Source organism: Neoarius graeffei, chromosome 2, assembly GCF_027579695.1.
Source record: "Neoarius graeffei isolate fNeoGra1 chromosome 2, fNeoGra1.pri, whole genome shotgun sequence".
Classification (NCBI taxonomy): Eukaryota; Metazoa; Chordata; class Actinopteri; order Siluriformes; family Ariidae; genus Neoarius; species Neoarius graeffei.
The window spans coordinates 4,733,500-4,867,870 of NC_083570.1; the positions used below are offsets into that span (position 1 = coordinate 4,733,500).

General features: G+C 42.0%; 6 protein-coding genes and 1 long non-coding RNA gene across 7 annotated transcripts; 2 read left to right on the plus strand and 5 right to left on the minus strand.

Moving 5' to 3' along the window:
* Nucleotides 1–5,655: 5,655 nt before the first annotated feature.
* LOC132871632 (uncharacterized protein K02A2.6-like) lies at nt 5,656–10,312 on the plus strand. The gene has a single exon (XM_060905962.1). The coding sequence runs from the start codon at nt 5,861–5,863 to the stop codon at nt 7,481–7,483; it is 1,623 nt and encodes a 540-aa protein (XP_060761945.1). The 5' UTR covers nt 5,656–5,860; the 3' UTR covers nt 7,484–10,312.
* An 8,418-nt stretch (nt 10,313–18,730) lies between these two features.
* On the plus strand, nt 18,731–31,527 carry LOC132878965 (E3 ubiquitin/ISG15 ligase TRIM25-like). The gene is made up of 6 exons (XM_060913696.1): nt 18,731–19,419; nt 22,942–23,037; nt 23,192–23,437; nt 23,558–23,729; nt 23,928–23,987; nt 28,209–31,527. Exons 1-6 carry the CDS (start codon nt 18,829–18,831, stop codon nt 28,736–28,738), a joined length of 1,695 nt encoding a protein of 564 aa, XP_060769679.1. The 5' UTR covers nt 18,731–18,828; the 3' UTR covers nt 28,739–31,527.
* Nucleotides 31,528–40,784: 9,257 nt separating this feature from the next.
* LOC132878208 (tripartite motif-containing protein 16-like) lies at nt 40,785–43,616 on the minus strand. The gene is made up of 3 exons (XM_060913649.1): nt 43,366–43,616; nt 43,108–43,167; nt 40,785–42,275 (listed from the first exon to the last, which is right to left on the minus strand). Exons 1-3 carry the CDS (start codon nt 43,463–43,465, stop codon nt 41,746–41,748), a joined length of 690 nt encoding a protein of 229 aa, XP_060769632.1. The 5' UTR covers nt 43,466–43,616; the 3' UTR covers nt 40,785–41,745.
* A 16,859-nt stretch (nt 43,617–60,475) lies between these two features.
* On the minus strand, nt 60,476–61,196 carry LOC132876125 (protein BTG1-like). Its single transcript, XM_060913405.1, has 2 exons — nt 61,079–61,196; nt 60,476–60,702 (listed from the first exon to the last, which is right to left on the minus strand). Exons 1-2 carry the CDS (start codon nt 61,194–61,196, stop codon nt 60,476–60,478), a joined length of 345 nt encoding a protein of 114 aa, XP_060769388.1.
* A 13,492-nt stretch (nt 61,197–74,688) lies between these two features.
* Nucleotides 74,689–75,870, minus strand: LOC132879648 (uncharacterized). The gene is made up of 3 exons (XR_009653858.1): nt 75,372–75,870; nt 74,985–75,268; nt 74,689–74,896 (listed from the first exon to the last, which is right to left on the minus strand). It is a non-coding gene; the product is annotated as an uncharacterized LOC132879648 (long non-coding RNA).
* A 3,494-nt stretch (nt 75,871–79,364) lies between these two features.
* On the minus strand, nt 79,365–87,632 carry LOC132879292 (tripartite motif-containing protein 16-like). Its single transcript, XM_060913717.1, has 6 exons — nt 87,027–87,632; nt 82,622–82,717; nt 82,257–82,490; nt 81,953–82,124; nt 81,695–81,754; nt 79,365–80,404 (listed from the first exon to the last, which is right to left on the minus strand). The coding sequence occupies exons 1-6, from the start codon at nt 87,615–87,617 to the stop codon at nt 79,866–79,868; spliced, it is 1,692 nt and encodes a 563-aa protein (XP_060769700.1). The 5' UTR covers nt 87,618–87,632; the 3' UTR covers nt 79,365–79,865.
* A 35,690-nt stretch (nt 87,633–123,322) lies between these two features.
* Nucleotides 123,323–124,424, minus strand: LOC132878810 (protein BTG1-like). The gene is made up of 3 exons (XM_060913687.1): nt 124,303–124,424; nt 124,062–124,198; nt 123,323–123,685 (listed from the first exon to the last, which is right to left on the minus strand). Exons 2-3 carry the CDS (start codon nt 124,177–124,179, stop codon nt 123,459–123,461), a joined length of 345 nt encoding a protein of 114 aa, XP_060769670.1. The 5' UTR covers nt 124,180–124,198; nt 124,303–124,424; the 3' UTR covers nt 123,323–123,458.
* Between the last annotated feature and the right edge of the window lie 9,947 nt (nt 124,425–134,371).

The following is a 134,371-nucleotide window of genomic DNA, read 5'->3' on the forward strand; positions in this document are numbered from 1 at the left end:
TGGTGTAGTGGTTGGCACAGTTGCCTCACAGCAACAAGATTCCGGGTTCAAATCCAGTGGCCAGCGAGGTCCTTTCTCTGTGGAGTTTGCATGTTCTCCCCATTTCTGTGTGGGTTTGCTCCGGTTTTCCCCACAATCCAAAGACATGCAGTTAGGTTGACATGGGGTGGCCTTGGGCTGAGGTCGGGCCCGGCGCGATGGGCGGGCCTTTGGGGGCCGGGCCCGCCCACCCTGTCATAGGCTAGGGCCAACAGCTTAACACAATATTTTAAATAAATCGCAGGCTACTACAATTAAACGCTTTTTTTTTTTTTTTAAAAAGGGCATAATATTAAAGAAAAAGTCCTTAATTTAAAATGTGTATACATGACACACTGTTTTCTTAACGTTTCGGCCTGCGCCCATCTCGTCAGCCCTGCGCTGTCATGCACTTGGCGTTTGATTTGCAAACTAAGCACTGGAGGTAAGAAACTGGTTTTGACGTTTCAGTTAACCTACAAAACACATCTGTATTAAAGATTAATGTTGTCATGCTTCACAAAACTAGATTTGAGACATAAAACTTTTAATGCGCATGGTTTCACTTAGAAGGGATTCAGTGACTGCAGTTAGGCTTTGTGCAGAGAGGATGAGTGTGATGTAATCTTCTGTTGCGCACTCTTAATTGTAAATATCAATCTTAATTTGCTGTCAACATTGATCACAATCATCCGTTTGTGCATTCAGTGTTGGGTATTCGGAACGAGTTTACAACATGACTCGTGCGCAAACGGAATACTGCCAATATTCCGTATGAAACGGAATATTCCCTGCAAATGCGCTCAGTGACGGACAATATATAGCAGCGGAACAGGGTGTCTGAAGAGCTCAAAATACACCATTTTAGAGTGTTTTTTTCAAAAATTTCTTCTGGGGGAGCATGCCCCCGGACCCCCCTAGTAAAATTGGGTTCGCCGATGTGTGCCCACCCCTAGCCAATTCAATGCCCGGCTACTAGACCGCTTCTGCCGCCGGGTCTGGCTGAGGTGCCCTTGAGCAACCCCTGACTGCCCCCCGGGCTAAATGCAGAGGATGAATTTCACTGTGCTTGAAGTGTGCGTGTGACAAATAAAGTTTTCTTCTTCTAAACAGACAACGTGAAGTCAGTTTCATTTGATGTTATAAACTCTTCACTGATGGAAACTTGAGTGCAAAACTGTTCATGACAACCGACTGCAGTCCAAAAGTTAGCAAGTCAACTGTAGTCCTCAGCCATAAAAGCATTACTGTAGGCTAAGAGTCCAGAGCGTCCTCCAGGTGTGACTTTCAACTGTCCACATGGGGCCGTCCTCCACAGGAGCGATGCGATGAGACTCCAACCAGACACAGGGCACCAGGATGGATCAGGCAGGTCCGAGGAGCAGAAGAGGTTCAGCATCTCGATCCCAGGACCGACATGTAACTCAGAGGGATAGATTTTTTTTTGGGGGGGGGCAGAGAGAGAGAGAGAGAGAGAGAGAGAAAACACAGTATGCCCAATGTCACCTGAATAAGTAGGAACAGTATACATATTGCACTGAGTACAAGCAGAGTACTGTGACGTCATATTATTTTGTCTACCTCACTGGCTAATTTTAAACACGTCCTGCACACTTTAATGTGTTTCTTTTTGAGCTGGAAACTAAATTTATGACTGTACTCTAAGGAAACACGTCAATGTCATAAAGCGGTTAAAGCTAGACGGCATTTCGATTTCATAAAATCGCTGAAATTTAGTTGTCTCTGAAATTTGGTCGTTGTGATATATATGTTATTTACCAGCTGGGAGGTCCGTATCATGAAATACCGTGATCGAGGTCAGAATTCAAGGCCGAGGTCACGGTATTTCACCATACGGACCGACCTTAAGCTGGTAAATAATATATTTATTTTTTTCTTTACCAAATTCTAACAGAAAACGAGAGCGCCCGAAAGGGAAAACCGAGCCGAGCCGCCATTTTGAATCCTCATTCACGGCTGTAATGTAAATTGCTTCCTCCTCGGTATACAAGTGCACTTCCATGGCAGGAAAAAAACTATATTTTGCTGCCTATGTAGTCCACTATTTATACAAAATTGAGTCATTCAGGATTCAGCCATGTTTTTGCTCAGCGTTAGCAACAGTTACAGGTTTTTAGCTTTCTCCTGAAATGTTTTCTTTTATTTCTTCTTCCTCAGGGTAGTAAAACTCGCTTTTGCTGTGAACAGTGTCATTATCGCTATCCATGCTGTAAAATTAATGCTGTTCTCCTGAGAAATGCTGGCAAAAATTTATAAGATTTTTCATAATTTTATAAATAAATCTTATTTAAAAAAAGATAAATGTTGACAAAAAATGCTACTGAAATTTGTTGTTGTTGTTGTGAACAAGCGAGTCGCCAGAGGTCCATAACCGGGGTCCGTAACTGGGGTCCGTATTGTAGGATATGGACCCACTCTCCAGCCAATCAGAGCGCAGGATTTGATGGAAATATGTTTATTTCTGGAATATCTCACAAAATATCAGGCCATTCTGTGGCTGGGAAGTTATTTAATTTGAATGGATTAAAGCAAAAAATGCGCATGAAATCACTCAGTCAAGCAGACAGAGGAAGTCCTTGTGTGTGTGTGTGTGTGTGTGTGTGTGCGCATCTACAGGTTTCCCTTTGAGCGTGCACTGACAGTTCCTTTATTCTGTCGCTAAACGAACAGCTGATCACACCGAGGTGCTCGCTGAGCGCCGATATTTATTAGTTTGGTCCTGCGTTTCCTTTCCTTTGTATAGAACATAACGTCTTTTCTTCTTCTCTCTTTCTTTCCATTACTGTAGTTGGTCTTTCACGTTTCATTCGCACACTCACGTCCTCCATTTTTCTCTCCTGGTTCAAATTTGTATCCCACAATGCCTTGCGTGAACAGGGAAAGCCCACCACGTGATGTGATGCATGATGTAGTATCTTGTATTGGGTCATGGTGAAGCAGGAAAAAATAGCGGAGAATTTAGAGCCACATGGAGATAAATTCATTAATTGTTCTATTTTTAAAAAAACACTAATAAAATTGTAAGTCTCTGATTCGAACTGAGTCGCTTTTGGTCACTAAACAAAAATAACTGGGTGTCGGGGAAATTCTTTTTATGACCTACACTTGAAAAATCTGAAAGGCAGGCTCGCTTTAAGGTGATGATACACAGGGCAACTTTTTGGGCAATGTTGCCAGGCAACGGGCAGCCAGGTGAGATCCAGGGCAACTAATTAGAGCAACAGACAATTGGCAACAACCAATCAGATAAGAGCAAATCTGTTGCCAGTGAGACAGATACCGCAAAGATGGACACTGAAACATTTGCAGGTGTCACTTTTGTCTTGGCTTCAGCCTTTATTTATTTCGTTCAAGTAAGTATCACTTCTGGAATGAAACTGAATAGATCCTCTAGGGAAAAGATAATTCACCATTATTTGAACATTTATACAGTGGTGCTTGAAAATTTGTGAACCCTTTATAATTTTCTATTTTTCTGCATAAATATGACGTAAAACATCATCAGATTTTCACACAAGTCCTAAAAGTAGATAAAGATAACGCAGTTAAACAAATGAGACAAAAATATTATACTTGCTCATTTATTTATTGAGGAAAATGATCCAGTATTACATATGTGAACCTTTGCTTTCAGTATCTGGTGTGACCCCCTTGTGCAGCAATAACTGCAACTAAATGTTTGCGGTAACTGTTGATCAGTCCTGCACACCCGCTTGGAGGAATTTTAGCCCGTTCCTCCGTACAGAACAGCTTCAACTCTGGGATGTTGGTGGGTTTCCTCACATGAACTGCTTGCTTCAGGTCCTTCCACAACATTTCCATTGGATTAAGGTCAGGACTTTGACTTGGCCATTCCAAAACATTCACTTTATTCTTCTTTAACCATTCTTTGGTAGAATGACTTGTGTGCTTAGGGTCGTTGTCTTGCTGCATGACCCACCTTCTCTTGAGATTCAGTTCATGGACAGATGTCCTGACATTTTCCTTTAGAATTTGCTGGTATAATTCAGACTTCATTGTTCCATCAATGATGGCAAGCCGTCCTGGCCCAAATGCAGCAAAACAGGCCCAAACCATGATACTACCACCACCATGTTTCACAGATGGGATAAGGTTCTTATGCTGGAATGCAGTGTTTTCCTTTCTCCAAACATCTCACTTCTCATTTAAACCAAAAGTTCTATTTTGGTCTCATCTGTCCACAAAACATTTTTCCAATAGCCTTCTGGCTTGTCTACGTGATCTTTAGCAAACTGCAGATGAGCAGCAATGTTCTTTTTGGAGAGCAGTGGCTTTCTCCTTGCAACTCTGTCATGCACACCACTGTTGTTCATTGTTCTCCTGATGGTGCTCATGAACGTGAACATTAGCCAATGTGAGAGAGACCTTCAGTTGCTTAGAAGTTACCCTGGGGTCCTTTGTGACCTTGCCGACTATTACACGCCTTGCTCTCGGAGTGATCTTTGTTGGTCAACCACTCCTGGGGAGGGTAACAATGGTCTTGAATTTCCTCCATTTGTACACAATCTGTCTGACTGTGGATTGGTGGAGTCCAAACTCTTTAGAGATGGTTTTGTAACCTTTTCCAGCCTGATGAGCATCAACAACGCTTTTTCTGAGGTCCTCAGAAATCTTCTTTGTTCGTGCCATGATACACTTCCACAAACATGTGTTGTGAAGATCAGACTTTGATAGATCCCTGTTCTTTAAATAAAACAGGGTGCCCACTCACACCTGATCATCATCCCATTGATTGAAAACACCTGACTCTAATTTCACCTTCAAATTAACTGCTAATCCTAGAGGTTCACATACTTTTGCCACTCACAGATGTGTAATATTGGATCATTTTCCTCAATAAATAAATGATCAAGTATAATATTTTTGTCTCATTTGTTTAACTGGGTTCTCTTTATCTACTTTTAGGACTTGGGTGAAAATCTGATGATGTTTTAGGTCATATTTATGCAGAAATATAGAAAATTCTAAAGGGTTCACAAACTTTCAAGCACCACTGTAAGTCAAAATAACTGCATTATTCTGTTAATAATAATAAACACTTATTAAGTCTCTTTAAAAATGCTACTAGCCTCAATCACATATGCTGTAACTAATAACGGAGACATATATAACAAAAACATCATCGTTTAATTCTCATTTTTGCAAAAAAGACAAAAGGACATGGAGCAGGAGATGCTGCTGAGGAGGAAAAGGGCGTGGCAGAGCTCCTGAAAGTTTTTTTTTCTTTTTTAGATCCCAAAGTTTTACTGTTTCACCCTCAGGTTCCACAAGTACTCGTGCTCTGTGTGTGAATTAGATCAGATGATAAGTTTGACAATCTCTATTACAACTCACAAAAAAAAAAATCACGAGCTGCTCATCACTTTTAACTTGACGCAAGAAAGTTAACGTTATCCCTACATAGCTAGCGATAACTTTTAGCTAACCACATTAGCCAAAACCATCACTAGTTCATGAAATCTCATTCAATCTCCATGGAGTGGTGGTTGTTATGGATGGCCCTTAGTTTATTTAGTGCTTGATCGCCACCTTGTGGTGATCATATACTGATGCAGTTACGTGACTGTATGTTCAGTTCAGCCATGATTTGCTCAGTAAACAGTCGAAACTTACTACCGTCTCTGTCTCCGTTATTATAAAGATCACGGATATCACAGTGGTGACGAGGATGGGATAAATGCAAGGGAAATAATCGAAGGACATTGAAAGAATAAGGACAAGTCTGAAAGAACAAAAGGAAAAGTCACCGGACTGACGAGAAAGACTGGGTAGCTATTGGAACTGAAATTGTGTTAGCACCATGGCGTTCCAAATAGGTAGCATTGGGGAGTACAAAGAATCTGAAGAAGATTTTGAATCATATCTTGAACGTTTCGAACAGTGGATAATTGCGAATGCGGTGCCTGCCGACAAAAAGGTCAGTGCTTTCTTATCTACGATTGGGCCAGACGCATATTGCTTACTGAAGAACTTAACTGCTCCAACAAAGCCTAGCACAATGGGATACAAGGCACTTATCAAGGAGCTAACTGACCATTTCAAACCGGAAAAGAATGTAATTGCGGAACGATTTCGTTTTCAACGGAGAAACCAGCAAGAGGGAGAAAGTATAGCCAGTTTCATTGTAGCTCTTAAACAGCTCTCTATACACTGTGAATTTGCTGGACATTTGGATGAAGCGCTCCGAGACAGATTTGTCTGTGGACTGAGGTCAGAAGCTATGCAGAAAAAACTACTGACAGAATGGAATTTAACTTTCAAAAGTGCTTGCGACATTGCTTGCACGATGGAAATGGCATCTAAAAACACAACGGAATTTTCAGACAAGGCAAAAGCGACATCAGAGGTGTGTACCGTATCCAGCCAGAAAGTGAAACGTGAACAAACAAGGCATGCCATTGCAAGTGGTAACCAACTGGATGGATCGGCAGACGTGAGTACACAGCAGTGTTATCGATGTGGAGGCAAACACACAGCCAGCACTTGTAAATTTAAGACAGAAAAATGTCACAGTTGTTCCAAAATGGGACACATTGCTCGCGCATGCAGAAATAGAAACAAACCTATGACAACCCAGTATGTTGAACAGGAAGATATGGCTAATGAAAGTGAAAATGAGCTTTTTGGAATATTGTCAGTGTACACTGCTACAGATGGAAATCGTGGCATTGACATACAGATGCACATTGAAGACAGCCCAGTGCAAATGCAGTTAGACTCTGGAGCTGCAGTGACACTAGTGTCAGAAAAAGTATACCAACAAGCCCTAGCACATTTACCCCTGCAGAAATGCAATTTGAGATTAACAACTTTCACTGGAGATATCATTCCTTTGAAGGGTCAAGTAAACGTGGCTGTAAGATATGACACGCAGAGGCAGACACTACCACTCGTAGTCGTTAAGGGGGACAGACCTGCGCTGCTAGGGAGGAATTGGTTGAAGAAGATAAGACTCAACTGGACGAGCATATTTGCTGTTGAACACAAAAATGACCTGGAACCAGAGGTGGCGGCGTTGCTCCAGCGATATGAGTCAGTGTTTCATGAGGGGCCTGGCACCATCCGGGGGTTCAAAGCGCACATCAAAATCAAACCGGAGGCCAGGTCCATTTTCAAGAAAGCCAGACCACTGCCCTATGCCTTGAAAGAGACGGTGGAGAAAGAACTGGACAGGCTGGAAGCCATGGGCATCATTTCTAAGGTGGATCACAGTGAGTGGGCCTCGCCTATAGTGGTAGTCCCAAAAGCAGACAAAAGCATCCGAATATGTGGCGATTACAAAGTCACCATCAACCACAGCGTGGAGGAGGAAACCTACCCACTGCCAAATACAGAAGATCTGTTTGCAAACTTGGCAGGGGGGAAGTGGTTCTCAAAGCTGGATCTGTCACATGCATACCAACAACTAGAACTGAGTCAATAATCAGAGAAGTATTTGACAATCCATACTCACCGCGGCCTGTACAGGTACCATCGCCTATCATACGGGGTCTCCAGTGCATCCTCAATTTTTCAGGGAGTTATGGATCAGGTGCTGCAGGGACTGGAGGGGGTCACCTGTTTTTTGGATGATATCCTTGTCACAGCAGACACAAAACAAGCCCACTTACTGAGATTGGCAGAGGTCTTGAACAGACTAGAGAAGTTTGGAATCAGGGCAAAGTCTACAAAATGTCAGTTCATGAAGAGCCAAGTGGAATATCTGGGGCATCTCATTGATGGAGAGGGCCTGCACCCCACAGAGGAAAAAGTGACAGCCATAGTGAATGCTCCTAGGCCCACAAATGTGACAGAGCTGCGGTCGTACTTAGGCCTTTTAAATTACTATGGGCGTTTTCTGAAAGATTTAGCCATTCTGCTACAGCCACTTCATGCTTTGCTAAAGAAAGACGTGCCTTGGGAGTGGACACCTGCCTGTGATGCTGCTTTCCAGCAGGGTAAGGAGCAGCTCTTGGGAAGCACAGCACTAGAGCATTATGACACAAGAAAACAAGTACGGCTGGCCTGTGATGCTTCTCCGTATGGAGTGGGGGCAGTAATTTCACATGTGTTGGAGAATGGTGAAGAAAAGCCAATTGCATTTGCATCCCTCACCCTGATGGAGGCAGAAAAGAAATATGCACAAATCGAGAAGGAGGCGCTTGCTATCGTCTTCGGGGTCAGAAAGTTTCACAAGTACCTTTATGGGTGGAAATTCATACTGACTACTGACCACAAGCCACTGTTCACCATTCTGGGGCCTAAGTCAGCTATTCCAACTCTGGCAGCACTAAGAATGCAGCGCTGGGCACTAATTCTCATGGCATACACATATGACATTGAGTACCGCAGATCGGAGGATCATGGAAATGCCGATGCATTGTCCAGATTACCAAGAACGCAGAAAGATGACACTGCAGCAGAGCAGGGGATCTTCTACTTCTCCTATGTGAATGAACTGCCAGTGCAAGCTGTTGAGATAGCAGAAGGCACCAAGAAGGATCCTGTTCTCAGCAAAGTGCTGAACTACATTCTGGAGGGTTGGCCTGAGGAACTACAGGATGGCCTGCTGAAACCCTTTTTCAGTAAAAGGTCTGAGCTCTCAGCAGATCATGGCTGCATTTTATGGGGGCTTCGAGTGGTCATTCCTCCAATGCACAAACAACGACTGCTGAATGACTTACATGAGGGACACCAGGGCATCTGCTGTATGAAAGCTTTAGCCAGGAGCTGTATGTGGTGGCCTCAAATAGACAATGACATCGAAGTCAAGGCGCAAAGTTGCCAAGCTTGTCAGGCGGTGAGGAATATGCCTGGGGTGGCACCACTGCACTGCTGGAAGTGGCCAGCTCGAGCGTGGCAAAGAATCCATATTGATTTTGCCGAAAAAGACAAGCAACATTTCCTGGTGGTGGTGGATAGCCACTCAAAATGGCTTGAAGTAATCCACATAACCACCACGACGGCATCCAAAACCATTGAGGTTCTTCGGGGGCTATTTGCAGCTTATGGATTGCCAGAAGAATGCGTGAGCGACAATGGGCCGCAGTTCGTCTCTGCGGAATTCCAAGGGTTCCTGAAGAATAATGGGGTCAAGCAGACCTTGGTCCCAGCGTACCACCCTGCCTCAAATGGGGCAGCTGAGAGATCTGTGCAGACACTGAAAGCGTCTTTGCTGAGGCAGGTGCTCAGTGATGATCCTGCGGCCAACAAAACCTCTCTTCAGCATCAGCTAGCAAACTTCCTCCTGATGTACCATAGTACGCCCCATTCTGTGACAGGCTGCACACCTGCAGAATTGTTCTTAAAGCGGAAATTGCGGACCAGATTCAGTCTTCTCAGACCTGACCGTGCTAAGTTCATGGAGGCTCAACAGGCCAAACAAAAAACATACCATGACCATGATCTGTGCTGCACGTTTTCAGTGAAGGAGACCTGGTCCGGGTGAGAAACTTCCGCGAGGGGAAGGAGAAATGGAGAAAGGCAACAGTAGTAAAGCGCCTAGGACTGGTGACCTACCTGATTCATGATGGCGTACAAGAGCGCACTTTTCATATTGACCACATGCTGTCTTCAAAAGAATCTGGAGAAGTTGCCCGTGGCAAGGCCACGGACACTGCAAGTGACCATGACATAGCGCTGCCAGCCTTGGAGAGGGATCCACCTGCAACTCCAGGGGCTACTGGGTCCAGCAATGAGGATCAAAGTGTGACACCTCACCAGCCCCAAGCTTACACACACACCCCAGCTCCGGCGCATGTCACTTCGCACACCCCAGCTCCGGCGCATGTCACTTTGCCTTCAACAGCACAAACACTACACACACCACCGACCATGGCGCCCACCATTGCCCCAGAACCACGAAGATACCTTCAGAGATGCCACACTGCTCCAAAGAGACTGGACTGGTGATTGGGTGGGGTTTGGGGTTAAGGATGTTTAGGGCAAATGTTATTAGTGTGTTATTGCTTTAAACAATGGGGAATAAGTTCTTATAACCTTATTGCTGAATTTCTTAGTTTCAGATAGTACAGTAGTATTACTTAGAACAGACACCAGTTAAGCCATGTTAGGAATAACCTCTTGTTTATTTTTTAGGTGCTGAAGTAATTCAGGAAAAAGGGATTTCTTTACTAAAAGGGGAGGAGTGTTATGGATGGCCCTTAGTTTATTTAGTGCTTGATCGCCACCTTGTGGTGATCATATACTGATGCAGTTATGTGACTGTATGTTCAGTTCAGCCATGATTTGCTCAGTAAACAGTCGAAACTTACTACCGTCTCCGTCTCCGTTATTATAAAGATCACGGATATCACAGTGGTTAGCTCAAGGCAGTTTGCACTTAGTTGAAAAAAATTGATGTCTTAATTACAACGTGAGCATAAAAATAGATGTCTGTTGGGTTTCTAAGCATTTGATCAGGTATGTTCACCACTTTGGGTTTATATGTAACATAATTTACCAAGGAATGAGGAGTGGTATTCTGTTGGTTGCACTCTGGAACCTTACCATGAGATGCCACTAAATCCAACATTTTTAACACAAAATGCAACGCTTTTAACATTGACAAAATGACCATCTTTGTAAATGCCAGCATTTTATGGGTTGAAAATGGTTTAAAACGCCACCTACTGGTTTAAATCATCCTAAAACTCACAAGGCTGATGCTGATGTAGAGTCGACCATATGGTACTTCTCTACATCATGAAACTTTTATTTAAAAAAAAAAGAATGTTAACCCCCTCTAACCAGAGGCGAGCAGCCCACCTCCCCCAGGCCCCACCCTTGATTGCAAGTTTGTGAAACCATGCTCATTTTCAAATATATGTTGATTTAGACTCACTAAGAAAGGAGATTCCACCACGTATGCCACCCCCAAACCCCCTTCTCCAAACTGATAAACTCAAACAGAGATCATTTGCTGTTTATTAAGTTATTTAATAAGGTTTTGTTGTTAAAAATGGTTCTAGTATAAGTTACTGAATAATAGTGTGCATATTATTCCTGCCCGGTTTCTGAACGTTGGTTTACTTTTTTGGGGGAAAAATGAACTACATATTGAGATATTTGGGTGGTGGTGGTGTGGGGGGGAGGGGTGTTGTTACTTGAGGTTATTTGGTTGTTGACAGAACTTGGTAAGGACCACACAATTGTTATTTTGGCCCTGATAAATAATAAATTAAACCATAGAATTGGTTCTACCTAGAAAAGAAGGGTATACTTTCTTTTTCCCATGACTTTAAACCAGGAACCAGAAAATGGGATCTTAACCCTCTGGTTTGGACACAGATGCAAACACAGAGCATGTTCTTCACAGTGGGTAAGTGGAGTAAGTGAAGGTACTGAAACTACTACTAACGAACTAAACACAGCTCCCTGCTAATATTGGCGAGCGAAATATAATGAACACTCTTCTGCTTCAGCGCTAGTAAACGTAGCTTGCTAACAATAGATGAATTGATTTCATGTGGAAATAAAACCAGTAGCTATGTTTTGTTTTGAATGGAAAACATTCAGTAAAAACACTGAAATGTGTGTTTGTGCGTCCATGAGTTAGAAAGTGCTGAAATGTTGTCAAGGTCAAAGTTCATCATCAATTGTTGTAACTCTTTACTAGCCCTAAATTGCCCCGTTCCAATTTTTTTTGAATGTGTTGCAGGTCTGAAACTCAGGAATGGATGTGTATTCACAAATTAAATGACCAACAAAACATGAAATATCTTGGGTTCGTTCTGTCTGCAATGAAATACAAGTCAAAGTACATTTTAGAAATCACTGCTTTCTTTTTTCTTGTCCCAACTTTTTGATTTCTCATCCCATCTCATCTCATTATCTCTAGCCGCTTTATCCTGTTCTACAGGGTCGCAGGCAAGCTGGAGCCTATCCCAGCTGACTACGGGCGAAAGGCGGGGTACACCCTGGACAAGTCACCAGGTCGTCACAGGGCTCTTTTTCTGATTTGGGGTTGTAAAATCTTTTGCTCCCTCTTCTGGTGATTGTGTGGAACAGCAGCAGTTACTGAGATAAACCATGAGGAAGTGTTGATTAGATTAGATTAGATTAGATTAGATTAGATTAGATTAGATTAGATTAGATTAGATTAGATTAGATTAGATTAGATATAACTTTATTGATCCCTTTGGGAGGTTCCCTCAGGGAAATTAAAATTCCAGCAGCATCATTACAGGATAAACAGAGAATAGAAAATAGAGAAAACTTCAAGATAAATTAAGTATTTACATATACAAAAAAAAGATATGAAAAAAGTCCAGCAGAAGAGGTATTGCGCATTATATTGCACATTGTCCAGTATTGCTTTTTGTCAGGCTAGGCTACTGCTCCTTCCCGTCCTCTGTCCTCCTGTTCCCCCTCCTCCCCCCCAGAGAGGAGTTGTACAGTCTGATGGCGTGAGGGACAAAGGAGTTTTTGAGTCTGTTCATCCTGCACTTGGGAAGAAGCATTCTGTCACTGAACAGGCTCCTCTGGTTGCTTATGATGGTGTGCAGAGGGTGACTGGCATCGTCCATGATGTTCAGTATTTTGTCCATAGTCCTCTTCTCCGCCACTGTCACCAGAGAGTCCAGCTTCATGCCGACCCGCCTGATCAGTTTGTCCAACCTGGATGTGTCCTTCTTGGATGTGCTGCCCCCCAGCACACCACGATGTAAAACAGGACACTGGCGACCACGGACTGAGAGAACATCCACAGGAGTTTCCTGCAGATGTTAAAGGACCGCAGCCTCCTCAGGAAGTACAGCCTGCTCTGTACCTTCCTGTACAGGTGGTTGGTGTTGCAAGTCCAGTCCAGCTTGCTGTCCAACCACAGCCCGAGGTACTTATAGGAATGACGGTGTCTAAAGCAGCTTGGAGGTGTTCAAGATCTTCATTCCAGCTGCACTGGATTGAACCTGGTTTGCAAAAGCATACAGCAGTTGAAGTCTCAACAAAATTAAAGATTCTCTTTGGGCTTTACTCTTCCATGAGAATTTGCTCGTGTATTTCTCCTTGTGCATGTTGGATAAATGTATTTCAGTTGCAACAGAATGAGCTGAGAAACAGGTGGAAACTCGTCCTCATTATATTTCTCATCGAAATTTAACAAGTTTGGTCAGTCAGAAGATTTAAATTGTGATTCAAGACTGGAAGAGTGAAAGTGAACTTTATATTATGAGTCACATGTTGAGTAAACGTATTGTTAGGCTACTCAGTGTTCCTTGTAGTCAGATCAGATGAGTGAACATTGACTCATCCAACGCCCATTTTACAACTTAGAATCCACACAACAGAGAGAACCTGAGTGAACTTTAACACTTTACCTGCCATAAATATTATCAACTCAAAATTTATAATCTCGCTGTCAGTAAAGGCATTGAGAATGACAGCGCGAGCCAAACTACAAACATGGCCACGCAGAACTACAACTCCCAAAGAACACAGCACCCTCTGTCACCAGCTTATTGAAATCAGCTGTCGTTCATTCACAACTCATTAGCCACACTACTTAAGCCTCTATCTCACACACCTTCAATGTGAAGTATCATTCTGTGTTTCCCAGTCCATACCAAGCCTTTCTATATCTGCCTGACTCTAGTATTTCTGACCCTCACTATCTCCATTTATGTTCCTTGTCTCTTCTACATTGCCCTGTTTGCCTATTGACTGACCCTTGCCTGCCTTTTGACCACACTTCCTGTTTTGCGATTTGGCTTCGTTACAAGTTTGCTCCTCACTCTTCCCTGCACATACATCTGTAAGTGCCTGCACTCTGACAGGATACTTTGCCTAGTATGGATGCAGCAGAGGAGGCGAAGCAAACTGCATTGAATGCTCAGGGGCGTCTTTTAGGAGAACATCAACAGAGGCTTCCAGATGTTAACACCCGGATGGTGCAGCTTGCAGTTGTGATGTTGCAGGCCCTCCTAACGCGTCCTGAAGCTTCTCCTAGTCCAACATTACAATTGTCCATTCTGGAGAAATATGCCAGGAATTTATACTTCATTGCTCCATGTACTTCTCTAACATGCCTAACCTCTCTGATGAACACAAGATCACTAAATTTCTGTTATTTCTCACTGGCAAAGAGCTACAATGGGCAAGCGCTGTATGGAAAAATGGCGGTGAGCACAATACTTCTTGTGAACGTTTCCTCAGGTTGTTGAAAGGAGTGTCTGCCCATGAATCAGAGGGAATTGAAATTGGCAAAAGTCTGCTCACTATCTCACAGGGTTCCAGAGGAGTCGCTGAATATGCCCTAGAGTTCAGAATGCTCACTATCTCACAGGGTTCCAGAGGAGTCGCTGAATATGCCCTAGAGTTCAGAATGCTAGCAGCAGCCAGCGGATGGAATGATCTGGCTCTGAAAGTGATGTTTTGACAAGGTCTTCCTCCAGAAATTCTCAGTGAGCTGGTGTGTAGAGATGAGCAGCTCACGCTGGACTCCCTCATTGACCTAGCAATATGATTGGATCATTTGCTGGCCAACTGGCCCTTGCTCAAGGAGAACTCCAAACCAGTCCAACCCTCTGAGGAAACCACATCTGTGGAGGTTTCTCACACCTGTCTGAAACACTGAACATGAAAGAAGGAGGAAAGAGGGTCTTTGCTTCTACTGTGGGAGTTCCAAGCACCATATCTACCAGTGTCCCATCCGTCCATCTCGCACCAGCCCAGTTGAGAACCCAGCTCATGCGATGAGTCTGGTGAGAAGATTTAATGCCCAGTCATTTAAAGTACCTGTGTTGTTAAAATTGGTATCCTCCACACATGTTCTCTCTGCTTTTGTCGACTCGGGAGAGGGGAACTTCATCACCAGCATGATCATCCCTAAGTTTGATCTGCCCACAACCCCTCTGCAAAGTCCACTCAGCATCAGGACCATCGATGCAGGACCAATAGTTGATGGTCTCGTCACCACTCACCGCTCCCGTTCACATTTGGGTGGGAGCACTCCACTCTAAACTCATCTCCCTCTACTAATCCACTAATCCAAATGGAAGAAGATTCTCTGATCAGATGAGACTAAAATTGATCTTTTTGGCCATCATAGGAAATGCCAAGTGTGGCACAAACCCAACATCCTGAGAAGACCATTCCTACAGTGAAGCATGGTGGTGGCAGCATCATGCTGTGGGGATATTTTTCATCTGCATGGACAGGAAAGCTGGTCAGGACTGAAGGAAAGATGGATTGTACTAAATACAGGGCAATTCTGGAGGAAAACCTGTTTGAGTCAGCCAGAGGTTTGAGACTGAGATGAAGGTTCACGTTCCAGCAGGACAATGATCCTAAACATTCTGTGAAAGCTACACTGGAGTGGTTTAAAGGGAAACTGTAGCGGTTCAGTATTGGTGGGTGGAGCACAGAGGATGGCAGGACAGAGATCAGGTTCAAAATAGCGTTTATTGCCACACTTTTCAGTCTAACAATCATTCACATAAATAGACACACACACACAGGGCTGGCATCTTGTTCAGGGGTGAGCTCCTCTGCTCTCGCTCTCCCTCCTTAAGTAGGGCGCGGTCACTGGGAAGACACACAAACACAGGTTAATTGCTCTCAGGTGTAGTGATTCTGCCACTTACCTTCCCTGACTCCGCCCTCTTGTCACAGACCAGTGCTTGACCATGCCCCCGCTGCCACAGAAACATTTAAATGTCTTGGAATGGCTTGAACAAAGCCCAGACCTCAAACCAATTGAGAATCTGTGGCATAACTTGAAGATTGCTGTACACCAACGCAACCCATCTAACTTGAAGGAGTTGGAGCAGTTTTGCCTTGAGGAATGGGCAAAAATCCCAGTGGCTAGACGTGCTAAGCTAACAGGGACATACCCCAAGAGACTTGCAGCTGTAATTGCAGCAAAAGGTGGCTCTACAAAGTATTGACTTTGGGGGGGGGGTGAACACCTATTCACACTCCAGATTTCTGTTTTTTCACCATAATTATTGTTTGTGGCACAATAAAACAATAATTTTCACCTTTAAAGTGGTTGTCATGTTGTGTAAATCAAATGGTTCTAACCCCCCAAATCCATTTTAATTCCAGCTTGTAATGCGACAAAACAGGACAAACACCAAGGGGGATGAATACTTTTGCAATACACTTTATAATGGTGCAAGGAATTGATCCAGAAGGTGGCAGCAATGCAATAATAAGGATGCTGACTGCCTTTCAACACAAGAAAGAAGAAGAAGTAGACAGGAAGTGTGAACCCTTCAGGAGTGTTAGTAAATCTCAAGTGGGGTATTGACAAAGAAACAATGATTATTCTCTGTAAATCTTTAATTTTATCATGTCTTGATTATGGTTGGGAAGTTTATGATACTGCGTGTATTTCGAGGAAAAGACAATTAGATGTTATTCAAAATCAGTGCCTTAGAATCTGCACTGGTGTTCTTCGATGTACTCCGATCTCTGTTTTGCAGATAGACTGCTCGATTATACCTTTGGACCTAAGAAGAGAATTCAAACAAACTCAAAGTGCAATTAAATATAGATCTTTTGAAGATCATCCAACAAAAAAAAAAGTTTTTTTGGCAGAACAAAATTGTGACCTTTTGTCCTATATTTTCTAAAGTTGTTCATTTGGTTAATAGTCTTCCGGTTCCAGCTTGTAATCCTTTGGTTGATCCTTTTCCATTCTGGGAATCCCAATCTCCAAAAGTTGACTTGGATTTAGTCGCTTAAATCTCTAAACAAGAGGATAGTAGTTGCTGCATGTTACAATCGGCATTAGAACACATTCAACTCAAATACAATCAACACTTAGATATATTTACTGATTGTTCAAAAAAAGATTTTGATTGTGCATCTGGCATTGTAATTCCAAGTCTAAATATTCAAAAAGATTATAAAATCTCAAATGGTACTATTTTTAGAGCGGAGTTCAATTACAAATGCTTTGGAACTTCTTATTGATAAACCTCGCTTTCAAAGTGTGATATTTTCTGATATTCCTTGTCTGCCTTACAAAAAATTCAAAAGGAAGATAATGACAGAATTATTAGCTTTCCGATATCTTATGTACAAGTTTTATCTTATGGGTGGTAAGGTTGTTTTTTGTTGGATTCCAGCTCATGTGGGTATTAAAGGAAATGAAATGGCTGATAAATTGGCCAAAAGATCAGTAAATAAAACCTATTATGACATTCATTACCCTTTTACCACTTCTGATATCACAAAACATATCAAAGATGCTATTTTTCCAATATGGCAAGATGGATGGGAAAATTGCCAAACTGGTAGATTCTTCAACCAACTTGAACCAAATATTGCAACACATACCACATATTCTGACAGAAACAAACACAGGAGAATTACAAGACTGAGATTTGGAAAATATCTATTGAATGATATACAATTTCTTTTTTTTTTTAAAATAACCTCCAATCAGTGTCCAACTTCTGGTGTAAAAGAATGTCAAACACCTGCTTCTAGATTGTATCAAACATCCAAACTTTCATGATAAAATTATTCAAAAAAATGAGAAATAAACAATTAGATATTAAAATTAAAAACTTACTTTTACATAAATAATTTTATGATGACATGTTTATTATTGAAAAAGAAATAAAATTAATTTTGAAAAAAAAAGAAACTTGTATTTAATGTGTGTGTGCTTGGTCACAATATGAACTAGTAGTTCCAATCCTTATAGGATGCCAAATCACTTGGAGTGGGAGCGTCCCTAAAAGAAGCTCGAGTTAGTAAATCTCCTCAGCTGTGAGCCGTGTTTATTCTGGACAGATGTCCTGTTGCTGACCTCGCCTCGTCTCTGCCTTTCCCTTTGATTTTAATGATATTTCAGGTGGATGGGGTTTGAACCCTGCACTGACTGGGATTAGATAAAGTCGTGTGTTAACACTACTAGCAGATTTCTTTCTTCTGCCTTTCAGGAGATTCATTTCAGTCTGTTAACAATGTTGAAATGACCCAATGTTAAAATGACCCGTGTCAGTGTGGGTTTCCTCCTGGTTCTCCAGTGTTCTCCTACTTCTCAAAGACACATCTAATGACTGATTGAGGCGACTCAGGATCTCTGATCTCAAACATATTCATCTACCAACTTCATTTCCATCTCAACAATCTGTTCATGAGAAAGAATTCTTCATCGACCCAGAATAACGTTCTTGATAAAACATGATGTCAGGAATAAAACAGGATGAGGCATGCTGCTCCAGGAAACTAATCTGCGATGAGGTGGTGGGATGTAACCTAACACAAAGTGGATTAGTTTCCATTAACAGCACGTCATGAAGGGTTCAGGCACTCGTGAAGCCTGGAGCGCTCATACTGAGTGAAATGGAGATCATGTTGAATAAAGATCCACTTTTGTGATTTCTATTCGCAATAAACAATGCAAAATCAATAAAAATGGTTTTCCTTCCTGACAGCTGCGTCCTCCTCACTTTTAAAATGGCTCCAACATCCTTTAGGGATGAAGATCAGTTTAAAGATGTCACGAGGAAAAAGCTGTTCAAGTGAAACAATTGTAATTTATCAACAAGGCTGAAAGTTGTGCTTGAGGTGTCAGTAGGTGGAAAAGTCCAGAAAATTAAGATCCATTCTGTGAGTATTTCATGAAATTAATCCTAATCAGTGCGGCTACATGAGTTTTATATTTCTGCACTGAAGGGAGATGAAATGGTTAATAGAGGAGTGTTCATGATCTCTCTGTGTTTGTGCTCCTCCTCTTCCTCTATTGCTCTTTCACACACAGAACCAGGAAGTGACTCCTCATTTCAGAGAAAACAAACCGTTCTCTTACTCTCTCGTTGTGAGTTCAGGAAAATGGCGGAGGCCAGTATTTCAGTAGCTCAGGACCAGTTCATGTGTCCAGTGTGTCTGGATCTCCTGAAGGATGCGGTGACTATCTCCTGTGGTCACAGTTTCTGTAAGGCGTGTATTAATGGCTGCTGGGATCAGGAGGATCAGAAGGGCGTCTACAGCTGTCCTCAGTGCAGAGACACTTTCACGACAAGGCCTGTTCTACGCAGAAACAACATGCTGGATGAAGTGGTGGAGAAACTGAAGAAGACTGAAGTCCAAGCTGCTTCTCCTGCTCACTGTTACGCTGGACCTGGAGATGTGGAGTGTGATTTCTGCACCGGGAGAAAACACAAAGCCGTCAAGTCCTGTCTGATGTGTTTGGCTTCTTATTGTGAAACTCATCTGAAACCTCATCTTGAAGTTCCTGCTTTGAAAAAACACACATTAATTGAAGCCTCAGCAAAACTCCAAGAGAAGATCTGCTCTGAACATGATGAAGTGCTGAAAATCTACTGTCGTACTGATCAAATATGTATTTGCTCTTTGTGCATGTTGGATAAACATAAAGACCATGACGCTGTTTCAGTTGCAGCAGAAAGAGCTGAGAAACAGGTGAGAACTAGAAATCTTTCCAGAATTAAATCATCTTAATTATAGTTTCCCATCTAGAAACAGGTGCTTTAGTCAGTGATATGATTCGAACTTTAATTTCAATGTGTGTCTCAATCAGAAGGATTCTGTAAAAGCTGATTAAAATTGTCTGTGTTCTGGTGAACAGAGTGTTAAATTTATCTTCAGTGATGGTCGTAATCTGGTTCGGGGTGGGTTTCCTGATAACGTTGCCCTTTAAACCTAAAGAGAGAGTTGAGAGACTCTTAAGGAACGAACGTTGTCTCTGTGTGTGGTTTTCTGGAACTCACTCTTAAGAAGGAGTCTAAAGAGCAACAGGACGAAGAGCGTCTTTGCAGATTGTGTCCCTGATATAGGCATAAGTAGCTGCTAAAGGCAATCGTACTGTCATTGCTGAAGGCATTAGTAGTTGCTAAATCCAGTCAATAAGGTCACATGGTGCTCGTTTTTAACGAAAATCTAATGAAATATAAAGTGTTTTAAAATAAGATAATAGATATATAATGTGGTAATTAATTAATTAAACTATTTTATGTTTTTGGCAATTTTTTTCTTCCAAGCGTGTTTTTAATGAAATGAACAAATGTTCACATGAAAGAATGAACAAATAATAAGTTAAATAATGAGGTAAATGTGTTCCCCGTGCTCGCTCATTTCACTGTTACCCCCCGATCATGCAGTCAGGATTATTTCAGCTGTTCTCCACAGTGCAGAGTGGGCCATGTTCTCCCTTATAAGTGCACAGAGAGAGAGAGAGAGAGAGAGAGAGAGGTTTTGATCTGTGTGTAGTGTGTACCGAAGGAGGTTTAATATATATAGTCAACGTTCTATATAAGGAGGTCAATTCAACCTTCTTAGGTACACACTACACACACACAAACATTTCTCTCTCTCTCTCTCTCACACACACACACACACACACACACACACACACACACACACACACCATTAGAGGTGCAGAAATGTGTCTCATTTATAACACTAAATTAGTTAATCACTCGCCTAATGGAGCTAAATTTGATTAAAATATAGTGATATAAATGTGACATTCTGATATCCATACGTAATTCCATAACATACTGAAATGTATTCATCGTGTTTTGTGTATATTTATTTAATAATTAACAGAGCTGGACAAAGAACCCAACTTCATTATTTAAGTCAAAGTACAGATCCCACTGGGCAAATGTTACTCCGATACAAGTGAAAGTTGGACAGTCAAATTTTTACTTCAGTTAAAGTACTGCAGTATTTGCTTTTAAAAATCCTTAAGTATTAAAAGTACATTTTCTGTCAATGCATTGTTGTATTATAGCCACAACGCTTACAAAACCTAATGCCTCTGAAACACCTGACTGGATTTACTGACTAACTTGTAGAACCTGTAGAATAAACGCCTGGTAGAATGTTACAAAATGAAACACAACTGAACTGAAAAAGACCCATTGTCATTTTCATTTTTTTTATTGTAACCCTCCTCCCCACCACCACAAAGCAGCATGGTAGTGTTCTGACCCGGCTCTGGCAGTGTGTGAACACATGTATGTGTGTGTTAATCAGGAAGACAGTGGAACAGCTGTAAATGCAGCTTGCTCAGAAAATAAAAAGGACAATCCAACCTGATTAAAACCCAGATCCGCACCTCGAGCTTAATAACGGCCCAACAGCAACTCTGCTTTAAGCAAGACAACAAAAAAAAGGTGCAAGACCATCATCTGACATCAAAACAAAAAATTCCAGCAATTTGTTGTGACTGACGAGTACAATACTGTCCATCTCACGTGCGCACGTGTGTATGTATTCATGCACATATGAATCTCCCTGTGGAATCAAAAGTGAACGCTATTCATGTTAGTGTAACTCCGTTTTTACATGCTAACTAACAGTGTCCAAGTGAACTAACTATGTGTATTAGACGTGGACAAGGCGATGGCAACTTGGCAAATCCATAGAAAGTCATTTGACTAATCAGACTGTGTAGCGATTGGAACGTTATCGCGAGCTCTAAAGCACAGACAACTTCACTGCAAGCTTTCTCTTGGAATAAAATGCTTATCGCCCTCAATATGCTTCCGCAGGTCGGATGGTGAGTTTTTGTAGGCTGTGATGTGCTCCGTTTTAGGTAAACAAAGCAAACATTTAAAATGAAACAACACTTTATTCCTTTCAGAAAACTGAACCATGGGTTCTAGCTATAGAACCGTGGGTGTGTGCATTCCCCAGAAGAACCGCCTCCTTCCATTCTGCCATCAACTGATCGTGTTAAATAATGCTGCGGAGAAATCATTGATCTTGATTTTATCCAGTCTATGGACGTGACGTGACCCGAGTGATTACTGATAGACTGTCTCAGTGTCACCTGCGGAAAAACCAATCATGTTTTAGAAAAGAAAAGAAAAAAACATCCACTTTCAAAGCTGCTTCATAGTAACGAGTAACGAGGACCTTGATAGAAATGTAGTGGAGTAAAAAGTACGATATTTGTCTTTCAAATGGAGTGAAGTTAAAGTCATAAGTTTCCTAAAAAAATACTCAAGTAAAGTACAGATACTCAAAAAGTGTACTTCAGTACAGAACTTAAGTAAATGTACTTCGTTACTGTCCACCTCTGATAATTAACTCGATGTATTTGCAATGTAGAAGAAAACTAATTGAACACCAGCAGCAGATTCAACCCCAGTTTCCCCCGCTGACTGTGAGAGTCCCTCAGAGCCGCATGCGCATTCTGTGGATTCGGCAGCGAGCGAGTCGCTCTTTGTTTTGAACGAGTGCTCCGGGTCTCTCGTAAATTCCGAGCAAACTAAAGGACGACTTGTGCTACGATGTCTCATCTCATCTCATTATCTCTAGCCACTTTATCCTGTTCTACAGGGTCGCAGGCAAGCTGGAGCCTATCCCAGCTGACTACGGGCGAAAGGCGGGGTACACCCTGGACAAGTCGCCAGGTCATCACAGGGCTGACACATAGACACAGACAACCATTCACACTCACATTCACACCTACGGTCAATTTAGAGTCACCAGTTAACCTAACCTGCATGTCTTTGGACTGTGGAGGAAACCGGAGCACCCGGAGGAAACCCACCCGGACACGGGGAGAACATGCAAACTCCGCACAGAAAGGCCCTCGCCGGCCACGGGGCTCGAACCCGGACCTTCTTGCTGTGAGGCGACAGCGCTAACCACTACACCACCGTGCCACCTGTGCTACGATGTTGTTCGGGAAAACCACGTTAGCTTGATGATGGATCTTAAGAGGTCATTTAAAACTCTCTTGGCCTTAAGAGGCTTTCGGGAAACCCAGCCCAGACCAGTTAGTGAACATCTCTCTCTCACTCTCACACACACACACACACACACACACACACACACACACACACACACACACACACACAGAGTACATAACCTTCAGAGCGAAACATGAATGTACTTTGAACTGACATTAATATGGAACCAGTTCGCTCGTACTGTATAAAAAGCTGAATGTATTTTATTTGTCCTCAGAGTGAGTTAAAGGAGGAGCAGATGAAATCCCAGCAGAGAATCCAGGAGAAGCAGAAGAAGGTGCAGGAGCTGAAACAGGCTGTGAACACTATAAAGGTGAGCAGTGAGCAGAGACAGAGCTGCTCCTAGAAACACACACAACATGGACAACGAGTCATTTACAGTCCCAGTAAGAGAGGGAATGATAGATGAGCTTTAAATCTTGTGTGTGTGTGTGTGTGTGTGTGTGTGTGTGTGTGTGTCCTAACAGCTCAGTGCACAGACAGCAGTGGAGGACAGTGAGAGGATCTTTACTGAGCTGATCAGCTCCATGGAGAAAAAGCGCTGGGAGGTGACGGAGCTGATCAGAGATCAGGAGAAGGCTGAACTGAGTCGAGCTGAACGACTCCTGGAGCAACTGGAGCAGGAGATTGCTGATCTTCAGAGGAGAGTCACTGAGCTGGAGCAGCTTTCACACACACACGATCACATCCATTTCCTCCAGGTAACACTCACTGTCTGATCTACAGAGCCAGCTGTTCCTCACACACTCTCTAAAACACCTCTCATTAAGGGAACAATAAATGTCCCTGTCTGACATCACAAGTGGGTTTTACATTTCATTTGCTTTCTGTAGGTTTTAGCTTCTGGACGTCGCTCTCCTCCATGGGAAAGACCATCATTTCACACATCCAGCATCACTGTCCATCAACATCTCTCATTTGATGGAGTGAGGAATTCTCTCTCAGATCTGAAAAAGAGAGTCGAGGAATTCTGTGAGGAGGAATTCAACAAAATCCCTCCACATGGTAAGAGGAGCTGTTCCTGCTGGAGAAACACAGTGACGTGTTATTTCTTAGCGATGCTCCTGCTTTCTTTTCTGCAGACACTTTATTCACCCGACACTTTGAACTAAAACACTGATTTAAAATGAATAAACTGACTGGATCACTTTAAACTCTTTCCATCTTTTACACAAACTCATGTTTCTATTTTTCTCTCCACAGCTGCAGCAGTTCAGATCATTTCAGAACCAGAACCACAGAGCAGAGAAGAGTTTCTGAAATGTACATCTAAAACACACACACACACACACACACACACACATGTCTAGGCCTGTCACGATAAATTTTGTTGGACGATATATTGTCTCAGAAATTATTGCGATAAACGATATTATTGTTGATGGCTTTTCAAGACAATTTTATGCCACTAGTAAAATAATAATGATCATGCAAATACACCCTTTCATAGAACAGTAAACTTTTTAATTAAGTCAACTTATTCAATTCAACAGTGGAACGTAAAAAATAAATCTAAATAAATAAGCTAAAGAAATAAAACAACAATCAAACAAAACCACTCACAACAAAAACAATAAATAAAATACAATTTATGGCTCTTAAAAATTGCACTGAAGTGAATATTAACTTGGCACAGGGTAATAAAAAGACATTCTTTTCTTCACAGGCAACATTCTGCCAATCCAGTTTCTCAAAGATTAGTACCCAGATCAAAAAAAAGTGCAAAGTAACAACGTATTGCCAGCTGTCATTTGGATAAAAGTCACAACAATTAGAACGAGATAACATGTAGGCAAGGGCGTAGGTTTGGTATTAACATTGGTGGGGACAAAATCCCAATGCCAACCCCCAGTGGTGCCAACTTCAGGTCAACATTAGAGGGTCACAATATTTTGCTCCGTTGTGTTCCACCAAAAGAGTCTCCATCATCTCTCCAAAGGCCAGACTTTTAACATTTGAAGTTCAGAACTGTAGTAATTCATGAATAATAATAATAATAATAATAATAATAATAATAATAATATGAAATCCATTTGATTAACTGCAAATCTTGGATGTGATGATGAACTCATTCTACCAATTTGCAAATGTGTTTTCCAAGCAAATAGCGCACTGACTGTCGGGAGGGTGTATGTTCCTTTCCCTCATAAATGGAAATAAAACCCATCCGGAGCCTTAAACACTGCGTTCCATGAGGCTGGCAGGGGGAGTCGCTCTCTTCTGTGGGATCTTTAACTAGTTTTAGAATGCTAGTTTAAGCTGATATGTGATTGATCTAACGGTAAAACAGCACGAGGGCTCGAGAACTTTGACAGGTTACAATTTTACTTCAGGGTTGCCAGATACTGCTGACGTTTTCCAGCCCAAAACGTGTTCAAAACCCGCCAACATGCACTTAAAACCACCTAAAATGTAAAATGGACTTGATGCCTATCTTGTAAAGTAAAAATATGCAGCTAAAGTCCAGTATACTATTTGTAAATCGAACAAATAGCAGCATGAGCCCGTCAGTGCTGGAGGTGAAGAATCTGCTGTCTGGTACTCGGCTCCGTGTGGTTCAATCAGATTATAACTCTGCAATCATCTGCTGTGTTCTGAATCCTACATGCACCAGTAGGTGGCGCACACGCAGAATATTATGTAGGCTATGTTAGGCTACGATGCATCGCTAACATCTGCATTGCTGAGGTTATTTATTTTTTATTTATTTATCTTTTTATCCTGTTTGTTTTATTAATTTTATAGTCCTAGTTATTCTGCTTAATTTTTTTTGTCTCCATCCATGTATTTTCTTCATCTGTTATCCTGATTTTTGTGGATTTGTTAGATTGTACCTGTTTTATATACTTCAATTAAAAAAAAAAAGTTAGGCTGCGATGCATGGCTGAATGTAACATGAGAAGAGAAAATGGAGAATGGATTGCGTCATTCTTATTTACTAGTTTATGAGTTCAGTTTCTGCACTACATTACACACATTCATATTAGTCTTACAGTTACATCCACATTGTTTTGTTTAAATAATACTTAATGAGATAAATGTATGTTAATGATCAATTTAAGCCAATGCTCAATTTTGGTTGTTTAAAATACCTAAGGGGTGCTGGGTAAACTAGGTCTTTGTGTCGTGTGATGCCCGCGATCTCTGATTGGGTCACAGAAGTGTTTAATATGGATTGGATTGGATCGGGGTGATTTCTCAGAGACAACAAGGGAAGCCGAACTTCCCCTAAAATTCTCTCCCCAAACTGCGGCGTCTACGACGTTGAATTCTCATTAAAACAATAACTTGCATAACATAATATATGCCCAAGATTGTATTTACGTTCATAACTATCCCTATGTCATCCTGTAACTTATTTGAGTGATGTCTGATGAACTTGCAGTTCGCTACGAGAATCACCTTTGCTGCCAGGCTGTAACCTTTCTTATTTCAATGGGCTCTATGGACTGGCAGCCGGGTATCCATTGCAGTCTACGAGACGGCTCTGAACAGCCAATTTCGGCTAGTTGTTATTGGTTAAAATCGACAAAATCGTCACTTCCGGGGAAGCCGGGTATCTCTGGGGGTAAACGGGACATGGGCGGGCCAAGAAGCCGGGCTGATAAAGGATTATTGGAGGTGGTGTTTGAAAGACATGAGGAGGGCAGTCGCGGTACTTCGGCGAGGAACACGGAAGCATGATCAGTCAGTCCCTAGCGGATGTCGAGAAAGTGTAGTTGTGTGCCAAAGTGCTGTCCGAATTTCTTTTCATATAAACGTTTCTTCTCATTGATGTCTCTGTGCATTACTCTGTTAATAAATGTAAATATTACTCATTGTGCTCCGTTAACTTTCATCCATTCTATCAGTTTGATCATTTGTGAATTCACTCGTTTATTTCATTTGTAGTTCAATCAACGTGGTTGTAGGCTAGCTTGAGCCTTATTGGGATCTGCAGTGCTCGCTGCTAACAGCTGGTATCTATCTGCTATAATGGCAAAGTACGGCCAGTCATTTTGCCCCGCCCCCGCCTCGCGCTCCGTCCGGTGCGGTAGTGATGTCCCGTTGCTCGCGCGCCACAGCAGAGACCCGTGCGGCCTTCAGCCGGTACAGTCGCTGTTCTTTTACCACCTCCGTTATTCTCATCTTTCCGGTGCGTTCTTGATTTTTCCATTGTGTCCTATTTTGCCATATCAAATACCCAAAATGGTATCGTATTATTCATATTTAAGTGAATAATCAATTGTCATCATAACTTGGCATTTTTAACCCTTTCAATCAAAAAGAGGAAATTTTTTTCAATATTTTCAAAAAATTTTACAAAAACATTTGAATTGTAATAAAAAAAAATTTCCACAGCAGAGGCCAGATAAAGCAAGACGCTATCTTTATTCTTATTAAACATGATAAAAGAAACATTGAGTGTAAAGGCCAATTTATGCTGACAACCCAGTCCTCGCAGATAGCGTCGCAGACAGTGTCTGCATAGCCCCCCACCTTCGCAGATGCTCTGCGCGCACCTCCCAAAAATTGTGATTACTGCAGAAGCCTCGCAGACAAGAGGGTTCTGATTGGTCCACTCTACATCTGCTGTACACGAACTTCCGCTTCCCTACTTTCCCGGTTTGTTTTGTTTTCATGACCGCCATTTTTAAAAACACGAGTGAAGATGGAGCAGCACGAAGAGCGGTTGATTGAGGAAGTACGTACATCTATACGACTCCAGTTCTAGTCATTATAAAAAAAAAAGTTCTAGTCATTATAAGTAACCGGAGGATAAACACTCCACTAACCACACCCACCAACTACTCCTAGCGTCTTCGCGCCCCCTTGCGTTGTGCCGGTGAATAACATCACGCACGCCTATTACTCCCCGCTCAACGATAAATTACAACTGTCTGCGAAAAGCTATCTGCGAAAGCCTTGTCGCAAGAGCATGCAGAGGCCTTTAGGTAAATGCAAAAAAAAAAAAAAAAATTAAAATTAGAAAATTTATTTTTTGACTATAATGTCCCAAATGAGAGACCAGTTTCTGAGACAGACCCACATAACAAATTGACTCATGACAAATAACAAATAATTGAAAAATTGTATTACGTAGACCTAAAACTGAGCTTCGCCTATTTCAAAGCCCACCAGCCGCCACTGGATTGGATGTAGACTAGTGGACGGAGATAGTACATAGAATGCGCTGCATCAAAGTCCTTCTAAGGCTGTAGAAGTGTCTCTGGCTGCATTCTCACACACAACATTCGTGCGAAATGTTTATAAACATCTGATTAAAACCCGCCGAAAAAACGTCAAAATCGCCCAATCTGGCAACACTGTTTTACTTGGCAACAGGATGTATCTGAAATCTGATTGGTTGTTGTATCTGAATTCTGATTGGTTGTTGTACAGAGAAAAGTTTTCACTGCAACCGAACTGCTGTTTTCGTGACCACGCCCCCAGCGCGGATATTCATGTTCACATTGTTCAGTTTGTTTTTCTCTTTTATTTTAGATTTCTGTTATCTGACTCTGGATCCCAACACGGCACATCGTCTCCTCATTCTGTCTGAGAAGAACAGAGCGGTGAGATGGAGTGAGAGAGAGCAGCGTTACTCTGATCATCCAGAGAGATTTGATTCCTGCTGTCAGGTGTTGTGTAAGGAGAGTGTGTGTGGACGCTGTTACTGGGAGGTGGAGTGGAGCGGTGCTGCTGTGGACATATCAGTCTCATATAAAGACATCAGCAGGAAAGGACGGGGTAATGAGTGTGGGTTTGGACACAACAATCAGTCCTGGAGTCTGTGGTGTTATTCTTCTTCTCTCTCTTTCTATCACAACAGCATTGAGACTGATCTCAGAGTTCCATCAGCCTCCAGAATAGGAGTGTATGTGGATCACAGTGCAGGAACTCTGTCCTTCTACAGCGTCTCTGACACGATGAAGCTCCTCCACAGAGTCCACACCACATTCACTCAGACTCTATACGCTGGGTTTGGGTTCTGGTTTTCTGGTTCTACAGTGAGATTGTGTGATCCAGAATAAAAGTGTGTAGTGTTTTCTGTAAAATTCCTGCACGTTGCCACGTTGTTGCTCAGTCGTCTGTTTCACTAGAACACAATCCAGCTGCACAAAAACACTCATTTTAATATTTAAATTAAAACAGATGAATAATTTAAAATAATTAAAAAGGAAATGTTAAAAATTAACTGTCAGACAAGAAACTCGTCAAATTTAAAAAGAAAATGATCTCATGACCTTCGCATTATAAAGTTGTTTGTGTCATATTATTCCACAAGGTTAAGTACGCTCGCATTTGTGGACATAAAATAATTTTGGTGAAATTGGGCAGCCTTGTCTGAGTCCACGTAAAATCTTAAATTTTGGTGTCATTAAAGGGTTAAGGGAGATATAACTATAAATATCATTGTGAAATGTTTTAATAACCTTGCAGAGCCCTTTTCCAAATCCAAGAGTTTTGAGTTTTATAAACATAAAATCGTGCTCCACAGTGTCGAATGCTTTGAAAAAGTCTAGAAATAAAACAAGACTGATTGAATAATCGATTGGTAATCAATCATATCCAGAATCAGTCAGACGTGGTTTTGAATATATCTTCCCTTCATGAAGGCTGATTGATATTCGTCTACAAGTTTTACAAGTCCACGCTTTAGACGATTAGCAGATACTAAGGCAAGTAATTTATCATCATTGCATAGTAAGGTTATAGGTCTCCAATTGTCTAGCACCAAGAAGTCTTTTTTGGGTTTTGGTAGCAAGGTTATTAAGCCTGTCTTCATAGTCAGGGATAAACATTCTTTGTGAATGCATTCTAAAAATGCTCTATATAAATTTTTTTTAAATATCCACCCAAAAGTATTTTAAAAATTCAGATTTTAAGCCATCGATTCCTGGTGATTTACCATTTTTCATTTGTTTTAATGCAATTTCAATTTCTGTTATAGTTCGTTCCTCATCAAGTGTATGTTTGTCTTCATCCAGTTTTTTGATGTCATCATTGATGGGATAAAATAAGACTTGCAACACCAACCACCTGTACAGGAAGGTACAGAGCAGGCTGTACTTCCTGAGAAGGCTGCAGTCCTTTAACATCTGCAGGAAACTCCTGTGGATGTTCTCTCAGTCCGTGGTCGCCAGTGTCCTGTTTTACATCGTGGTGTGCTGGGGGGCAGCACATCCAAGAAGGACACATCCAGGCTGGACAAACTGATCAGGCGGGTCAGCATGAAGCTGGACTCTCTGGTGACGGTGGCAGAGAAGAGGACTATGGACAAAATACTGAACATCATGGACGATGCCAGTCACCCTCTGTACACCGTCATAAGCAACCAGAGGAGCCTGTTCAGTGACAGAATGCTCCTTCCCAAATACAGGATGAACAGACTCAAAAACTCCTTTGTTCCTCACACCATCAGACTGTACAACTCCTCTCTGGGGGGGGAGGAGGGGTAACAGGAGGACAGAGGATGGGAAGGAGCGGTAGCCTAGCCTGACAAAAAGCAATACTGGACAATGTGCAATACCTCTTCTGCTGGACTTTTTTCATATCTTTTTTTTTTGTCTCATCTCATCTCATTATCTGTAGCCGCTATATCTTGTTCTACAGGGTCGCAGGCAAGCTGGAGCCTATCCCAGCTGACTACGGGCGAAAGGCGGGGTACACCCTGGACAAGTCGCCAGGTCATCACAGGGCTGACACATAGACACAGACAACCATTCACACTCACATTCACACCTACGTACGGTCAATTTAGAGTCACCAGTTAGCCTAACCTGCATGTCTTTGGACTGTGGGGGAAACCGGAGCACCCGGAGGAAACCCACGCGGACACAGTGAGAACATGCAAACTCCGCACAGAAAGGCCCTCGCCGGCCACGGAGCTCAAACCCGGACCTTCTTGCTGTGAGGCGACAGCGCTAACCACTACACCACCGTGCCGCCGTAATGATGGTACTGGAATTTTAATTTCCCTGAGGGAACCTCCCAAAGGGATCAATAAAGTTATATCTAATCTAATCTAATCTAATCTAATCTAATCATCACTTCCTCATGGTTTATCTTAGTAACTGCTGCTGTTCCACACAATCACCAGAAGAGGGAGCAAAAGATTTTACAACCCCAAATCAGAAAAAGAGCCCTGTGATGACCTGGCGACTTGTCCAGGGCATACCTGTCAACCCTCCCGTTTTTCCCTGGAAATCCCTTATTTTGACTTATTTCCCGCTGTCTTCCCGTTTTTTTTATTTTCCCGAAAATATCCCGTATTTTCACATTATATAAAAGTCCCGTATTTTCACAATATAAAAAAGTCGGTAGGTCCAGAATTCATGACGCGCCTCTGACAGGAGTTTACAGCAGGAAGTCGGGCCATGAATTCGCGTCCCCGCCCTCTCCAGTACAGCAGGTGGCAGTCTAGTAATTACACACTGATTTTAATTGCATGTCTGTGAAGAAGACTGTCAGAACCATAGCGCTAGTCTGACCAAGGTCACTGCTCGGAACTTCTCACAAAACTAAAAGATGGTCGTAATTCTTTCCTCAGGCAGGGCTTGAAGTGGGCCGGAACGCACCGGAACTGCGTTCCTACCACGTGCTCAGCAGGCCTGAGTAGGCCTGATACACGCTTAACACACACACAAGCACACATTAGCAACAGCGCTAATCCTTTGTTCTATCAGCATTCCAAACTTTACAGCCCCCTCACACACACACACCCTTGCTCTCCCTCTCTTACACACACATAGACTACCTCACGGTTTTCCAACTGATTATTATTTTTATCTTTGTTATAATAAATTCATTTATTAAACAACCTGTGTGTATTCATTTGTTGTGCAAGAATATCTGTGAAGTCACCCAATCTCTCAAAGAATTCAAAAAGGTGCATATAAGTTATGTAATATGGTAAGTGATCATAATAATTTGGATTCATAATTTAGCTGAATGATTCACTGCTTTGAATGATTCACTGATTCACTTTGAATGATTCATTGATTCACTAAATGACTCACTGAATGATTCACTTGAATGATTCAATGGGATTGATTCAATTTAATTATTAACCTTCAAATTTAATGAGACTGATTTAATGAGGGCGGCACGGTGGTGTAGTGGTTAGCGCTGTCGCCTCACAGCAAGAAGGTCCTGGGTTCAAGCCCCATGGCCGGCGAGGGCCTTTCTGTGTGGAGTTTGCATGTTCTCCCCGTGTCCGCGTGGGTTTCCTTCGGGTGCTCCGGTTTCCCCCACAGTCCAAAGACATGCAGGTTAGGTTAACTGGTGACTCTAAATTGAGCGTAGGTGTGAATGTGAGTGTGAATGGTTGTCTGTGTCTATGTGTCAACCCTGTGATGATCTGGCAACTTGTCCAGGGTGTACCCCCCCTTTCTCCTGTAGTCAGCTGGGATAGGCTCCAGCTTGCCTGCGACCCTGTAGAACAGGATAAAGCAGCTAGAGATAATGAGATGAGATGATTTAATGAGATCACTTAATAATTACCAAATGTACCTACATTTCACATCCCAATTTTTACCATGGTTTGTGACATACTTTCGCAGCATGCTCACAATGGTTTGAATGGCTTGTTCAGCCTGACCAGAGAATTGAGGGTGGTACGCGATATGGAATTTCGCCTCGACGCCTAACATGTTCCACAGCGCAGCCATTACACCAGCAGTGAGATGGGTGCCTGTGTCTGAGTCGATGGAAAGAGGGAGGTTTTTCAACGAATTGTGGCCACTGGGGGAATTGCGATGTCAGGTGTTTCGACACCGGACTCGGTGTTCAAAGACATGAACTGAAGTTCATCGGAAATTTGATCTCGCGTGGTGCTTGTTTGATCGGTGTTTGCACTAATCTCATCGCAACGGGTTTGTGCATGTTTTGTGGGATCCAACGACGGTGGGGTTTTGTTTTTTGTAAAGCTGACTAAGTTTATGTTGCAGGGCTTGGTTGGGATTGGGTCGCCTTGTGAGAGCCGTGTCTGAGAGATGGTGGTGAAGACTTTAGCGCGCATGAGAGGTGCGTCTTGTGTGTTTGCCTTTACCACCAGGGGGGGCCCTACATCCTGACCCTCGCCTGCTGTTTCAGAGGGATCTCCTTCCCCTTTCACGAGATATACCCACGGTTCCTGGCCTAGTCATGCCAGCAAATAGCTTGTCATTTTTCTTGGGCTCTTTTGTTTTATCTGTTGAGGGGTCTGACCTCTCCTGTAAGAGTTCGTTAATCTCAGCCAACTGGGCTTTTAAAGAGTCCAGCTCTGAGCAGAACTCACCAGGTTGGTCTGAGTCACTGTCTCGGTCATTTCTACCCCTACATGGAGAGCTACGGTCAGAGCGCTCCTGCCGTCTCTGGCCAGAGCGGAGATGACGGTCTTGCTGCCAACCGCCTTGTTCCCTACGATCCTTTTCATGTGATGGGCAGTTGCCATAGTCTCTGTGGACTTGCCTTCGGTCCCTCCTGGCCTTACCTTGCCGATTCTTCCACTCACCCTTGTGATGGCTCGGCAAGGGGCGGTTCGGACCAGGATTTCTCCAGGGGGGGTCCCCCTTTCGGAGCTTCGCCTCCTTCTAAGGCTAGCGGGGGCCCGTCTGCACTCTGGAAACTAAGGACTCTGGGTTCATCATTGTTCCTGTCTGTGGTTTTGACAATGGTCTCCCAGGTCATTTGGGCTAGTCGCCTAATTTCCCTCATCGAGTGGAAACCCTGTCGACATGTCAGTGCGACTTGAGTCCGCACGCTTGGGTGGAGGTTATGTAAGAAGAGGGATTTGAAGCCTCTATCTTCTTCCAAGCCTGGTGTGCTACTACCTTGGAAATAGGCAGTACTTAGCCGTCTATAATATTCACGAAGGGCCTCAAACCGTTTTTCTTTGATTTGTAATGCACACAATGTAGTGGAGGTTTCGTCCATGTATGGCGCATATTCTTCCCTCATGTAATTGCGAAGTTTCGAATAACTATCGTGAACATTTGGGGGTAGTGTCTCTAAAAAGGCACAAACGCTGCTACTGGAGGTTTTCCAGATCAGTTTAAGTTTTTCTCGCGTTGTGGCTTTTGGTAGGTCCATCAGGCATCGGTCTATTTCTCGCAAATAATCATTCACATTTGTTCTTTGATTGTCGGGATCGAATCGTTCGACATCTTTGGCAAGTAGGTCAATTTTCCGTAAGCAAAGGGTTTGGTGCACATCCTTGTGCGACCTTCTTGGCTCTTCTGAGCACTCACTATCTAAGCTACTCTGGTGTTGCTCCCGTTTTGCAATAGATTCATAGCCTGATTCATCCGAAGATTGACCAGGGGTACTGTGGTACACTGACCTGGGTGTGCTATGGTTCTGGGCTCGGGATGAGCACAGTACGGCTCCACCTTGGCTAAACGACGAAGTCGTGTAGTGAGTTGATGGAGTTTGGCGGGGTGTCTGGTCCTCGACCAGGTAATCTACGGTGTCCGGTTTGGACGCCCCTTCCTGCTCTGAACTGTGGCGCATTGTTGGGGGTCTTTCACGCCCCTCGTGCTCTTCTTGGGGGGTGTGCTCCTCGGCAGACCTCTTGGCAGCCATTTCGGCTTTCTCTAGCCTTTTGGTGCAATCAAGGGAGTTCTTCAAGAGCTCACACTCCCTATGTAAATCATTATTATCGGCTGCCAGCTCGGCGTTGCTGGTGGTCAGCCTTTCAACCTCTCCGCGGAGGCGTCTGATTTCTGAATCAGTTTCTCGGAAGTGTAACAGGAATAGCTTACCTAGTGCCTCTTGGACACCAGTGTTTGTTCTTTTTGGATCTCTCATATGTTTATTCGAGTTATCTATGTTGTTTTGGCATTCACTCTTACTCGTGTTCCTAATGTTTGCCTTTTCGGAGGCAGAGCAGTGAATGAGGTCTGTGATGACCTCAAGGAGAGACACGTCTTGAGCGTTGTCCTCAATTTTTGAGACACGAGGGGATGCCATTTTGCTTAGGCTGGATACTGGATAATTAATCAATCAATGAGTTAATTTATTAATTAATTTTTATTAATTAATATTAACTACGTAATTAATTAATTAATTTTGTTTTGTTTGGAAATGCTATCTCTTATCTGAAGTTATGAATAGGTTATGAGTATTTGGTGATATGGTTATCACACTATGGTTAACCGTTTTAACACACCTGGGAATATACCTTGGCAATTGATGAATCAAACTGATAGTTTATTTGTTGTTGCCACAATATTCAAGAAGTCAACAAACCAATCTCCTCACATGGGGCACCAATTTAACTGTAGGTACATTTGGTAATTATTAAGTGATCAATCTCATTAAATCAGTCTCATTAAATTTGAAGGTTAATAATTAAATTGAATCAGTCTCATTTGAATCGTTTAAATTGAATCAGTCTCATATCATTAAATCACTCATGGAATCAGTCTCATTAATTAATACCATTAATTTTGGTGCTTAATAATAAATTACCAAACAGCTAAATTATGGTATTCCAAATCATGATCACTTATCATATTACATAAATTATATGCACCTTTTTGAATTCTTTGGGAGATTGTGTGACTTCATAAACATTGGAACACAAATAAAACACACAGTTTCAATAATAAATGAATTTATTATAACAAAGATAAAAATGGATAATAGCAGATTGAAATATATACAAACAGTGAGGTGTGTGTGTGTGTGTGTGTATATGAGAGGCCTTGCGTGGGTGTGGCCTACACAAAAGAATTAGCTTTGGTTGCTAAGACAAAAGAATTAGCTCTGGTTGCTAAGACAAAAGAGTTAGCTTTGTGTAGCTAACGAAGATATGTGTTTGTGAGGCCTGGTGACCACGTGTGCAGGTAGGCCTAGATTAACCTCGTGTGGCTAAGCTAAGACAAAGGGAAGCTGGCTAAGGTGTGTTTGTGAGTGGCCACGTGGCCTGAACAAAGAGCTAGCCTGTGGGTTGCTAGCTGAGGTGTGGTTGACCATGTGGTGAGGCCTAGATTAGCTTTGTGTTGCTAATGTGTGTTTGTGTGTGGCCTGTGAAAGGCCCTATGGCCTAGCTAAGGTGTGTTTGTGGGTGACCACGTGTTTGGGTAGGCCTAGATTAGCTTTGTGTTGCTAAGTAGACAAAGGAATTAGCCGTAGACTTATTTCACTAGCTTATAACAATACTGAATCCACTGAAATCTTGATGCGGTCAAGATGTATAATAAGAGAATTAAATATGTTAGTAGGAATAAAGAGGAGCATGCACAGCCTATCTATTAAACAATTGAGAGATTAAAACAAAACAGATCAATTCAATTCGACACGCTATGTGTCTACAGTGTAACAAATAAACCTGGGTTTAAATTCACACTATTTCAATAAAAGCAAATTCCTAAGACTAGCTTTAATTATGCCCAAAAATGCCAAGTCTTACTTCCGTATCCCGCTTCTACGCGAGATTATGAGATGTCCCGAGACTTTGGAGTTTTTCACCGTTGTGAAGATCTCCGTGAAGCACAGGGAATTACGTGGAGAAGTTGAGTTTCACAGAAGCCCGTGGAGCACGTCTGTGGAGAGCAGAGAATTCTGGGTCCAGCGCTTCGTGGCTCGTGGGAAGAAAAACTCTGGTCAAACAATGTGCACAGCGCTTTGTTTAAAAAAAAAAAAAAGGGTCCAGCCGCTCTTTTTAACTTTTAATTAAAACTGCTTGGGCGGCAGTCGTGACGTCACTTCTAATACGAATAAAATCGGTTAACTCAAGTTGAGTTTAAAGATCGCGCGACTCTGGAGTCTACCTTGGCCAAGGGTAAGAAAGAAATCGCGCTAAATTGTGGATCTTGCAAGAAAGAGGTGGTTTTGAGTTTACTCGTGGAGCGAGCAGCCTCTTTGTGTCTGTAGACTGCTGGTCCCGAGACAGAAAGAGGAAGAGCGGAAGTGTCATTCCATTATTTATGCCTTCAGAGAGGACGTAACGTTGGTGCTCCTGCCCTGGCGTGACGCAAGTCAATGCGGAAGTGGGTTGATGGGAAATGTAGTTTCTTAAAGAGATGGGCTTGCACGCTCTCTATAGTGGAGATGCTGACCAGGCTGATGGACTTCTGTTGGCAGGAGAAACAGGTTCCTCGGGACTGGCAAGAGGGCGTGATTGTGAAGTTCCCAAGGAAAGGGGACCTCTCAAACTGCAACAATTGGCAGGGCATTATGCTTTTATCCATCCCTGGGAAGGTGTTCTGCACAGTGCTCTTGAAGAGGTTGAAGAAAGATGTTGACTGCCAGTTGAGAGAAGAACAAGCTGGTTTTCGTAGCAATCACTCATGCACAGAACAGATATTCACCCTTAGAAACATCATTGATCAATGCCTTGAACATCAAACACCATTAGCACTGAATTTCATCGATTTTAAGAAGGCATTCAATAGTATACACAGGGAGACTCTCTGGAACATTGCTCTGTCATATGGAATACCAGAATGCTTTGTCAGTATCTTTAAGAGCCTCTATGCAAACTCAAGGTGCTGCGTAAGAACGGAGGAAGGAACAACAGATTTCTTCAACATCATCACACACTGTAAACCCGAATAAGTTGAGTTTACTTAAAAAAATTGAGGAAAGTGGTTGCCTTAAAAAAAATAAGTAATTATTAATGATTGAATTGAGTACCTTAAACTTACCAGAAGATTGTAAGTTTAAGGTACTCAATTCAATCATTAATAATTACTTATTTTTTTTAAGGCAACCACTTTCCTCAATTTTTTTAAGTAAACTCAACTTATTCGGGTTTACAGTGCAGGTGTCAGACAAGGCTGCATCCTTTCGCCCTTCCTCTTTCTTCTGACAATCGACTTTGTTCTGAAGAAGACCACCAGAGAAGGCAGAGAGGGTATCAAATGGAGGGATGAAGCAAGGCTGGCAGACCTAAATTTTGCAGATGACCTAGCCCTGCTGACTGAAAACAACCAGGATCTACAACACCTAACCACAAGGCTAGAGGAGTTTGCCGGGAAATCTGGGCTGCGAGTGAGCTCCGAGAAGACCAAGACAATGGAGCTGGGAAACCACATCAGTCAAACACCACTGAGCATCATTGTCAATGGCAGCCAGGTGGAGACAGTTGATCTGTTTACTTACCTTGGCAGTGTTATCAGCAACAGAGGCGATGTGGAGCCAGACATCAACTGCAGAGTAGGGAAAGCTGCTTCAGTGTTCCGAAGGATGAATACTATCTGGACAGCAACCAACATCAACCTTGACACAAAACTCTGACTGTATAACAGCATAGTCCTACCCACTGCAATATATGCAAGCGAGACATGGAAGTGTTCTGTCAAAATGACCAAAAAGCTGGATGCCTTCCACCAGAGAAACCTAAGGAAGATCTTAAAGGTGAGGTGGCAAGAGCACGTAACAAATGAAGAAATCATCAGAAGGGCTAAATCAAGACCGCTCAGTGACATTATTCCAGCCAAGAGGATGCAGCTGGCAGGACACATCCTCTGCCTACCCAGACACAGACACTCCAAAACAGCCATGACCTGGGTTCCTCCAGACGGCAGAAGAAAGAGAGGAAGGCCAAAAAACACCTGGCGAAGGACATTCCTGGAAGATCTAAAAAGGGCAAACATCACCTGGGAGGAAGCGGAGACAGTAGTAGACGATAAACGGACATGGAAGCTTGCTGCCCGATGTGCCTCTAAAGGCACAGGAGGAACTAAGGTCTAAGGTAAGGTCTCGTTTTCTCTACCTCGTTCTCTCGTCCTGCCAACATTGCTCTGTTTGCCGATCGATTGTCCTTGCCTGTATTTTCACTACAATTCTCATCATGTGATTTGGCTTTGTTCCCAGTTTGCTTCTCCCACTCTCCCCTGCACATACATCCGTAAGTGCCTGTGTAGCACCGCTATCAATTCCCTGATACTCGAGAAGCTACTGGACCAATTCTAGGTTCTATTAGAGTGGGGTAGACAAGTGAGAGTTCGACCAGAAACCAGGGATTGCAAATGGAAATGCCAGCACTTGACTGAATATAAAACAGAACATACAGAAATGAAAACATACTGTCTCAAATTCCTGCAGGCAATAGAGAGTACCAACTCACTCTTCTCACACAAAGTTGTCTCACTGAAATGAAGTATAATTCAGTTAGATAATCTACCTAAGATGGATGAATTTATAAAAGTTCTCTCTCTCCTTTTGAATTTTAATCTGATTTCTATGTTTTAGACCGGTCTGTAAACGATTATCTTTAACGTTACGTGGTTATTGAACTGCACCTATTTAATCCTATTATTACAACAGGTTAACTCTTTTGTTCCCTCTAGGAGCAATTCACCAATATCACAGTTCTAAGCACAACCAAATGAAACTTATTTGTACCCAAAATCATAACAGAGGAATGAAGTAAACTTGTTAATGAATGGAAAACATCATATACTTCAGAAAAAGTGATAGTGGGCGGAGACTTTAACATAGCCCCTGATTCATGGTTAGATCGAATACCACAGGAATCGACAACCTGTTTACAGCCTCATTATACTGAATTTATGAACAACGAATGTAATTGATTTTTGGAGGTCGTCAAACCCAACTTGTATTAATTATACATGGTTTAATGCTGCAGGAAACGGTCAGTGTTCGAGACTAGATTACTGGCTTATCTCTTGTGAGCTGTATAATGATATTTTAGATTGTGAAATTTCAGCGTCTCCGCTCACAGACCATTGTACAATTAGTCTAAACCTATTCACGTTTAAGCAACATAAGATCCTTCCTAATATCTGGAAATTTAATCACGACACATTATAGAACGGTGAATTTTGTGATCAGGTGAAGTCTCTTATTTTGGAGGTTGAAGAGTTAGACATGTCTGATAGGAGTAAATAGGAATGGTTTAAGTTTAAGATCAAACAAATAGCAATTGGCATGGGTAAAAAACTTTCACGTATAAGGAGACAAGAACAAAATGATCTGATTGATAAAATTAATACATTAGTAAATAACACACAACTATCCTTCGAAAACATTTCAGAATTACAGTCACTGCAGTCTCAACTAGACGAAATGTACACAATAAAGGCAAATGGAGCTTCCACTCGATCAAGAGCTGGATGGATCGAACAGGGTGAAAAAAGTTCATCGTATTTCTTCGGACTTGAAAAACAAAGACAAACTCAGAAAAAAAGGAGTAAGCTTACGACCAATGATAATATAATAGAAGATCAGAAATGAGTACAGGATGGAATTTGGCTCTTTTATTGTAACTTAAATTTTATAAATCAGAATGTGACGTCTTATTTTATCCCATCAATGATGACATCAAAAAAAATGGATGAAGACAAACATACACTTGATGAGGAATGAACTATAACAGAAATTGAAATTGCATTAAAACAAATGAAAAATGGTAAATCACCAGGAATCGATGGGTTAACATCTGAATTTTTAAAATACATTTGGGTGGATATTAAAAAAAAATTATTACATAGAGCATTTTTAGAATGAATTCACAAAGGATGTTTATCCCCGACGATGAAGACAGGCTTAATAACCTTGCTACCAAAACCCAAAAAAGACTTTTTGTTGCTAGACAATTGGAGACCTATAACCTTACTATGCAATGATTATAAATTACTTGCCTTAGTATCTGCTAATCGTCTAAAGCGTGGACTTGTAAAACTTGTAGACGAATATCAATCAGCCTTCATGAAGGGAAGATATATTCAAAACCGCGTCCGACTGATTCTGGATATGATTGATTACCAATCAATTATTCAATTTAAGATTTTACATGGAATCAGACAAGGATGCCCAAGTTCACCAAAATTATTTATTTAATGTACACAAACGCTAGTGTACTTAACCTTGTGGAAAAATAGAACCATTACTATTAATAGGAAGACTTTATTTCAACAAGAATGGAATGATGATAAAGTTTTAGATGTTCCCGATCTAATGGATGAAAATGGACATTTAATGCAATTTAATTCATTTGTTGAAAAGTTTCATTGAAAATGTGTCTATAGAGAATTTAATTAAATTTGTAGAGCTATTCCACCTCCCTTAAGATTCACAATAAAAAATACCATTGAATATTCAAAGGTGTCGGTCAAACTGCCTGAACTGAAAATCGGTGAAGTGGAAATTGGTGAAAGAAAATCTAATAACAAAGGAATTAGAAATGTTTTAAAATGGAAGCTATTCCCTTATTTAAAAAAAAAAAAGTAAGAATAACTGACGATGGAGGAACGCTAACAAATACACACTGTAGTTATCTTAGACGGCCAATTTCACCCACAGTGAAAGAAATTCAGTTTAAAATACTGAACAATATTTATCCAGCTGCTGAAACTCTCAGGAAAAGGTTGAATTTGCTTCTGTCTGAAAATGAGTTCAGCACAGAAACTCCATCACTGGGGGAAACTTTATTCTCCTGTGCTCTTATCTTTTATTCTGCAAAGCTTTGACTGTAATATTTGAATAAAAATCCCAAACTCACAGATAAACCTGGATTTATAAGGTTCTATCTGCGGGCCAATCATCATCCAGGCTGAATATGGGATGAACACGACATCGGCAGCCTGAACCGATCATGTACTGGATGTTCTAATGGAGTTTAAATATTGTTCAATGTTTTACAATCAAATCTCAGGGTTTAGAAACAACTTCAGATTTGAAAAAGTGAATGTGGATTTTACATCTTAGAACACAAGCAGAAAAATCAAATTCATTCCAAAAGTGATGTTTTATTTTTATATAGTGTGACCTGAACAGGTTTAAAATGTTGTTCTGTTCTGGCTTTATTACTGTTTATTAGTTATTTAATGAGATGCTGCTTAATATGAAACAAACACAACTTTATAATGCGAAGGTCATGAGATCATTTTCTTTTTAAATTTGACGAGTTTCTTATCTGACAGTTAATTTTTAACATTTCCTTTTTAATTATTTTAAATTATTCATCTGTTTTAATTTAAATATTAAAATGAGTGTTTTTGTGCAGCTGGATTGTGTTCTAGTGAAACAGACGACTGAGCAACAACGTGGCAACGTGCAGGAATTTTACAGAAAACACTACACACTTTTATTCTGGATCACACAATCTCACTGTAGAAACCCAGTTGACCCCACACCCAGCGTATAGAGTCTGAGTGAATGTGGTGTGGACTCTGTGGAGGAGCTTCATCGTGTCAGAGACGCTGTAGAAGGACAGAGTTCCTGCACTGTGATCCACATACACTCCTATTCTGGAGGCTGATGGAACTCTGAGATCAGTCTCAATGCTGTTGTGATAGAAAGAGAGAGAAGAAAGAGAACACTGCAGACTCCAGGACTGATTGTTGAATCCAGACCGACACTCATTACCCCATCCTTTCCTGCTGATGTCTTTATATGAGACTGATATGGACACACCATCAGCACCGCTCCACTCCACCTCCCAGTAACAGCGTCCACACACACTCTCCTTACACAACACCTGCTCCCAGTAATCAAATCTCTCTGGATGATCAGAGTAACGCTGCATACTCTCACTGTATCTCACCGCTCTGTTCTTCTCAGACAGAATGAGGTGACGATGTGCCGTGTTGGGATCCAGAGTCAGATAACAGAAATCTAAAATAGAGAAAAACAAACTGAACAATGTGAACATGAATATCCGCGCTGGGGGCGTGGTCACAAAAACAGCAGTTCGGTTGCAGTGAAAACTTTTCTCTGTAGAACCCTGTCACTACCCCCTCCCCGGGCTCAAGAACACAACAAAAGGGCAATAATATAACAACCAATCAGAATCCAGATACAACAACCAATCAGAATTCAGATACAGTACATCCTGTTTCCAAGTAAAATTGTAACCTGTCAAAGTTCTCGAGCCCTCGTGCTGTTTTACCGTTAGATCAATCACATATCAGCTTAAACTAGCATTCTAAAACTAGTTAAAGATCCCACAGAAGAGAGCCGACTCCCCCTGCCAGCCTCATGGAACGCAGTGGCAATACGTTGTTACTTTGCACTTTCTGTTGATCTGGGTACTAATCTTTGAGAAACTGGATTGGCAGAATGTTGCCTGTGAAGAAAAGAATGTCTTTTTATTACCCTGTGCCAAGTTAATATTCACTTCAGTGCAATTTTTAAGAGCCATAAATTGTATTTTATTTATTGTTTTTGTTGTGAGTGGTTTTGTTTGATTGTTGTTTTATTTCTTTAGCTTATTTATTTAGATTTATTTTTTATATTCTAGTGTTGAATTGAATAAGTTGACTTAATTAAAAAGTTTACTGTTCTATGAAAGGGTGTATTTGCATGATCATTATTTTACTAGTGGCATAAAATGGTCTTGAAAAGACATCAACAATAATATCGTTTATCGCAATAATTTCTGAGATAATACATCATCCAATAAAATTCATCATCGTAACAGGCCTAGAAGTGTGTGTGTTAGATGTACATTTCAGAAACTCTTCTCTGTTCTGTGGTTCTGGTCCTGAAATGATCTGAACTGCTGCAGCTGTGGAGAGAAAAATAGAAACATGAGTTTGTGTAAAAGATGGAAAGAGTTTAAAGTGATCCAGTCAGTTTATTCATTTTAAATCAGTGTTTTAGTTCAAAGTGTCGGGTGAATAAAGTGTCTGCAGAAAAGAAAGCAGGAGCATCGCTAAGAAATAACACATCACTGTGTTTCTCCAGCAGGAACAGCTCCTCTTACCATGTGGAGGGATTTTGTTGAATTCCTCCTCACAGAATTCCTCGAGTCTCTTTTTCAGATCTTCAGTCTTCTTCAATTTCTCCACCACTTCAGCCAGCATGTTGTTTCTGCGTAGAACAGGCCTTGTCGTGAAAGTGTCTCTGCACTGAGGACAGCTGTAGACGCCCTTCTGATCCTCCTGATCCCAGCAGCCATTAATACACGCCTTACAGAAACTGTGACCACAGGAGATAGCCACCGGATCCTTCAGGAGATCAGACACACTGGACACATGAACTGGTCCACAGAAAGCTGATCTACTGAAATACTGGCCTCGGCCATTTTCCTGAACTCACACCAAAAGAAAGAGAGAGAGATCAGTTTTCTCATCCCATCATCTCTAGCCGCCTTATCCTTCTACAGGGTCACAGGCAAGCTGGAGCCTATCCCAGCTGACTACGGGCGAAAGGCGGGGTACACCCTGGACAAGTCGCCAGGTCATCACAGGGCTGACACATAGACACAGACAACCATTCACACTCACACCTACGGTCAATTTAGAGTCACCAGTTAACCTAACCTGCATGTCTTTGGACTGTGGGGGAAACCGGAGCACCCGGAGGAAACCCACGCGGACACGGGGAGAACATGCAAACTCCACACAGAAAGGCCCTCGCCGGCCATGGGGCTCAAACCCGGACCTTCTTGCTGTGAGGCGACAGCGCTAACCACTACACCACCATGCCGCCGAGATCAGTTTTGTTTTCTCTGAAATGACGAGTCACTTCCTGGTCCTGTGTGTGAAAGAGAGAGAGCTCGGAAGAGGGGGAGCACAAACACAGAGAGGTCATGAACACTCCTCTATTAACCATTTCATCTCCTTTCAGTGCAGAAATATAACCCATGTAGCCACACTGATTAGGATTAATTTCATGACATTTTATGAAAGTTGATTCAGTGGACTCCACTAAAATGTCCAAAAAAAAAACCATTGGAAAAAAAAAAAAAACATCATTCAGAACAGTGGCGGCTGCTGGTTTTTAAAACGGGGAAGCCCATTTTACGCTTTCATCGTAAAACCTGTAGGCTGGATATCAAAGCATAGAAAGGTGTACCCCATTAGCATAGTGAACTAGACAACCCTACCCAGTGGCAGAAAATATTTTTGCTTGTACATTTCATGTTATAGTCTGGCTTGCCAGGCTAGTGCCTCATATCCTTAATCAAAAATATCAAACATCCAAAAATCACTGGCTATTCAACAAAGAGCCTTGAACATCATACCCTGATATGCAACACAGAGTCTTTAACACAACACCCAGCTGTGCAACACATCCTTGAACATCTTCTGCAACACAGTCTGGAAATTCATAACCAGGTAGGCTATGCAACACACAGAACCTTGAATATTATACCCAGGTATAACCTATAACACAGAGCCCACCATTCTCTTAACATTACTGAATATACACACTTCAGATTCATGAACATTATATGATGCACACTATTTATACACAAATTCTGCCCTCCGCTCCTTTTCCAGAAAATGGTCTGTGACCCTGTCATACCAGCTGGTTGTGCTTTCCAGAGACTTCACCAATTTCTGTTAGCAGCTAGCACTGCAGATCCCAATAAGGCTCAAGCTAGCCTACAACCAGATTGAACTACAAATGAAATAAACGAGTGAATTCACGAATGATCAAACTGATAGAATGGATGAAAGTTAACGGAGCACAACGAGTAATATTTACATTTATTTACAGAGTAATGTACAGAGACATCAATGAGAAGAAACGCTTATATGAAAAGAAATTCGGACAGCACTTTGGCACACGACTACACTTTCTCGACATCCGCTAGGGACTGATCATGCTTCCGTGTTCCTCGCCGACGCCGAAGTACAGAGCCCGCCCTGCTCATGTCTTTCAAACACTACCTCCAATAATCCTTCATCAGCCCGGCTTCTTGCCCCTCCCACTGTCTCGTTAGTCCCAGAGAAGCCCGGCTTCCCTGGAAGTGACGATTTTGTCCATTTTAACCAATAACAACTAGCCGAAATTGGCTGTTCAGAGCCGTCTCGTAGACTGCAACGGATACCCGGCTGCCAGCCATAAAGCCCATTGAAATAAGAAAGGTTACAGACAGTGTTGCCAGATTGGGCGGTTTTAAGTGCATTTTGGAGGGTTTTGAACATATTTTGGCTGGAAAACGTCAGCAGTATCTGGCAACGCTGGTTACAGCCTGGCAGCAAAGGTGATTCTCGTAGCGTACTGCAAGTTCGTCAGACATCACTCAAATAAGTTACAGGATAGTTATGAACGTAAATACAATCTTGGGCATATATTATGTTATGCAAGTTATTGTTTTAATGACAATTCAACGTCATAGATGCCGCAGTTTGGGGAGAGAATTTTAGGGGAAGCTCGGCTTCCCTTGTCTCTGAGAAATCGCCCCTGATTCAGAAAAATCTGGAAGTCCAACTCTCTTCATCTAAAGGGTTTGAACACAAACACAATCCATCTCTTTTGTTTTCTCCATCACAACACACTTCCGACCTTCACTAATTCACACATTCCCTCCTCTTTCTTGTCGAATTCAGGAAGAAACTTTCTGTCCAGGAAATGCAGAAGAGAACATCGCAATATTAATGACTCAGCAGCCAGAAAGATAAAGGTTTACATGATAAAAAGATGTTTTATTGATCATTTAAACAAGTTACAGGAAACTTGTTTTCCTTTTTTAACTGTATATTTTGTGTATAATTGTATACAACTGTGTTCAGTACAGTTGGCAGAGACATGTTTATCGCTGTCAGTCATCTGCTTTGGTTCATTATCCTTCTGAAAAATCCACTTCTGTTGGTTGAATCATTTCTCTGCAGATTTCTGAAAGTTCATGACGCCGTTATTGAACACAAGCTCACCAACAGCGCTGTAGGAGAAACAGCCCCAGCCTCCTCCGTGCTTTATAGTACCCTAGTACAGTTTGACTGGAATTCTTCTCCTGGCTTTCTCCACACAAACACTCGACCACCACATCCATCCAAGTTCAGTTTGGATTCATCTGAAAATAAGATGTTTCTCCAGAAGCTGCTGTGTTTCTTTTGCAGATGTCACCTTTATTTTCTTCTTCTTGAGGCTGATGAATGGTTTCTGCTGCGTTACTCTTCCTCTGTCCCCATGCTCCATGGTCCTGATTTGAATCGTATCTCATCTAGTTGTATCTGCTAATTCTCATCGAGATCAAGACTTGCTGCAGTTTCTCGGCTGTTTTTCTTCATTTTAATCACAATTTTGCTGCCCAAATCAGCTGGTGGTATTTCTGGGGCTGCCTGTACGTTGTCCGTTTTCATTCACAAATCATCCTTCTTTTATCAAGTTTTGCTGATCAGGTGACTGGAGCGGCTTCTTTCTGCAGCCATGTTATGACTAAAGAGTGGCCTTCTTTATTCATTTAAAGCGGATGTGTATGTAGTCGATTCCCTTCAGGTTCATACAGGTATCTCGAGCAGAGTACCCACATGGTGGAGCATCACATTAACTATGGAGTCACTAGAATGACGAGAATAATATTAAAAGACCAAATACTTTTAAAAAAAGATGTAACCATGACCAGTGTATCCACAACCCCAAATCAGAAACCGTTGGGACAGTAAAGCGTTTACCACTTTATACAGGGATGAGAATGAAAAATATTTAAAAAGTCTGAAAACACCGGGGCGGGGCCCATGGCCCAGGGGGCGGGGCCTAGGGGTTCCAGGGGTTAATGATTTTTGACTTTTTTTTTTTATACCCCAAAACCATTAATTTTATCAGCAAAAAGTTGCAATTTGTTTGGAAATAAATTCCCCTTCTTGGTGGACTACCAGGTGAAAATGATTAATATGGTACAAGAGACTTGTTTTTAATCAATTCACATTTGAGGATTTCAAAAAAATCAATCAATGCACCTTTTAATATAAACAAGCTCTACAGTATTATATTTCTGCATTTTTACTATTCATGTCTTTGAATACTCTAATCCTTTACAATGAAGTGCAAACCAGAAAAAAGTTCTATCAATCATATTCTCTGAAGCCTTCTTCTGATGTTATCATGGTAGCAGGAGGTCTTGCATTTTAAGCAGGCAACATTCAACATCACTTATCACTTCCCTTTCAACTGCTGTGTGTACCAACTACTAGGATTTATCTGGACAGGATGTTGCGTAATGTAATACAGATACCATATGGTCAATTTGAAGATCAAGATGGTGATTTTGAATTAAAGAACAGGCATGTACAATGGGCATTACATATTGGAAATGTTTTAAAATCAAAAACTATAAGTTCATCTCGGCCTAAAAAAATTGGGCAGACGCTCCCGCACGGCACATCCCAGCAATTCCGTCCCCCTATGAAATGAGCAACAAGTAGGAGAGTTATACACGGTATCATACCTAAAATTTTATCAGAAATATAGATATAATACTATGATTCTCCCCAACATGCTACATTAGACAAGCTAACCTCATTTATGAAAAGATACACACATATATGACATGTATTTGATATATATGATGTATATTCATACATTGTTACTTTACGGAAATCTTCAATAAGTTTGGTCTTTTCATGCCAGCCTGTTGTAGACCTAAATATAATGCACATGAAATCAAGGGTCGACCGGGGCCGATATTTGCGTTTAAATGTATCGGCATCGGCCGATTCGCATGTGGTTTGGCCGATCCGCTCACCGCGCGCGTCATTTACAGACCGGCATCCAAGCCTTGGATTCCAAGGCCAGCTCTGTGTTGCCAGAAGACCCGCGATGCACGCTGTCGCGTCACCCCTCCCCCTCTGATAGTGAAGTGCACAGCCCCGAAAGCTACAGCCACGGTAAGTTTTAAACTTTCAGAGCCTCTAATGCTTTTACAATATTGTTTGAAACCACCAAATTTTATGTTCTCTTTATTACATGTGCCTGGAAGTTTATTAAGTTATTGAGTGGGTCGGAAAAAAACGGAAATCTGACATGTGCGCATTTAATGCTCTACCCGCCAAAGTTGCCGAATTGTGACAGCTCGTGGTATTGAAAAAAGTAAGCCATCACGTTGAACAGAGTGAAAAATCTTGCTTAAACCCCTTTCCACTGGGTGGCAGACACGTTGAACTTCAGGCCTTTCTTAGAATTAGGACACCTCTTTGTACTTATTCGTCGACTATTCCCCTCCCAGGGCCGCATAGATGGCTCTGTTCCCTCCTTTAAGACTACACGCGGAAGTGGTGTCGCCCCGTCATTATTGGAACATAGAGCAGAACCGATGTATTGAGATTGTGCAAACAATTACACAGAATAAACACCCAAATACACTCCATAAGTAACTTGCCATGTTAGCTTGTGTAATAACGGTATACTGTTCCCTCAAGGTGCGTAGGAATTTGTAATATCCCCCCGTCGTGTGTAGGGATTTATAAATAATATCCCTCGTCATTTTGACAGTTTAATATGTATTAATTTTTAAGTGAATATAATACTGTATTAAGCAGACACTTGAACAATTAGTTGCTCAATGTGCTTCAGACATAATGTTTATTTTCCTATTATTCATGTTATGGTGTGATGAAAGGGTAAAGTATAATATATAATTTTTTAAAAAATTTTTTATAGTATAGAATTAAAAAAAATTGATACTGATTGGTACATATATATTTTTTCTCCATACAGATGGCAGATCTGGTTTTTATTTTATTTGTTGCTGTTAAATAAATGTTCATTTGTAACTTGAGACCTGGAATATTTGTCATTTTTTAAAACATTTTTTACCCATATTGGTCCAAAATATCAGCTTAAGAAAATCGGCAGTCCATATCGGCCATCGGCCAATGGTGATGGGAAAAAATCGGTATCGGCATCGGCCATTAAAAAACCCGTATCGGTCGACCCTTGCATGAAATGACACTCCTCACCTCAACATGTCCTTTACAATCATTTAAGCCACCATGGGCAATGCTGAAATCACTGCTGCAAACAGTACATCGCGCGAAACTGTCATTATTGTTGACCCTTATTAGACAGGGAGATTGTTAGACAGGGAGATTGTGTGTAATCTGAGGTGAAGTGGGTTTTGTGCTTTAGTTTTTTGGGGCGCACGCTCTCTCTCTCTGCCATGACGATCCTGTAGGCTGCACTGACTCAACTGAAAACTTCGGTCCTCGAGAAAAGGGATAAAAGCCCACCCACACTGAAAGCTGTTTGGGTTACTCAGCAAAATAAGCCAATCAGGATGCTCTTTGTCTGGCATGCACTACATGAACAGGCACACAGGCACTGTTGCCACATTGGGCGGTTTTAAGTGCATTTTGGCGGGTTTTGAACATATTTTGGGATGGAAAACGTCAGCAGTATCTGGCAACACTGCACACAGTCCCCCTCGCGCGCGCACATTCTAAGATGCGTGATGCAGACCTTAATGTTGCACACACACGCTCTTGCTCGCTTCTATCAATATGCAGGAGACTCCCGAAAGTTCCGGGGAAAATTTCTCAACCCATCGATCTCAGAAACGATCATTTTGGTCTGAAAAAGTCGGAAATCCGCCGATCGGCGGAAAATTCTCATCCCTGTTTATAATGTTGCCATTCGAGGACAAACTGGGCCTTTCCTGGATCCTGATTTTTACCGAATCATGACTACAATCACCTGTTGACATCCCCCGTTTCAAATCACATCATTATTGAATTGTTTTACCTCATTATTAGCCCTAAACTGGCCCTGTCCCAAAGTGAGATTCGAAGGGTTTCAGGTCATTTATTTTCTTTTCCCATTTTGTCCTTTCTTTCTGTCCATGAAGTGCATGCGGTTAAATCACATTTTAAAATCAGAACTCGAGATAGAATTGAAAATTAAATTAGACTTACCTACAAGTTGAAGTTCGATGATAATTCTACCAAATCCGCAGTGGTACTGAGGGTTAACATGAGATGCACATGCGCGCCGCTGAGAGTCAGACTTCAAAGGTTGTGGACATAATAGTTAGGAATAAATAGGGTTGGGTGAATTATGGGAGGGCATGTTAACCCTCAGTACCACTGCGGATTTGGTAGAATTATCATCGAACTTCAACTTACAGGTAAGTCTCGTTTAATTTTCAATTCTACCAAATCGCAGTGACGTACTTCCGGTTAACATTAGATTTTAAAGCACAATTATGGACACAACCATCCTTGCAAGTAAACAATTTTTTATTCCAGGACAGCATTTTGGAAAGCACCATTCGTTACAACAGGTTTGTCATAGAATTTGCGGAAAGCTGACTCTGCAGACCAGCCTACATGTTTCAAAATAGTATCTACTGGAACCGTCTGACTAGCTTTACTTACGCTAGCGGAACGAGTGCTGTGCGCCTTAAAGTTAGCAGTGTTTATGCCACTTAAGTCAAGAAGTGTTTTAATCCATCGATCTACTGTGCTGGTTCCAACTGGTGAAAAAGGCTTAACATACGAAAGCAACAGTTTTGTGTGTCCAGGCTGACGATGTAACAAAGTTCGCTGAAGATAATGTTCTAGTGTCGTATAAACACACAATTCCTGTTCCTGGTATTTTATTACGTAGAAGGAATCAAACGTATTTCCTGGTCTACTCTGCTTCATGTGCTCCGTTAGTTGGAGTAAATAATAATTCTGTGTTTTCTTCATGCATTCAATATCCAAATTAACTAAAGTTTGACATCTCCGTCCTGAGGTAAGGGCAAGAAGGCCCACTAACTTTAACACAAGTTCTTTTAATGAAAGCTTGTCCAAAGGGTATAATAACTTCATATAATCTAACACAATGTCAACATCCCATGTTTCAGGAGTACCTGGGTAAAGGTTTTCGACAATTGAAAACACCCCTGAAATAATGAACAATAAATGGATGATTGGCCACAGTATAACGAGCTCCAGATAAGGGTGTGCCCATTAAATAATTAGATAAAGCTGAACGCGCTGTGTTCATAGTCTAATAGGCTAAGACCTTCTTGTACCAATCGTGGAGAAACTCGAGCACATCATTCACAGTGGGCTGCATGGAATCCACTTTCCTTTGTAAACAAAACTGGGTCCATTTGTGCAGGTAGACGTTATATTGATTCTGTGTTCCATCTCGCCAGGCACATAGGAGGACCTCGATAATTTCTGAAGATGGAGTTTGGGACTCAGTGGATGGACCTTGCCGTGCAGTGGGTTTGAGAGGATTCCTTTGGTCACTCGGACAACTCGAGGATGATCGATCAACAGCCTTAGTAAATTGGTGAACCATGCTTGCGTTTTCCACATTGGGACAACAATGATCAAGGTGGCTTGCTCTAGGGTGACCTTCTGAAGGCACCTGCCAATTAGCAAATTCTCCCCAATTTAACGAGAAAGCATCTATACATGTTGAGTGCGGGTCAGGCTTCCATGACACATAGGACTTAACCTTGTGGTTCAGTCTACTTGCAAACAAGTCAATATCAGGAACACCAAAACAGTGCGTAAGCTTCCTGAATATATTAGGACTCAGTTCCCATTCCACCTCAGGGTTCAACTGGCGTGATAAATGATCTGCAGTGGTATTTTGAATTCCAGCTACATGCGCTGCGGACAACCAGTTCTCACGTTCTACCGCCCATGACCAAATATCTTTTGCAATGGTGTCACAAGCTGGAACCCTACAACCTCCCATGGCATTAATGTAGGTCACTGTCATGGTATTGTCTGAAGTGATATGGATGTGTTGATTTCGAGTTTGATCAAGAAGAGCTCTTAAGCCCAATTTGACAGCCAATAATTCTAAAACACTGATATGGTAAGAAGCCTCCTCAGGCGACCACAAACCCTGAGTAGAACAACTGCCCGAAGTAGCACCCCATCCCCTTCCAGAAGCATCTGTGTTAAGGACAACCTCCGGCACCCCATGGTCAATGATTCGAGAACTGTGAGGGATGGAGCATATCCACCAGTTCAACTCTACTCGGCTTTCTTTCAATAAGGACATGCAGTCATCAAAACTGCCCAAAGCTCTACGTAGGGCAATGTCTTTATCTCGCTCTAAGGATCTATAATGTAGCGGTCCCAACTCAACCCCAGGGAATGTGGAAACAAGAGTTCCAATAAGCGAAGCTACCTCGCAAATGGTGAAAAGTTTGTCCCGTAGAAAATTCTGGCACAAACTCACAATTTTGGATGCTTTTGTCTCTGGAAGTGTGACTCTCATAAGGGCAGAATCTAAAACGAATCCCAGAAACGCCAAAGACTGACAGGGATGAAAAACAGACTTGGTGGGATGTACAACAAAACCAAGCTTGGTGAATAACTGGGCCGCATGCAAGGTGGCTTCTTGACATAGAGCAAGTGTATCTGCAGTATAAAATGAATCATCGATATATCCCAGACACGAGTGTCCAAACTGGGATCGCAAGGTGGCAAATACCAGTTTCAAAATCTTGGTAAATATTCGAGGGCTGCTGGATAAACCCATGGGCAGTGCCGTATATTGGAACAATCTACCCCTCCAGACAAACTTGAGGTACTTCCTAAACTGGGGCTCGATGGGGACTGAATAGTAAGCATCGCGTAAATCTATAGATGACATGTAGCATCCTTGTTTCATTAATTTGATAGCTGATTCAACAGTATCCATTTTAAACTTGTGGTAGGTAACTGCGTCATTCAGAGATTGAAGGTTGAATATAACCCTGAATGTTCCTGGTTCTTTTTTGGGGGTAACAAAAATGGGTGAAATAACTTCTGGTTCTGGGACTGCAGGCTCCATAATATGCTTGTTCAAAAATGTCTCCATTTCATTGCCAATGGCCTCTTGTTGAGCTGGGGAGAATTTATGCTCATAGTTAGTGACATTTTGGATACAGGAGGGATCATAGTCAAATTCAATGGGACAGTTGCTTACACATTGCAAAATGTAAGGATCCGTAGTGATCCTTCTCCATTCCTTCAAATAACGGCTTATTTGCACAGCTATAAAAGGCTGTCGTGACCTGAGTAGTATATTTATCAAGTTATCATAGCTGACCTGTTATGGAGGAGTTAATTCTGAGTGCTCTTGTTGTAGGATGTGGACTTCGCCGACGTCCTCCTGAAAAAGGCCTGTTGAATCCTCGGCCGCCATAACGACCCCTCGCTGAGCCAAAGCGATCTGAAGACCTTCCCTGGCCATAGGGCTGAAAGCGTGAACCACGACTCTTCCTAGGGGGTATAAGCTTTTTTCCCATCTTGTTTGCTTTGGTCACTGCATCAATTTCTTTCCCCACGTCATCACCAAACAACTCTGTTGTAATAGGAGTTGAGGCATTGCATAAAGCATTGTATTGGGCATTGAGATCTGTCTTTAGCAGCTCTCTTCTCTTCAGATTGATTTCTCTATTGCCAGACAGGATAAGCACCAAAGCATGGACTAGTTTGGTTTTCATTTCTCCGGATGCTGTTTTCGAGGCATCAAGGATAGCATAAGCTGCAATTAAAAACATCCGTTGACATCTCTGCATTCCAGTATCTGCTTTCTTGGTGTTGTCTTTAAGCTGAGTCCACACAGTCCTGTTCGTCTTAGGAGCCAGTAAGAGCTTACAATTTTCCGGTCTGGCATATTTGTCAGTAAGCTCGTCGAGTTTTGCTTTGGGTAGTTTGTCATTGATGAGACCATCTATGATCTTCACCAGATCGTCATCGATTGGTGGGCTTGTTTTCTCACTTGTGGCAAACTCCTGGGCGAGGTCCTGGAACTCGCTTGCGGCAGCATTTTTCTCTTTCTGTTGATCTTTATCTTGAGAAAGAAATTTTTCTAAGTCACCAGCAAGATCTGCATTAGAGATATTCCCGTGAGATTCCTCCTCTTCATCACTCCAGAAATCTTCATTATAAGCGTAGTTTTCGATGGCAGTCGTAACAAACTGTTCTACATGTTGTTTCAGATCAGTTTTCATCTCTGAAAACATGGCAGATATAGAAGTTTTCAAATCTTCTGAGGATGTGATTTCAGTTGAGGTTCCTGGGTCATACATATTAATTGCCGCGAACAAGTAATAAATATATGTAGTGTGAACAGGAATTCACAAGTCTTATTCAGATTCAGAATCTGAACAAGTAATATGTAGTGTGAATAAGAATTCACAAGTCTTATTCAGATTCTGAATATTTATTGTCATTGTCTCAAAAAAGAACAACGAAATTCCGTTTGGAGCATCCATACAGCAGAGTTGTACGCCACTCATTGAATATTCTTCGAAGCAAAGCTAGATCGAAGATTATGAACGTAGTGTTTCCCAAAATTCATACGACTGTGGATCATTTGTAGGGAAACTATCACTTACTTTCCCCCCCTTTTTTTTTTGCTAGGGAACTAACACTTACTTCCCTTTTTATTCCCAATTTTAATGACATTGTCGACTTTTAAGTAGAATAACAGTATTACGAATTTAGACTGTAGGGAAACTATCACTTACTTTCCCTTCTTAGTGAATCTTTTAAGGGAACTATCACTTACTTCCCTAAAGTTCCTCGTTAGGCTTTACACCAACTGAGGTATGAAAGCTCTCGTGAAGTTATACGAGTCCATGTGACTAACATTAATAAAACAACTCCCAAAACATAAAGAAGTCGGAAATTTCTAACAGAAAAAAAATCATAGAAACTATAAGAAAAGAAATATAATATATCCATAAATATCAGTTACCTGTATAAAACCGAATTTAATCCAAAAAAAAAAAAGCCCAGCTCTGGAAGGAAGACCACAAGGCAGCTCTGAACTCCACGGCGTCCAACGTTGTACTGACTCACGGCGCGCGCGTGTGCGTCTCATATTAACCGGAAGTACGTCACTGCGATTTGGTAGAATGTAAAATGGACTTGATGCCTATCTTGTAAAGTAAAAATATGCAGCTAAAGTCCAGTATACTATTTGTAAATCGAACAAATAGCACCATGAGCCTGTCAGTGCTGGAGGTGAAGAATCTGCTGTCTGGTACTCGGCTCCGTGTGGTTCAATCAGATTATAACTCTGCAATCATCTGCTGTGTTCTGAATCCTACATGCACCAGTAGGTGGCGCACACGCATAATATTATGTAGGCTATGTTAGGCTACGATGCATATCTAACATCTGCATTGCTGAGGTTATTTATTTTTTATTTATTTTTCTTTTTATTTATCCTGTTTGTTTTATTAATTTTATAGGCCTAGTTATTCTGCTTAATTTATTTTGTCTACATCCATGTATGCAGGCCCGCCGACAGGGGGGACAAACGGGTATGTTGTCCCGGGCCCAGGAATGGGGAGGGCCCAGAACTGGGCTCTCATGAAGTTGCGATTATTTTATTTCATTTCAAAATGTGTTGATTTGGGGGAGAAATGTGCTATATTTGCATTCAATAAATGATTTCTAGATCTTTTGCCTTTATTGCAGGGGTCGGCAATTAAGTTTGGACCCGGGCCAAATTTTTCTGACAATGGCATTTCGGGCCATGGCCATTCTTTTCTAATGGGGGAAAAAAAGTTATATTTTTTTCTATTCTATTAAAAATAAACGTTATTTAACTTTTTAAATGCATTTAATTTCATTTAATTTAAAACATTAATTTGCTTCTGTGCGCTGTTATTATGCCGACTGCTGCATCTCCTGGCGTCTCTCATGAAACAGGCGACCTGCCGAGCAACCTGCCGTAACTAATATATACAACTGCCGGTTGTTTATTCTTTTGGATGACGTGTAGATGATTAGCTGAAGATTGCTAGCTATCGATGCAAAATGTCGTTTGCACTATATTTATATTTATATTTATATTTTTTATATAATATATATTACATTTTATGTAATATATATTATATTTTATGTAATATATATTTATATATTGATATTTATATTTAGAAACGGCCTGCTTAAAACTAGTCACTAGAGCTGTAAAACTCAAAATGATTACGAGGACACTGAATCCAGGTCAATCATTTAATAATAACAGTATGAATATTTGCAACATTTGTGATAATAGCAATGTAATACTTATACTGTTGGTAATATTGTAAAAGAACATATTAACATACAATACAACACCGCCGAGTTTTTAAACTCAACCAAGAGTACTTAATGGCCAACAGTATTCACACTTGATACCTTTTAAATCACCAAACATATCTTTGTAAGCACACGCATTTTCAGCATTGAACATCTCTAAACACAATCCAAAAGCCTCTAAAAGCACCACTGTGTGTGTGTGTGTGTGTGTGTGTGTGTGTGTGTGTGTGTGTGTGTGTGTGTGTGTGTGTTACAAAAATGACAGTGGAATTACTGTCTACTAACCTGTAAACAGTTGAAAAACACGGAGAGATGGTTTCCCCTGCTCTGAATTTCATTGCATCTGAGGGCTGCTGGAGTCTGCGGTCCCCATAGCAACCAAGATGTTACTCATGTCACGCGCACACTTTTTTCACATTGCTTAGTGTGCGCGAGGCCAGCCAAAACTACCAATGTAAAAGCATTGTAGATGGTCTTCTTCGCGCATCGGTTAGCCTACCCCACGTTATGAATTAATTAAATTGCAGCTATTCCCAAGTTTAAAATTCAGAGCGTTTCGTCACTGGATTTTTTTTACTGGGGCACTACAGATCTATACTGGGGCACGTGCCCCAGTAAAATACCCCTGGCGACGCCGATGTCTCTGGATCGGATGCTCGGAGGAGTACACGGGGATTAAGAAACTTGCCCTTTATGTGCTGACGATGTTTCCATCTACCTACACGTGTGAGTCAAGCTTTTCTTCAATGAACGCAATCAAAACACACGAGAGGAACCGTCTGACCAATACAAACCTGAGAACTGCTTGAGGATAAAAGTGACATCCCTGTCGCCCGACATCCACAAAATTGTGACCGAAGGGAAGTGTCACATTTCCCATTAAGTGAGTACTGGCCTTGTTAATAGTCTTTTTAAATAGTCATATTGTTTGATCTTATTTAAATCGTAGTTTCCTCTTTTTCTTTCTTTATTCAGGAGCAGCGCAGATCCTTCTCCCACGCCGCTGATGTGCATTCGCTTTTTTCTTTTTTTTAAATTAGGCTATTTGATATTTGAGCCGACCTTATGTTTTTTTTTTTTTTAAATGTAGCCTAATGAAACATATAGGCTATTTTTTCACCTTGTCCGTTGCGAGAGGGAGACAGGACACTTTTGTTTTCCATAAGATTACGCGCACACGCGTGCCAATTACCGTTCCGACCTGTGCGTCAAGTAAGGCTAAACAGGCTGCAAGGATGTTCTACCTGTTGCTTTTGTCACGTTACTTATCAGCTACACTTCAATAAATGTTACGAAATCGGTGGAATTGTTGTATTTTTTTTAAATAAAACATGAGGTTTAAAAAAATATTATATCGCGTGAGTAGAGACTGGGATAAGAGAGGTATGTGTGTGTGTGTGTGTGTGTGTGGATTGGCCCGGGGGGATTGTTGGGGGGGGGGGGGGGGGGGCATTCAGAGCATTTTGTCCCGGGCCCAGCCAAAGCTGTCAGCGGCCCTGCATGTATGTTCTTCATCTGTTATCCTGATTTTTGTGGATTTGTTAGATTGTACCTGATTTATATACTTCAATTAAAAAAAAAGTTAGGCTGCGATGCATGGCTGAATGTAACATGAGAAGAGAAAATGGAGAATGGATTGCGTCATTCTTATTTACTAGTTTATGAGTTCAGTTTCTGCATTACACACATTCATATTAGTCTTACAGTTACATCGACATTTTTTTTGTTTAAATAATACTTAATGAGATTAATGTTTATTGTTAATGATTAATTTAGGCCAATGCTCGATTTTGGTTGTTTAAAATTCCTAAGGGGTGCTGGGTAAACTAGGTCTCTGACTTGCCTCAGTTGACCAAAGAGAGCTGTTTTTCCTGATTTCCTTCGCATATTCAAGAACATCATTCGGCTTAGGTGTTTACATTCTCTCCCATCTCTGCTTTCTAGTGGGAGTGAAACTATATAAACATCTGATAAAAACCCGCCGAACTAACGTCAAACCCGCCCAATTTTTGTCAACTAGCCCAAGCCTTTTTTCACCCACAAAGTAGAATTCAAAACCGCCCAATCTGGCAACACTGCCGACTGACGCTCGCGCCGTATCCAGAGCCATAGAGATCTACCGATCGCTCTGCCGGATCCAACTGACGGATTTTCAAAAAAGAAGGCGCGCGCACAGTTGTCATTGGCCAGTTTTCATGATGAGAGCCACTTCAACCAATCACATTCAAAGCACGTGGCATCTTTTTCTTTATCGAGAAAAGGTGATAAAGAAAAGAAATTTTTATTTTTATTTGTAGGCTGATCAGTTCCATAAGCATCTCTCTCTCTGTCACACACTATATACTGCATTATGTGTAAAGCACTATATAAACAAAGGTGAGTTGACTTCACTTAATTTAAGCAAAATATCAAACGCATCAATATTTTACTCGCATTCCAGAATCTGGACATCATTTAGGTTTTCATGGCGCTGTCATTTTCACTGTGCTGAACAGCACATAAAGGGCTATTCCAGTTCAATGCAACACAATAGATAGACATTATTTTAATCTACATTGGAATTTATAAATGCTAACCCACTCATAACTTTTTATTTCATCATCTGAATTCAAGCTTTACCATCCACAAGTTTACCGATTGCACGTGAGCGCGCCACTGCCCTGTTTCTGACCGCCCCTTCCCCCGCACGTGACGCTGCCAGACAGCGCCGACAGCCAACCGGAAGACGCGCCAGATGTGGCTCCGCCCTCCAGAGAGAGCCTGACCGACGCTCAGAAGGGAAGAAACAAAGCCAAGTGTATATGACAGCACTGTGTCAACTCGCCGCCGCCGGGAACTTTTCTAACTACTCCGCATATTAGAATATAAATGTTTATTGAAGCTGCTTATAAAGCGAGTTTGCGAGCAATTTAAACAAGCCAGCCATCAGTGCATGCATCATTCTTTGTGATAATTCACATCCATTAGGCATTTCCAGTATTGTTGATGGGTAAAATTTGAAAAGATTGAACTCAGTATCGCACCCTATTTTTTCCCCTGATAATTCTACACTGTGAACAACGAATTCATGTTAAATTAGTCGAATAAAAATCAACCAGACAAACGTTGCTGTCCATAAATTCCAGCACAAATAGTGTCCATTTCAAAAAGGCACAAACTTCTAAAGTAGATAAACAGCGTCTTAAAGCTGTATATCGCAGTTTATAGTCAAAGTCTAGAGCAGCTTTTATCTGCATCAAACAGTCATAACTTTAATAGATATTTGATAGATTGTAGCCGCTTAGTCCTTTTTTACCTGTTGAAATAACTGAAATTCACTGCTGACTAAATCATATAGATCCTAACGTGTGGGAATGGTTTAAGGTCAAACAAATAGCAGTTGTCATGGGTAAAACACTTTCACGGATAAGGAAACAAGAACAAAAGGATCTGATTGATAAAATTAATACACAACCAGGCACGTGCACACATAGGGCTTTAGGGGTGCTTGAGCCCCTGCCCTTTTTGCCTCGAATTAAATGTTGCCCTTTTAAATCTGCTTGTTAACTTGTTTGGCTGGGTGACCATTCTCATAGCAGCAACACTGATAAGGCAGTGGATCTGTCACTGGTCGGAGTGGATCAGTGTGGCCCTCTGATGGACCCTTTCCACTGATGGATGTGGGAGAGAGGGGTCAGAAATTATACAACAACAAATGGGCTACAGTTACACCGAAAATGTGCACTTACTGTATTTATAAACTGTATTACGCATCATGCAAATGTAAAACAAACACTATGAAAAAAACTGAAGCATCACTTTTAATCAAAATATATTTATTTAATCATCTTTAATAAAAATATTTACTAAAAATAATATCTAAATATTTAAGAATAATAAAAATCTTAATATTTACAAATAAAATTATCAAAATATTTACAAGTAATAAAATAATAAATCAAAATATTTACAAATGAAATAAAAATTAATTTACAGGCGTTAAAATAAGGAACTGAACCAAAATATATCGTTTAAAATGTCAAACAGATGTGGGCCAGATGTGCTGAGAGATTAGCTGGAGACGGTCATCACAGAGTTGAGATGAGTCTCCAGCGGCAGTGGTGTGGACTCCTACAGCACACCTATGGACCCGTTCTCCCCGATCCGGTAGGACACTTCGTAGGGGTCGACCCACACTGTCAGCTCACACGGTAAGAGGGCGCGAACCTGCTCCATGCTGAGACCACTGGTGTAAGCAGCCTTCCCTACTAGCGGCTCCATCCTGCGATTGATTCTGAGGCATCGATATCCCGAACCTCTGAACGGTGCGTCAGGGAACCAGTGGTGCTCATAATGCTCTGGAATCAAAGAAAACAGACTTTTAAAAACTCTGTTCAACTCGCAGATTGTTTTAAGAATAGATTTGTTATTAGAATATCATGACTATCATTCACTTGGGATGAGGCTCTCGAGAAAGGCAGCATTTCTGGGCAGTGTTAATGCTCCTGAGATAAACATCTGTCCGCCATTAAATCTAGGTCTTTATACATCACTGACTTTAACTGAATGCCACACTAATAAGCTTTCCCTTTTTCTCAGACCACAGCAAGGAGTCGGTATAATTGTAAAGGTATTTCAGTGAAAATGAAAAAGAAGTAGATCGAATAAAGACTAAATATGATGTGGATCCTTTTGTCAGAAGTCACAGGTGTGTAATGTGGTGTTTAATCTCACCTCCTAACGCCTCTTCCAGAGAACGGCTGAAGTGTTGGAGCTGTTTTTCGGACAGAGGTCCTCTTCCTCTCAGTAATCCGGTGATGAAGGTCACCGCTGTGGTCACCTCGACTTTCATGTTGAAATATTTTCGTAAACTGCAAAATATCATACGATACAGACAGTCATGCGATTAGTGTGTGTCGTGTTAGTAGATTATTAAAACTTAAAAAAAAAATACAAATCACTCAGTTAGTGCAAGGTGACTTACTCGGAAGGAGAAGATTAAACCGCTGATAGCCGCTGATGAATTGCTGATAAGTTGCTGATGATCGCTGGAAACTCGCTGTTACTCGCTGTGAAGGTTTGTGTCGCTCTGAAGCTCTGTGTGGATGTGTGGCTCTTATATAGCTGCAGATTTTGAAACATAACTAATTAAACTGTTTTCATTTAAACTAATTAAACTGTCTTCTTTTAAACTAATTGAACTAATGAAATTGTCTGAATCATGTGACCTGGGTTTTCCCCTAAACTTTAGGGGAAAACCCAGGTCATGTGACCAGGTGACATCAGCTCCCTGAGAGAGAGAGAGAGAGCATCCTGATCGCTCTGTGTTGCTCAGTAGCCCATTCACTACTTCAGGAAACCCATTCAAAGGAATCAGACAAAGTTTTGGACAACTCAATGGGGAGGCAATTTTTTCCCCCACATGGTACATCAAGATCAGCAGGCGTTGCAATTGTACTCAATATCTCACTGGGGAAAATAATTGCCACCAAAAGTAGTAACAATGGCCATTGGGTAATATGCGTACTCCAAATAGACAATTCTACACTAATTTTAGGAAATGTTTATGGACGCTAACATAGCACAAAACAGAACCCTTCTTACAGAGATTAGAGAAGTTATTTTGCAGTTTAAAATTAAATATGTAACTGGAAATATAATATCGGGAGGGGACTGGAATATGGTGAAGGATGAAGGACTAGACCAGGGGTGCCAGGGTGAAATTGGTACGGGGGCCAGATTTTTTTCAAGTGGGACCTTGGGGGCCGAATTACACTCTTGGCCTGAAAAGACCAGACACTAACTCAACAAAAGGACATTATTTTATATGATTTTTGAAGGCCTATACGCCCAAAAGGAATTGTAAAGCTATAGCCTCAAAACGAGGCACACAATAAGATGGCAGACAAAAGCAATTTACCCTCTGAAAATGTGACAGTCTAAGCATGCAAGTAGCCTACATTTATAAAAAAAATGCTACAGAAATGGACTAAGACACAAATAACACAAGTGTAAACTGTAAATGACTTAGATCAGATTTATTGATCTTGCACATCAAAAACATGTCAATGCATAGGCCTAATTAGGCCAATTAAAACGATTGGCAAGTAGGCCTAAACGAGTCAAAAGAAAGAAGTGCCAGGGTAAATAATTCCACCAATAGGTCAAGTGACTAAATATCCAGTAGCATTAGTTTAAAAGAGCCAAATATGACTGAACATACCAATAAAAACGAACTACAGATGGCACATTAACTTTGCTGGTCAAGTCCCACATATATTTCCACACACCCATCCTGTTTATTCCCCCTCAAGCACACAGCACAAGGTTACATGGGGGAGAAATACCAGCTACATTTTACATGTGGAAGCCAGAAGTCTTTTACTTTTTACCAGCTTGTCGACATTGGGGGACAGACTCTGGGCAGTTGCTATTTTCATGACATCGTTGAGATGTCCATGGGTCAGACGACTACGCAGTTTCGATTTATTAATATTCATTACTGAAAATGCCTGTTCACATAAATATGTTGTCCCGAACATACAGAGTAGCCTATTTTACCGGCAAAGGCCGTGATAATTGGGTACTCTGGTGGCAATGACTGATAGAAAGATTGGATTCCAACAGATGCGTATTTATCCTTGACGAATGCACCCTCCGAAAATGGCTTGGACACTTTTGCGATCTCCCACGCGATGATGTAGCTCGCCTTCACTGCCCCTAACATGAAATAAAATGTACAACAAAGATATTGAGACACCCCTCTTTGAAAACAGCCGCATTTAACATTAAAGGAGAACTGAAGATGATGTATGATATTAAAACGAACCTTCATGTGTCTCTCGAGACTTTGAGAAAGCTGCTTGGTGTTTTTGAAGGTTTGAGGCAAGCTCATTTAGCTTTCCAGTCCTGCGTTGCCCGGTGAATTTGTCGGCGTGGGTCTCGTAATGTCTTTTGACATTGTATTCCTTCGGTACAGCCACTTGTTGCGAACAAATCAGACAAACAGGTTTTCCCCCTACTTCCCAGAAAAAGTATTTCTCTCTCCATTTTTCCTGAAAGATGCGACCCTCAGAATCAACTTTTCTCTTTTTAGACAACATCTTGTGAACGAGCAACAACTAGCCGACTCTACATTAACCCTTTAATGCGCAAGCTATTGTAACCCCCTCTAACGCACAACATGGGTCACAAGTGACCCGCATTCATTTCTAATGTAATTTCCAGCAAGGACATGGTTTTCTCTCTTACAACTTCTTGAAACAATACATTTAACCCTATAATATTTTATAAATTGACAGATTAGGTAGGGTTTGATGCACAAAAACTATTTTTTATCATTTTTACTTTTGTATCTCATAAATAAACATGTATTTGTAATTTCTCCATTAATTCGCAGACATGGGTCACAAGTGACCCGCATTCATTTCTAATGTAATTCCAAGCATGGATATGGTTTTCTCACTTACACCTTAAAAAATCAATACTTTCACCTACAATATTTAAAAAGTTTATAAAGTAGGTAATGTTTGAAGCAAAAAAAATTTTTACTTAAGTTTATTTTAATTTAACCTAGATTTGGTGTTCTGAGGAACTATGATATTTGCAAGTGTTTCCTGTCAGGAAAACATTTAAAGTCGGACCACTGTTGATCGCTGACTGTTGACACTCATTTTAGAAGTTTACAAAGCTGCTTCTGCAAAACTACGTGTAAGTATTTATTTTCAGTTTTAATATTACATATTTATTACACAACTGTTACAGAGTTATTATTGAAGATAATTGTACAGTGCTCTGGCAAAACATGCCAGAGCACTGAACGCCTTCACCATCTTTACTGCACAACACCCTGACTATATGAATGGTGTGCCAAATGCATGGCGGCTTTTCATCAAGGAGTTGGCCAAAGAGCTCATCATGCCTCACATGAACAGGCGCATGGAGACCTCTGTTCATCTCCGGAGGAATGTTACTGAGGCCATGGCAACATGTGGTGTGAAAAGGGGGAGTGCTGAGACCACCCATCCACAAGAGGACTTAAGACAGGGAGGAAAATCCAAGAGGAAGAGATGCAGCCTTTGTCCAACTGCCAGAGATAGGAAAGTCACCCTCTCCTGCTCCAAATGCACACGGCCTATATGCAAGGACCATTCAGTTACTGTGGTCATTTGTGATACATGAAAGAACTGAGACTGCTGTCTCGGCGCGTTCTCAATGTATACATGGGTATCACCAGATACCTCACGATACTATGGCGATATTTTGCCCACGATAACGATAATATCACGGTACAGCGATTCTGCGATAATCGATATATTGCAAGAAATTTCAACCACATCACGATATCTGTGTCACTGAAGAAAATCAGAATTTATTGACCACTGTAAAATTACATTTCACATGCATAACTACACACTCTTGCCAGACATATATTTGTCTCTATTCCACTGCTGGCAAAACCAAGCGTTGCTTCACTACAACATACAGAAAATTCCCATTTCTGTGCTAGTATTCTCAACTTTTCTGTAAGCATGGACACATCAGTGCTGCTTAACAAGCAGAATCAAATTGTTTTATGAAAACTTAAAACTTGCACTGCAGACTGCACATACATTTCAGTGCTAACACTAATATCAATTTGTTCTTTGTAAACTTGAGAACATATACCTGAGAACATTTAACTTGTGCTTATTTTGCAGGAACAACACACTGTCTGAAACACATTGAAAAGTGCATTGTGCATCTTAGTCTCCTACTGTGCATGCGCAGAACACATGAATGAGCAAGTTCTCATACAGACCGGTTTATTATTCAAAACAAGGCATTACAAATTATTTGACTCGGCCAAAGACTCGACCAATACGCACAAAACATAAAAATCGGCAAATGCGTGAAATACTCACCGATTTTCTATCAGCCCAGCTGATCGGTAGGACAAAACTACTGTTGAATTTTCCTACCCTCCTGAATTTCGCGCATGCGCAGTAGGCTTGTTAGGACAAATCCAAAAGGTAGGATAACTTTACAGAACACCGGCTCACTGTTTTTTTCTCCTTTCCTTTGGAATCCAAAGTGCCTCCAAACATCTGCCTTAAAGTTCGGCGGCGTCTCTAGGTTTACGTTAACAGCCATGCTTGCTTGTTTTTTTTCCTCACTGCAACCCGGGGAAAAAAGAGAAGACGAAGAGTGCCTTGCAGTGAGGGAGTGGCACAGCGACACCTCGCAGAGCAGAGGTGCGGAAGTCGTACTGGATTTACAACCCGTCTGAAACATGATTTATTATTTGAAAAAATATCGATATTCAAATTTTGAGTATCGATATTGAATCAGAAGACAAAGTATCGCGATATATCGCCGTATCGATATTTTTGCACACCCCTGATGGACAGCGGCCAAACTCATAACTCTACAGACCGAAATACACGAAACCAAGTCCTACTAGGGTCTATTTTACCGATCTATGTTCAAGCATCATGCAAGTCTTCCTTCTCCTTGAATAAGACCGTGCATTCAACTGCCTTTTTGACATGACTGCATTGAAATACCACTTGCAACAATATTTCAACAACAAGCCACGGCGGGCAAACATTAATAATCAAGTGTCCTTACCATAAAACGTTGTCTTGACCACAGAACTTCAAGTATTTCACTTAAATCCACACAGGTTAACAACACACCCAACACAGCTAGCGAGAAATGTGGATCTGCGCTAGCTTTGTATTGCTATTCCCCTCAGTATGCTTACTCTGCTGCCCAAAGTGTGAAAATTATAGGCTACAATCTTTTCATCAATTTCTTCAGTAGATGTCGTTTTAGACATTTTATTACCTTAATGTAATATGCTATCCATTACATAGCATATCTAGCCTAGCTACACATAACCTAGCTGCTGGTACGGCTGATAACTGATAAGTAGCTGATATTCTGAACAGATTGGTGATCCTTACCTTAAAAAAGTCTGTGACTTTAGGCAACGATTCTATCATTACCTGCATCTCTCTCTTTTTTTCCTTTTATGCACCCCGCTAACATGTGAATGCTTCATCTTTCAAAGCCTCTAAATTTGTGTCTCAGTAGTCAGTAGTCTGCAGTCTTTGGCGCGCTTTCGTGCGTGACGTTACATTTTGTTACATTTTATTCTGGTACAGTTGTGGGTGTTCGTTTCGTGAACCACATCCACCATGTCTCTTACAGCAGGCTACTGTGCGCTCATTTATTTCTAACCTTATTTCTATCCGTACATTAATGTAGGCCCACGATTCCGACAGTTTATTATTTTATTAATATTACAAGGCCCCTTTACGAGGCCCCTGATTGGCTGTGGCCCAGGGGCTTGAGCCCCCCGAAGCCCCCCCCTTAAAGCGCCAGTGTATAAAACTGACGAACGTGCTTAAGAATCAGGTCGGGGCTATAAATAACGCCAGAGTGTTGAATGATGGTAATTTGTTGATTGGGTGTGTATCTGAAGAACAGGTTGCGAAGGCTGAAGGGTTGCAAGCATACCTGCCAACATTGCAGTAGCAAAATAAGGGAGATTTTTTTGGAGATATATATAAAATGCACATATATACACACACACTGTATATAAAGTGAATACTCTGAACACAGTATTGATCCACATTCCAACATTTATTAAAAAATTAAGTAAGAGCAAAATAACATGGCACAATAACAAAATGACAATGACATTGTAAGATTGTATGTGTGTTCTCGTGCATAGCTGTACTGAACTTATGACCTGTTCACATCCTGGTAAACGTGCATAGCCGCGAGAACATACTTTTTTGCTTTTCTCTGTACCTTCTAGTTTCACTGAAACCACATTCCTGGACCCTCCTGTTCTAGGGGGTGTACATTCTGCTCTTTCATGTATAATAAAACAACTCCTTATTTGGTGAGTTCACCTTGTGCCCTCGGGCCTCTACTTATCTTGTCACGCAAGCTTCTGATGTATATAAACCCTGCTCTTTCTATGTATCACTGAGCAGTGCATGAATAAACCAGACTGATTTAATTCGTGTGGTTCGTTCTCTCCCTGCTCCAGAGCGCTCTTACGTCAACGCATCTGAACTGAGACAGACACAGGTTCTAACAATTTGGTGACCCCGACGTGATGCTCTCAATCAGGTAAGACATGTTTGATTGACTACCTGGTTGGCAGTAGTTTCGTAGTGTCCTACGGAGGACAGTTTTCCCTGGTTCGAGTCCAGGAAGAGCGCGCTATACAAATTTGTACTATATTTGTTGTCTGTTCCTCTTCAGATCCGTTTGTTGTCATTGTACGATGGGAAGCTCGTTCCCTAAGCCTGCGCCAGGGGAAACCCCGGCCGAATGGATGACTAGGTGCGGTTTTGCTTATTATGTTTCTCCCTGGCTCGATAATTTGGCAGGTTGGACTGAGGCCAACCCTCAAATTCCTTCCTATCCTCGTCAAGGTACATTCGATCCTGGTTATCTTGCATCGGCCCATCGCATGATTTATGAGGGATTAGGGGACCCCGGCTGGGATCGCCCGTATATGCGGGATGGATATGCCAAATGGTATGATATGAAGAAGATTTGGGATAATTTTAAACAGGCTTATACTCCCCGTTCAGTCCTGAAATCCATCCCGAAGCCTCGGGCTGCACCCGTCACCAAGGAAACGGAGGAGGCGGCGCTAGGAAAATCCAAATCTCATTCTGCTCCTCCAGCCTCGTTAGATAGTAAACCTCCACCTTATAGTAAGGCTGGAAAAATTACTGGTAAATCGTCGTCATCTGTAAAAACGATTCCTAAAATTTATCCGTCCCTGGCTGCTGTGTCTGCGTGCCCCCCCCCCACGGTTGACAGAGGGCAGCGTCCCGGAGGGATAAAGGGTGCGCCTGCATCAGCCAAGAACGGCAAAGACGAAGAAAGTAGTGACGATACCGATGATGACACCGATGACGATGATGATTGGGATAATCCTGACGATGTGGGTCCAGACGCCGGCTCGCGTCCTTATCCGCCACAAAACGCTGCTTGTGTATGGGTTGCAAAGCGCAGTGGTATTGATATAACTCCCCCGTCCCCGTCGGCTCTTAAGGACATCATCTCGCTTCTTCCGTCACCCGATAAGCCCTTGCTTTTTGTTGATCAGTTAATTAATGTTTCTCGTAACTGTCAGCTAACGGGAGCCGACTACCGGTTTATTCTGCAGAATAAATTAGGAGGCGCATACGATGAGACGGCCCTGTTAGAAAACGTACAGGTCCTCCGCCCCGTCAACGATATTGCTGTTAATGTTAAGGAGGAATTGCCTCCGGTAGGGGAAAACGGTCGCCCTCGCCAGCGCACCGTGTCTACCTTCTTTTGGAAAGACACGCCGGACGCGCTGCAGCAGCTTCGCGAGCAGTTGACGCGATACCTGCTCGCCTTAAAACAAGCAAATAGAGACCTGTCACAGGTCACTAATTGCAAACAGGAGCGTTCTGAGCTGACGTCGGCTTTCTGGAAGCGCTTTGGGGAAGTTTGGCAACATTTGGGAGGTCTTGAACTTGATTTGGCAAACCCGAACCCAATGTTCTTGTCCACCTTTCTGTCTAATTGTCGCCCCGAAATACAGAGCGTATTAAAACATCACTGGAGTGACCGGAATAATCTGGTCCTCCGTCAGGCCGGGGAGCGGGTGCGCACGCTGGAGAGCGATGGTCTTTTAGACTGTAAAACGAATAAAGCATGTTTATCCGTCGTGCCGGGCGGACGAGCGGAGGGACGACAGGAGAGGGGTCGCCGAACGGGACCGCGCGGCGGGGGAGGGAGGAGAAATGGAAAGTGCCACTATTGTGGAAAAGAGGGGCACTGGATAAGAGAATGTCATGCGAAACAGCGAGATGAGCAGGAACGTGAGAAACTCGTCATGCGCGCCGGTTCAAGCCCCACAGGGCAGAGAGATCCTGCCCGCCCATAGGGCTGCCCTCAGAGCGATGAAACCCCGACCGTTGCTATGTTAAATCTTTTATTCAGCTCCCCTCTTAACGAAGATCTTCCCACTATTGTTTTATGCCTGGCAGGGACTGAATATCCTTTTTTACTCGACACCGGGGCTACCATGTCCTCAGTGGGGAGGGAATATGCGGGTCCTTTATCTACACGGTCTGTAAGCTCTGTGGGAATAGAAGGGGTTCCTTTCCATTCCAGTTGCACGCCCCCCCTTTCTGTTACTTGTGCCCTTGATCCTTTACTGAAGTTTTCTCACTCCTTTGTTTGCATGCCTGATTGCCCTTTTAACCTGCTTGGACGGGATCTCATGAGCCTCCTAGGGCTTTCTATTTCTTTCAGTGGTTCACACATGGTTGTTGACGCACCAGACGACACTTCGTCGGCTGCTCTTGCCCTCACCTCCCTTTCTCTTCCTCATAATCTTCTTAATGCTGCTTGTGCCGTTACCCACCTCACACCCTCTCTTTCTGACCTTCCAGCTTCTCTTTGGGCGGAACATAAGGACGAGGTGGGCTTTGTTAACTGTACCCCTTACGAGGCGGTCATTAAACACTCTTCGCCAGTATATGTAAAACAGTACCCCCTTTCCCCAGCTAAACTGTCTGGCATTGATGATGTTCTGTGTTCTCTCCTAGAGCAAGGTGTGGTTGTTCCCTGTGTCAGCCCTTATAACACCCCAGTGAATCCGGTACAGAAGCCCAACGGCACGTGGCGTTTCACCCAGGATTTGCGTAAGATTAATGAGTTAATTATCCCAGTCGCCCCATTAGTTCCAGACGTTCCCTCTCTTATGGCCTCGATTCCGTGTGAACATGCGTTTTTCTCTGTGATTGACCTCTGTTCTGCCTTTTTCAGCGTCCCTGTGGGCTGTGAGACGCAGCCCCTGTTCGCTTTTACGCACAGGGGAAAGCAGTACACATGGACCAGGTTACCCCAAGGATATGTCGATTCCCCCGCGGTTTTTACAGCCGTAGTGAGGGACGCCTTGGCCGGTTTGTGCCTCCCCTCGGGCTCCTCCGTGCTCCAGTACGCGGATGATCTTCTGGTAACGGCGGAGGACGAGGACATTTGCGCTACAGCTACACTTGCTCTCCTCTCCCTTCTGGCGCAAGAAGGTTTCAAGGTCTCACGAACTAAGCTTCAGTTCTGCCTCCCCACTGTTCGATATCTGGGTCACGATCTCTCCCAGGGCTCCCGCAGGCTCAGCCCCGAGCGTGTGCAGGTCATCCTAGACACTCAGGTGCCTGCCACGAAACACGCCCTCATGGCTTTTCTGGGACTTATCAATTACTGCCGCCAGTGGATTCCTGACTGTTCCACCTATGACAAGTGTCTGCGCTCTGCAATTCTGCACTCGGACCCTTTGACTCAGCCCTTGGTGTGGTCTGATGAAATGCTGACGGCCTTCAGGGCCCTGAAGCAGGCTTTATGCTCGGCCCCTGCTCTCGGACTTCCGAATTACCGTTTGCCGTTTCATTTATATGTGTGCAACCAGCAGGGAACTGCGTCTGGGGTTTTGGCGCAGGAGCACGGGGGGGGTATGCGGCCTTGTGCGTTCCTCTCTAAAACTCTTGATTCTGTGGCACAGGGTCTCCCTGCTTGCCTCAGGGCGGTGGCTGCATGTGCTGTCATGGTCACGGACGCTGAACGGCTGGTTTTGTCTCACCCGCTCGTTCTCCACACCTCACATGATGTAGTGCACGTTTTAAAGAACCTCAGTACCCAGCATTTATCTGCGCAGCGTCGCTCTGGATACGAGTCTATTCTTTTGGCCACCGAAAACCTTACTGTTAAGCCCTCCTCCTCCTTTGATTCTCTCGCGCACGCGCTTCAGCGCCTCCTCAATTCACAGGATGATTCTCTTCCTTCTGAAACACACGACTGCATTTCTAGCATTCTTTTCGAGACAAGTATCCGCCCCGACTTACGCTCCACCCCGTTACTTTCAGGTGATTCGCTGTTTGTGGACGGCTCGTGCTCACGCCCCTCTGACGGCGTTTTCGTGTGTGGTTATTCTGTGTGCCGCCTTCCTGATGAAACTGTTGAAGCTTTTTCTCTTCCTTTCTCCTCGGCTCAGGCTGCCGAACTATACGCTCTAACCCGTGCATGTGTTATTGCCCAGGACACAGACGTCACTATCTACACTGATTCACGCTACGCTTTCGGCGTTGCTCATGACTTTGGTCGGATTTGGGCTTCGCGTGGGTTCACCACTGCAGACGGTAAGCCCATTTCTCATTCTTCGCTTGTTACTGATCTTATTACAGCGTGTCTTCTCCCGCGCTCTTTAGCCATTGTTAAGACTCGTGCTCATTGTATTGGGGACTCTTTTGAGATCAGGGGAAACTCTCTCGCCGATCGCATTGCCAAAGCCGCGGCTGCCTCCGGTGTTTTTCCGCCTTCGCTTACTCTCTCCCTGGTCTCATCCAGCCGTATGATTAGTGCCGTTCTTCCGGACATTGACTTGATCTCCCTCCAGGCCTCCGCTTCGGCCTCAGACAACCATTTCTGGGACTCATGCGGCGCGCAGCCGTCTGACGGCGTTCGGATCGATGCTCAGGGCCGTCTTTGTTTACCTCGTCACTGTACTCCCTTTCTCGTCCGCGAGTTTCATGGTCCCACTCACCGCGGCCGAAGAGGGGTAGTGGAGGATTTATCCAAAATATTTTGTATTGACAAAATACACACTGATGTACATCACATTCTAGACAGATGTTTAACGTGCGCCCAGAATAATCCATCTAAACCAGGCGCGGTACATCAGCACCTTCCCATACCTGACACGCCGTTCCAGGAATGGCAGATTGACTTTACTCACATGCCAAAACAGGGCCCCTTTAAGTATCTCTTGGTCATGGTCGACAAATTTTCACGATGGGTGGAGGCTTTCCCTTGCGGGAAAGAAGACGCTCGCACGGCGGTAAACAAATTGACGCAAGAAATCATTCCGCGTTATGGTCTCCCGGTAGGGATAGACTCTGACAAAGGTACGCCGTTCACCTCTAAGGTGACACAAGAACTGTGTAAAGACTTAAAGATCCATTGGCGTTTCCACATCCCGTACCATCCACAATCCTCCGGCATTGTGGAGCGCGCAAACAGAACAATCAAGGGTAAGCTGCGTAAAGCCATGCAAGAAGCTGGTACTAAAAATTGGGTACAAGTTTTGCCTTTAGTTCTCGCTGACATGCGAATGACCGCTCAAGTGGCCCTCGACAACCTGTCTCCGTACGAGCTCGTGATGGGCCGGCCTTTTCCTACACCCTGGCGCAGAGGTATGCAGGCTATAGGAACGAGTGATCTTGATGTACATCTCAGTGAGTACGCCGTGGGTCTCATGCGGGTGTTGGATGAGTACTGGACGAGACTAAATTCCAAAAAGCCTCCCATTCCTGAGGCACCCACTCACCCCTTTGAGGTAGGGGATAAAGTGTTGGTAAAGAAATTCGCTAAATTAGGCACTCCTCTAGAGGAACCACCCTACAGTGAACCCACGGATGTGCTCGCTGTAACTCGAACGGCTGTACTAACTGACCTTTTTCCACAGTGGATTCATGCCAGTCGAATAAAGAAGGCTCCAATGTAATAGAAATCTATATTGTTGATGCTTAACAGGTTTTTGTGTTTCAGAAAGTTGCTGTGACAATAGCTGATGGCCTTTTCAGGGATCCCCTTTCCAGCATCCGGAGTGATCCGGTTTCGGCTGATCTACAAAGAGGGGATGGTCGGTGCGTCCCGCAGACTTCTGAACTGAGGAATCTGGAAGACACGTGAGCCTGGGCTACCTTCAATCATCTACATCCCGTGGACACAGAAAGAACAAAAGTCAGTGACCAGTATGACTTTCCTTCTGGTATTGGTCTTAGCGCTTGGAGCAGGGAATCCCGCTCAAGCCAGCCACGAGGACAACGTTTTTTGGCAATTTGCCAACTGGACTGCTAAACAACATACTAATGAATCATGTTATGTCTGTCATTTAATGCCCGTAAGCTCAGTGTCCACGTCTCTCACCCCTATGTCTGCCAATACATTAGAGTCTAAACTGTAGTTATACTCTGTAAACAAAGTATAAAAGAGGGGATTGTAAGATTGTATGTGTGTTCTCGTGCATAGCTGTACTGAACTTATGACCTGTTCACATCCTGGTAAACGTGCATAGCCGCGAGAACATACTTTTTTGCTTTTCTCTGTACCTTCTAGTTTCACTGAAACCACATTCCTGGACCCTCCTGTTCTAGGGGGTGTACATTCTGCTCTTTCATGTATAATAAAACAACTCCTTATTTGGTGAGTTCACCTTGTGCCCTCGGGCCTCTACTTATCTTGTCACGCAAGCTTCTGATGTATATAAACCCTGCTCTTTCTATGTATCACTGAGCAGTGCATGAATAAACCAGACTGATTTAATTCGTGTGGTTCGTTCTCTCCCTGCTCCAGAGCGCTCTTACGTCAACGCATCTGAACTGAGACAGACACAGGTTCTAACAGACATCATAGGAAAAAACTTTAATTTTACATCCGCACTTATTGTAGGCTACTGATTATGCCCTTGATTGTATACATTGTATGTCTTCTGACAGTGTGTATTGCAAGTGTGCCTGTTCTTTTGTAGAGGCATGTAGGTACAAGTAGGTGGCTGACTTAGCCGCTTTTAGAACATTTTTAGAAGGGGCATACTTGTGAGCAGGTTTGGTGTAGTTTATCTTGCAGGACAAAAAAAGAGCACAGAGTACTATTGCTCAAACTTGACCTGTTCTCTGTAGTTATCTTCCTTACCATGCTGAAGTTTCTTTCTGAGGAGGCATTGCTATGGGGAATACACAATAATGCTTTCATAAGCCTAGCTATCTCACTAAAGCACTGTTGTTTCCCTAATAGGCCCCAGAATCTGTCCACTTTCTGCTCCTGTGGCAATTCCTTCTTGTCAGCAACTTGGTAGTCTATTAGCTCCTCCCTCAGTTTATCTGGATCAAGCCTTAGTTGAGGAAGCATCTCACCTAGCCTGGTCACTGACAGCAAAAACATAATATGCACATTATTTCCTTAGATCACTTTAAAAATGTCAAAGGTGCTGGACTCTGCATTCTTATAACATGATGATTGGATAGGTAAATGCAAAAATTACAAAGCATAATTCACCTGTCACTGGTAAGAGATCCAGGCGAGAGGCTGGGTCAAGCACGGTTAGTGCCTTCAGCAGCTCGGAATCAAGAGGGAAAACCTTCAGCATCTTCCTAATGGTTTCAATGTAGAAGGCCCTGGCTGTCCTAAAAAACACAATTATGACAGAATTACACTCAATTAGAACAATATCAACTAGGAATAATCAAAGTGTAATTACATTACATTAATTACAAATCAAGCCCTCACTTACTTATAGATTCTCGCTGTGGAGAGGTCTTCATTCACAATTAATGCTGTAGCCTCAGATCCGATGAAGAGCTCAGTATTTGGCAGCTGGTGTTCTTCATTGAGTGACACCTCAGTCAAAGGGTCCACAATCAGTCTGGCCGGCAGGATGTACCCCATGTACCTCTTCACCAGCCGTTTCATTTCAGCATGCAATTTGTGAATCATCACTCCCTCTGCCTAGATACATGGAGTCCAAGATCAAATCAAAATAAATTGACAAATTCTTACTTTTATGTACAATGATTGCAACATTCAGCCCATTTACCTGGAAAGAAGTGTTGAATAACACCAATGGCTTGAGAGCAGTGCTCAGAAAGAGAAAGTAGAATTTCACTTCAGGATCATTCAAGTAATTGGCCAGCTGTCTCACTTTGGCACTCCGCTCATCTTCACAGCTGTTAAAGTATGCTTGCAGGGCAGCCCACTGACTCAGCACCCTTTGGATGCATGTGTATAGACTGAGCCACCGTGTACTGCAGTATCGAAGCAGCTGTAAGTGCTCAGTGTCCGTGAAATTCACAAACTTTATAAATTTCACTTCTCTTTGCACTGTGCCAGGAAACAAACAAACATAGCCAATAGTAAATGTTAAAATTTGATGTGAAGATGGTGAAGTGGATCATCAGCAAACCATGTAAAATTACACTCTCACCTTTTGTCAAAGTGAGAGTATATTCCAACCAGCAAATCTTCGACTGGGGCCTTCATTGCCTTGATGCCACAGCCTGTGGCAAGTTGGGCAAGGTGGCAAATGCATCCCACATCTTGGACATTAGGCTGTCTGGCTTTTAACTTGGTAATGACTGAATGGTGCCTTCCTTTCATCACACTGCAATTATCTGAGTTAAAGGCCACCAGGTTATCCCACGAAATTCCTCTTGTACTAGAATCACACAAATGCATTATTGATTAAAAACAAATTGAACCTTCACAGCACTGAATTTCACAGTACTCACTGATGCTCTTTCTAACCACCTCTCCAGACTAAGAAAATAGTACTTGCATTATATATATGTACTGTAGCGCCAGCAAATTCCATTATATATATAGAGCGCCAGCAAATTTGACTGAGAAATCAACTTACCTCAAAGAGCTTTCCAGTTTTGCAAAAATGCTGTCAGCTGTACCAATGTTACAAACAGGCAGATCAATGAATTTTGTTACGACCTCAAGGGTGTTGTTATCATAAACCTGTGCCAATATTACGAGGTCTTTGTTTTTATCCATTGTGTTTGACTCGTCAATCAATAAACCAAATGGCTGTGTCTGGCAGGTAAGGATTACATCCTTGTCCAATTCTGGAGCAATAGCACCTAAAAATATGCAGAATGTATTATTATTATCAGCAGATCAGTAGTAGTAGTGGTAGTAGTAGTAGATGATGGCAGTAGTATTACACTCTTCATATTATCCTGATGAAATTATGTGGTAGATTAATGGTCAGGAAGTGCAGGGCATAAGAGATACACAACATTGAAATACTAATTTACATTTTTAAACAAATAAGGCCATTTACAAGTGTAGCACTATCTGGTGCCAACTACATGCAAAGCCAAAAAGCCTGAAGAAATGAAATTAAGCGGAGGAGGCACGAGGTGACACAGCCTGGCTAAAAAGTTTGACGTCGTGACTCATGAATGCGGATTGGTTGAGCCTTTTCACCGGATGACTTACCTTTGATTATTTGTGTAGTTTTTGTTCTCCCAGCAGAATATTTCCTCGCAATGGCTGAGTCTGGAAACATTGATGCTACGCACGCTGAGTATTCATCACAAAAAGTGAAGGGGATGTTTTTCTGTGCTACAAGCATAGCCATTTTCACCTCAGCATTAAGTACTTTCTCAGCTTCAGTCTGCCTGTGTGCGACGAATGTTGTCATTCTCTCAGAGCCCCTGATAGAGTCCACCGCATGGATATGTTTTTGTCCTTTGCAGTGTTGAGACTCGTTGCCCTTTCCCCCATGTCTAACACTGAAATCCACTCTGCAGGCTGTACAAAAAGCCAAATTATCACTGCACTTACTTTTCATCACCGTCGGAAATTGCGCTGTCCATTCTGTATTAAATTTACACGCGTACTTCTTCTTGGCCGCGGGACCCCTGCCTTCAGCCATTTTGTTTTTCCCGGTCCTGCAAGCTCGATGATCTGCGCAGAGATCAACTACGCAAGCTCAGGAAGATGTGTATGTGTGTTGCCAGATAGTTGAAATTGCAGGGTGTTTATCAGGGAAGACTGGATTACTTTTCGTGCTAATCTCTGGCAACCGGAGACATAGGCGAAACGCGCTATTCACGTTTATAATATATTTTATTTGAAGTTCAAAATAACAGGAGAATCATGGGAGACCTTCAAAATTACGGGAGAATTACGGGAGAAATGCCAATCCGGGAGGGGGCCGGGAGATTGTTCTGAAATACGGGAGACTCCGGGGAAATACGGGAGTGTTGGCAGGTATGGTTGCAAGTTGTTGGGAAGGCAAAGGTTGTGAAAGTGATGAGGGTTGGTAATGAAGGGAGTAGAGTGGTGATATATGGAATTCCTGTTTCGATGCAAATGGGTGAGTTGGTTAAGAATCTGAAAGAAAAATGTGGAGCTGTTCAGAGTGCAACGCAGTTGACCAGGGGAGTTGAGAAAAAGGAGACTGAGTCGATTCTGATTAAGTTCAGTACCAGAGACATACCCTCCAAACTTTATTTAGGATATTTGAGATATCAAGTGAGAGAGTTCGTGCATAAGCCTTTGAGATGCTTTAAATGTCAAAAATTCGGCCATACAGCCAAGGTGTGTAAAGGGGTACAAACATGTGCAAAGTGTGGGGGAGCTCATGACTATGGGAAGTGTGATGTTGGAGCAAGACCTAAATGCTGTAATTGCAGAGGAGCGCACAGTGCAGCATACTGGGGTTGTGAAGTTATGAGAAGAGAGACTGAAATCCATAATGTGAAGTTGAAAAACAAAGTAACTTATGCAGAAGCTGTTAAAAGTGTGGACCAGTCTAGGAATAGTGGAAGAACTGTAAGAGGAGACTTAGCTGCAGTCACAGACAGGGAGGCAGGATGTGCATCTGTTAAAGTGAAGGAATATGGTTGGAGGGAGAAAAGAGACCTTGTAATATTTATTGCAGGGGTAATAAATGCCACAGCGGAAATGAAATCGAAGACAGACAGGATCCAAATTATTACAAAGGCAGCGGTCCAGCATCTGGGTATAGTGGGATTAAAGTGGGAAGAGGTGAGGGATGGGCTCTGTGTGATGCAGCCAAGCCAGGATAGTGTAGGATGATTATTCCGTTTATCATAATTTTACAATGGAATGCAAGGAGTCTGCTGGCAAATGGACAAGAATTTAAAAAGTTTGTGGATGATATGACCGTGAAACCGGATATAATATGTATTCAAGAAACATGGCTCCAACCTAGGTTTGATTTTGTTTTGTTTAATTATATAGCTGTTAGGGGGGACTGAGTGGGAGGAAGTGGAGGGGGATGTGCTACCTTTGTTAGACAGGGGATACTGGTGAACTCATCAATGCAAAAAGACCTGGACGCCCACAGAAGACAACAGTGGTGGATGATTGCAGAATAATCTCCATGGTGAAGAGAAACCCCTTCACAACAGCCAACCAAGTGAACAACACTCTCCAGGAGGTAGGCGTATCAATATCCAAATCTACCATAAAGAGAAGACTGCATGAAAGTAAATACAGAGGGTTCACTGCACAGTGCAAGCCACTCATAAGCCTCAAGAATAAAAAGGCTAGATTGGACTTTGCTAAAAAACATCTAAAAAAGCCAGCACAGTTCTGGAAGAACATTCTTTGGACAGATGAAACCAAGATCAACCTCGACCAGAATAATGGAAAGAAAAAAGTATGGCGAAGGCGTGGTACAGCTCATGATCCAAAGCATACCACATCATCTGTAAAGCACGACGGAGGCAGTGTGATGGCTTGGGCATGCATGGCTGCCAGTGGCACTGGGTCACTAGTGTTTATTGATGATGTGACACAGGACAGAAGCAGCCGGATGAATTCTGAGGTATTCAGAGACATACTGTGTGCTCAAATCCAGCCAAATGCAGCCAAACTGATTGGTCGGCATTTCATAATACAGATGAACAATGACCCAAAACATAAAGCCAAAGCAACCCAGGAGTTTATTAAAGCAAAGAAGTGGAATATTCTTGAATGGCCAAGTCAGTCACCTGATTTCAACCCAATTGAGCATGCATTTCACTTGTTAAAGACTAAACTTCAGACAGAAAGGCCCACAAACAAACAGCAACTGGAAACCGCTGCAGTAAAGGCCTGGCAGAGCATTAAAAAGGAGGAAACACAGCGTCTGGTGATGTCCATGAGTTCAAGACTTCAGGCAGTCATTGCCAACAAAGGGTTTTCAACCAAGTATTAGAAATGAACATTTTATTTACAATTATTTAATTTGTCCAATTACTTTTGAGCCCCTGAAATGAAGGGATTGTGTTTAAAAAATGCTTTAGTTCCTCACATTTTTATGCAATCATTTTGTTCAACCCACTGAATTAAAGCTGAAAGTCTGAACTTCAACTGCATCTGAATTGTTTTGCTCAAAATTCATTGTGGTAATGTACAGAACCAAAATTAGAAAAATGTTGTTTCTGTCCAAATATTTATGGACCTAACTGTATGTTCTAATGGAGTTTAAATATTGTTCAATGTTTTACAATCAAATCTCAGGGTTTAGAAACGACTTCAGATTTGAAAAAGTGAATGTGGATTTTACATCTTAGAACACAAGCAGAAAAATCAAATTCATTCCAAAAGTGATGTTTTATTTTTATATAGTGTGACCTGAACAGGTTTAAAATGTTGTTCTGTTCTGGCTTTATTACTGTTTATTAGTTATTTAATGAGACGCTGCTTAATATGAAACAAACACAACTTTATAATGCGAAGGTCATGAGATCATTTTCTTTTTAAAATTTGATGAGTTTCTTGTCTGACAGTTAATTTTTAACATTTCCATTTTAATTATTTTAAATATTAATCTGTTTTTAATTTAAATATTAAAATGAGTGTTTTTGTGCAGCTGGATTGTGTTCTAGTGAAACAGACGACTGAGCAACAACGTGGCAACATGCAGGAATTTTACAGAAAACACTACACACTTTTATTCTGGATCACACAATCTCACTGTAGAACCAGAAACCCAACGCCAGAACCCAACCCCAGCGTACAGAGGCTGAGTGAATGTGGTGTGGACTCTGTGGAGGAGCTTCATCGTATCAGAGACACTGTAGAAGGACAGAGTTCCTGCACTGTGATCCACATACACTCCTATTCTGGAGGGAGATGGAACTCTGAGATCAGTCTTAATGCTGTTGTGACAGAAAGAGAGAGAAGAAGAAGAACACCACAGACTCCAGGACAGATTGTTGAATCCAAACACACACTCTTTACCCCGTCCTTTCCTGCTGATGTCTTTATATGAGACTGATATGGACACACCAGCAACACCGCTCAACTCCACCTCCCAGTAACAGCGTCCACACACACTCTCCTTACACAACACCTGAGTCCAGGAATCAAATCTCTCTGGATGATCAGAGTAACGCTGCTCTCTCTCACTGACTCTCACCGCTCTGTTCTTCTCAGACAGAATGAGGTGACGATGTGCCGTGTTGGGATCCAGATTCAGATAACAGAAATCTAAAATAAAAGAGAAAAACAAACTGAACAATGTGAACATGAATATCCGCGCTGGGGGCGTGGTCACGAAAACAGCAGTTCGGTTGCAGTGAAAACTTTTCTCTGTAGAACCCTGTCACTCCCCCCTCCCCCCACTCTGGGCTCAAGAACACAACAAAAGGGCAATAATATAACAACCACCAATCAGAATTCAGATACAACAACCAATCAGAATTCAGATACATTCTGTTGCCAAGTAAAATTGTAACCTGTCAAAGTTCTCGAGCCCTCGTGCTGTTTTACCGTTAGATCAATCACATATCAGCTTAAACTAGCATTCTAAAACTAGTTAAAGATCCCACAGAAGAGAGCGACTCCCCCTGCCAGCCTCATGGAACGCAGTGTTTAAGGCTCCGGATGGGTTTTATTTCCATTTATGAGGGAAAGGAACATACACCCTCCCGACAGTCAGTGCGGTATTCGCTTGGAAAACACATTTGCAAATTGGTAGAATGAGTTCATCCTCACATGCAAGATTTGCAGTTATTTAAATGGATTTCATATTATTATTATTATTATTATTATTATTATTATTATTCATGAATTACTACAGTTCTGAACTTCAAATGTTAAAAGTCTGGCCTTTGGAGAGATGATGGAGACTCTTTTGGTGGAACACAATGGAGCAAAATATTGTGACCCTCTAATTTTGACCTGAAGTTGGCACCACTGGGGGTTGGCATTGGGTTTTTGTCCCCACCAATGTTAATACCAAACCTACGCCCTTGCCTACATGTTATCTCGTTCTAATTGTTGTGACTTTTATCTAAATGACAGCTGGCAATACGTTGTTACTTTGCACTTTTTGTTGATCTGGGTACTAATCTTTGAGAAACTGGATTGGCTGAATGTTGCCTGTGAAGAAAAGAATGTCTTTTTATTACCCTGTGCCAAGTTAATATTCACTTCAGTGCAATTTTTAAGAGCCATAAATTGTATTTTATTTATTGTTTTTGTTGTGAGTGGTTTTGTTTGATTGTTGTTTTATTTCTTGAGCTTATTTATTTATATTTATTTTTTACATTCCACTGTTGAATTGAATAAGTTGACTTAATTAAAAAGTTTACTGTTCTATGAAAGGGTGTATTCGCATGATCATTATTATTTTACTAGTGGCATAAAATTGTCTTGAAAAGACATCAACAATAATATTGTTTATCGCAATAATTTCTGAGACAATATATCGTCCAACAAAATTTGTTATCGTGACAGACCTAGAAGTGTAAGGGTGTGTGTGTGTGTTAGATGTACATTTCAGAAACTCTTCTCTGCTCTGTGGTTCTGGTCCTGAAATGATCTGAACTGCTGCAGCTGTGGAGAGAAAAATAGAAACATGAGTTTGTGTAAAAGATGGAAAGAGTTGAAAGTGATCCAGTCAGTTTATTCATTTTAAATCAGTGTTTTAGTTCAAAGTGTCGGGTGAATAAAGTGTCTGCAGAAAAGAAAGCAGGAGCATCGCTAAGAAATAACACATCACTGTGTTTCTCCAGCAGGAACAGCTCCTCTTACCATGTGGAGGGATTTTGTTGAATTCCTCCTCACAGAATTCCTCGAGTCTCTTTTTCAGATCTGAGAGAGAATTCCTCACTCCATCAAATGAGAGATGTTGATGGACAGTGACGCTGGATGTGTGAAAATCTGGTCTGGATAATGGAGGAGAGCGACGTCCAGAAGCTAAAACCTACAGAAAGCAAATGAAATGTAAAACCCACTTGTGATGTCAGACAGGGACATTTATTGTTCCCTTAATGAGAGGTGTTTTAGAGAGTGTGTGAGGAACAGCTGGCTCTGTAGATCAGACAGTGAGTGTTACCTGGAGGAAATGGATGTGATCGTGTGTGTGTGAAAGCTGCTCCAGCTCAGTGACTCTCCTCTGAAGATCAGCAATCTCCTGCTCCAGTTGCTCCAGGAGTCGTTCAGCTCGACTCAGTTCAGCCTTCTCCTGATCTCTGATCAGCTCCATCACCTCCCAGCGCTTTTTCTCCATGGAGCTGATCAGCTCAGTAAAGATCCTCTCACTGTCCTCCACTGCTGTCTGTGCACTGAGCTGTTCGGACACACACACACACACACACACACAATTTAAAGCTCATCTATCATTCCCTCTCTTACTGGGACTGTAAATGACTCGTTGTCCATGTTGTGTGTGTTTCTAGGAGCAGCTCTGTCTCTGCTCACCTTTATAGTGTTCACAGCCTGTTTCAGCTCCTGCACCTTCTTCTGCTTCTCCTGGATTCTCTGCTGGGATTTCATCTGCTCCTCCTTTAACTCACTCTGAGGACAAATAAAATACATTCAGCTTTTTATACAGTACGAGCGAACTGGTTCCATATTAATGTCAGTTCAAAGTACATTCATGTTTCACTCTGAAGGTTATGTACTCTGTGTGTGTGTGTGTGTGTGTGAGTGAGAGAGAGAGAAATGTTCACTAACTGATCTGGGCTGGGTTTCCCAAAAGCCTCTTCAGGCCAAGAGAGTTTTAAATGACCTCTTAAGATCCATCATCAAGCTAACGTGGTTTTCCCGAACAACATCGTAGCACAAGTCATCCTTTAGTTTGCTCGGAATTTACGAGAGACCCGGAGCACTCGTTCAAAACAAAGAGCAACTCGCTCGCTGCCGAATCCACAGAGTGCGCATGCGGCTCTGAGGGACTCTCACAGTCAGCGGGGGAAACTGGTGTTGAATCTGCTGGTGGTGTTCAATTAGTTTTCTTGTACATTGCAAATACATCGAGTTAATTATCAGAGGTGCACAGTAATGAAGTACATTTACTTGAGTTCTGTACTTAAGTACAGTTTTTGAGTATCTGTACTTTACTTCAGTATTTTTTGTGGAAACATATGACTTTAACTTCACTACATTTGAAAGACACATATCGTAGATTGGGGGAAAAAGCCCCCATGGGGTAATACGCCCCCGGCCTGTTTTACCCAAAATAACCACCAGATAGCACAAAGTTACATTTCTATTGTTGCTATGGACTGGCTTGACAAAGGGGATATACAAATATCCACTGTGGATAGCATATCAGCAACGCAGCGGAGAGAAATCAAATTTCATGGTAAGTGATATAATTTTCAGATATCAGTAAAACTGTATTTAGATAGCTGCTATTTCATCAGATATCACAGCTGTGCATGTGGTATGAGTAGACAAGTCAGTACGTTAAAAAAAAAAATACATTAGGTATATAAAGTTGAATCACATTTTGAAAGTAAGACCCTTTTTTGTAGAAGTGTCGTCTGTGGGGTAAAACGCCCCCTTAATGGCGGGGTAAATGGCCCCCAGGGGGCATTGTTTCCTTTTATCATAATTACTGTATTTCATACATTTCTGAATAGCAGATAGTACTTTCTGCAATTAGTCTATTGTATTTCTGTATTTCAAATTATACGTTGTTGCTTTTTATTTTGCTTTTTAAAGGACCCCAACAACTTCGGGCAATAATAGACACAATTTCTCCTCGGCCAGTTCCATCCAAGAGGGCCCAGAAGAGGACAGCTGAGTCAGCAACTGTCCTTACCTCGTCCCCATTCAAGCGGATGTTGGAGGCGAAGGCATCTCGAGGCAAAAGGGGCAAAGGAGGGCAAACTAAAAAGAATAATGAAAAAGCAGAGGCTAGATCAAATGATGATGTCGAATGTTTATATTGTGGGGAGCTTTTTTCAAGAAGTGTGGGGAAATGGATCCGGTGTGAGAGCTGCCAGAAGTGGGCTCATGTGGAGTGTTCCAATGAAAATGATGGGGAATTTGTGTGTGAAATTTGTGTGTCTGAATAGAAACCTGTGTGTGTGTGTGTGTGTGTGAGTGATGGCATGTGTGTTGTTTCAGTTGGGGGTTTTCGGCTGCGGGGTATTCATTTAGATAGCGTTACATTTCACTGTAATGTTAATGTAATGAATTCATTGATTCAATTAGCTTTATTTATTGATGCACTTGTTCTTTGTTAATTCATGTTCAATCCACACAAAATTATATTGAAATTAAAATGCAAAATATAATAAAATAATGCATCTATTCATTAATTCAGGGATATTTTCTTGTTTCTTTCACATTATAGGCTTAAGTAAACACTTTTGCTATCCAAACAGCTTTTTTTGAGTGAGGGGGCCTATTGCCCCACCTCAGGGGGCCTTTTACCCCACTGTGGGGGGGGTAAAAGGCCCCCTTGGCACAATGTTTGTTTTTGTTAAAAAAAAAAAATTAAGTATTAACTTTAGGCAAACTTTAGGTGGCATTATTGTTCATGTCACTGTTGTCAGAAACTATGATTTAAACTAAACACATGGTTCATTTCAACTTGGAGAAAAACTGAATTTTCCTTAAGGGGGGCTTTTTCTCCCCACTCTACTCTACTTTTTACTCCACTACATTTCTGTCAAGGTCCTCGTTACTCGTTACTATGAAGCAGTTTTGAAAGTGGATGTTTTTTTCTTTTCTAAAACGTGATTGGTTTTTCCGCAGGTGACACTGAGACAGTCTATCAGTAATCACTAGGGTCACGTCACGTCCATAGACTGGATAAAATCAAGATCAATGATTTCTCCGCAGCATTATTTAACACGATCAGTTGATGGCAGAATGGAAGGAGGCGGTTCTTCTGGGGAATGCACACACCCACGGTTCTATAGCTAGAACCCATGGTTCAGTTTTCTGAAAGGAATAAAGAGTCGTTTCATTTTAAATGTTTGCTTTGTTTGCCTAAAACGGAGCACATCACAGCCTACAAAAACTCCCCATCCGACCTGCGGAAGCATATTGAGGGATATAAACGTTTTATTCCAAGAGAAAGCTTGCAGTGAAGTTGTCTGTGCTTTAGAGCTCGCGATAACGTTGCAATCGCTACACAGTCTGATTAGTCAAATGACTTTCTGTGGATTTGCCAAGTTACCATCACCTTGTCCACGTCTAATGTTTACACATAGCTAGTTAACTTGGACACTGTTAGTTAGCATGTAAAAACAGAGTTACACGAACATGAAGTGTTCACTTTTCTGAAGTCCTTTCAGAAATGTTTTATCATAATCTTGCCAATTAAACAAAAAATTAGAAATCTTTCTTTTCTCGTAATATTAGCTGCCCAATATGATTTCGAGTTTGAAAAGAGTTTGCTAGCATGTCAGGTGGAGCTTCACTGACATGATTCCACAGGCAGATATGTGCATGAATACATACACTTAACAAACTGCTGGAATTTTTTGTTTTGATGTCAGATGATGGTCTTGCACCTTTTTTTTTTTTTTTTTGTCTTGCTTAAAGCAGAGTTGCTGTTGGGCCGTTATTAAGCTCGAGGTGCGGATCTGGGTTTTAATCAGGTTGGATTGTCCTTTTTATTTTCTGAGCAAGCTGCATTTACAGCTGTTCCACTGTCTTCCTGATTAACACACACATACATGTGTGCACACACTGCCAGAGCTGGGTCAGAACACTACCATGCTGCTTTGTGGCGGTGGGGAGGAGGGTTACAATAAAAAAAATGAAAATGACAATGGGTCTTTTTCAGTTCAGTTGTGTTTCATTTTGTAACATTCTACCAGGCGTTTATTCGACAGGTTCTACAAGTTAGTCAGTAAATCCAGTCAGGTGTTTCAGAGGCATTAGGTTTTGTAAGCGTTGTGGCTATAATACAACAATGCATTGACAGAAAATGTACTTTTAATACTTAAGGATTTTTAAAAGCAAATACTGCAGTACTTTAACTGAAGTAAAAATTTGACTGTCCAACTTTCACTTGTATCGAGTAACATTTGCCCAGTGGGATCTGTACTTTGACTTAAGTAATGAAGTTGGGTTCTTTGTCCAGCTCTGTTAATTATTAAATAAATATACACAAAACACGATGAATATATTTCAGTATGTTATGGAATTACGTATGGATATCAGAATGTCACATTTATATCACTATAATTATTTTAATCAAATTTAGCTCCATTAGGCGAGTGATTAACTAATTTAGTGTTATAAATGAGACATTTCTGCACCTCTAATGGTGTGTGTGAGAGAGAGGTTTTGATCTGGGTGTAGTGTGTACCTAAGAAGGTTTAATTGACCTTCTATATATAAGGTTGACTATATTAAATCTCCTTCGGTACACACTACACACAGATCAAAACCTCTCTCTCTCTCTCTCTCTCTCTCTGTCTCTCTCTCTGTGCACTTATAAGGGAGAACATGGCCACTCTGCACTGTGGAGAACAGCTGAAATAATCCTGACTGCATGATCGGGGGGTAACAGTGAAATGAGCGAGCACGGGGAACACATTTACCTCATTATTTAGCTTATTATTTGTTCCTTCTTTCATGTGAACGTTTGTTCATTTCATTTCAACTCTCTCTTAAGGTCTAAAGGGCAACTTTATCAGGAAACCCACCCCGAACCAGATTACGACCATCACTGAAGATAAATTTAACACTCTGTTCACCAGAACACAGACAATTTTAATCAGCTTTTACAGAATCCTTCTGATTGAGACACACATTGAAATTAAAGTTCAAATCATATCACTGACTAAAGCACCTGTTTCTAGATGGGAAACTATAATTAAGATGATTTAATTCTGGAAAGATTTCTCGTTCTCACCTGTTTCTCAGCACTTTCTGCTGCAACTGAAACAGCGTCATGGTCTTTATGTTTATCCAACATGCACAAAGAGCAAATACATATTTGATCAGTACGACAGTAGATTCTCAGCACTTCATCATGTTCAGAGCAGATCTTCTCTTGGAGTTTTGCTGAGGCTTCAATTAATGGGTGTTTTCTCAAAGCAGGACGTTCAAGATGAGGTTTCAGATGAGTTTCACAATAAGAAGCCAAACAAATCAGACAGGACTTGACGGCTTTGTGTTTTCTCCCGGTGCAGAAATCACACTCCACATCTCCAGGTCCAGCATAACAGCGAGCAGGAGAAGCAGCTTGGACTTCAGTCTTCTTCAGTTTCTCCACCACTTCATCCAGCATGTTGTTTCTGCCTAGAACAGGCCTTGTTGTGAAAGTGTCTCTGCACTGAGGACAGCTGTAGACGCCCTTCTGATCCTCCTGATCCCAGCAGCCATTAATACAGACCTTACAGAAACTGTGACCACAGGAGATAGTCACCGGATCCTTCAGGAGATCCAGACACACTGGACACATGAACTGGTCCTGAGCAACTGAAATACTGGCCTCAGCCATTTTCCTGAAATCACACCGAGAGAGAAGAGAGAGAGAGAGAGAGAGAGAGAGAGAGAGAGAGAGATATCAGTTTGTTTTCTCTGAAATGATGAGTTACTTCCTCATTCTGTGTGTGAAAGAGAGAGAGAGGAGGAGGAGCACAAACACAGAGAGATCATGAACACTCCTCTATTAACCATTTCATCTCCCTTCAGTGCAGAAATATAACCCATGTAGCCGCACTGATTAGGATTAATTTTATGAAATACTCACAGAATGGATTTTCATTTTCTGGACTTTTCCACCGACTGACACCTCAAGCACAACTTTCAGCCTTGTTGATAAATTACAATTGTTTCACTTGAACAGCTTTTTCCTCGTGACATCTTTAAACGGATCTTCATCCCTAAAGAATGTTTGAGCCATTTTAAAAGTAAGGAGGACGCAGCTGTCAGGAAGGAAAACCATATTTTATTGATTTTGCATTGTTTATTGCGAATAGAAATCACAAAAGTGGATCTTTATTAAACATAATCTCCATTTCACTCAGTATGAGTGCTCCAGCCTTCACGAGTGCCTGAACCCTTCATGACGTGCTGTTAATGGAAACTAATCCACTTTGTGTTGGGTCACATCCCACCACCTCATCGCAGATTAGTTTCCTGGAGCAGCATGCCTCATCCTGTTTTATTCCTGACATCATGTTTTATCAAGAACGTTATTCTGGGTCGATGAAGAATTCTTTCTCATGAACAGATTGTTGAGATGGAAATGAAGTTGGTAGATGAATATGTTTGAGATCAGAGATCCTGAGTCGCCTCAATCAGTCATTAGATGTGTCTTTGAGAAGTAGGAGAACACTGGAGAACCAGGAGGAAACACACTGACACAGGTCATTTTAACATTGTTAACAGACTGAAATGAATCTCCTGAAAGGCAGAAGAAAGAAATCTGCTAGTAGTGTTAACAATAGACTTTATCTAATCCCCGTCAGTGCAGGGTTCAAACCCCATCCACCAGAAATATCATTAAAATCAAAGGGAAAGGCAGAGACGAGGTGAGATCATCAACAGGAGATCTATAATAATATAATAACAATACATTTAATTTGTTTCACGGTGCCTTTCAAAGCACACAAGGTCACTTTACAGATAAAAAGTCAACGTTAAAACGAAAAAAAAACAATGATAAAACCATCAAAATCATAACAGCAAGTGGGTGGCTGAGAGCCCATCTGCTAATTTAAAAAGGTGAGTTTTAAGTGCACTTTTGAATTGTGAAACAGAGTCCAGGGTATGGATATGTGAGGGAAGGGAATTCCATAGTTTCGGAGCGGCATATGAGAAAGCCCTTTCTCCCATTGTAGTGAGTCTGATGTTTGGTTCAGCCAATAATCCCGTATTAGATGATCGTAGTGAACGAGAGGGTGTGTAGGTCTGTAGGAGTTCTTTAATATATGGAGGGGCAAGATTATGGAAGGCTTTGAAAGTGATTAGCAGGATTTTAAAGTCAATCCGTTGGGATATTGGAAGCCAGTGTAGTTGAATCAGCAGGGGTGAAACATGGTGGAAGGACTTTGAACAGGTAATAATGTGTGCCGCAGAGTTTTGGATGAGCTGTAGACGATGGGTGAGTTTGTTTGGGATGCCTGTCAAAATTGTGTTGCAGTAGTCTATGCGGGATGTTACCAGGGTATTAACAAGCACTTCAGCAGAGTGCTGGGTAAGTACAGGACGCAGTCTGGAGATGTTCCTGAGATGGAAGAACGCAGTTCGACAGACATTATTGATGTGGTTGGAGAATGAGAGGATGCTGTCCAGGATAACTCCAAGGCTCTTTACCTGTTTAGAGACTGGTATAATGTCCTCACTTATAGAGAGTGATTTGATATTGCTTTTTTGAAGTGTTGTTGTGGTTCCAATGAGTAGAAGCTCAGTTTTACTACTATTGAGTTTTAGGTAATTTCTTGTCATCCATGCCTGTATGTCATGGAGACAGGCAGTGAGGGCACTGGGTGGGATGCTGGCAGTGGGCCTAGTGGACACATAAAGCTGGGTGTCATCAGTGTATGAGTGAAACTTGCATTCCATAGTGCCTGAAAATGTTACCAAGGGGAAGGAGGTAGACAATGAACAGGAGTGGCCCCAGTACTTATCCCTGTGGAACTCTATGATGGAGGGTGGGGCTTTCAGATCGCTGGTCCTGGATCTGGACAAAATAGGTTCTGTCAGATAAGTAGCTCTTAAACCACTTATAGGCAATGCCACAGACTCCTATGCTCATTAGCTGCTCTAACAATAGTTGATGGGATATTGTGTCAAAAGCAGCACTGAGGTCCAGAAGGATGAGGATGGACAACAGACCAGCATCAGCTGTACGACGAAGGTCATTTGTGATCTTAACAAGTGCTGCTTCAGTACTGTGTTCGGGGCGAAATCCAGATTGGAATTGTTCAAAAGAGTTATGATATTGGAGGTATGTCAGAAGTTGAGATGCAACTGCTTTCTCAAGTATTTTGGAAATGAATGGCAGATTAGATATAGGACGACAGTTGTTGAGGTCATTACAGTCCAGTCCCGATTTTTTCAGTGTTGATCTGATTATGGCAACTTTTAGTGACGATGGGACTGTGCCTGTTGTCAGAGAGGATTTTATAATGGAGGTTATCAAGGTTATTAAAGCTGGTAAGCATGCTTTAACTAGAGAGGTGGGGATGGGATCCAAAAGACAGGTTGAAGAGTTTGATTTAGTAATGAGCTCAGAGATGTAGTCCTCAGTTGGAAGACTGAAGTCACATAAGGCACTAGGTGAGGTTAGTTTTGTGGCACTTGCTGCCAGCAGTTCAGGCTGGATGACATTTGCAGTGGCCAGCTGTTCATGGATGTTGGTGATTTTAGAATCAAAGAATTTCAGGAAAGCACAGCAGTGGTTATTAGGGAGGTTGTTGTTAAGGCTGGATACTGGTGGTTTCAGTAGATTTTTCACAGTGGAGAAAAGTTTCCTAGTATTCCCTTCACCAGAGCTAATGGCATTAGTAAGGTAGGAGTTTTTCACTATTGATAGCATATTTTTGTAGTGAAGTATATGATCAGAGTACATTTGTTTATGAATAGTAAGTCCAGTTGTTGCACTAAGCCTCTCCAGGTGACGTCCTGCTGCCATAGCTCCAGTGTATACAAAGGGGCAGAGTGGGTAAAGGAAACAACCCGAGTTTTAACAGGGGTGAGGGCATCAAGTGCAGAGGATAGGCAGCTGTTATAATCGTCCACTAGGTTTGAAGGTAGAAAAGCAGAGACAGGGCTTGGGCTTGAGGCAATTAAATTAATAAAATCCTCCTTCTCTACATGTGTGATGTTGCGAAAAGACATGATGTGATTTTAACTTACTGAGCGGTAGGTTAGCATTGAATAAGACAGGCTTATGGTCAGAGATGGGTAGGTCAGCTGAACTGATACTAAATGGGGCAATGCCAGTACAACAGATTAAATCAAGAGTGTGGCCCTTTGAATACACAGGAAAGTCAATATATTGGGCCATATCAAAACAATCTAACATTGCCTTAAAATCTTTAGTAAGCAAGTTATCCGAGTGGTCAAAGTGGATATTAAAATCCCCCAGTAAAATAATATTTGGAGACATAGCACTGAAGGAAGTTAAAATAGTTGAGAGTTCATTAATAAAAGTATTTGATGGTTTGGGTGGTCTATAGAGCGTAGCGATAATAATAGGTGTGTGTCCATGGAGTTTAACAGCCAACATCTCAAACGAGGATTGCTCAGAAGGCGTATGACATGATGTGGAAGGAGGGCCTTTTGATTAAGTTAAATCATATGGGAGTCAAGGGAAGAGTTTTCACATGGGTTAAGGAATTCTTATCAGATAGAACAATAATGGTGAGGATTAATGGGGTGACAAGTGAGCGGTATCAGATAGAAAATGGTATCCCACAAGGGAGCATTATCAGTCCTTTATTGTTCTCCATTATGATAAATGATATTTTTAAGGAAGTGGAGAATTTTGTGGATGTAGCATTGTTTGCAGATGATGGTGCTTTATGGAAAAGAGGGAGAAATTTTGAATATGTGGTGAGTAAGATACAGCAAGCAGTTGATGTAGTGGATAAATGGTCCATTAGATGGGGTTTTAGGATCTCTATTGACAAAACCAAAATAATGTTTTTCTCAGAAAAGACAATGGCTCAGGATATAAAAGTGAATCTCTCTGCTAATGAGGTGGAAAGGGTTGACTCCTTTAAATATCTGGGCATATGGTTTGACCAAAGATTAACGTGGGCAGTGCATATACAAAAAATGATTGATAAATGCAAGAAAGTAATAAATGTAATGAGATGTGTAATGGAAATTTCTAAAAAACACTTCAAAACGCTTAGCAGTCGTCTTTTCGGTCATTTATTATAGTAGATCATATAAAATAGGAAAGGAAAGAGAAGAAGAAAAGAAGAGAAGACACCACTTCTGATGCCGAGAGTATGCGCACTCTGAGTTGTGTTTTTTTGGCTGTTATCTATTATACTCTAAAGGCATTCGCTCACTGCTTGTGTCTTCACGTGATTGGCTCAAGATTTTCTATGAAGCTTTACTAATGAGTGCACCTGGCATGCTTTGGTACGTGCAGGCAGATGCAAATTAGGGAGAGCTCAAGCTCCCTGCTTATCACCACCGAGGTCACAGAAAAGCGATTACAGCATGTGGAAAAACATCTCTTCTCAGTAACTAAGCCACTTTAGCTCAACATACAGAAACACAGAGAATAATAATGTTCGTCCATTAAATTTCCTTCACATTCTCCCCCGTTTTTATCCTACAGGATAATAATTGCTGAAAGGAAAGAACTGTACACAGTTTCAGTGATAAGAGTTCTCAGAGAGATTCAATTTAACATGTCATTGAGTGTACAGGGATAATGCTAAGGCTGTTTTTTATAAGACATAGACGTCTTAAATGAATGCCAGCAAGCCATATACATAGATCAGGAATAATAGAACAGTAAACAATCATAATGAAAGTGGTTTAAGTCAGGACCAGTTTCATGTCAACTGTGCTGATGTCATCGAACAGTGGGTTGTCGTCTTCGTGTGGGTTTTGGAGGCCAGCCAGGCAAGTCGTCTGAGTCTATTTTCACCATCTGGTAACCAATATTTGTCAGCTGCCTGTGAAACACAGACATACAACATTGACAGAAAACAGGGAGCAAACATAACATCACAATCACTAAGCCCAGGACCAGTATGGTGGATAGAATCAGAGTCTTCCATCCACTGAACTAACACAATCAGCTGTCTTCAACTCCTCCATGTTCATCTGCTCGTAATTGTTCAGCAACCTTGCTCATCTTGTTCAGTGCCTCAATGATGTTACCGAGTTAACCCTTGCCCTTCTTGACGTGTATTGGTGCTCATAGGGCGAGCACGCCCTATCAGCCCTTGTCCCACCTCGCCGGGACTTGGAGGAAACTCGAAACCCTAAGACTTGTCTATCGTCTAGACACTGAAATACTCTTCCCTAATGAGGGTGCATGCGTGATTGATGTGATACTCGCACTGTTCCATGTAGTGATGCCTTTCTTCCTCATGAGCTTTAGTCAGCGTCTGGTCACTTAGGCCTTCCTCTTCCTCCTGCTCAGCCAGTTCAGGAACCCTCCTGCAGTGGCTAGCGTGGATCCACGTCACCCTGCCTGTGACCTTCACTGCCGTTGGGGTCGTGAGCAGGACTTGGAATGGGCCTTTCCACCGTGGCTTGTTCCACTTGGTTTGTCAGAAGTTCTTCACCATGATCCAATCCCCTGGTTGTAGATCCCTCAGCAGGTTTGGGAAGTGCATCTTTTACCTGTTTGTGGATAGATTTCAAAGCAGAGGACAACGTTGCACAGTAATTCAACATTGCATCATCACACAGTGTGGTGTCCAGCAGTGTTCCTTGAGCTAGCCCTATCCCCGTGTTGGGTACTCATCCAAACAGAATTTCAAATGGGCTTAACCCATGTTTCGGCCTAGTTTGCATCCTCATTTGTGTGAGTACTACACAAATTTTGTCCATCCTAGCCCTGTTTCTGCACAAGCTTTGCTTAGTTTATTTTTCAAGGGACCCATTTTCCCTCTCTACTGCTCCCGCACTGGCAGGATGGTAGGCACAATGTTGTTTCAGGTCTATCCCTAGGAATGCTCCTATTTTCTTTTGGGCTGCATTAACAAAGGGTGTTCCATTGTCACTTGAGATTTTGCTAGGTATACCCCACCTAGGAATTATATCTCTCAGGAGTGCTTTGACTACTGCCTCTGAGTCTTGTTTAGCTGTGGGAAATACTTCAACCCATTTTGAAAACATGTCAACTATTACCAGGCAATACCTTTTCCCTTCACTAGGTGTCAGTTCAATAAAGTCCATTTGGAGGTGATCAAATGGTTTGTCTGGTATTGGGAGTGCTGCTTGAGTTAGTCTGATACCTTGACCTGCATTATGTTGTGCACATATCAAGCATTGCTTGCAAAATTTCACAGCATAATTTGAAAAACCCTTTGTGAACTATCTCTTTGTTACTTCTGCTACCATCCCCCCTTTTGACACATGGGTGAGCCCATGGGCCAATTTTACATAGAAAGTGAACATGTATTTTGGTAGACAGGGACGGCCCGAGGGACAAACCCAGACCAAGTTTGCAAAGATACAGCCTGCCTGTTTCCAGACTCGTCTCCCGTCCTGAGTGGCAGTGCTCTGAAGGTCCGCTAGCTGTAAACAAGGGGTAGAAACCTGAGGTAAAGCAAGGTTAGAGGGTGAACTGGAAGCTGAGGCTGCACACTTAGCTGCCACATCTGCCCTGGTATTCCCTTGAGACACAAGATCAGTATTGTTAGTATGGGCAGCACACACACACAGCAATGGCTCTAGGGAGTAGAATAGCATCCAACAACTCAGAGACCAGTTTATGATGTGCAATGGGAGATCCTGTGCTAGTGAGAAAATTTCTGTGTTTCCAAATGGTGCCAAAATCATGCATAATGCCAAGTGTGTACCTGTTGTCTGTAAAAATATTGACAGATTGCCCTGCCACCAATTTGCATGCCTCAATGAGGGCACAGAGCTCTGCCGCCTGCGCCGACAGGTTCAAGGGCAGACACGACGCCTTGAGGACCTCGTGATCTGAGACTACAGCAAAACCTACTTTGTTCTTTCCCGTCTCTGAGTCTCTGGAGGCTGAACCATCCACATATAGGACCATGTCTGGATTTTCCAAAGGGTTGCTCTTTAAGTCTGCCCTGGGGGAACAAAAATCATTAGTGAAAGCAATACAGTTATGTGGCTCTCCATCATCCTCTGTAGGGAGAAGAGAGGCAGGATTCAGAACAGTACAACGTTTCACAATGATGTTAGGCATATCAAGTATGACAGTGTTATACTTCAACCATCTCTATGCTGACAAATGTGACGTCTTTTTCTCCAACAGAGGCAGGGAGACAGCATGTGGGACCAAAAGGGTGAGGTTAGAATACCCCGCAATATTTCTGGAGGCAGTTACTGCCTTTTCAGCTGCAGCAACTGCACGCAGGCAAACAGGAAGTCCAGCCGCCACTGGATCCAGCCTGCTGGAGAAGTAAGCTACAGGTCTCAATCTATCCCCATGTTTCTGCAAAAGAACAGAGGGCACGAAACCCTTCTTTTCATCTACAGTTTGAACAAATGGTTTATTGGGGTCAGGCAGTCCCAGCATGGGTGTGGTCTGCAGAGCGCTCTTTCGGGATGTCAGGTGTGCGCGGGAAAGCTGCAGCATTGACTGCTTGCAGATCTTGGACAAACCTCCACTCATCGGGCTGGTATGGTTTTCTTGCCTTCTTAACTGGAAAAAATAGGAGTGCGCACTGGAGAGTCCTGGCAAGGGGCAATTACACCTGCCTTCAGCAACGAATCAAAGACCGGTCTTATACCTGCAATTGCTTCTGGTTTGAGTGGGTACTGGGTCTGTCTAGGCCTGAAATCTGATTTGGGGGTGATCACCACTGGTTCAGCATTCTTTATTAGGCCTACATCATGTTTACCCTTTGCCCAAACGGAATTTGGAACTCCCACCAATTTGGGGTGCACCTCTGCTGGAGTTATGCCTGTGGAAACAGAGACAAGCAGGCCACTATGGCCAGGGTCCCCAGGATCCCGGTCATCAGTGGCTAATATTACGCTGTGCTTAACATGCACACACATAGCATGACTTTGTTTGTAGACCCCAAGCTTTTGGCAAAACAACATACTAGGGTCCTCTGTTTGGGACCATTCATTGTCATTGACTGTGCACTTCTTGACCCATTTCCCCATGTCTTTCCAATGATCAGCTCATGGCTTTGCTAATGAGACATGGGGTATAGAATTAATGATGTCAAAAAAATCATGCTGGCAGCAGTCGACCTCAGAGTCCTCTGACACAAGGCTGCATATAACATGTTTGAGAACACCGTGATGCAGTTGTTCGGACAATGAGTATTAGTGATTTGTCAAAAAAAGCGGGGTGGGGTGTGGTGGTGGTTGTTAATCATGAAACAATAAGCGCTCAACAGTGGTTCGCCCTGTCTATAGTGTGTCTTCAGGCGCATAGCCGGCGATTGCTATAGGCGACCTAGGCAATTGCCTAGAGCGCAAAGTGTGCCCAGGGGCGCCAAGGGTGACCAAAACCCCACCAAAAAGGAGGGATGGAGTTATTGAATGGAGATGTTACCAAGTGCATCAGTGGTGTACAGTGTTTTCAACCACTGTGCTGCCGAACTCTACTACCGCGGAACACTAGTGTGCCGTGAGAGATCACCAAGTGTACCATGGAAAATTATAGAATGACTGTATATTGTAAATATTGGCAACAGCGTTTTAGTTTCAGTCAACATTTTCTATTGGTGATGTGTCTTGAGATTTTTTCATTGAAAAAAGTGCGCCCTGGCTCAAAAAGGTTGAAAAACAAGTGTAACCTACGTAGTAGTGGTCGGTGATTTCCTCATGCCTACTAAAAATGCACAATGATAGGTTATAAGGGGGGCGGGGGGAGCAGTGTTCATCAGGGAATGAGAATGGCTATCCACTGCAAAAAGTAGCCCAGACTACAAGTGCTTAAATGAAGAAATCCAAACTCTCGGGTGCGCAAGGGCGCAAACGAAGGCTACAGGAAGAAACAAATAGAGCCAAGTATACGTAGAGGTAAGTCTGATCTAATCTCTCATATCAACCATTATAGTGGCAAATTAATATTTTATACACCTGAATCAATGTCTGCCTAGCTAACTAGATGCAAACAGCAATAGACTTCAATTACAAAGTACCCATAATAGCACTTTTGTTTGAAAATACAGCCCATTGATGTCCTAACAGGGTGCTTAAGTTTGCACAATTTAGAATTGTAGAATGTTTTATTCATTTAATTTGTTAATTCTTCAGAGATGACTTAACTTTTAATAGCAAAAAAGAAACTAAAAATAATTTCTTGTTTATTGTTCATGCACTACACTTTGAACAGGGTGCGGAAGAGTTTTTGCCCATTATATGGAGATATGTATTGAATTTGTGTGGTCATTTTACTTTGTGACACTTTATGTTAATAATGATAACAATAATAACAATAATGAAAAAGATAAAAATGACTTCTTGTTTATTGTCCATGCACTGTACATTGTTTAATAGTAATAGAATAGAGTGATTAGATTAAAGTGTTATTTAGATGTTATTAGAGGGTTTTTTTCTTGGGGGGGGGGCGCCAAAACTCAATCTCGCCTAGGGCAGCCAAAGACCTAGAGCCGGCCCTGCTAGCAAGCCATATGCATAGATCAGGAATAATAGAACAGGAAACAATCATAATGAAAGTGGTTTAAGTCAGGACTAGTTTCATGTCAACTGTGCTGATGTCATCGAACGGTGGGTTGTAGTCTTCGTGTGGGTTTTGGAGGCCAGCCAGGCAAGTCGTCTGAGTCTATTTTCACCATCTGATAACCAATATTTGTCAGCTGCCTCTGAAACACAGACATACAACATTGACAGAAAACAGGGAGCAAACATAGCATCACAATCACTAAGCCCAGGACCGGTATGGTGGATAGAATCAGAGTCTTCCATCCACTGAACTAACACAATCAGCTGTCTTCAATTCCTCCATGTTCATCTGCTCATAATTGTTCAGCAACCTTGCGCATCTTGTTCAGTGCCTCAATGATGTTACCGAGTTAACCCTTGCCCTTCTTGACGTGTATTGGTGCTCAGAGGGCGGACACGCCCTATCAGCCCTTGTCCCACCTCGCCGGGACTTGGAGGAAACTCGAAACCCTAAGACTTGTCTATCGTCTAGACACTGAAATACTCTTCCCTAATGAGGGTGCATGCGTGATTGATGTGATACTCGCACTGTTCCATGTAGTGATGCCTTTCTTCCTCATGAGCTTTAGTCAGCGTCTGGTCACTTAGGCCTTCCTCTTCCTCCTGCTCAGCCAGTTCAGGAACCCTCCTGCAGTGGCTAGCGTGGATCCACGTCACCCTGCCTGTGACCTTCACTGCCGTTGGGGTCGTGAGCAGGACTTGGAATGGGCCTTTCCACCGTGGCTTGTTCCACTTGGTTTGTCAGAAGTTCTTCACCACGATCCAATCCCCTGGTTGTAGATCCCTCAGCAGGTTTGGGAAGTGCATCTTTTACCTGTTTGTGGATAGATTTCAAAGCAGAGGACAACGTTGCACAGTAATTCAACATTGCATCATCACACAGTGTGGTGTCCAGCAGTGTTCCTTGAGCTAGCCCTATCCCCGTGTTGGGTACTCATCCAAACAGAATTTCAAATGGGCTTAACCCATGTTTCGGCCTAGTTTGCATCCTCATTTGTGTGAGTACTACACAAATTTTGTCCATCCTAGCCCTGTTTCTGCACAAGCTTTGCTTAGTTTATTTTTCAATGGACCTATTTTCCCTCTCTACTGCTCCCGCACTGGCAGGATGGTAGGCACAATGTTGTTTCAGGTCTATCCCTAGGAATGCTCCTATTTTCTTTTGGGCTGCATTAACAAAGGGTGTTCCATTGTCACTTGAGATTTTGCAAGGTATACCCCACCTAGGAATTATATCTCTCAGGAGTGCTTTGACTACTGCCTCTGAGTCTTGTTTAGCTGTGGGAAATACTTCAACCCATTTTGAAAACATGTCAACTATTACCAGGCAATACCTTTTCCCTTCACTAGGTGTCAGTTCAATAAAGTCCATTTGGAGGTGATCAAATGGTTTGTCTGGTATTGGGAGTGCTGCTTGAGTTAGTCTGATACCTTGACCTGCATTATGTTGTGCACATATCAAGCATTGCTTGCAAAATTTCACAGCATAATTTGAAAAACCCTTTGTGAACTATCTCTTTGTTACTTCTGCTACCATCCCCCCTTTTGACACATGGGTGAGCCCATGGGCCAATTTTACATAGAAAGTGAACATGTATTTTGGTAGACAGGGACGGCCCGAGGGACAAACCCAGACCAAGTTTGCAAAGATACAGCCTGCCTGTTTCCAGACTCGTCTCCCGTCCTGAGTGGCAGTGCTCTGAAGGTCCGCTAGCTGTAAACAAGGGGTAGAAACCTGAGGTAAAGCAAGGTTAGAGGGTGAACTGGAAGCTGAGGCTGCACACTTAGCTGCCACATCTGCCCTGGTATTCCCTTGAGACACAAGATCAGTATTGTTAGTATGGGCAGCACACACACACAGCAATGGCTCTAGGGAGTAGAATAGCATCCAACAACTCAGAGACCAGTTTATGATGTGCAATGGGAGATCCTGTGCTAGTGAGAAAATTTCTGTGTTTCCAAATGGTGCCAAAATCATGCATAATGCCAAGTGTGTACCTGTTGTCTGTAAAAATATTGACAGATTGCCCTGCCACCAATTTGCATGCCTCAATGAGGGCACAGAGCTCTGCCGCCTGCGCCGACAGGTTCAAGGGCAGACACGACGCCTTGAGGACCTCGTGATCTGAGACTACAGCAAAACCTACTTTGTTCTTTCCCGTCTCTGAGTCTCTGGAGGCTGAACCATCCACATATAGGACCATGTCTGGATTTTCCAAAGGGTTGCTCTTTAAGTCTGCCCTGGGGGAACAAAAATCATTAGTGAAAGCAATACAGTTATGTGGCTCTCCATCATCCTCTGTAGGGAGAAGAGAGGCAGGATTCAGAACAGTACAACGTTTCACAATGATGTTAGGCATATCAAGTATGACAGTGTTATACTTCAACCATCTCTATGCTGACAAATGTGACGTCTTTTTCTCCAACAGAGGCAGGGAGACAGCATGTGGGACCAAAAGGGTGAGGTTAGAATACCCCGCAATATTTCTGGAGGCAGTTACTGCCTTTTCAGCTGCAGCAACTGCACGCAGGCAAACAGGAAGTCCAGCCGCCACTGGATCCAGCTTGCTGGAGAAGTAAGCTACAGGTCCCAATCTATCCCCATGTTTCTGCAAAAGAACAGAGGGCACGAAACCCTTCTTTTCATCTACAGTTTGAACAAATGGTTTATTGGGGTCAGGCAGTCCCAGCATGGGTGTGGTCTGCAGAGCGCTCTTTCGGGATGTCAGGTGTGCGCGGGAAAGCTGCAGCATTGACTGCTTGCAGATCTTGGACAAACCTCCACTCATCGGGCTGGTATGGTTTTCTTGCCTTCTTAACTGGAAAAAATAGGAGTGCGCACTGGAGAGTCCTGGCAAGGGGCAATTACACCTGCCTTCAGCAACGAATCAAAGACCGGTCTTATACCTGCGATTGCTTCTGGTTTGAGTGGGTACTGGGTCTGTCTAGGCCTGAAATCTGATTTGGGGGTGATCACCACTGGTTCAGCATTCTTTATTAGGCCTACATCATGTTTACCCTTTGCCCAAACGGAATTTGGAACTCCCACCAATTTGGGGTGCACCTCTGCTGGAGTTATGCCTGTGGAAACAGAGACAAGCAGGCCACTATGGCCAGGGTCCCCAGGATCCCGGTCATCAGTGGCTAATATTACGCTGTGCTTAACATGCACACACATAGCATGACTTTGTTTGTAGACCCCAAGCTTTTGGCAAAACAACATACTAGGGTCCTCTGTTTGGGACCATTCATTGTCATTGACTGTGCACTTCTTGACCCATTTCCCCATGTCTTTCCAATGATCAGCTCATGGCTTTGCTAATGAGACATGGGGTATAGAATTAATGATGTCAAAAAAATCATGCTGGCAGCAGTCGACCTCAGAGTCCTCTGACACAAGGCTGCATATAACATGTTTGAGAACACCGTGATGCAGTTGTTCGGACAATGAGTATTAGTGATTTGTCAAAAAAAGCGGGGTGGGGTGTGGTGGTGGTTGTTAATCATGAAACAATAAGCGCTCAACAGTGGTTCGCCCTGTCTATAGTGTGTCTTCAGGCGCATAGCCGGCGATTGCTATAGGCGACCTAGGCAATTGCCTAGAGCGCAAAGTGTGCCCAGGGGCGCCAAGGGTGACCAAAACCCCACCAAAAAGGAGGGATGGAGTTATTGAATGGAGATGTTACCAAGTGCATCAGTGGTGTACAGTGTTTTCAACCACTGTGCTGCCGAACTCTACTACCGCGGAACACTAGTGTGCCGTGAGAGATCACCAAGTGTACCATGGAAAATTATAGAATGACTGTATATTGTAAATATTGGCAACAGCATTTTAGTTTCAGTCAACATTTTCTATTGGTGATGTGTCTTGAGATTTTTTCATTGAAAAAAGTGCGCCCTGGCTCAAAAAGGTTGAAAAACATGTGTAACCTACGCAGTAGTGGTCGGTGATTTCCTCATGCCTACTAAAAATGCACAATGATAGGTTATAAGGGGGGCGGGGGGAGCAGTGTTCATCAGGGAATGAGAATGGCTATCCACTGCAAAAAGTAGCCCAGACTACAAGTGCTTAAATGAAGAAATCCAAACTCTCGGGTGCGCAAGGGCGCAAACGAAGGCTACAGGAAGAAACAAATAGAGCCAAGTATACGTAGAGGTAAGTCTGATCTAATCTCTCATATCAACCATTATAGTGGCAAATTAATATTTTATACACCTGAATCAATGTCTGCCTAGCTAACTAGATGCAAACAGCAATAGACTTCAATTACAAAGTACCCATAATAGCACTTTTGTTTGAAAATACAGCCCATTGATGTCCTAACAGGGTGCTTAAGTTTGCACAATTTAGAATTGTAGAATGTTTTATTCATTTAATTTGTTAATTCTTCAGAGATGACTTAACTTTTAATAGCAAAAAAGAAACTAAAAATAATTTCTTGTTTATTGTTCATGCACTACACTTTGAACAGGGTGCGGAAGAGTTTTTGCCCATTATATGGAGATATGTATTGAATTTGTGTGGTCATTTTACTTTGTGACACTTTATGTTAATAATGATAACAATAATAACAATAATGAAAAAGATAAAAATGACTTCTTGTTTATTGTCCATGCACTGTACATTGTTTAATAGTAATAGAATAGAGTGATTAGATTAAAGTGTTATTTAGATGTTATTAGAGGGTTTTTTTCTTGGGGGGGGGGGGGGCGCCAAAACTCAATCTCGCCTAGGGCAGCCAAAGACCTAGAGCCGGCCCTGCTAGCAAGCCATATGCATAGATCAGGAATAATAGAACAGGAAACAATCATAATGAAAGTGGTTTAAGTCAGGACTAGTTTCATGTCAACTGTGCTGATGTCATCGAACGGTGGGTTGTAGTCTTCGTGTGGGTTTTGGAGGCCAGCCAGGCAAGTCGTCTGAGTCTATTTTCACCATCTGATAACCAATATTTGTCAGCTGCCTCTGAAACACAGACATACAACATTGACAGAAAACAGGGAGCAAACATAGCATCACAATCACTAAGCCCAGGACCGGTATGGTGGATAGAATCAGAGTCTTCCATCCACTGAACTAACACAATCAGCTGTCTTCAATTCCTCCATGTTCATCTGCTCATAATTGTTCAGCAACCTTGCGCATCTTGTTCAGTGCCTCAATGATGTTACCGAGTTAACCCTTGCCGTTCTTGACGTGTATTGGTGCTCAGAGGGCGGACACGCCCTATCAGCCCTTGTCCCACCTCGCCGGGACTTGGAGGAAACTCGAAACCCTAAGACTTGTCTATCGTCTAGACACTGAAATACTCTTCCCTATTGAGGGTGCATGCGAGATTGATGTGATACTCGCACTGTTCCATGTAGTGATGCCTTTCTCCTTCATGAGCTTTAGTCAGCATCTGGTCACTTAGGCCTGCCTCCTGCTCAGCCAGTTCAGGAACCCTCCTGCAGTGGCTAGCGTGGATCCACGTCACTCTGCCTGTGACCTTCACTGCCGTTGGGGTCGTGAGCAGGACCTGGAATGGGCCATTCCACCGTGGCTTGTTCCACTTGGTTCGTCGGAAGTCCTTCACCACGATCCAATCCCCTGGTTGTAGATCCCTCAGCGGGTTTGGGAAGTGCTTCTTTTACCTGTTTGTGGATAGATTTCAAAGCAGAGGACAATGCTGCACAGTAAATCAACATTGCATCATCACACAGTGTGGTGTCCAGCAGTGTTCCTTGAACTGGCCCTATCCCCGTGCTGGGTACTCGTCCAAACAGAATTTCAAATGGGCTTAACCCATGTTTCAGCCTAGTTTGCATCCTCATTTGTGTGAGTACTACACAAATTTTGTCCATCCTAGCCAGGTTTCTGCACAAGCTTTGCTTAGTTTATTTTTTAAGGGACCCATTTTCCCTCTCTACTGCTCCCGCACTGGCAGGATGGTAGGCACAATGTTGTTTCAGGTCTATCCCTAGGAATGCTCCCATTTTCTTTAGGGCTGCATTAACAAAGGGTGTTTCATTGTCACTTGAGATTTTGCTAGGTATACCCCACCTAGGAATTATATCTCTCAGGAGTGCTTTGACTACTGCCTCTGAGTCTTGTTTAGCTGTGGGAAAAACTTCAACCCATTTTGAAAACATGTCAACTATTACCAGGCAATACCTTTTCCCTTCACTAGGTGTCAGTTCAATAAAGCCCATTTGGAGGTGATCAAATGGTTTGTCTGGTATTGGGTGTGCTGCTTGAGTTAGTCTGATACCTTGACCCGCATTATGTTGTGCACATATCAAGCATTGCTTGCAAAATTTCGCAGCATAATTTGAAAACCCCTTTGTGAACCATCTCTTTGTTACTTCTGCTACCATCCCCCCTTTTGACACATGGGTGAGCCCATGTGCCAATTTTGCATAGAAATGGAACAAGTATTTTGGTAGACAGGGATGGCCCGAGGGACAAACCCAGACCAAGTTTGCAAAGATACAGCCTGCCTGTTTCCAGACTCATCTCTTATCCTGAGTGGCAGTGCTGTGAAGGTCTGCTAGCTGTAAACAAGGGGTAGAAACCTGAGGAAAAGCAAGGTTAGAGGGTGAACTGGAAGCTGAGGCTGCACACTTGGCTGCCGTGTCCGCCCTGGCATTCCCTTGAGACACAAGATCAGTATTGTTAGTATGGGCAGCACACTTACACACAGCAATGGCTCTAGGGAGTAGAATAGCATCCAACAACTCAGAGACCAGTTTATGATGTGCAATGGGAGATCCTTTGCTAGTGAGAAAATTTCTGTGTTTCCAAATGGTGCCAAAATTGTGCACAGTGCCAAATGTGTACCTGCTGTCTGTAAAAATATTGACAGATTGCCCTGCCGCCAATTTGCATGCCTCAATGAGGGCACAGAGCTCTGCGGCCTGCGCTGACAGGTTCAAGGGCAGACACGACGCCTTGAGGACCTCGTGATCTGAGACTACAGCAAAACCTACTTTGTTCTTTCCCATCTCTGAGTCTCTGGAGGCTGAACCATCCACATAGAGGACCATGTCTGGATTTTCCAAAAGGTCGCTCTTTAAGTCTGCCCTGGGGAAACAAAAATCATTAGTGAAAGCAACACAGTCATGTGGCTCTCCATCATCCTCTGTAGGGAGAAGAGAGGCAGGATTCAGAACAGTACAACGTTTCACAATGATGTTAGGCATATCAAGTATGACAGTGTTATACTTCAACCATCTCTGTGCTCACAAATGTGATGTCTTTTTCTCCAACAGAGGCAGGGAGACAGCATGTGGGACCAAAAGGGTGAGGTTAGAATACCCCACAATATTTCTGGAGGCAGTTACAGCCTTTTCAGCTGCAGCAACTGCACGCAGGCAAACAGGAAGTCCAGCCGCCACTGGATCCAGCCTGCTGGAGAAGTAAGCTACAGGTCTCAATCTATCCCCGTGTTTCTGCAAAAGAACAGAGGTCATGAAACCCTTCTTTTCATCTACAGTTTGAACAAATGGTTTATTGGGGTCAGGCCGTCCCAGCGTGGGTATGGTCTGCAGAGCGCTCTTTCGGGACGTCAGGCGTACGCGGGACAGCCGCAGCATTGACTGCTTGCAGATCTTGGACAAACCTCCACTCATCGGGCTGGGACGGTTTTCTTGCCTTCTTAACTGGAAAAAATAGGAGTGCGCACTGGAGAGTCCTGGCAAGGGACAATTACATCTGCCTTCAGCAACGAATCAAAGACCTGTCTTATACCTGTGATTGCTTCTGGTTTGAGTGGGTACTGGGTCTGTCTAGGCCTGAAATCTGATTTGGGGGTGATTCAGCATTCTTTATTAGGCCTACATCATGTTTACCCTTCGCCCAAACGGAATTTGGAACTCCCACCAATTTGGGGTGCACCTTTGCTGGAGTTATGCCTGTGGAAACAGAGACAAACAGGCCACTATGGCCAGGGTCCCCAGGATCCCGGTCATCAGTGGCTAATATTATGCTGCGCTTAACATGCACACACATAGCATGACTTTGTTTGTAGACCCCAAGCTTTTGGCAAAACAACACACTAGAGTCCTCTGTTTGGGACCATTCATTGTCATTGACTGTGCACTTCTTGACCCATTTCCCCATGTCTTTCCAATGATCAGCTCATGGCTTTGCTAATGAGACAGGAGGTATAGAATTAATGATGTCAAAAAAATCATGCTGGCAGCAGTTGACCTCAGAGTCCTCTGACACGAGGCTGTGTATAACATGTTTGAGAACACTGTGATGAACATTGATGCAGTTGTTCGGACAATGAGTAAAATGGACCTGCACAGCACAATAATGTTTAGACCAATATGTAGTTTTGAGGGTCAATCTTTCACGTGTGTGGGGGTCTGCAAACCAAGTCTTTTCAAACTCCACTTCTTGCCCTTGGTGAACATGTGCTGTACAATGCAAATCTTCCTCTTTTATATAGTCTATGTCTACTGATGAGGTGTTCAAGTGTGCGAGCTGTACAAGGTGTTTTGGAGTTTGTGTGAGTTGATCTGAGCAGAGCCGCCAGACATACACATACAGAGGGCTTCCAAACCCATACTGCACACCGCACATTTCACTTACTTCAATAGTTAGTCCATCTGGGGTGGACGTGAGATTTACTCCTAATTTGCACATTAAATCACGTGCTAACAAATTTACTGGACATGTATGTGAGATGAGAAATGAGTGGGACGTAACTATTCCTCCCTCGCTTTCACACGGGAGGTTGACTGAGAAAGTTTCGGTTACAGGTCGTCCTGAGATGTCCATTGTCTGAATAGAATTTGAGCTGAGCAGTGGGTCTACTGGAAGTATCCCATGTTGTATCACTGAGTGTCCTGCTCCAGAATCTACTAAAAAAAAAAATCAACACATGCCCACATACAGTGAGGGGCATATAAGGGAGTAGTTGTGTATTTTAACAAACTTAATGCAACTTTAGGTGTATCTATCTGGACTGGTGTATCGGGCATTTCTGTGTAGTCTTGCTGTTGCATGCAGGTGCTGCTACTAATGTGTTTAACGTTATGTGAATGCTCCTGTCTATGTGTATGTGTATCATTAGGTGTGTGTGTGTGTGTGTTACCTCCCCTGTTCTCTGTGTGGGGCCCGTTCCCGGAGTCCGCCCGTCAGTCTGCTTTGCTGTACTCCTCACAGGGCCTCTGCCTGCTACTGTGGAGACAATCTCAAGCAATGTGTCCCTTCTGATTGCAGTTGTAGCAGGTTGTGCCTTTTATCCAGGACGAGTCACTCCAGGTCATCCTGTCTCGGCCCCTACCTCGACCTCTTCCTCTTCTTCTTCCTCTTTGCCCAGGCTGAACAGTCTGGAAAAGAGTGAGAGTGGCAGTGTGTAGGTCTTGGTCTCTTTGTGTTGACTTTGTCTTCTCCTTCTCTTTCAGCAGCTTTTCTGCATGCACAGCGTACTGCTCGATCTTGGTGAGGCTCAGGAGTGCCCTCCACTGCAGCCAGGGTCATGGGCCTGGTCAGGCCACTGTGTTTTTTTCTCATGCGCGGCGGTGAGACGGGCGAGAAACGCTGACACCACTTCACCATCTTCTTGCTTACACATACTGAGCTTAGTCATGTCTACGTTCAAGGGAAAAGCACTGTCCAGATGAGCACAGAGAGCAGTGATGGTATCTCTATACTCACCATTGCCAGCCACGCTCCAGTCTGGTGTAGTCATTCGCTGGTCAGCTTCTGGTCACTCTTTGGAAACTTTGTTCCAATCTATACCCATCTTGATCATGAGCAGGCGGCGAAGTTCATGGGTGGTTGGTCGGAATTCTCTGCAAAATATCAACAGCTCATTACCAAATCTCTTTCCTCCTACCTCTCTCACATTGGGAAGAGAAGCCATGCTTTCCTTCATGTCAGCTGTCGTCCAGGGTCTGTGGACTAGAAGCACGCCGTCAGCTCCAGCCACTTCCATCATTGGAAGATGAAGGACTTCAGACTTTAGGTTACGGCCTTGTGGACCCACTGGTGAGCACGTGGTCAGGTCCAGGAGGGTGTCTTTTCCGTCGCCATATGCAAGACCGGATCTCGCGTGTGATGGAGAAGCGCTGATGTTGGAGTCGGCTGGTAGGCTGGGAGAGATTCCAGAGGCTCAGTTTTTTTTTTCTTTGTCTCAACTTCTCCCCCTTTCTGTGGGTGAAGCGCTTGTGGGAGTGATGCTCCACCTTGCTGAGGAGGCAGTGTGTGTTGGGGTGGTGGGGCAGACTCCAGGTCAGGGTCCATCTGAAATTTCAAACACTGAGAAGAGGGTGAGAGCCCTGCCTGTCGTTTCTCTCTTTTGTACTCTCTCTTAAGTGTTTCTTCTATCCATGCAGAAAACGCCCTCCAGTCCCCTAAGAACTTAACATTATCTGCAGACTCTTCTTTTCCCTTACGTTTCAACTTTTCTTCTAACTGTCCTATCTGCCTGGGACTAAAACTGCCCTTCTCAGGGAATTCTAAGTCCTTTACCCATATATCAAACTGTGCCAAATAATCTTCGCCATATGAGGTTTTCATAAACTGGATGTTTGTGTTGTCATAGGAACACCCAGTTCTTATTATAGCACATGTAGCCTCACACTTACTTGCTTTTTCTTTTCTTTCCCTAACTTACTGTTTCTGTTCCTCATTATACACTGTTATATCAGTAGGTTATGACAACAATGGCTGAGTTTTTCAGGATCACAAGAAGAGCAAGTTGGACTATGTCCAAAAATGCTACACAATAATCCTTTAGGTGTGTTCTTATTAGTAAACAATTTATCTGACATTTGCCTTAAATTAAAGTAGGTATCATTTAGCACAACAACCTCAAAGACAACTCACGCATGTGTACAAAAGCTGTTTCTCTGTTTCAGAATTTGGAGGAGGACAGTACTCTGTTAATTCATCAATATTTTGCGTGCACACCAGTGTGTCTTTGCATTTTCGTGATCGAACCTCTCTATCCCATTCCCCCGACGGGCCAGTTGTTCACACAGAACAAAGGGAGCAAGATTAAATTCCTACAAATCGCTGAGCGTGAATCCATCGAAACACGCACCCATACGGTACTTCCCCTCCTCAAGTAGGCGAGCGATTACCCAGTCGTCACTTAGGCGGATAATTCTCTTACACAACCCAATAAACTACTTGTGGTTTATTGTCTCAAAATTGTGTTTTATCCGTTTCGGCAAACATATTGATGGTACCACAGCTTAGCAGTCCTCCTGGGCTCGGACAAACTTCTGTCCATCTCTTATATCAGTCTTCCTTGACTGGGACAATCTCTGTCCATCTCTTATGTCATTCTTTAAATACTAGGACAAATCTCTGTCCATTTCTTGTATCATTCTTTAAATACTGTTTCCACTAATTCCACAACTACAGCAGAGCAATAGGGCCAGGGTTTTATATTTTATTTGGAAACTTCTGAGAGAAAAATACTCAGAATTTTTGAGATTAAAGTCAAAAGTTTCGAGAAAAAAGTTTAAATTTTCGAGAAAAAAAGTCAGAACTTTCGAGAAAAAAATTCAAAATTTTAGAGAAAAAAAGTCGAAATTTGAGAAAAAAAGTCGAAATTTTCGAGAAAAAAAGTCAAAATTTTCGAGAAAAAAAAAAGTCAGAAATCTGTAGAAGGCGGGCTTCCATACGGAAGTGACACTCACTCGCGGCCGGTAGACATGAATGGCTGAGACCAGAGCCATGGAATTCAGAGTTGTGACAACCGGGGTACAGGAAGTCGGTTGGTGATGTGATTCACATAGATTCAAATACTTCTAGGCAGCGGCTTTCTGTTTGCTAGAGACTAACACAGAACCACTACATAACAAGCAAAACCCAATCCCAAAATAACATTTGATTAGGTCATCCATTTCAGCAGCACTAAACACAGTAGTAGCAGACTGTGGCAGCGGGGGCGTGGTCAAGCGCCGGTCTGTGACAGGAGGGTGGAGTCAGGTAAGGTAAGTGGCAGAATCACTACACCTGATGTCAATTAACCTGTTTTTGTGTGTGTCTTCCCAGTGACCACGCCCTACTTAAGGAGGGAGAGCAGAGAGCAGAGGAGCTCATCCCCGAACCAGACGCCGGTTGTGTGTGTGTGTCTGTGTTAGACACTGGATGTTTCACTGAAAAGTGTGGCAATAAAAGCCGTGTTTGCGAACCTGATCTCTGTCCTGCCGTCCTCTGTGCTCCACCTAAGGGTGGAGGGTGGAGGACAGAGGACGGCAGGTTTGCAAGTGAGTTTTTTTCTCATTCTGCCACTTACCTTCCCTGACTCTACCCTCCTGTCACAGACCGGCGCTTGACCATGCCCCCGCTGCCACACAGGCTAAGTCTCCGTCAGCTCTGAATGACCTGGTACTTCCTGGTAGCCTAAATTTGTGACTTTTTTCCTCGAAAATTTCGAGTTTATTTTCTCAAAACTTTTGACTTTTTTCTCAAAACATTTCACTTTTTTCTCAAAACTTTTGACTTTAATCTCGAAAATTCTGAGTTTCTTTCTCAGAAATTTAAAAAAATATATGTATTTCTTAGTGGCACTATTGCTCTTCCGTACACAACTGAGGAGATTTACTAACTTGAGCTTCTTTTACGGACGCTCCCACTCCAAGTGATTTGACGTCCTATAAGGATAGGAACTACAAGTTCACATATTGTGACCAAGCACACACACATTAAATACAAGTTTCTTTTTTTTTTCAAAATTAATTTTAATTTTTTTCAATAATAAACTTATGTCATCATAAAATTCTTTATGTGAAAGTAATTTTTTAATTGTTTATTTCTCATTTTTTGAATAATTTTATCATGAAAGTTTGGATATTTGATACAATCTAGAAGCAGGTATTTGACATTCTTTTACACCACAAGTTGTACCGGTACACTGACTGGAGTTTTTTTTTTTTAAGAAATTGTGTATCATTCAGTAGATATTTTCCAAATCTCAGTCTTGTAATTCTCCTGTGTTTGTTTCTGTTAGAATATGTGGTATGTGTTGCAATATTTGGTTCAACTTGGTCGAAGAATCTACCAGTTTGGCAATTTTCCCATCCGTCTTGCCATATTGTAAAAATAGCATCTTTGATATGGTTTGTAATATCAGAAGTGGAAAAAGGGTAATGAATGTCATAATAGGTTTCATTTACTGATCTTTTGGCCAATTTATCAGCCATTTCATTTCCTTTAATACCCACAGGAGCTGGAATCCAACACAAAACAACCTTACCACCCATAAGATAAAACTTGTGCATAAGATATCAGAAAGCTAATAATTCTATGTCATTATCTTCCTTTTGAATTTTTTGTAAGGCAGACAAGGAATATCAGAAAATATCACACTTTGAAAGCGAGGTTTATCAATAAGAAGTTCAAAAGCCTTTGTAATTGCTAGTAACTCAGCTCTAAAAATAGTACCATTTGAGATTTTATAATCTTTTTGAATATTTAGACTTGGAATTACAACGCCAGATGCACAATCAAAATCGTTTTTTGAACAATCAGTAAATATATCTTAGTGTTGATTGTATTTGAGTTGAATGTGTTCTAATGCCGATTGTAACATGCAGCAACTACTATCCTGTTGTTTAGAGATTTTAGCAACTAAATCCAAGTCAACTTTTGGAGATTGGGATTCCCAGAATGGAAAAGGATCAACCAAAGGATTACAAGCTGGAACCGGAAGACTATTAACCAAATGAACAACTTTAGAATATATAGGACAAAAGTGAAGATTAAGGTCACAATTTTGTTCTGCTAAAAACATTTTTGTTGTTGTTGGATGATCTTCAAAAGATCTATATTTAATTGCACTTTGAGTTTGTTTGAATTCTCTTCTTAGGTCCAAAGGTATAATCGAGCAGTCTATCTCCAAAACAGAGATAGGAGTACATTGAAGAGCACCAGTGCAGATTCTAAGGCATTGATTTTGAATAACATCTAATTCTCTTTTCCTAGAAATACATGCAGTATCATAAACTCCCCTACCATAATCAAGACATGATAAAATTAAAGATTTATAGAGAATGATCATTGTTTCCTTGTCAATACCCCACTTGAGATTTACTAACACAACTGAAGGGTTCACAATTCCTGTCTACTTCTTGTTTCTTGTGTTGAAAGGCAGTCAGCATCCTTATTATTGCATTGCTGCCACCTTCTGGATCAATTCCTTGCACCATTATAAAGTGTCTTGCAAAAGTATTCATCCCCCCTTGGTGTTTGTCCTGTTTTGTCACATTACAAGCTGGAATTAAAATTAATTTTTGGGGGGTTAGAACCATTTGATTTACACAACATGCCAACCACTTTACAGGTGAAAATTGTTGTTTTATTGTGCCACAAAAAATAATTAAGGTGTAAAAACAGAAATCTGGAGTGTGAATAGGTATTCACCCCCCAAAGTCAATACTTTGTAGAGCCACCTTTTGCTGCAATTACAGCTGCAAGTCTCTTGGGGTATGTCCCTGTTAGCTTAGCACATCTAGCCACTGGGATTTTTGCCCATTCCTCAAGGCAAAACTGCTCACACTCCTTCAAGTTAGATGGGTTGCATTAGTGTACAGCAATCTTCAAGTTATGCCACAGATTCTCAGTTGGTTTGAGGTCTGGGCTTTGTTCAAGCCATTCCAAGACATTTAAATGTTTCCCTTTAAACCACTTCAGTGTAGCTTTTGCAGAATGTTTAGGATCATTGTCCTGCTGGAACGTGAACCTTCATCTCAATCTCAAACCTCTGGCTGACTCAAACAGGTTTTCGTCCAGAATTGCCCTGTATTTAGTGCCATCCATCTTTCCTTCAGTCCTGACCAGCTTTCCTGTCCCTGCAGATGAAAAATATCCCCACAGTATGATGCTGCCACCACCATGCTTCACTGTAGGAATGGTGTTCTCAGGATGTTGGGTTTGCACCACACTTGGCATTTCCCATGATGGCCATAAAGACCAATTTTAGTCTCATCTGACCAGAGAATCTTCTTCCATTTGTTTGAGGAGTATGCCACATGCTGTTGGGCAAACTGCAAAAATGTTTTCTTCTCATTTTTTTTCTGTAAGTAATGGCTTTTTTCTGGCCATTCTTCCATAAAGTCCCACTCTGTGGAGTGTACAGCTTAAAGTGGTCCTATGGACAGATACTCCCATCTCTGCTGTGGATCTTTGCAGCTCCTTCAGTGTTATCTTTGGTGTCTTTGTTGCATCTCTGATTAATGCCCTCCTTGCCTGGTCTGTGAGTTTTGTTGGGCAGGGCCTTCTCTTGTCAGGTTTGTAGTGGTGCCATATTCTTTCCATTTTGCTATAATGGATTTAATGGTGCTCCGTGGGATATTCAAAGTTTGGGATATTTTTTTATAACCCAACCCTGATCTATACTTCTCCATAACTTTGTCTCTGACCTGTTTGGAGGCTCCTTGGTTTTCATGTTGCAGAGTCAGGGTCCTTCCAAAACAGGTTGATTTATACAGATGTCATGTGACAGATCATGTGACACTTTGATTGTACACAAGTGGAGCTTAATCAACTAATTATGTGACTTATGAAGTGAATTGGTTGGAGCAGCTCTTATTTAGGGGTTTCACACGAAAGGGGGTGAATACCTATGCACACTCCAGATTTCTGTTTTTTTCATCTTAATTATTGTTTGTGTCTACAATAAAACAACAATTTTCACCTTTAAAGTGGTCAGCATGTTGTGTAAATCAAATGGTGCTAACCCTCCAAAAATCCATTTTAATTCCAGCTTGTAATGCAACAAAACAGGACAAACACCAAGGGGGATGAATACTTTTGCAAGGTACTGTACAGTGGCTTGCTGACATCCTGACCTCAGTATTAAAAGCTTCTGTCTGAAAATGAGTTCAGCACAGAAACTCCATCACTGGGGGAAACTTTATTCTCCTGTGCTCTTATCTTTTATTCTGCAAAGCTTTGACTGTAATATTTGAATAAAAATCCCAAACTCACAGATAAACCTGGATTTATAAGGTTCTATTAAAAGTAAATTTGATTAAATGAAACACAACATGCATTTAATACAATTCAATACAACCTCTCTCTCTCTCTCTCTCTCTCTCTCTTGCTCTCTCTTTTCTCTCCAAGTCTTCATAATGGATCAGCACCAGAACATTAGTGCATTGATGTTAGCTGGACTTCCTGCACATTTGCACCACCTTGATAACTGAAGCTTGATTGTATATTTTCTGAATCACTGAATGAAACAATTTCAGCTGTATGTAATTCGGCAAAAGAGGAGCAAAAAACAAACAAACAGTGACGAGCCATTTGGGAGCTGAACAAGTCGATTCTGACTGTAAATAGCTGTTCAGTCCACATTATGTGCAACATTTTGGAATCATTGTTAAATTCACTGCTTATTCATGCAGTGTGACGTCTTCACGATACACAACAAGATCTGTTTTTTGTCTTGCTAATTTCGAGAGAGAGAAAAAAGGAGGCTGGTGAGGGAACGACTCACTTATAGCTGCTATAACGTAAGTGACAACAGGATCTAACTCATTTCATGGATGTTTCACAACATTAAATGTAGATATAAATGGATAAAAAGTATGATGTGTCATTTTGTACACTGACAAATACAACACCAATTCCAAAAAAATTGGGACGCTCTAAACTGAAAATAAAAACAGAATGCGATAATTTGCAAATCATGGAAACCCGATATTTCATTGAAAATAGGACAAAGACAACAGATTGAATGCTGAAACTGAGAAATTTTATTGTTTTTTTAATAAATGCTCATTTTGAATTTGATGTCAGCAACAGATTTCAAGAAAGGACAGGGGCATGTTTACCACTGTGTTGCATCACCTCTTCTTCACTAGCAGTCCCAGCATTTTTCTGTCTACCTAGAAGACCCACATAGGGGCCATTTGGCCCAACCGCTTTTCCCCAATTGAGGTATTTCACCTGACATCACAGGGTCACGTGACGCCCCGGTGTCCACCATTTTGGACGGCAAGCTAGCTAATGTCAACAACAGTAGCTAGTATGTTACTGTAGCAATATTTACGTTCAGTCATTTGGATGACTGTTAAAACCTTTCAGTCTCAAGTTTTTCCTTTACTGGATTTACTAGTTTACTGAGCTAGCGCGCGATGGCTCCCGGCCCGGCCGGAGAGCGCGCGATGGCTCCCGGCCCGGCCGGAGAGCGCGCGATGGCTCCCGGCTCGGCCGGAGAGCGCGCGATGGCTCCCGGCTCGGCCGGAGAGCGCGCGATGGCTCCCGGCACGGCCGGAGAGCGCGCGATGGCTCCCGGCCTGGCCGGAGAGCGCGCGATGGCTCCCGGCCTGGCCGGAGAGCGCGCGATGGCTCCCGGCCTGGCCGGAGAGCGCGCGATGGCTCCCGGCCTGGCCGGAGAGCGCGCGATGGCTCCCGGCTTGGCCGAGCGCTCTAGCTCAGTAAACTAGTAAATCCAGTAAAGGAAAAACTTGAGACTGAAAGGTTTTAACAGTCATCCAAATGACTGAACGTAAATATTGCTACAGTAACATACCAGCTACGATGTTGTTGACATTAGCTAGTGCTAACAGCTAGCTGCTAGTACACTGCTACAACACAGACACCGACCCTAATAATACAGTTCTTAGTCATTGCCTGGTAACAGCAAATTTATAACGGGCCATGTCTCAACAGACTAAGAAGTTATTTCAATGACATTTAATAACATTTTGTTTATCCTGAGGACCGAAAGTAAATGAAAATGTGAACAAACCTTAGCTGTAATAAGATGGCGACCACCGGCTCCAGGGACGACCCGCTGATGTAGGCATGTTACCCAGCCTGACAAAATATTTGTAGGCATCCAAACTCTTATACGCTTTCAGATCAATACCTGTGTATGGCGATGGGTTTTTAACGACATAGGTATACAGATCATGTGGGCTGAAGTCAGGGAAAGACGAGGGCTTCGTGTACTTCCGTACGTCAGTGAACAATCCTGGTGGAAGCAGGTAAACGTCGTTCTCTAAGCCTGCTAACCTCAATTTTTGCAAATACCTCTCCCTCTGCTCGCCCTGTAAATGCCCTACATCACTGGATAGTGAAGGTGTTTTCTGCATCTCGCTCCTTTTTCTTTTATGTTTTTCGTTTGTCGCCTTCCTCGCATTCAAACTGATTCGAGCCGTGCCGTCCAAAATGGCAGCATCACATGACTTGGTCACGTGAGTGAAATACCTCAATGCACTAATCACTCATTTTGTTATGGTAATGAGGCTGTTAGTGGCAGTGTGTGGGGTGAGGGGGTCACACTTCACACACTTCACACTTCAGTGGTGAAGTCATGTTGGCTACTTCTGTGTGAATGTGAGAATGAGGAATAAAAACACATTCTATTCTAAAATGTGAACATGTGAATGTCCCATGTGACCATAACGACTCATGTGACTGCAACCAGACAATTGTTTGATGGATAAATACCTCAGTGCACATGGACTATCGCTTCAGTTCCCTCAAGAATTTTGTGGTGAAAGAAGCTCCTCTCCAAGGAACGAAGATGCAGAGATTCAACATTCAACAGGCATTGTAAGATTTCATTTCTAAGCTGTAAGGAAACGAACAGCCACATTTCCATAACAAAATGAGTGTCTACAGGGAGGACTTGGGGCCAATTGGCCCTCTTGTGGGTTTTCTAGGTAAAAAGGCCAAATGGCCCCTCTCTGGGACTTCAATGCTCTGTAAATGTTTGGGAACTGAGGAGACCAATTGCTGTAGTTTTGAAAGAGAAATGTTGTTCCACACTGGAAAAAAAAAAAAAAAAACTGTCAAAAAACGGTCAATGACTGGCAGCTACGGCTGCCAAACAAAAACCGTAAAATTAAGGTAAACTATCTGAATTCAAATTAAGTCCAGAAACATTACTTTTACAGAAATTTTCATTAAATGGTCTGCAGAAAAATACCATTATTTTACAGATTTTTCCTAAATTATTACGATCGAACACTTTTAATAAAGTGCCGATGCTAAGAGTTCTGCGGAAAAATACTGTTATTCTACAGATTTTTGCTAAATTATTATGATCAAACTCCTTTAATACGCCTTAAAAACCACCTTAAAAAACTGTATGACTGTCAGGTACGACTGCCAAACAAAAACCCTAAATATTTTCACTGTTAATTATTCTCAACTTGAACTTAATTACAAATAAAATACACACCACTGTTGATTCTAAAACCCCTTTAATTAATGTATTGAGTTGTACATTTACATTATCAACCAATTATTCACAAACAGTTCTTCAGAGCCCCCCAGGAGGAAATGAAAAACTAAAAATTCTATTTCTCCATATGTGTATCTTCTCTGTTAACGGTACTATCTCACCTTTGAAACAGGTGGAGAGCTTTTGGGCTGAGGGGGTTGTGGTCTGTTGTTTTTTAGCTTGCATTTTCCATTTCAGTTTTGTTTTCCACATCATTCTCCTGACCCTTGGGGGCTCTGTATACTGTCGTTCTGATAATATTTGTGGACAAGCATTACATTCTTGATTTAGAACCCTAAATATACAGTGTACTACTAAGCAAAATCAAAACATACCACAAAAGGTCAATGAATCTGAAGTGACAGTGCAACGTAGCAGAAGAAGAATCCTCCTCTAAATTGCCAGAAATCAGCTGGATCTTTGGTGCATCTGGTGGGGGGGAAAGGAAAAAGGAAAAAGTAAGATCTACTGAAATGTCCTTACGATAAAAAGTAGAAATTTTTTTTAACATTTATTTAAACAACCAGGAGGAGTTTGCAGTTTGCTATTTGGGGGTGTGACCTTTTTTCTTTTTTTTTTGCAACTTTCTAAAATAAAAGCCATAAGTGTGTCACTACACCCTATGGTTTAATTGATTAAACCTGATATGGGGTTTGAATCCCACCTCTGGCAGGACAAACAAACTTCTTTTCTTTCAAACATATTTAGTTTGTTTAAAACTGCAAGTGAGAGACAAACTTAGTTCGTTTCTTTAAAACATAAAATGAGCAACGGATTTTGTGTCTTTCAGACCGAAATAAAAACAGGATAACGCTGATTGTTCATTAGTGAGAAGACATGTATGTATGTATTGTTAATGGAAAGAGACAAATTATTTTTTGATCCTGTTTGAATTGAGCCTTGATTCACAAATACAGTATATCGATGTTGTCGATTTAAAAGATAAGTTTGCTAGTCAGGGAAGTCGAAGTTTATTGTAAAACTATTGAAGTAAAAGCCTGTGAAAATACGTAATTATAAAGACAACTCACATAAGTGACGTTGTCTTGTTCAGCATTCACAGAAAGCCAGTCCTACAAGCAGCTCTCACGGACTTAAAGGGATAGTTCGGATCTTTTGACATGAAGCTGTATGACATCCTTATTAGCAGTGTCGTGCATCAACAGTGACTTTCCCCCTACTGCGTCCTGTGAGCAGAGTTCCGGCCTGGGCTTGGTGTTGAAATACATAGTTCTGGCTGGTTGGCTGGGGTCGCAAAAATAAAGCGTTTTGCTTCTCAAAACAATATGCATTCAAAAGAGTAATACATTTGTATCACAAAACCGTGTGAACACTGTACACACTGTAAACAGGTGCGGCTGTCGGCAGCATAGGTTGGCAGGCGGCATTTCAACACCCAAACCGGCCGGAACTCTGCTCACAGGACGCAGTAGGGGGAAAGTCACTGTTGATGCACGACACTGCTAATAAGGATGTCATACAGCTTCATGTCAAAAGATCCGAACTATCCCTTTAACTGACTAACTCTTCTTTCACAGTGCTGCAGCTCTCAACAACAGCAGACTTGTAGTCATTTTCATCTCTTTTAATACTTTTCCCCTCATTATGTGTCGAGCTAACGGCTATGTCGCTGTTAATGACAACGGTTCTTTACTATATCTACAACAAGCTATGACTTTCTTTACTTGTAAAATCATCTTTTAAATTGACAAACATCATATGTGTGATTCACGGCTCAATTCAAACAGACTCAAGAAATAATTTGTCTCTCACCATTGACTGCCATACAAACCTTTTCTGAAATAAGGTCCCATGGGGCACACCGGAAGGAGCGTGACTTCGGCTCACGGTAAAAATATTTACAAATCTGTGCGGAGAGTTGTGTCTGTATCGATTGTAAATGTGAAAAAGAATCACATGCACACAAATCACCACACACATTTGCAGCAGAAGTGCAGCAAAAGTCACGTGTGAAAAGACAGCCAACTGAGAGGCCCATGTGAGTTGTAACTGATGACTTGTTTGTATTTCCAGCTCTTGGAGCAAAACACTTTGACTTTTCCACCAAGGCTTTAAAAGATTTGTCTACACTTACAGATCTCCATCATAATGTAAGGGATAGTGGATATCATTGACTAATATCTTGTCTTATATATCGCAGTTGATACTTACTAATGGTAGACTTGTCTCTCTGTTGGGTGCCTGTTCTCTGCCGTAAACCTTGTTCAAACGCTTGATCTACAAAAAATATAAGCAAATTTCTCATCATTAGCAGTTATCAGTGTTGGAAATGAGAATGTAAAAATATTAAGAAATAAACAGGCAGTTACACATGCATAACACACATAAGGCCAAATATAACATCTCTCTAACATCTCTCCAAGACAAGCATAAGCCTTATCATATACTGTATTTCTGTGTAATTTAGGGGGGAGCTAATGTAAAAATCTTCAAAGCAGTTTGATATCAAAGTCCAGTGTGTAGTATTTTGTGGTATTTAGTCCATATAGGGGACCTGAAAGAAATGGAATATAATATTTATACGCTGTTTTTCTTAGCATATAACTGCATGAAAATAAGCATCATCACCTTGCCTTGACGAGCGTCTCTGGAATTAGAATGAGAAGCATCAGTGAATTTATATAGTATGTATATAAGTACATGGAACTTAACATAAATGTTGATTCATTCCAACTTGGATGTATTGCTAGGTATTCATTAAGTGAATAAATATCCATTAATCAAGCAGTTACTGTTTTTGTTCTCCGTCAAAATCCCACAACTCAGATTCGGTCAAAATAAAATGGCAAGCAGATGTAAAATAATCCAGGTAATAATCCAGGTAATCCATTAGTGCTCAGATAGTCCACTAGTGGACCGACTGACAGGGTTGCCAGATACTGCTGATGTTTTCCAGCCCAAAATATGTTCAAAACCCGCCAACATGCACTTAAAACAGCCCAAAATGTAAAATGGACTTGATGCCTATCTTGTAAAGTAAAAATATGCAGCTAAAGTCCAGTATACTATTTGTAAATTGAACAAATAGCAGCATGAGCCCGTCAGTGCTGGAGGTGAAGAATCTGCTGTCTGGTACTCGGCTCCGTGTGGTTCAATCAGATTATAACTCTGCAATCATCTGCTGTGTTCTGAATCCTACATGCACCAGTAGGTGGCGCACACGCAGAATATTATGTAGGCTATGTTAGGCTACGATGCATATCTAACATCTGCATTGCTGAGGTTATTTATTTTTTATTTATTTATCTTTTTTGTTTTATTAATTTTATAGGCCTAGTTATTCTGCTTAATTTATTTTTGTCTACATCCATGTCTTTTCTTCATCTGTTATCCTGATTTTTGTGGATTTGTTAGATTGTACCTGTTTTATATACTTCAATTAAAAAAAAAGTTAGGCTGCGATGCATGGCTGAATGTAACATGAGAAGAGAAAATGGAGAATGGATTGCGTCATTCTTATTTACTAGTTTATGAGTTCAGTTTCTGCACTACATTACACACATTCATATTAGTCTTACAGTTACATCGACTTTTTTTTTGTTTAAATAATACTGAATGAGATTAATGTTTATTGTTAATGATTAATTTAGGCCAATGCTCGATTTTGGTTGTTTAAAATACCTAAGGGGTGCTGGGTAAACTAGGTTTCTGACTTGCCTCAGTTGAACAAAGAGAGCTGTTTTTCCTGATTTCCTTCGCATATTCAAGAACATCATTCGGCTTAGGTGTTTACATTCTCTCCCATCTCTGCTTTCTAGTGGGAGTGAAACTATATAAACATCTGATAAAAACCCGCCGAACTAACGTCAAACCCGCCCAATTTTTGTCAACCAGCCCAAGCCATTTTTCACCCGCAAAGTAGAATTCAAAACCGCCCAATCTGGCAACACTGCCGACTGACGCTCGCGCCGTATCCAGAGCCATAGAGATCTACCGATCGCTCTGCCGGATCCAACTGACGGATTTTCAAAAAAGAAGGCGCGCGCACAGTTGTCATTGGCCAGTTTTCTTGATGAGAGCCACTTCAACCAATCACATTCAAAGCAACGTGGTATCTTTTTCTTTATCGAGAAAAGGTGATAAAGAAAATAAATTTTTATTTGTAGGCTGATCAGTTCCATAAGCATCTCTCTCTCTGTCACACACTATATACTGCATTATGTGTAAAGCACTATATAAACAAAGGTGAGTTGACTTCACTTAATTTAATCAAAATATCAAACGCATCAATATTTTACTCGCATTCCAGAATCTGGACATCATTTAGGTTTTCATGGCGCTGTCATTTTCACTGTGCTGAACAGCACATAAAGGGCTATTCCAGTTCAATGCAACACAATAGATAGACATTATTTTAATCTACATTGGAATTTATAAATGCTAACCCACTCATAACTTTTTATTTCATCATCTGAATTCAAGCTTTACCCATCCACAAGTTTACCGATTGCACGTGAGCGTGCCACTGCCCTGTTTCTGACCGCCCCTTCCCCCGCACGTGACGCTGCCAGACAGCGTCGACAGCCAACCGGAAGACGCGCCAGATGTGGCTCCGCCCTCCAGAGAGAGCCTGACCGACGCTCAGAAGGGAAGAAACAAAGCCAAGTGTATATGACAGCACTGTGTCAACTCGCCGCCGCCGGGAACTTTTCTAACTACTCCGCATATTAGAATATAAATGTTTATTGAAGCTGCTTATAAAGCGAGTTTGCGAGCAATTTAAACAAGCCAGCCATCAGTGCATGCATCATTCTTTGTGATAATTCACATCCATTAGGCATTTCCAGTATTGTTGATGCGTAACATTTGAAAAGATTGAACTCAGTCTCGCACCCTATTTTTCCCTGATAATTCTACATTGTGAACAACGAATTCATGTTAAATTAGTCGAATAAAAATCAACCAGACAAACGTTGCTGTCCATAAATTCCAGCACAAATAGTGTCCATTTCAAAAAGGCACAAACTTCTAAAGTAGATAAACAGCGTCTTAAAGCTGTATATCGCAGTTTATAGTCAAAGTCTAGAGCAGCTTTTATCTGGATCAAACAGTCATAACTTTAATAGATATTTGATAGATTGTAGCCGCTTAGTCCTTTTTTACCTGTTGAAATAACTGAAATTCACTGCTGACTACAATTATATAGATCCTAACGTGTGGGAATGGTTTAAGGTCAAACAAATAGCAGTTGCCAAGGGTCAAACACTTTCACGGATAAGGAAACAAGAACAAAAGGATCTGATTGATAAAATTAATACACAACCAGGCACGTGCACACATAGGGCTTTAGGGGTGCTTGAGCCCCTGCCCTTTTTGCCTCGAATTAAATGTTGCCCTTTTAAATCTGCTTGTTAACTTGTTTGGCTGGGTGACCATTCTCATAGCAGCAACACTGATAAGGCAGTGGATCTGTCACTGGTAGCAGTGGATCAGTGTGGCCCTCTGATGGACCCTTTCCACTGATGGATGTGGTAGAGAGGGGTCAGAAATTATACAACAAATGGGCTACAGTTACACCGAAAATGTGCACTTACTGTATTTATAAACTGTATTACGCATCATGCAAATGTAAAACAAACACTATGAAAAAAACTGAAGCATCATCTTTAATCAAAAAATATTTATTTAATCATCTTTAATAAAAATATTTACTAAAAACCAGGGGCGTCACTAGGCCTTTTTTACTGGGGCACGTGCCCCAGTAAAAATCAGTTGTGCCCCAGTAAGAAAATGTTGAAAGATTTTCGTAACAAACTAGTTTCTTTGGCAGATCATTTATCTACTGTAAGTTGTAGGACAGAGTGTGTTTCAAACTTCTATCGCCTCTTCTTTCTAACTAATTTTCTGATTGGTCTGGGAGATTCTCACTGTAAACATAGCGTGCGTGCGGCGTGCCATGAGTCCATTTAGCCTACTGGAGAGATGAGTCTACTCTTTGGATGAGTCAGAGAACGGGCTCTGGATGAGTTAAGGTAGCGCGAAGTTTTTGCAACAAAACTAATCAAACCGTATTCTAACAAACCCATTAAACTACATCGAATTAAACGATATTAAAGTACTTTTCCAGATGGAGATCAGACAATTCTTCTCACGAAGCAGAGACGGGGCAGGGAAACAGTGACAGATGAGGAGGAGGGTGAGAGAGGTACGATTAAGGTTGGAGGCTATGTGCTAGTCAGTCATAACTAACCAGCTAAGTTCGTGAATCGTGAGAGTTGAGGTGACACGTTTAGCATCAGCATGCATTAAAAGCCCAAATGCCAACAATAAATTTTTTGGGGACTGGGATGTGTTTTCCGTCTCGTTGACCTATTCCTCGCATTTTCATCCACGAGAGCATGAGAATTATCCACTTTGCATAGGTTGGGGACAGGAACGTTAAGGTGCATTGTGCAGGGGGGCATTTTGTGTGTGTGTCGGGGGGGGGGGGGGGGGGGGGGGGGGGCAGTGCCCCAGTAAAGCTTAATTCCTACTGACGCCCCTGCTAAAAACAATATCATCTAAATATTTACGAATAATAAAAATCTTAGTATTTACAAATAAAATTATCAAAATATTTACAAGTAATAAAATAATAAATCAAAATATTTACAAATGAAATAAAAATTAATTTACAGGCGTTAAAATAAGGAACTTAACCAAAATACATCCAATAAATTGGATATATACGTGCAGCGAGACCAGTCATTAAAATCATCGTTTAAAATGTCAAACAGATGTGGGCCAGATGTGCTGAGAGATTAGCTGGAGACGGTCATCACAGAGTTGAGATGAGTCTCCAGCGGCAGTGGTGTGGACTCCTACAGCACACCTATGGACCCGTTCTCCCCGATCCGGTAGGACACTTCGTAGGGGTCGACCCACACTGTCAGCTCACACGGTAAGAGGGCGCGAACCTGCTCCATGCTGAGACCACTGGTGTAAGCAGCCTTCCCTACTAGCGGCTCCATCCTGCGATTGATTCTGAGGCATCGATATCCCGAACCTCTGAACGGTGCGGCAGGGAACCAGTGGTGCTCATAATGCTCTGGAATCAAAGAAAACAGACTTTTAAAAACTCTGTTCAACTCGCAGATTGTTTTAAGAATAGATTTGTTATTAGAATATCATGACTATCATTCACTTGGGATGAGGCTCTCGAGAAAGGCAGCATTTCTGGGCAGTGTTAATGCTCCCGAGATAAAAATCTGTCCGCCATTAAATCTAGGTCTTTATACATCACTGACTTTAACTGAATGCCACACTAATAAGCTTTCCCTTTTTCTCAGACCACAGCAAGGAGTCGGTATAATTGTAAAGGTATTTCAGTGAAAATGAAAAAGAAGTAGATCGAATAAAGACTAAATATGATGTGGATCCTTTTGTCAGAAGTCACAGGTGTGTAATGTGGTGTTTAATCTCACCTCCTAACGCCTCTTCCAGAGAACGGCTGAAGTGTTGGAGCTGTTTTTCGGACAGAGGTCCTCTTCCTCTCAGTAATCCGGTGATGAAGGTCACCGCTGTGGTCACCTCGACTTTCATGCTGAAATATTTTCGTAAACTGCAAAATATCAGACAGTCATGCGATTAGTGTGTGTCGTGTTAGTAGATTATTAAAACTTAAAAAAACAATACAAATCACTCAGTTAGTACAAGGTGACTTACTCGGAAGGAGAAGATTAAACCGCTGATAGCCGCTGATGAATTGCTGATAAGTTGCTGATGATCGCTGGAAACTCGCTGTTACTCGCTGTGAAGGTTTGTGTCGCTCTGAAGCTCTGTGTGGATGTGTGGCTCTTATATAGCTGCAGATTTTGAAACATAACTAATTAAACTGTCTTCTTTTAAACTAATTGAACTAATGAAATTGTCTGAGTCATGTGACCTAGGTTTTCCCCTAAACTTTAGGGGAAAACCCAGGTCATGTGACTAGGTGACATCAGCTCCCTGAGAGAGAGAGAGCATCCTGATCGCTCTGTGTTGCTCAGTAGCCCATGCGTACTACTTCAGGAAACCCATTCAAAGGAATCAGACAAAGTTTTGGACAACTCAATGGTGAGGCAATTTTTTTCCCCACATGGTACATCAAGATCAGCAGGCGTTGCAATTTTACTCAATATCTCACTGGGGAAAATAATTGCCACCAAAAGTAGTAACAATGGCCATTGGGTAATATGTGTACTCCAAATAGACAATTCTACACTAATTTTAGGAAATGTTTATGGACGCTAACATAGCACAAAACAGAACCCTTCTTACAGAGATTAGAGAAGTTATTTTGCAGTTTAAAATTAAATATGTAACTGGAAATATAATATCGGGAGGGGACTGGAATATGGTGAAGGATGAAGGACTAGACAGACTTCCTAGTAGATGGACACACCAGCACGGCTCCACTCCACCTCCCAGTAACAGCGTCCACACACACTCTCCTTACACAACACCTGCCACCAGGAATCAAATCTCTCTGGATGATCAGAGTAACGCTGCTCTCTCTCACTGACTCTCACCGCTCTGTTCTTCTCAGCCAGAATGAGGAGACGATGTGCCGTGTTGGGATCCAGAGTCAGATAACAGAAATCTAAAATAAAAGAGAAAAACAAACTGAACAATGTGAACATGTTGGGTTTATTTCACAAAATATATTGATGTGAAGTGTGTAGGCCTGTCGTGATATTTGATATACCGACTTATTGTACGGTAAATGAAAATGAACTCGGTAATTTTTCCACCGTGGTTTTGGCATTTCCGTGCTGTCCATCTCCATAGGGAAGTCTCCAGAGTATTAGTTTGACCCAATGACTGAATAAAACACTGCACTGTTTTCTGTCATCTCGCGTGGCTCTCTGTCAGAGGCGGGGCTTCCCAGCATGCAACAGTTATCCAGCCAGGGGATCCACTGAATGGGGAAAAGACAACAACACAGTGCTCCGCTGTACAGACCATAGGTGTAGAATTGGGTCTGGACAGGATGGACGGGTCCCTACCAATATTTCTGATTGGAGAAAATAAAAATCTGCTCCGTGCGCGGTACACAAAGGGTTCCTGTAGGTTTCCACTGGGCGGAACCATGCAAAATTCACTCATGAATATTCACTCTGGGGGCGTGGTCACGGAAACAACATGCCTGTTCGGCTACCATATCAATTAGGAAGTGCGGTTGCAATGCAGTGAGCGGCTGCTAGCTATCAAACTGTCCTTGAGGTATGCAGCATTAGATTAGCTCGGAAAATTAATCAGTTCACAACAGTTCGGATTCAGTGTGTAAAAACGACAACATATGAATATGACTGTTTTCTAAGTTTGTGTGGCATGTAAATAACAATCCGACTTGATACAAAAACTGGTGTTCATTAAGGTCACAAAGATATTATTAAATCATATCAGATTGTGCTAATGTTGGTTAATATTGCACCGAGTCTTGCTTGTGAAGTGCCTTCAAACTTTAGCAGCGCGCTAACCCTTAATTTGAAGCGCTTCAGTTAAGACCTGCAGAGCCCTGACCGAGTTTGGGTAACATGACACATGCAAATAACAACAACCCGATGGTGATGTGGACATTGTTCGAGGCCCAGACACCTTTTAATCAAATCAAACATTTTCACATAATAAGCAGAACAGCCTCTGCCTTCTGGATCAGAAATGTTTGGTGACTCCGCCTCTGTTTTGAAAATGTCACATACCGAGTCCACACAACCACTAAGCTGATTGGTTTTCGAGGCGGTTCATTTGAAAGCTGGAGGCCAAAAACTTTTCTCTGTAGAACCCTGTCACTCCCCCCCCCCGCTCTCATACATGTCAACCTATAGAGATCTTGCAGTCACGTGACCGGAAAGTACACAGCCGCCATCTTGTCGGTAAAAAACACCGCTGAATACTGCTGCACTCGTGTACAGAATGGATCAATTTCAACCGACGGACTACACGGCTCATTTTTCTAATGAACAGATAACTAGATATATGTCTAAAATAAACGATCTACAGATTAGTGACCTTTATGGCTTACCGGACGGAGTTTTCACGACCGGATTTTGAACTGCCAGCGGAATACCCGGACGTGTATAATTACCTCATTAACTTTCCCTCGCTGTTCAGTGGTGAAGCACTGTGTGCTTATAAATCTCTGGACAGTTATCTTTACAGAAATTCAGGATTTGTCAGCGACTCAGATGTGGCATCTTGTAAACAAGAATCCTCATTGGATGGGTAAGTCACTTAAGTATTGAGTATAGCACTGACCAGCCGATTATAGAATAGAATAAGGTAATTCCAGCTGTAATTCCAAATCGTCCGTGTTGTTTACCATGGAGGCCGGCTCTGCCTGCAGCCTCGCTTTTGCTTCCGCTCCCGGCGCCGCCTCCTTCGCTTTGCTTCTGATAACAATCCACGGAGACCCCGCTGGTCTCGCTATCTCGTCCGGAATGTTGTGCATGCGATGGAAATCGCTACAAACCATCATTTTCTGCTGGAAACCCATGTCCAGTAAGTCCATACAGTTGTAGTGGATATTGAAGTCTGGTACAGTAGGGTTTTCCAGAAGAAAAGGTAGAAGTAAAAGCAGAAGTAGAAGTAGAAGGCGGAAATATGGCATTTGACCGACAAGATGGCGTCTGTCCCAATCTGGATCGGCTGTGACGTCACATGCAAGTGCTCCATACGGAATGTTCGTATTTTATACGGATTTGATTCAATAAACGTAGTATACGGGCGTATAAATAAAGTTATACGGATTCTTTAAAAAAACTTCAATATTTATTTAGAGCTATAATCAATTCCCACGATGATAAACGTACTGTAATCAACAGACAGCCAGTAAAGAGTCTTATGAAATCGCACGTTATCTTGTGGTAGCGAGACTTCGTTCCACTTTTGATCATGCGCACACCGCATTGCGAGAATCCTGCCAACCGTGAGGTCATAGACATATAAACATAGACGCTGCCTTCTGCGTAGAATCATACGTCATCCTCGCTGCCATATTGGATGGGGCAAAGTGGAGATTCTTCAGCCGTCTCTGGTATACAGTAGCCGAGAATAAAGCTGCCTCATTCATGTGCTGCGTTTAACTGTACCAACAGGTTTACCATCCAAACGAGATCACATGGGATTACCTTTCACAGGTGAGACTGGAAAAATACTTTGTATTCATTCTGAAAGTTTATTGTTATTAATATTGAATAAAAAGTAACTGGGATATATCATTGCTAATTATCATTCAAATTTTAGGTAAATTATTTTAATTTGCATCTTATATGGATTTTATAAGGGAAATACGGATTTTGGAGGTTGGGTATACAGGTTTGATTGACCAAAGGTTGATATGCATGTAACCTACTCAGGTATGTGTGTAACCCCTCATGTGTGTCTGCGTTGTGGTTTTCACTCAAAGAACGCGGAGGTTGCGACATCGCAGGGTAGCATAGGTTGAAATATATCGGTAATGCGCTGCCTCAGTCTCCAAAACTGTGCCATATTTATGAATAAAATAAAATACAAAAGGAATGTCACAGGAAATTGCATGATATGCACCTGGCACACAGGGGCGCCGCCAGAAATTTTGGGCCCAATGAAAGATTAGAATTTTGGGCCCCCCAACTTTGCCCACCCTCGTCACAATTGCACTATTGTCATTATTTGACTTTTGATAGCCCATGGACCTTGAGTTTGTGACTTTGTTATTACATTTTAAGTATTAACCTACCAGGGACTAGATGAAAACTGGTCAGTGACTAATTCTAAAACTTAAATCTAATTTAAAATTTAAAAACTTCAATCCTAAAGCATTTATGGGTTGTATTGCTGCTTACCTCCTTCTCCAAAGGGGGGGGGGGGGGGGGGGGGTTCAGTGGTTTGGTAGGGCGGAGGTCCCCCTGAGGCTGAATCTGTATATTTAGGGCACCCCATTAGTTATGAAACTGGTTATTAGCACTAGTTATTAGCACCAGCATAACGTAATATTTCATCTTGTTTATCACACAAGTCAGTTCAGTTATTAAAATGGAAAAAAATGTCACTGTACAAACTGTAAAAGTGTTCTCTTGATAGGCTAATCCAACCACGTTCATACTGTTCATTTACCATTCGCTAATATTTTGAACACACATGTGAGCGATAGCTACCTTTCTTTGGGAAAAACTGAGTGACCAGTTGCCTGCCTCTCTGGTCCCTCTCAGCTTTCAGCTGCCTTTCTTTACGTTTTTGACAGCCACTCTTCATATTTAGTGATCATAGACTGTACGCACTCCACTGCTGGCTGGCTGGCTGCTGCACCGCGACACAGCAGCAAGTAGCGTTGCACTGATCAGCACACAGATTTAACGCATCACGCTTCTACCAGAACTGGACCGTACCATTTTGCAAAAGGGGGAGGGTTAAATGACAATATGTTGAAGAACTCAAGAAATAGACAACCTTGTTCAATTAGCTCATTTTACCAGATGGAATATTGCATTGTTGTTATTTCAAAAGTCTTATTAAAGGGCCCCATGGCAGTGCTGGGCCCCTAGAATTGTTCTAACTTTCCCCCCCCTGGCAGCGCCCATGCTGGCACAAACAGCAAAAGGTTGGGACTCCGCAGGGCAGCATAGGTTGAGGTAATGCTAGTGTGGGGAGAGATGGAATTTTAGCTATTCTCAAGTGTCTTTCCAAAACTTAGACAACAATGCACTCAAATCAACACAAACAGCAACACAAAATACACTGATAACATTTACAAGGAGGCAGATGTAATCTCTATCAGTCTGTGTTGATTTAGAACGTTCACTGAAGCATGAATAATTAATTCCGTCTAAGCACTGTTTACATCCAATTTACCGCTGCTTCAATCTCCAAAACTGTGAGAGCCAAGCAATTCCACCTTTCACCACTAGAGGACAGTATTTAACCACTATCCCATCAGTATGAGACAGACAGCTAGGGGTAAGCAACTATAAAATACAAATGTCCTTTCAAAATAAAGCTAATAATAATGAAAATAGTATTTGATGAAAAGATTACGCAAATTAACTGACTGTCGGAAATGGGTCGCAGAGGAGTGTCAGTAACGGTGCTGAAAACATGATTTCAGAGCAGCCTCCAAACATGGCCACTCCGGACTACAGTCCCCAAGAGTCACAGTGCCTTCTATCACCTGACTTATAATTACATCACCTGTCTCCCATGCATCAGTGATCACCTCGCCTATATACACTCAGCTCTCACAGACTGCCAGTGCGAAGTATTGTTTAGTGTTCTGTGCCCAGCTTTACCGAGTCATTTGATTTCTGTCTGATTTCCTGTATTGACCAGTGTTTGCGTTTAGTCTCGACTTTGTCTTACTGTTTTCCCTATGTTGCTCAGTTTGCCATTCGACTGACCTCTGCCTGTTCCTGACTATGATTCTCGCTCTTCGTATTTGCCTCAGCCTGCAGTTTGCGACACCCCCGTTCTCTCCTGTGCTTGTATCCATAAGTGCCTGCTGTCAGTAATGGCGTTGGGAGTGACAGCTCAAAACAAACTACAAACATGGCTTCTCAAAACTACAACTCCCAAGAACCACAGTGCCCTCTATCACCTGCTTATTAATTACACCTGTCTCTCGTTTGAGTCATCAGCCCAGTTACTTAAGCCTCTCTCACATTCTCCCGAGTTGCAAAGTATCGTTCAGTGTTCACTCCTGTCGTACCGAGCCGTTTACCTTCTGCCTGCTTTCTAGTTATTTCCACCCCTGTTCTCGTTTTCTCTACCTCGTTCTCTCGTCCTACCTACATTGCTCTGTTTGCCGATTGACCGACCCTTGCCTGTATTTTCACTACAATTCTCATCCTGTGATTTGGCTTTGTTCCCAGTTTGCTTCTCCCACTTTCCCCTGCACATACATCTGTAAGTGCCTGTGTAGCACCGCTATCAATTCCCTGATACTCGAGAAGCTACTGGACCAGTTCTAGGTTCTATAAGAGTGGAGTAGACAAGTGAGAGTTAGACCAAAAACCAGGAATTGCAAATGGAAATGTTGGCACTTTACTGAATATAAAACATGCAGAAATGAAAACATACCGTCTCAAATTCCTGCAGGCAATAGAGAGTACCAACTCACTCTTCTCACACAAAGTTGTCTCACTGAAATGAAGTATAATTCAGTTAGATAATCTATCCAAGATGGATGAATTTATAAAGTTCTCCCTCTCCTTTTGAATTTTAATCTGATTTCGATGTTTTAGACCGATCTGTAAACAATTATCTTTAACGTTAAATTGTTATTGAACTGCACCTATTTAATGCTATTATTACAACAGGTTAACTCTTTTGTTCCCTCTAGGAGCAATTCACCAATATCACAGTTCTAAGCACAACCAAATGAACCTTATTTGTACCCAAAATCATAACAGAGGAATGAAGTAAACTTGTTAATGAATGGAAAACATCATATACTTCAGAAAAAGTGATAATGGGCGGAGACTTTAACATAGCCCCTGATTCATGGTTAGATCGAATACCTCACAGGAATCCACAACCTGTTTACAGCCACATTATACTGAATTTATGAACAACGAAGGTAATTGACTTTTGGAGGTCGTCAAACCCAACTTGTATTCAATATACATGGTTTAATGCTGCAGGAAACGGTCAGTGTTCGAGACTAGATTACTGGCTTATCTCTTGTGAGCTGTATAATGATATTTTAGATTGTGAAATTTCATCCTCTCCGCTCACAGACCATTGTACAATTAGTCTAAACTTATTCACGTCTAAGCAACATAAGATCCTTCCTAATATCTGGAAATTTAATCACGACTTATTACAGAACGGTGAATTTTGTGATCAGTGAAGTCTCTTATTTTGGAGGTTGAAGAGTTAGACATGTCTGATAGGAGTAAATGGGAATGGTTTAAGTTTAACAGGGGTGGGCAAACTTTTTGGCTCAGGGGCCACATTGACCTTTGAAATTTGCCAGGCGGGCCGGGCCAGCAACAAATTCATACATATCGACCATAAACCGGAAAAGCTTTAGTGTTATTGTAAGGCCTTCACTGACAGAGACCCAAATGCAGATCAGATTGACATTTATTTTAGTTCTCAGTCAACAAAGGCAGAGCAGAAAAATGCTTGCAGTTCAATAGATTGGCACTGGATCCATCCAGAAAAGTAACACACACACACACACACACACACACACACACACACACACACACACACGACAGTAAGAAAAGTAGCACACTTAATTCTTAAATTACATCTTTGAGCTGCCAGGATGAGTAGGATGCCAGTGTATTTGTATATTTGTATCATTTTATACATACAACTAAATTGCATATCATTAAATTGAACTAAATTACATATCAGTACATATCATTTTTGTACATTTCACTGAACTCGTAGATTTACACCTGAGTGTTTTTTTTAACCGTTCACTTCCAGCCTGCCAGTACAACCAACCACCATTAGTAGGAGAGGAACCACACCATTCCAAAATGTTTGCAGTTCAACAGTTTGGGTACCACACCATGCCAACATGTTTGCAGTTCAACAGTTTGGGTACCACACCATGCCAAAATGTTTGCAGTTCAACAGTTTGGCACTGGATCCATCCAGCCCACAAAATCAAACAAAACAGCTCAAGAAAGCAAATAACTCCAAACTGGTTTTCAGGTTCAAAGTCACTCACTGAAATATTTCCAGTCCTCAAAAAATCAAAACACAGGTTCCAAACAGGTTTTCATATTCCAAAAGGCCACTCATAGATCAGAATAACCTCCACAGGCAAAAGTCCAGGAACAAATATAAGCAGAAGCACGGTCAGCTGCTCATAATAGACCTATAATAGCAGACAGGGACATAAATGAGGGGCAGAGCAGACATCCAAATCACATGGTACTTAAAAACAAACACCAGCACTACAGCAGCCACCCACGACAACCAAAATTACTAAGAGTTATACTTTTTATATTAGTATGTCTGTAAACATGTGACTACCATCTGATGACAGCTCCAACATAATTTTAAAAAGAGAAAGTGTTAATACTCACATTCACTCAGCAACCGCTGAGCTGTATTCATCCATTCTTGCGCTGACTGGTTGTTAGCATAATTAGCATGCTTGGAGGAAAAGTGCCGTTTGATGTTATATTCCTTTAAAACTGCTACGGTTTCTTTGCAAATAAGGCATACAGCCTTTGACCGGACTTCAGCAAAAAATATTCAGTTGTCCATTCTTTATTGAACACCCTGCACTCACTGTCCACTTTTCTTTTTTTAGGACCACTCATTGTAAAGTTTTATCCTGTGTTCTTGAGATCATCAGTGGCACGGGCGCCAGAACGACTTCCATGGCACGCGCTGCACCACTCTGCAAATGTAATCTCGCGTGAATACGATTGACTGGAAAGACGGATCTCTAGAACACCTGTCTACGTGATAACACTGACGCTTATAGTTTATAGATCTGCTCAATCGTGTTAATATGATTGTCTTCCGCGGGCTGGACTAAAAACGCCAACGGGCCGGATGTGGCCCGCGGGTCATAGTTTGCCCACCTCTGAAGTTTAAGGTCAAACAAATAGCAATTGGCATGGGTAAAAAACTTTCATGTATAAGGAGACAAGAACAAAAGGATCTGATTGATAAAATTAATACATTAGTAAATAACACACAACTATCCTTCGAAAACATTTCAGAATTACAGTCACTGCAGTCTCAACTAGATGAAATGTACACAATAAAGGCAAATGGAGCTTCCACTCGATCAAGAGCTAGATGGATCGAACAGGGTAAAAAAAAGTTCATCGTATTTCTTCAGACTTGAAAAACAAAGACAAACTAAGAAAAAAATGAGTAAGCTTATGACCAATGATAATATAATAGAAGATCAGAAATGAGTACAGGATGGAATTTGGCTTGTTTATTGTAACTTAAATTTAATAAATCAGAATTTGACGTCTTATTTTATCCCATCAATGATGACATCAAAAAAATGGATGAAGACAAACATACACTTGATGAGGAATGAACTATAACAGAAATTGAAATTGCATTAAAACAAATGAAAAATGGTAAATCACCAGGAATCGATGGCTTAACATCTGAATTTTTAAAATACTTTTGGGTGGATATTAAAAAAAAATTATTATATAGGAGCATTTTTAGAATGCATTCACAAAGGATGTTTATCCCCAACGATGAAGACAGAGTTAATAACCTTGCTACCAAAACCCAAAAAAGACTTCTTGTTGCTAGACAATTGGAGACCTACTACCCCGATTCCAAAAAAGTTGGGACAAAGTACAAATTGTAAATAAAAATGGAATGCAATGATGTGGAAGTTTCAAAATTCCATATTTTATTCAGAATAGAACATAGATGACATATCAAATGTTTAAACTGAGAAAATGTATCATTTAAAGAGAAAAATTAGGTGATTTTAAATTTCATGACAACAACACATCTCAAAAAAGTTGGGACAAGGCCATGTTTCCCACTGTGAGACATCCCCTTTTCTCTTTACAACAGTCTGTAAACGTCTGGGGACTGAGGAGACAAGTTGCTCTTGTTTAGGGATAGGAACGTTAACCCATTCTTGTCTAATGTAGGATTCTAGTTGCTCAACTGTCTTAGGTCTTTTTTGTCATATCTTCCGTTTTATGATGCGCCAATTGTTTTCTATGGGTGAAAAATCTGGACTGCAGGCTGGCCAGTTCAGTACCCGGACCCTTCTTCTATGCAGCCATGATGCTGTAATTGATGCAGTATGTGGTTTGGC

What these genes read in the sequence shown, in the direction of transcription:
- LOC132879292 (XM_060913717.1), bottom strand. Translation starts at nt 87,617, where the DNA reads ATGGCTGAGGCCAGTATTTCAGTTGCTCAGGACCAGTTCATGTGTCCA. An exon ending in CAGAAAGTGCTGAGAAACAG is followed by an intron (nt 82,718 to 87,026) that starts GTGAGAACGAGA and finishes ATTTGTCCTCAG; the next exon opens with AGTGAGTTAAAGGAGGAGCA. An exon ending in CAGAGAAGAGTTTCTGAAAT is followed by an intron (nt 80,405 to 81,694) that starts GTACATCTAACA and finishes CTTTTATTTTAG; the next exon opens with ATTTCTGTTATCTGAATCTG.
- LOC132876125 (XM_060913405.1), bottom strand. Translation starts at nt 61,196, where the DNA reads ATGAAAGTCGAGGTGACCACAGCGGTGACCTTCATCACCGGATTACTG. An exon ending in TCTGGAAGAGGCGTTAGGAG is followed by an intron (nt 60,703 to 61,078) that starts GTGAGATTAAAC and finishes CTTTGATTCCAG; the next exon opens with AGCATTATGAGCACCACTGG.
- LOC132878810 (XM_060913687.1), bottom strand. Translation starts at nt 124,179, where the DNA reads ATGAAAGTCGAGGTGACCACAGCGGTGACCTTCATCACCGGATTACTG. An exon ending in TCTGGAAGAGGCGTTAGGAG is followed by an intron (nt 123,686 to 124,061) that starts GTGAGATTAAAC and finishes CTTTGATTCCAG; the next exon opens with AGCATTATGAGCACCACTGG.
- LOC132878965 (XM_060913696.1), top strand. Translation starts at nt 18,829, where the DNA reads ATGGCGGAGGCCAGTATTTCAGTAGCTCAGGACCAGTTCATGTGTCCA. An exon ending in CAGAAAGAGCTGAGAAACAG is followed by an intron (nt 19,420 to 22,941) that starts GTGAGAACTAGA and finishes ATTTGTCCTCAG; the next exon opens with AGTGAGTTAAAGGAGGAGCA. An exon ending in TCCTCCAGGTAACACTCACT is followed by an intron (nt 23,438 to 23,557) that starts GTCTGATCTACA and finishes TGCTTTCTGTAG; the next exon opens with GTTTTAGCTTCTGGACGTCG.
- LOC132878208 (XM_060913649.1), bottom strand. Translation starts at nt 43,465, where the DNA reads ATGCTGGCTGAAGTGGTGGAGAAATTGAAGAAGACTGAAGATCTGAAA. An exon ending in CAACAAAATCCCTCCACATG is followed by an intron (nt 43,168 to 43,365) that starts GTAAGAGGAGCT and finishes TTCTCTCCACAG; the next exon opens with CTGCAGCAGTTCAGATCATT. An exon ending in CAGAGAAGAGTTTCTGAAAT is followed by an intron (nt 42,276 to 43,107) that starts GTACATCTAACA and finishes TCTCTATTTTAG; the next exon opens with ATTTCTGTTATCTGACTCTG.
- LOC132871632 (XM_060905962.1), top strand. Translation starts at nt 5,861, where the DNA reads ATGGCGTTCCAAATAGGTAGCATTGGGGAGTACAAAGAATCTGAAGAA.